At 36.4% G+C, this 144,179-nt stretch overlaps 12 protein-coding genes across 17 annotated transcripts in view; all 12 read left to right on the top strand.

Annotated features, from left to right (window-relative positions):
* The window catches only part of LOC109168927 (sporamin B-like), a 23,517-nt gene extending 1,508 nt beyond the window's left edge, over positions 1-22,009 (top strand). Inside the window, exon 2 of the mRNA XM_019317793.1 lies at positions 21,770-22,009. Within this exon, the coding sequence (XP_019173338.1) occupies positions 21,770-21,962 (193 nt within the window). The 3' untranslated portion in view covers positions 21,963-22,009. The remainder of the gene's footprint in view (positions 1-21,769) is intronic.
* Positions 22,010-34,463: 12,454 nt separating this feature from the next.
* LOC109165695 (ABC transporter G family member 11-like) lies at positions 34,464-35,437 on the top strand. The gene is made up of 2 exons (XM_019314573.1): positions 34,464-35,056; positions 35,150-35,437. The coding sequence occupies exons 1-2, from the start codon at positions 34,625-34,627 to the stop codon at positions 35,435-35,437; spliced, it is 720 nt and encodes a 239-aa protein (XP_019170118.1). The 5' UTR covers positions 34,464-34,624.
* A 2,105-nt stretch (positions 35,438-37,542) lies between these two features.
* On the top strand, positions 37,543-38,226 carry LOC109165685 (sporamin B-like). Its single transcript, XM_019314560.1, has one exon. The coding sequence runs from the start codon at positions 37,543-37,545 to the stop codon at positions 38,224-38,226; it is 684 nt and encodes a 227-aa protein (XP_019170105.1).
* Positions 38,227-53,353: 15,127 nt separating this feature from the next.
* LOC109165670 (sporamin B-like) lies at positions 53,354-54,109 on the top strand. Its single transcript, XM_019314537.1, has one exon. It carries the CDS (start codon positions 53,354-53,356, stop codon positions 54,107-54,109), a length of 756 nt encoding a protein of 251 aa, XP_019170082.1.
* Positions 54,110-73,396: 19,287 nt separating this feature from the next.
* On the top strand, positions 73,397-74,087 carry LOC109168992 (sporamin B-like). The gene has a single exon (XM_019317872.1). The coding sequence runs from the start codon at positions 73,422-73,424 to the stop codon at positions 74,031-74,033; it is 612 nt and encodes a 203-aa protein (XP_019173417.1). The 5' UTR covers positions 73,397-73,421; the 3' UTR covers positions 74,034-74,087.
* Positions 74,027-97,899, top strand: LOC109168988 (sporamin B-like). The gene is made up of 3 exons (XM_019317868.1): positions 74,027-74,040; positions 77,990-77,995; positions 97,173-97,899. Coding segments are annotated over exons 2-3 (633 nt in total). The 5' UTR covers positions 74,027-74,040; positions 77,990-77,994; the 3' UTR covers positions 97,805-97,899.
* LOC109168945 (sporamin B-like) lies at positions 79,121-90,969 on the top strand. The gene is made up of 2 exons (XM_019317813.1): positions 79,121-79,799; positions 90,949-90,969. Exon 1 carries the CDS (start codon positions 79,150-79,152, stop codon positions 79,792-79,794), a length of 645 nt encoding a protein of 214 aa, XP_019173358.1. The 5' UTR covers positions 79,121-79,149; the 3' UTR covers positions 79,795-79,799; positions 90,949-90,969.
* LOC109168954 (sporamin B-like) lies at positions 88,548-138,448 on the top strand. Of its 5 annotated transcripts, none has more exons than XM_019317849.1 (3): positions 97,110-97,166; positions 127,486-127,496; positions 137,595-138,448. In XM_019317849.1, exon 3 carries the CDS (start codon positions 137,599-137,601, stop codon positions 138,235-138,237), a length of 639 nt encoding a protein of 212 aa, XP_019173394.1. In that variant the 5' UTR covers positions 97,110-97,166; positions 127,486-127,496; positions 137,595-137,598; the 3' UTR covers positions 138,238-138,448. The 5 variants fall into 5 exon arrangements, with proteins under 5 accessions (XP_019173390.1, XP_019173394.1, XP_019173387.1 ...); XM_019317842.1 differs by lacking the exon at positions 97,110-97,166 and adding an exon at positions 125,659-125,671; XM_019317834.1 differs by lacking the exons at positions 97,110-97,166; positions 127,486-127,496 and adding exons at positions 132,811-132,866; positions 137,289-137,295.
* Positions 101,763-102,940, top strand: LOC109168936 (sporamin B-like). Its single transcript, XM_019317804.1, has 2 exons — positions 101,763-102,213; positions 102,467-102,940. The coding sequence occupies exons 1-2, from the start codon at positions 101,835-101,837 to the stop codon at positions 102,739-102,741; spliced, it is 654 nt and encodes a 217-aa protein (XP_019173349.1). The 5' UTR covers positions 101,763-101,834; the 3' UTR covers positions 102,742-102,940.
* On the top strand, positions 113,175-126,395 carry LOC109168972 (sporamin B-like). Its single transcript, XM_019317855.1, has 2 exons — positions 113,175-113,196; positions 125,651-126,395. The coding sequence occupies exon 2, from the start codon at positions 125,678-125,680 to the stop codon at positions 126,311-126,313; it is 636 nt and encodes a 211-aa protein (XP_019173400.1). The 5' UTR covers positions 113,175-113,196; positions 125,651-125,677; the 3' UTR covers positions 126,314-126,395.
* On the top strand, positions 113,203-113,996 carry LOC109168979 (sporamin B-like). Its single transcript, XM_019317861.1, has one exon. It carries the CDS (start codon positions 113,219-113,221, stop codon positions 113,852-113,854), a length of 636 nt encoding a protein of 211 aa, XP_019173406.1. The 5' UTR covers positions 113,203-113,218; the 3' UTR covers positions 113,855-113,996.
* Positions 118,186-133,604, top strand: LOC109168914 (sporamin B-like). Of its 2 annotated transcripts, none has more exons than XM_019317773.1 (2): positions 118,186-118,909; positions 133,509-133,604. In XM_019317773.1, exons 1-2 carry the CDS (start codon positions 118,201-118,203, stop codon positions 133,526-133,528), a joined length of 729 nt encoding a protein of 242 aa, XP_019173318.1. In that variant the 5' UTR covers positions 118,186-118,200; the 3' UTR covers positions 133,529-133,604. The 2 variants fall into 2 exon arrangements, with proteins under 2 accessions (XP_019173318.1, XP_019173327.1); XM_019317782.1 differs by lacking the exon at positions 133,509-133,604 and adding an exon at positions 118,994-119,023 and having other exon boundaries at positions 118,186-118,933.
* Positions 138,449-144,179: the final 5,731 nt, after the last annotated feature.

The raw sequence follows: 144,179 nt of genomic DNA, 5'->3' as shown, positions 1-144,179 counted from the left end.
GGCATAGGTTAACAACATATAGTTCAGAGTTATTTTCGACAAACTATATTCCAAATTCAGGTATGAGTTGAAAATATACAAGCAAAATGGTCATGTTTTCCTTAGCTCCCTTTTCAAATAATTTTTTCCACTAGCTAGAATAACTTAAAATTATGATTTATTAAAAATGATGCTTATACTCTGGTTAATTACACCCAAAAATTAGGGACAACCCCAATCGAATTGGTTAGACAAGTCATTTGGTAACTATGAGTGATTGTTGATTGATCTTTTCGATTTGAGCTAATTCCTAATAGGCTATATCTTCTTTTAAAAATTAAAAATTATACATTTTCAATAGTATATAAAGACTAAAAATGGCATAATTTGTTATATTGTGTGTGGCGACCAAATCATTCATTGTCATTGAATCACAAAAAATCATGTGTCTTTTATAAACATACTAAACACATGCATTCGAATTAAGTCATATTGTATGTGAGTAGCTCCTCCCTATTGCATTCCATTTAGGGGGGTGTATTCAATCATGACTTTTGTAGAGTTTTAAAGACTTTTAAAATGATAGATTTTAATAAATTTTGATTGACTTTCATAGAGTCGTTCAGAACTTTTTAAAACTTTATAAGACTCTATAAAAGTCTATATAAAAAACATTCATAGACTTTTATTAACTTTTTATTTTAAAAAGTCTATAAAAAGTCATTGAAATTCTAAATTGAATACATGCTTACAAACTTTCAATGATTTTGATTCTTATCATTTATAATTTTCTTACAAAACATTTATAATATATCATAAAATTCTTTTTATTATATAGTTTTTCACCTACATCAGCATTCTCAACATTATTATTTTTATCCATAGTATATTGAGACTTACTAATTACTTATATATATATATATATATTATTAATAAACATTAACAAAAAAAAACTATTTCATTAGAAATTCATAACAATACTGAACAATAAAATTTATAATAAAAGAATTGATCAAATAAAGTATTTAAAAATATAATTACAAGTTGCATAAAATAAAAAATATAAATATAATATTAATAATATATATAAAAAAATTATACTTTTATTGCTAGGCATCACGCAAAGAAATATTATTTGCAATAGCAATTTGAGACTGCGAACAACAACAAGGTGCTACTGTTTGCAACCCCAAATTGTTGTTGCGAACAATAGTTCGCTATTCGTAGTAACCTGTTGTTAAAAAAAAAAAGGAAAAATATATATTACGAATATAAACATAAAAAGAATAAAAATTAAAATATATAAGTATTTATATGAATATTATGAAACATTTATTAAAATTTGACGATGAAAAATTTGCTTTGTTCATGTATTTAGGGAGAATTAGAGTTTAGGTATGAGGAAAATAATATTATTTTGAATTTTTAGATGAAGATTGTAAAATGTAGGAGAGAGAGAAAAATTGGTAGAGTTTAGGTATGAGGAAAATATAGGATAATGAAGAAAAAAATAATTTAGATAGGCTTATAAAGTTTAAATATGAAGAAAAAATAAAGTTTATATAGAGAGAGAAAACACTCAAAGTTGTTAGAAAGAAAATTTTGAAATCTTGGGGTTGATGGTTGGATTTCAACTATTTATATTTGAGAAGGAAAAGTCTACAAAAGTCTTAAAATTAAAAAGTCTACAAAAGTTCATAACTTTTTGAATACCACATGACTTTTAAAAACTCTTTAAAAGTCTTAATTGAATACCACACGACTTTTAAAGACTCTTTAAAAATCTTGATTGAATACCGCCTGACTTTTAAAGACTCTCTAAAAGTTTGAATTGAATACCTCCAAACTTTTAAAGTTCATAAAAGTCTTTAAAACTCTACGAAAGTCATGATTGAATACACCCCCTTAGTGAAGGGCAAGTTCATGAGGTGAGAATCCTACCAGTTGCCACCTACCTCTCAACATTTTATTTATTGAAAATATATTATCTTTTAATAACTTTTTAAGGTATGAAAGACAACATAAAATGTTGTCTCATAAATATCTTTTATATAAAATTTTCATAATTGATATATACGACGTGAGTTAATTTTATTTTTGGTCTTAAATTTATAAGTGTCAGTTCATTTTTAGTTTTTTTTTTTTTTTTTAAACATCCTCATTTGGTCTAAGTATTATTGTGGCATGACCATTTTTAGTCACCCGTCAATAAAATCATTGAAATGTCATTAAATATAAAGACATTTTAATCTTTTTTTTTATACAAAGTAGGTTAACCTGCTATATTTTTTATGTTTTTTTTTTTTTTTGAAAATTTTCATAATTGAAGACTGAAATGCCCTTGTATTAAACGGTATTTAAACTGTTTTGTTGATAAAATTAGACAAAAAATGATTATGCCACAATATTACTAGGATCAAAAGTGGAGGTTCTAATAAAAAAGGATTTAAAATGGACTCTCACCTATAAATCTAGGACCAAAAATAGAATTAATTCTATACAATGTCGTGTTGTTGTTGTTGTTTATTTTTTATTTTTAAAGAAAGATAGTATCTACTTAAATATAAATTTTGCTTTTATTTTATTGATAATAAATTAATAACTTAATAAGATCCACTAATACATTGCACCTCTAACTTGCGCCCAAATATATAACTAGTAGCGAATGCATAATTTTTTTTTTTTTAATACTTGTCTTTTATAGTAGTGAAGTGCTTAATCAATTTTTTTTTTTAGTACTATTGACTCAATTACAATGTAGTATATGTTTTGATCAATATACTTTTTCTATCAGTTGTAACCTAAAGAGTCAATACCCCACCACTAGGGTTCAATCCTGTGACCTTCCCTCAAAGAAAGCCACAAAGATGTCAATTGAACACAAAATGCTTGATAGATGATTAATCGATTTAGTTCTCTCCGTTATATTTTCAAACAACCTTATTAATTAGATGATTGGTATTACTAGAATTTTTTTTAATATTAAAATGAACCAAAAATTGAGATTTAAAAAAAAAATCTTAAATTCACATTTTTGAACCACACTTTTAGTTAAGGTTTCTTCAATTGTTATACCATGGACTAGCTCTATCTTAAATTGTGAACCATGATCCAAAAATTATGTGTCTGTAATTGACATATATATTGTGTACATGCAGTAGTTAACTATGATGGATTATATTAGTCCGGGGGTTCGAATCAATTAACCCAATTAATGATCGAATTATGACAAGTACGGATTGAATCAATGTAAATTAATGTAACGATAATAAGGGATGAATATTGATACAAATATAACTATACAAGTCAGGGGGACGAATATTGTATTAATTGTGTATAAAATGCTATTACAAAGATGAGAATTATGTAATAACAGGACAATGTATTGGATTAGGACAAGAGATGTCTAAACAAGACACAAATGAGTGTTTAAATACTCTAATTCGTTGTAACAACCTGGAGAACGCGGTGGGAGTTGCCGCAACCGTCTTAGACCGCAACACACGTCGCAAGACTCGGACAACGGGGAGACCCCGCCCCTTGGCCGAGCACAGAGCTCGGCCAAGTGGCCGACCATGAGGTGGCCGACCGTGGCATGGCCGACCCTCGAGGCGACCGACCGTGGCATGGCAAACCATTGGGTGGCAGACCGTCCCATGGTCTGCTCGGCCAACCTCGAGTGTAGGTTCGTCTAGTGCCTCGTGTTTGATTTCCTCCATATTGTTCCGCTCTGGATCCATTCGGAATTATTCCATCAAACCATAAATAAATTGAAAGTATATAGCATGTTAACTACACGGTTAAATGACTCAGTTTAATTAGTATAATATGTGGAGAATTACTCTCGTACATCAAGATCAAGGTCTTCTTAGTACGATTTACTTTTCATGTATAATATATGAGTTATTACATAAGAACATGATTTGCCCCACACTTTTAGATAATAGTTATGAGTTTCACTCATCACCTAAAAAGTATAAGATATTGTGTCATAAAAACATACTTTATATCTTCTTTTTTTTTTTAAATAAAACTTTCATGATTTTTTTGTACACATCTCATTGCATTTTTTTAAAAAAGAAAGTAAATATCAACTTAAATATAAGTATGAAATTATGAATTGATCGATTCATTGAACGAACAAGACTTTGTGTTATGGGAACATATCTTTCATTTTTTTTTTTTTTTTTTTAAATTTCATGATTGATATGTACGTACAATACCCACTTTATTGTAGCATGTGATTGTTTTTGAAAGATCTCATAAAAAATCTTATCGGAAAGCAATATTACCCATTTATTGTAGCATGTGATTAATGAACAAAAACCCTACACATTGAAAGTGCCATAATAAATTCAACCTTATCGTCTATAGATATTCTCAATGGCATGAACCTCAAAAAAACACACCTACAAACATATATATATATATATATAAAATTAAGTTCATGTGCGGTTGATCTGAGTGTCTCCCATGTGGATGTGTGTGAGTTTTGTATTTAATTAAGGTGCGTGAATTTTGTGTTTAAGGTGCGTGAGTTTTGTGCTTAATTTTGCGTGAGTTTTGTGCTTTTAATTTAAGTAGTTATTGAAACTTAATGTGCGTGAGTTTTGTGTTTAAAGTGCGTGTGTTTTGTGCTTAATAATGTGCATGAGATTAGTGTTCTTAAAGTGTTTTGTTTGTGTGCTTAATTTGCGTGTGTTGTATACTTAAAGTGCGCCAATTTAATGCTTAATGTGCTTCCAACCGCACAATCGCACGGGAAGCCATTCCCGCACCTGATCCCTTCCCTACTTAATGAAGGGCAAGTTGTGAGGTGAGAATCCTACCAGTTGCCACCTACCTCTCAACATTTTATTTATTGAAATTATATTCTCTTTTAATAATTTTTAAGCTATGAAAGACACTATTATATTGAACAAAAATGTTGTCTTATAAATATCTTTTATATAAAACTAATATTTTCACCCGTGCGATGCACGGAATGGAATTGTTGTAATATATTAAGAATATTTAAATCGATATATAATTATTTAAGAGTTAATTTCACCAGAGGTCGCTTATCTTTCCTGACAATTCCAAATTTAATCCTAGACTATAGTTATTAATTATTACGATTTATTCTATGTTATAATTCTTACGTTAATATTTATACTATTATTATTAACACTTAATTACTTTTAGATATTATTATTACCACTTATATTATTATTATTATTATTATTATTTTTATTATTATTATTATTAATATAATCTCCAAAAAAATAATAATAATGAGGATTTCCGACCACCATAGATGGTCGAAATGGAAAATCAATTTTTAAAAATTCAAATAGGCGAATTTTTTTTTCTTGGGTATGGGTATTTCCGACCAGTCTACTAAAGATGGTCGGAAATTCCAACAACAGTAGTAAAAGTGATTGGAAATTTCGTCCTTTTTCCATCAAGTCTAACTTTTGGACGAAAAAATGTCACATTTTTTAGGGTGGTCGGAAAACTGGTCAGAAAAACAAAAATTTTCAGCCGTGGTACGTGAGTTTTGTGCTTGAGGTGCGTGAGTCTGTACTTAATGTGAGTAGTGTTGAAACTTAAGGTGCATGAGTTTTGTGCGTAAGGTGTGTGAGTTTTGTACTTAATGTGCGTGAGTTTTGTACTTAATGTGCGTGAAAACTTAAGGTGCGTGGGTTTTATTCTTAAGGTGCGTCAATTTGTGCTTAATGTGCATGAGATTAGTGTTCTTAAGGTGTTTTGTTTATGTGATTAGTATGTGTGTTGTATATTTCAAATGCATCAATTTAATCCTTAATGTGCATCCAACCCCAACTTAAACGTGGCGTATCACATTGTTCACGACTATCCCACGAGGCAACAATTCTTTTCGATATTTCCTCCCAAATCCTACGGCCAGCATATGATCATTATCAACTCTATCTCATATTCTTATCCCATTTAGTGAAGGGCAAATTGGCGAGATGAGAATCGTACCAGTTCCACCTACCTACCATTTATTGAACCTTCTTTATTCCATATGTCAATTTTATAATTAATTTTTGATAATGAAGGGTGCTATTCCGGGAAAACAAACATTTTTTTTTTAGTAAATACATGACAAACACTATGCATCACACAAATTTTCTTAGACAAAAATATTTAAAACCCTTAATATCTCCTCACTCCCTGTAACAATGAGAATCACAAATTCGTCACGATTTACAAATACGAGATAATACACAATAGTCGAAAATAAATATCAACTTAATGTGCTTTTAATTTAAGTAGTTATTATATTGAAACTTAATGTGCGTGAGTTTTGTGTTTAAAGTGCGTGTGTTTTGTGCTTAATAATGTGCATGAGATTAGTGTTCTTAAAGTGTTTTGTTTGTGTGCTTAATTTGCGTGTGTTGTGTACTTAAAGTGCGCCAATTTAATGCTTAATGTGCGTCGAACCGCACAATCGCACGGGAAGCCATTCCCGCACCTGATCCCTTCCCTACTTAATGAAGCGCAAGTTGTGAGGTGAGAATCCTACCAGTTGCCACCTACCTCTCAACATTTTATTTATTGAAATTATATTCTCTTTTAATAATTTTTAAGCTATGAAAGACACTATTATATTGAACAAAAATGTTGTCTTATAAATATCTTTTATATAAAACTAATATTTTCACGCGTGCGATGCACGGAATGGAATTGTTGTAATATATTAAGAATATTTAAATCGATATATAATTATTTAAGAGTTAATTTCACCAGAGGTCGCTTATCTTTCCTGACAATTCCAAATTTAATCCTAGACTATATTTATTAATTATTACGATTTATTCTATGTTATAATTCTTACGTTAATATTTATACTATTATTATTAACACTTAATTACTTTTAGATATTATTATTACCACTTATATTATTATTATTATTATTATTATTATTATTATTATTATTATTATTATTATTATTATTATTATTATTATTAGTTTCTTTTCAAGTTCTGTCTGTATATAATGGCCGTGAAGCACAAAAATAATATAACCATAATTAAATATTCTTATATTGTATTCCGTGAGTCACAATAATAACAATAATTAAATATTCTTCAATTCTATATTCTTCTAGGATTTCTATTACCTTCATTAATTATTCCCTAATTTACCATAATTAAATAATTTGACCAATTATAAAGAGAGATTATTAAATAATGCACGGGACAATTTTTAAAATAAAAATTTTAAATCTCGAAACAATACATCAATTTCAAAAAAACATTTGTCCAAAACGGACAACCGAGTCAAAAGTTATGCATTGCCGAACTTTGGATACTTTACAACTTAAAAAACAAAAATCAAAAAAATTAATCGCCGGCTCAGCCAGCGAGGCGGCCGCAGAGGAGGCCAATTCCGGCGGGAAAGTAAAAAGTTCAGGATTTTGTTTTTTTATATATAGTATAAATTTTCGTAATTGATATATACAACGTGAGTGAACTCTATACAATGGTGATTTTTTATTTTTATTTTTATTTTTATTTTTTTGTTTTAAGAAAGAAAGTATCTACTTAAATATAAATGTGGCTTTTATTTTATTGATAATAACTTAATAAGATCCACTTATACATTGCACTTCTAACTTACGCGGAACTATATATAACTAGTAGCGAATACTTTTACTTAACAACGCGAAAGCACTCTCGATTTCATCCTCCTCTTCTAGATGATTAATCAAACACGAAAGCACTCTCGATTTCACCCTCCTCTTCGAAATGATTAATCAATTTACTTCTCTCCGTTTATATTTTGAAACAACCTTATTAATTAGATGATTTGTATTACTTGATTTTATTTTTTTTTTTGAATACTTAAAAGGGATTGTTCTCATTTGAACACTTCCGCATACATACATACATATATATATATATATATATATATATATATATATATATATATATATATATAAAAGCACATAATATGTTAACTACAGACACAAATTGTATATATATATATATATATATATATATATATATATATATATATATAAAAGCACATAATATGGTAACTACAGACACAAATTGTTAACTACATATACAGTTGGCCGAACCACTATAAAAATCTTCTCGTCTCTATCTTTTTACTTTAACTCTACTGTACCTTCGAGCATTGCATTTCATACTACCTCAAATGAAAGTTTTCTTAGAACAATAAACAATGCAAAGTAATCTAAAACTTGTATAACATATCTGCTGCGTAATGACCCCGAAAGGAGTTATTTTCGAGAAAAACGAGTTGAGTCTATTCACCCCCCCCCCCTTTAAACTCTCTTTTCGACCTTACCGGACCACCACCAACAACAACAACAACAACAACAACAACAACAACAACAACAATAATAATAATAATAATAATAATAATAATAATAATAATAATTGACAAACACCCAAATTTCCTCTGCCACTGAATTTTCTTAATCAAAATCTAAACTTTTTTCCTAAATTCCCAAAAATGATTCTTCAAGTGTTCCAAACCTAGATGCATGAACTAATTTTGGACAATACTGAATGTTATACCACTTGAGGTGGCTTCATTTGATTAACTTGCAGTAAAGTCCTCTAATTTCCTGCTAACCAATACCCTTTTTGTATAATATTATGTACAGATAGCATTTCATAAAAGTTTATGATACACATAATCAAACACACACATCAGAATATCAAACCAGTAAGCAGAAGGATCAAGAACTAGTAACCAAAGGCCTGAGCCCCTCTACACATCAAAACAAATACTGGGAAAAAAAAAAAAAAGAAAAAAAGCACAGAATGATTAATACATTAATTTCTTGTTTAGTAACATCTCTTACTGAATATACTGCTACTGATCGTGTCCCAAAATGATTAATGCATTAATTAAGTCCCTGGAATATATATTTATTATTGCTTTATAAACACAACAGTAGTTTTAATAGAAAACTTCAAATCATGGTATGGTATCAACATAATGAGGTCATCTGATCCTGTAGATGGATGAGAATGGGACAAGTTCAATGTATGCTGACCTCTCTTTATATCTTCATCTTCTGTTTTTAGTCAATCTCCCTTTGAAGTAGGTTTTATATTTTCTTATTAATTAAAATTTTTAAAAAATAATTCTAGAAAATACATTACAAATGAATAACTTAGGTTCCCTGTCTCTTCTGCTTACTGGTTTGATACTATGTAAGAAAAAAAAAATAACAGAGCTGTAGAAGGAAGACAAGCAAGATTAGACTTACAATGAGGCCTGTGCACTTAACAGAGCTGTAGAAGGAAGAGCGGCGGCGGCGAGTGTGGCTGAGGCTGACACGGTGGCTGTCGGCTGCCGTCGCGGCGGCGGGAATGTTCTGGTCTCGGAAATGAGAGGGCGAGAGGAAGGGCGGCGGCGAGTGTGCAGTGGCTGAGGCTGAGACGGCAGCTGTCGTCGTCAGCAGAGGAAGGGCGGCGGCTGGAATGTTTTGGTCTCGAAAATGAGAGGGCGAGAGGAAGGGCGGCGGCAAATGTGCAGTGGCTGAGGCTGAGGCGTTGACTGTCGTCGTCGGCAGAGGAAGGGCGGTGGCTGTCGTCGTCGGTGAAGAAGGCGGACATACGAAGAAGTGAGATTTGGTGAAATTTTCTAAGGCTGGCATGGGGCGGGTAGGGTTGATTGGTCGCGGGTAAATTTTGGGTTGATTGATCGCGACACCTCTTTTCAGAGGGGTGCCGCGGAAATTGTTGTAATAAAATAATAATAAACTCTCCGTGACACCCTCTCGAGGCGGGTGCCGCGGAAAGCTTATTAAATATTTTAATATTTAATTTTCCGCGACACCCTCTGGGAGAGGGTGCCGGGAAAATTTTTTATTTTTTATTTTTTATTTTGAAATTACCTTCCACTACACCTTTATTTTAGGGGTGTAAGGGATTTTTATTTGTTTTGATTTTTCACTACAACTTCATTAAGGGGTGTAGTGTAAAGTTATACTCTTATACTCATTTTTGTAGTAGTGAGAACTAGTGGATTCGAGTGTTTTTTTACTACCTTGGACAAGACATTTTTGACAACCAATATATTGGTTTGGAGAATAAGTTGAGCATCTAGCCATGGAAATGTGGCATTGATTGATTGTAAATATAAAGAAATAAAGTTGCACTTTCATTAGAAGTTATAAATTTTAATGTGTTAAGTGTTTGATCATGACAACTAATATTAGAACATGTCGCGGATTACTGCTATACAAGTACAAACAAATAAAAAAAAAATTATAGCAATAAAAAATCATATAGTAAATATTGAAATGAGTTAATACCCAAAATCGTCCTCGACTATAGTGGTTTTTCTCAATTTCGTCCTAAACGACTTTGGTGACCTAATATCGTCCCAGACTTTTGTGTTTCGCTCAATTTAGTCCCAGACTTTTGTGTTTTTGCTCAATTTAGTCTCTCATTTGTTATTCTGTCCATTTGGTGTTAAATAAATAGACAATTCAGTAATTTTAATATTGGCATCTCTTTACTCATAGACATGTGAACTGCGAAATCCTTTTTTTTTTTACGAATTACTCCCAGAATTACTCCTAAAACTGCGAATATAAAATTTGATTTGCAGGTCCGGGAGTAATTCTGGGTGTAATTCGTACAAGAAAGAGGAATTTCGCACTTCACAAGTTGAAAGTAAAGAGAGATCAATATTGACATTATTGAATTGTCCATTTATTTAACACCAATTTGACGGAATAACAAATGGAGGACTAAATTGAGCGAAACACAAAAGTCTGGGATGATATTAGGTCACCAAAGTCGTTTAGGACGAAATTGAGAAAAACCACTATAGTTGAGGACGATTTTGGGTATTAACTCATATTGAAATGTATTTATAGTAGTTCAAGCCTACATTTATTTTTAATATGAGACAAAGGCTTCATCAAAGCCTTCACAAACACCATTTCTTTCAACTTTATGGGTATAACTAGTTGTAAATATGCTCCGATTCATGTATGTCATGTGTAATTGAATAATATCTAATGAATAATAAAAGATTAATAAAATCAAATGATCAAAATAATTAAATAAATAATTAAAGAAACACATACATTTTATAAATATTAGAATATATAATTTAAAATTTTAATAATAAGAAATATTATTATCTATTATACATTTTGTAAAATATGCATTCAACACAGTAGGTATTATGTTCCAAAAAAAATACATTTACCTTCTAACAAATATAATTAGTTTTTTCAATAATTTCTTCTATATATTATAATTAAATTTTAATATTGATATCATAATAAATGGAATAAACTTTTTTTGATATCCTCAAATTTTGATAGAACTTCGCACACATACCATCATGTCCATGGGCTTTGTATGGTGACATCATGGTCGTCTTTTAGATTTTTGTGGTCCTTTTTTTGTAAATAAATGAGGCCCTAATTTAGTCATTTGATACATAAAAATTGAAAATTGGATTGAGAAGAAATAAATTAAATTATGTCAAAGATTTTGAATGATTTTTCCATAATATAATCATTCTCACTTATTTATGAGAGAGAAGTGAAAATTGTATTGCAACTTTGGTAATCAAAGAATTTTGGGGAAAAGTTATAAAATTAATGGAGGAAGGATGAATCTTGCCATCTTCCCATGGTGGTGTCTGATTTAGGGAAAAAATGTTATGAGTTTTATGCAAGATAGAAAGCGTCAAGAAGGAATGTAGGCTTAATTACAGATTTTTACATTTGAAATCATCTTAATAAAAAAAATGTGATTTATCTTTTAAGTGAACAACTGTGATGTAGTCCTGAAATATTATGGTGTACTTTCTCGCATCAATTTCTTAGGTGATTTGAATACCCTCTTTGTCAATAAATTATACCCAAGTAGTAAATGTGATTAGTTTCAAAATGTTTTTTTATTTTTTATTTTTTTTCATGGTGTTAATAAAATACTTGGTAAATAAATATATCACATTATTTTGTATTATTACTTTGATATTTAATTATAAGATAGTGTAAAAAGAATTAAATAGACAATGTAGTTAATATAATTAATTAATAGATTTGAAGGTAAGGAATCTTTGCATTGTAAAAAATAAAGACAATATAACTAATGAAATTATATCTCTTTTAAAATTTTTTGATAATGAATAAATTTTTTTTGAATAAAGGCATTGTAAACATCTAATTCTAAAATAAAGAAATACATATGTATTATTTTTTTGGTGTAGTTACTAATTTATTTAATTTAATAAAAGTAATAGAGAGGGGCATTTACTTTTCATCCATAGTGCCGGTTTTGGCCATGTTTTGTCGGAGCGAGGGCACAGGGCCCCCAATTTTTTTAAAAAATATTTTAGATATAATTTATTATTTTTTGTACTTGATACTTATTTTTTTTTTGAATTCATTGGTCTTAATTGTAACTGAAAATAAAATTTTTGAAGCAATTGACATCAAAATTTTGATGAATAATTTTGTATTTAAATATGAAATCAAAATTTTGGTTAATAATTTTGTATTTAAATATGATCGAAAAATGACACTTTTAAATTACCTTTTGAATTGTATTATTTCTTTGTTAAATTTTTATGCAATATATTTGGACAAAAAATTGTAATTGCATTTTTATTTTTGTTATAGAATACAATAACTTGGAGTCCAAATGGATTTGAACTCAATTACCTAAGTTATAGAGATTTTCTAGATACTTCTATCTTCATCTTTCAAAGGTTTTTTGTGATTATGCTTCTTACCTTTATAAGCAGTGTTAGGAATAAATTGTAATAGATTTTGATATGCCAAATTGTAAATCGTAGAACCCCAATTTTATTTTGATTAGACTAGTCGAGTCATAGACCAAGAAAGGGAAAAATAAATTCATTAGTTGAGGAAAATGGATGAAGAAGATATAAAGGCTAAAATCAAGAATTTGCCTAGTGAAAATGGCAAATAGAAGAGGAAGATGTATGCATATGAAAATGTGTACACATGTTATGAAGACTTTCATCATAGAAGAAATCTCTCAAGAAATCCATGAAGAAATTCAAGAAGAAATTCCTCAGCAATTTCTGAAGAATTCCCGAAGAAGAAAGAACGTCACTTGAAGTTTGCATGAAGCTATCTTGAAGATCAAGCATCTATAGAAAGAAATGAGTACACCAAGTGAAACAAAATGATTATTAAATGGTTGTACGGACGAAATGGTAAAAGTTTGAAATATTAAATGTAAGGTTATAGGTTTGAATCTCACATCCCACATATTTTAAAGAAGCCAAGTTTGGGAAGAGATTTCCAAATTGAAGAAGTCTCAAAATTGAAATTATATTGCATTGAAATTGGGATGCAAGAAGGGAAGAGATTTCCCAAGTCAATTTAGAAGACGTGAAGTACAGAGGAAATGCAAAAATCCCAGACGTAAATACTAGTCCAAACTAGTAAAGATTAAATTGGAGATTATATTTTGAAGATAGAAATCACAAAAGGCGTGATCTACACCAGATGAAGTTTTTGGGACGCCATTTTTGCGTAGACTTGAAGCTCAACTTGCAGAGAATCTCTGACATATCTGCAACGTTATCTTATCCTCTGAAAAGGCAACACAAGCTAGAAGAAATTCAAAAATGAGAATGTTTTTTTTCCAACAGACAGATTCTCATTACCAGCTATAAAAGGATGAAGATTGCAGCAGTGGAAAGAAGAAGCAAAAACACACAAGAGCATAGAACAGAGCTAAACAGAGCATACAAATATCAAAAGAGCTTTCCTTATCAAGAGCTTAAATTGATATATTCTTAGTGAGATAAACGCTCAGAGTGATACAGAGCCTACAAAGAAATATCCCAGAGTGTTGAAATCTTCATCAACTACAAGAGACTAGTGCATCATTGAAGATCAACTACAGAGTCTCAAAGTTGGAAGCAAGACAAACTTGTTTTGGAGCAAAACAAGTAGAAGTCTACCGGAGCGTAGAAGTCGGGGGAGAGTAGCACGGAGTTGTGAAATCCTGGATTGTCACACGGAGTTGTGAGATTTGAAGCAGCAGTGTCGGAGACACTGGGCGTGATTAGTGCGTGCTTTGTGATCAAAGCACTAGATCATGGAAGGAGCGTTGCTATAGGAGCGTAGAAGACGGGGGGAAAGTAACGCGGAGTCGTGAAATCCTGGGAAAGTAGCACGGCGAAGTGAAACCCGAAGCAGCAGTGTTGGTGGCACTGGCGTGATTAGTGCGGGCTTGGTGATCAAAGCACTAGATCACGGAATTCATTGTATCTAGGGACCAAGTAGTGGTGGATATAGTGAATTGCTCTTGGAGATAAGAGCAAGTGGAGTAGGAGGATTACACCACCTCCGAACCACTATAAATTGCCTTGTGTTCTTTACCGCTTTCTTTACTTACTGCTCCTGCTTGCTTCTCACGTGGATAAACTTGACACAAATACACACACACCGTATGATTTATTATTTTCGCTGTGCACATGACTCTAACAATCTAGTTAAGAGTTTTAGTTTCTCTGTTGCCTTAGCAATTGTTGTGTTATGATAAAAAGTTTAAAAGTCTATCCACCCCCCCCCCCCCCCCCCCCCCAAGACTTTTACCTTACCTCTTTTGGGACCAACAATTGGTTTCAGAGCCTGGGTTTCCTATTTGGGTCAACCTGCTTCTGACTGCTAGGCAGATCCATTTTACCCAGTGTGTGTAATTGGATTATTTATCTCTCGCATCCTCTGAGAAGATGAATAAATATTTAGCTTAAAATCTATTATTCTTACTTGATGAAATGTGGGAAGTTATTGGTAAACTATGAATAGAAATAATTAATGATGATAAAAGAATATAGAAGAATATTTAATTATGGTCAAATTATTTAATTATAATAATTTTTTTTTTTTAATGTAGCAGAATATAGAAGAATATTTAATTATGGTTATATTATTATTATGGTTTGAAAGAAAGATGTTTGCTGTAATATAAATACATGTATTAGTTTCAAACTCAATCACCACCATATCGCAGTCTATTCGCATCCAATCTCAGCATTCTTGGTCATGAGATATCTCCTTACAACATTAGGAGTGCAATGAAGGTTTGAGTGGTTCGTGAGTACAACATTCCTGAAAGAAAAAGAAAAAGCAGCAATCCCATCAAGTCTAGAAGTCTATATTTTAATATGATGTTAGTTATTGTTATCTTTCATTAATTTATCATATTTGTTGAATTGTTTTTAATCTTGCAGGTGTAGAAGTCTATATTTTAATACGATGTTAGTTATTGTTATTTTTCATTATTTTTTTCCAATTGCAGGTGTAGAAATCTGTAGTTCTACTATTTCTTACGAGAAAGATAGATAAAATGGCAGATTATGAAGAGATAGATCTATATATACTAATTTTAGCCATTATGGTGAACAAACCCCTATACGGAGTGTAAATACAATATAAGTTTGTCTTTTGCGAACACATTTAATAAATCCATTAGTAAGTTTCTTAGTATTATAATGTAATCATTGTCTTATGTAGGTATATTCAATTTCATGTTGTTCTCTTATATGTGTAGTTTTTCTTCACTTGGTTATGTAAATATGTGAGACCAACTATGATCAATGAATAATATCATTCTTCCAAAATGTTGAACCACAACCCTAAAGGCACAATGAATAATATCATAGATACATTGTACGTTGCCAGTAGTATACATACCTAGAATTTTTTAGACTCTTTTGAGCCCAAATTGCTAGCCTCCATGTCCAATACCAAATGAAGTTGTTTAACTATCAAACATAATTATGATGCCAGTCTACCAAGTCGTTACATGTATTATATTAGTTAAAGCAATATTAGCATATATGATAGAATGTATAATAATAATAATAATAATAATAATAATAATAATAATAATAATAATAATAATAATAATAATAATAATAATCTACTATACTAATAAGAGCCCAAGAGAGTTAGGCCTATAATGAATAGGAAAATGACGGTCAAATTTTTTAATCAAATGAATGACACAGATTGATCAGATTTTAATTTTTCCTTAAGATTTCCTAATTTATCTTTAATTATATTATTATCCGTTAACTTTTTCGGTAAATATTATCTTTTCCGTTAATTTAGTTAGTTCACTGTTAACTTAATCATTGATTTCAATAAGAATGGTCTTAAGTTCGAAGTTCGTACCACATCCTAATCAAAGTTGTCATAATTAGTACTTTATTTTACTCTTATTAAATTTAATAATAATTTAGTACCTACAATATATATATATATATATATATATATATATATATATATATATATATATATATATATATATATATATATATATATATATATATATATATATATATATATATGCATTTCTTTAGTTTATAATTATGTGTCTACAATGTCTTTATTAAAAAAAAAAAAAATTATTCATTATCAATAAATTAAATAAGATAAATAATTTCATTAGTTATATTGTCTTTATTTTTCTCCAATATAAAAATTCTTTACATTCAAATTCATCAATTGATTATATTCGCTGCAACAATGTCTTTATTAAAAAAAATTATTCATTATTGTTATGAAAGTGAGGAGATAGAGTTTCTAATGTGTTGTCGTATATTGTCTCAAACTGTCATAGAATAGAGAATACAAAGCCCTATAAATAGGTACTAGAAAACTACGAATAGGAAACAAGTTTAACAAGTTTTCATACGCCCTACCTACCTAAAACCCTAAACCGCCTAATATATAGAGATTCTATATATCAAATATATATTCCATAACAATCCCCCACAAGTTGGAGCATATATTTTAATAATGCCCAACTTGTTACACAAATGAGTGATAACCCAGAATAACTAAATAATAAATAACTCAAGTCCATTTAGGAAACTTCTTTGAAATGAAAGCTTTGAACGCCACGAATTCCACAAACAACGGGTGAACACAAAGTGACCGAACAAGCTGGAGATTGGATACTCATACTCCCCCATCCAACGAAAGCTTCGAACGCCACGAATCCCATGAACAACGGGTGAACACAAAGTGACCGAACAAGCTTGAGATAGGATACTCCCCTTTAAACGAAAGCTGTGAACGTCACCAATACTGCAACTCCGGGTGAACACAAAGTGGATCGAACAAGCTTGAACACACAAGGTAAAGACAAACTCCAAACTAGAGGACACAATTTCTTCACTAGCAAAAGGGAAGTATCTTAAGTAACAAAAGGGAAGCATGCTCCAATCAACGAGCATAAAAAAGGAGAGACATCACCTAAACAAAGGAGAGGCAACACCAAAACGAGATAGGACCAAAGCAAGACAGCACCAAAACAAAAAATGAGACAACACCAAAACAAAAAACGAGACAACATCAAAACCCAAAACGAGACAACCCAAAACACAAAACGAGACAGCACCAAAACACACAATGGACTCCATCCTTCTAGAGGTCAGCAACATAAAGACCCCTAGACGCAAGCCCTTCACCAAAAAACCCTCTTCGTCAAAAGATTCTGAGACAGCAGCAGCAACAGATATATACGCAACCATACTCACAAACACAGATCACAAAACCACACAAACGAGGGAGCCTGAAGGGGTATGAAACAACCTGACCGGAAAGCAATAATCACGGAAGCTAAATGGTCCAAACTAAGTCAAGAACCGAGAATAGGGGACCTAGGCGACCCAAAAACAGGGGACAAATATTTTTTTTTCTGGTGGCCGGAAAGCCCTCACGTGCCGGCGCGTGGGCCGAGTGGCGGAGGGTTGCGGCGGCGCGTGAGCTTCACGCACAGCCCAGAACAGCATCGAAATCTACAGGCATGATTGTCGGTCGCCGACAACCCTTCTTAAATGGGTGGTGACAACAACGGAGCGGAAAAAAAATCGCTTTATCGTAATCGCTTTAACGTCGTTTTTGTGCTTAAGGTGCGTCAATTCTTCAATTGATGATAATGAAAGATACTATTTTGGGAAAACAAACACTTTCTTACTAAATACAAGCAAACACTATCCATAATCCGTTTATGGGTGTAAACGAGCCGAACTCTAGCTCGAGCTCGATAAACATTAAGTAAGTTCGATCGAGCTAAAAAATTGAAGCTCGAGCTCGAAGTTGAGTGAGCTCGAACCAAGCGGCTCATTTACAACCCTATGCATCAATAAAATATTTTAAAAATCTTATCGATGAAAAATGGGGGGTGGGGGCGGGTGGGTGTATGTGTAATATAACCATTTATTTGTACACGAGATAAATGAAGTGCAAACATTTATGGTCTATAAATTGCATGAGACTCCAACAACATTAGCTACAAATTAAACATCATAAATTCATAACTACCTCTTCTCCCAAGTTGTCGTCAACATGAAAACCCTCACAGCACTCTTATTCGCACTTTCCCTCTATCTCCTTCCCAACCCAACTTATTCTACTTTCAATCCCATTCGCCTTCGTACCGCCGACGTAGCAGTAGCGTCTGGCACTCCGGTGCTGGACACCGACGGGGACGAGCTCCGGGCCGGCGAAACATACTACATAAACTCCATCGGCAATCCGGGAGCCCTCATCGTAGGAGTGCGAGTAGACTGGCCAGTTTCTGCAACATGCCAGACCAGATTGCTCTTATCGCGGCCCTTATCCGACGGCCACCCCATCAGGATCAGGCCGGCGGACCCCAACGCCCCAGTCGTCTTGACGTCGAGGTTGCAGAGCTTCGAATCCATCGTTGATATGCCCCAGGTTTGTTTGGGTAATGTCTATTGGGCGATCCGGTACGAGGCGTCAAGCGGCGATTACATCTTGAACACCACCCAGTTCGTCCCCAGCCTTAGCAGCCAGTTCATGATTGAAGTGGTGCCGGAGCATAAGGCTTACAAATTCACTTATTGTCCCTTTGGCGGCCACAAATGCTACAACGTTGGCTTAGTCTTCGGGCCCTTCAGGAATCTGCGTTTGGCTCTGTCTGAAAATTCTTTTTTCTCTATTGTGTTCAAGAAAGCTAGATTGTGATTTAATTTAACACCGTAAGCTAGCTGGGGTGTCAGGTGTGCATGGGGTCTGATCTTTCAGGTTAATTAAATAAGTGACGTTAGTTGCAGGTTTCACAACTTACAACCGATCCTATACTAGATTGTTGTGTGCTGTTTGTGTAAACCTTATCATCTTTAAATAAATTATTATCTACAATATAATAGCTTGGTAATCCTGAGGTCCTAAATTCACAACAACTTTCTCTCCAATACTTTATTTAGCCTACACGGGTTTAATAAGGAGTACTGTATTTGGGGAGGAGATTAAGGTTTAATTTGAACCTGAACCTCAGCATCATATCGGCGGTGGGTACCAGCATTTAATTGGCCTTTTCAAAAAAAGAAATAAATCTAAAATCATAATAAGTTTCAATCCAGGTTATGTCGTCCCTGGTTTTATGTCCGTTAATTCTTTTTTGTACCTTATGCTATAAATGTTGTACTACATAATTATTTGGACAAAAATATCCCTGCCCGCCCGTTATAACTTCTGTTATCTTTCATATTATTATTACCATGCACATGCATACACAATATCTTTTTCTTACATTTTTCAATTGTTAAGTTTGATTTTATTTAGATTTTAATTAAATGTTACCATAATTATATTATCATTTCTATAATTCTTTCTTCATTAATATTAATATGAATTCTACAATTATATATATATATATATATATATATATATATATATATATATATATATATATATATATATATACACACACACAATTATTTAACTAAGATTTTAACATTAAGTTTTAATATTAACATATATTTTTGCGCATCGCGCATATAAAATACTAATATTTAATATATATATGCCAATGATACAGTATTCTAGAGTTAATTTCAGTTTGGGTCTCTTGTTTCATTTTTCTACTTTAATTCTCAAGCAAAAAAAAATCATACATAATGCTAATTAAAAATACAAAATGACATATTTTGTCATAGTACGTGTGTGTGGAGGACCAAGACAGTCGTCATCATCATCGAAACACATAAAATCATGACTTTTATAAACATATTAAATGCATTAAATTAATGAATAATTATCATAAACTGGTTGAAGTCGATTTTGACAACATTGTACGCGCATGTAAGAATACACATGCAACCAATCCTTGCTTGTGCGTTTTAAATCTTAAAATCCTTCTTTTATTTTTTAGTTGGCAAAAGCATGTATGAAACCGTGTCACCGTGAGATGGGTTGAATTAAGATGAAAATGTGATACTTATACACATAAATGTCATACTTTTTGCGGGTAAATAAAATTGTTGTTACTTATAAGGATAAATGTAATACTTTTAAAGGAAAATGTAATACGGAATAGCGGAATTTTCAAAAAAAAAAAGTGCAAAATGACGTCATTTTGTACCAGGGCGTACAATACAATGTGCACCCTGGTGCACGATATAAATTTCCATGAAATTATGAATTGATTCATTGAACCTACAAGACGTTGTGTTATGGGAACACATCTTTTTTTATACAATTTGCATGATTGATATGCACGTACAATACCGGGTTACATTTTTTAAAAGAAAATTATTGCTACTTAAATATACGCCACTTATTTGTAGCATCTGATTGTTTTTAAAGGATCTTATCAAAAATCTTATCAGAAAGCAATGTAGCATATGATTAATGAACAAAAACCCTACACATTTAATTGTACTATTGCCTCATGCCCACACTGTCAGTGCCGTAATAATGATGATGATAACTTAATGTAAAACATAACAATCGAAACTTAAACGTGGTGTATCAAATTGGCGTGATGAGAATCGTATCAGTTGCCACTTGCCACCTACCTACCATTTATTATTGAACCTTCTTTATTCAATATGTCAATTTTATAATTAGTATTTGATAATAAAGGATGCTATTTCGGGAAAACAAACATTTTTTTTCTTATTAGTAAATACATGACAAACACTATGCATCACACAAATTTTTCTTAGACAAAAATATTTAAAAACCCTTATTATCTTTCCACCCTTGTGACAATGAAAATTACACAGCCGACACGATTCAGATAATACACACTATTTACGTGGAAAATTCTAAAATCATGAAAAAATTAAATACCACCATCAACAAAATTTCTACTATAATAAATTTTGGGTGGCTACCACACGAGTCAAATATAAAAAAAGTCATCAAATTAATCAAATACAACAACTCTAACAATTGTAAATGAAGTGCAAAAATTTGTCGCCTATAAATTGAATGAGACTTCAAACAACATTACCTACAAACATTATCATAACTACCTATTCTATTCTCCCAAGTTGTCGTCAACATGAAAACCCTCGCAATACTCTTATTCGCAATTTCCGTGGTCTATCTCCTTCCCAACCCAACTCACTCTACGTTCAATCCCATCCGCCTTCCCACCGCCGCCGACACTCCGGTGCTGGACACCGACGGAGACGAGCTCCGGCCCGGCGAAACTTACTACATAAACTCCGTCGGCGGGCCGGGAGCCATCACTTTTGGAGTGCAAATTTACTGGGGACGTATTATACCAGAATGCGATACCAGAAGCTTGATCCTAACGCTGCCCTTTAGGTCCGGCACCTGCGTTATGATCAGGCCGGCGGATTCCAGCGCCTCCGTCGTCTTGCCGTCGACGTTCCAGAGCTTCGAATTCAATGCTACGAACCGAGCTTGTCCGGGTAGTGTCTATTGGGGGATCCGGTACTATAACCGCCAATACGTCTTGGAGTCCAGCGAGTTTGTCCCCAACCTTAGCGACAGGTTCAAGATTGAAGTCGTGCCGGAGCATAACGCTTACAAATTCACTTATTGTCCGTTTGGCGGCCACAAATGCTACAACGTTGGCTTATACGCCGAGGTGTGGAACCCGTTGGTCAGTTTGGCTCTCACTGCAAATTCTTCTTTCTCTGTTGTGTTCCAGAAAGCCCAAAGGAGATTCTGTACTTCCTGGTAGTAAGCCGAGGTGTGAGTACCATGTTTGTTAGTTAATTATGCTAAATAAGTGACGTTAGTTGCAGGTTTCACAACTTACAACATATCCTAGATTGTTGTGTACTGTTAAACCCTATCATCTTTAAATAAATTATTATCTATGCTTGAACAAATAGCTTGGTAATCGTGAGGTTCTAAATTGATAACAAGCTTCCCTCCAATAGTTTATTTAGCCCACACGGGTTCACTTATTCAGTAAGTCCTATTTGGAAGAGAGATAAATGTTCAAACTTCGGCAGGCGGTGCGTATCGGCATTTGACCTTATCAGCTGAGCCATTGGGTCACCGTGATTTACATCCTTCCAAATATTCTATCGGGTTGGAGATTCATACAATATGAAAAAAGAAATAACATTTAATGTATATGACCATGATACATTATTCTAGAGTTAATTTCAATTTCGGTCTCTAGGGAAAAGGTAAAAATAAGCCATTCGTGAAATATATATATATATATATATATATATATATATATATACACGTAAAAGTGTACGGAACTAGGAGTAAAGAGATAAAATTTGTATTTATTTTCACCATAAAATCTGCATAGACAAGCAGCTTAAATACATAGAAAAAACCTCAAAAATCTCAATTGAAGTAGAACAAGTCATAATAAATTATTTCTCCTAAATAATAGCTATAATTCTAAATAAAAGGAAGACCATAACAGATGAAGATCAGAACAAGCTAAAAACAAGACTAAATATAATAATTGAGATAATAATAGAAAAGATAAAATATGCCTACGTTGCATTAAATTTCAACACTCCCCCGTAGTGCTTACGCACTGTCAACCACACCAAGAGCACTCCTAAAAGTTTCAAACTTAGCCTTGCCAAGTGCTTTTGTAAATATATCAGCGACCTGATCTTCGGTACGTACCTTCTGCATTTGAATATCTTGAGTCAAGACTTTCTCCCAAACAAAATGGTAATGAGTATCAATGTGTTTCGTATGGCCATGAAAAACGGGATTTCCTGCAAGCTTGATGGCACTTTCATTGTCACACGGAATAGGAACCGGATAATCCACAACATTAAGCATCTATGAGATAAGTCGTTTAAGCCAAATACATTCTTGAGTAGCCATGGTAGACGCAACATATTCAGCTTCACAACTAGAAAGTGCAACTGTCTTTGTTTCTTACTACTAACCCTGTATTAAAACAATAACTTGTCGTGGAACGTGTATCATTGACATCTCCCGCCAATCTACATCAACAAAACCATTCAAAAGAAATGTTGCACACGGTTTATACAATAACCCAAGATTCAAAGTTCCTTTAATATAACAAAGAATTCTCTTAGCTGCAACAAAGTGACTATCATGCAATTCTGTCATAAATTGAGATATGACACCTATAGAGTATGAAATGTTAGACCTTGTAATGGTTAAATAGAATAAACTACCAACAAGCTGACGAAAAAGAGTTGCATCTTTTAGTTGTTTTCCTCTATCTTTAGTCAACTTTAAACAAGGTTCCATAGGAGTAGTCACTGCATTTGACTCACTCATACCAAACCGATCTAATAACCTTGCTGCATATCCCCTTTGGGAAACAAAATAACCTTTTGTTCTTTTAACTTCGAGGCCAAGAAAACAATTTACTTCTCCTAATTTTTTCATTTCAAAACGAAGAAACAAAGCATCTCGAAGATGATGAATTTCAGCACTATCACCGCCAGTAATGATCATGCCATCCACATATACTCCCCGATGTAGTTTTCTTAACAAATAAACTTGAATCTGCATCAGAAGATTTAAAACCACAAAACGCAAGGTATTGAGCAATTTTACCGAACCAGGCACATGGTGCTTGTTTGAGGCCGTACAAACCCTTCTTGAGTCGATAGACATAATCCGGAAAGGTTTTAGAAACAAACCCCACTGGCTGCTCCATAAAGATATCACGATCTAACTCCCCATAAAGAAAGGCATTATTTACGTCTAGTTGCCACAACTTCTAATATTTGCAAGCAGCCAAAGAAAACAGCATCCAGATTGTAGCCATTTTAGCAACGGGGCTGAACGTCTCTTCATAATCCTGACCGTATGCTTGAGAACCCTCATCGCTTCTTCCCACTCAAAAATACCTTGAGCTTCTTTATAAGTTTTAGGTTCTTCAAATGAATCACCTAACAAAAAACTAGACACAATAGTGCAACTATTTAATTGAACATCATAATCAGAGAAATAATTTGGTTGTTTTCTTTGTCTGGAGTGTAACAACCCAAAATTTTATTTCATAAATCCAATTTTAAGAACTTCCAAAATAGCCATTTTCACTCCATTAAAAGATTTTTGCGATTAATTGGTGTTTGAATAAATTATTTTCGTCACATTTTAAATTAATTCGACACCAAAATTGATTCTATTTCGAAAATTCTTAAATTTTCGGGTACTTCGCGTACCAAGATTTAAATCGAGAAATTTATCTGAGTGAGACCGGGAGAATTTAGAAAGACTTTAAACAAGTATTCATCTTCTAGCCCCTGGTTCATGAAGCATGGTGGACCACAAACCATCCAAAGCTTGCCTGATTCCATCTTCTAGCCTAACTATTTACCATTTCGCCATCCACTAATCATGAGAGAATTTCCTAGGGGTTTTGCACCCTTTATAAGCTTCATTATCTCATTTGCTCATTCCTGATTCTCTTTTCTTTGCCTCTTCACCAAGTCTGAGCTTTCATTTACAAGAAAAAGCAAAATAATAGTAAGATCCTAAGCTTTCATCTCATCCCTTCATCTCTTTTCCTTAAGGTTTCCATCTCTGTTGCCTCCCATCTCTGAGTTGTCTTAAGCTTTGTTTGTGTTGTTTGTTGAGGTGTTTAAGAGGTGAAGGAAGTAGTGTTTGAGTTGAGTGGAGGCTGAGTTTCACACAAGGATGAAGATCAAGGGAAGAAGTCTACAAGAGGTATAACCCCATGGATTCCCACACTCTTTTTTGCTCTGTGGAGCCTTATTATTGAGTAGAAATGAGTAGAAATTATGAGCTTTTGTTGTGTTTATGCTTAGAAGTGATCTAGTATTTGTTTATGAGTTGTTGAGAATGTTTTGGACTGAGTTTTGGAGATGAAAAACCTTATGGTGCACAACACAGTGTGCACCAGATCAGACTCACGGCCCTAGCCGCGGCCCATCAGGAGGGCCGCTGGCTAGAGCCGTGGTTGCACGGGACTAGGGCACGGCCCTAGAGGAGGGCCGTCGCCTAGTCCCAGTGGAGTAACGGGGCTCATGGGGCGGACCATGAGGAGTCCCGCCCCAGGTCCTGAGAATTGTTCTAATGAGATTTTGTGCAGTGGCCGGGCCCTTGTGGCTCAGCTACGTGTCGTTTGGGCCGAGTGTTATGGGCCCTTGTGGCTCGGCTCTTCGGGACCGTCTTGACACACGTTTTGGCTTTGATTTCGTTGAATTTGGATCTAAAATGAATATGTTATGAAGGAAAATGTGAAGTAATACTACACAGAGTATATATTTTGCTATGCACTGTATATGAGGAATTGTTATCTTTGTGATCTGTTTGATGATTTTATTAAGTATAGAAGCATGATCATTTGAGAATGTGATTCACTTTTATAGCATGATTAAATTGTATTATTTGATCCAAGAGAACATAAATATATTTGTTTGAAGTGAAATGCATAGAAGTTGGCTATTTGCAAATTGAGCATGATGTTATATTTTGAACAGTACATGTTATTTTATACATTATTTAGAAGCATGTTATAGAGCATTTTGGCATTTCACGTATGTCATATTTCAAAAATGCATAAGGGCCAACGTGAGTTCGAGTATTATTTTCGAAAATCATGAGCATGTGTATATCATTCTTTGATGCATGAGAGATATATTATGTATTATCTATATTGGTGAGGTTTTAGAGGATACCGTTTGGACTATGTCCTCTCGAGAGATATTTATGGACATTGCGATCCCAGGGTATGTAACGTGTCGTATTCCCACGTTACAAGGTTGGAAACTACCCGCCGGACTTGGAATCCTGGTTAGAGGGTATTGTTAGGAACACTTGTATTAGGATTTTGATGATACCAATGTAACCTAGAAAATAGACCCCTAACCGTTATTACTTTTTGATCGCTTCTTTCGTCCTAGACGAAAGTTGCCATAACTCACTTGTAATTCGTGTTAAGCTAGCCAAACACACGAAGACGAGTTATGATTAGTTGTTAGGGTAATCAAGACGAATGAAGACACGAAGCATGAAGCATGTTCAACGAAAGTTTAAGAGGAGTTGTCATTTAACACGAAAGGACAGTCTTGTTAACGACAATCCTTCAAGACATCTCTTCTCACCAACAGCAAGAAGAATGTCTCCTCTGTCTGACTTGACAACATCCTAGGATAAAAAGGACCTCAACGCTAGCTGTCCTTCCATTTCTCTACAGTAATGAAGGAGAAACCTGAGTCCCATGTTCCTCTTTCACTATTCTAATTTTTAAGAAGACAAGGGATGTCTAATGATGAATATATAATAGATTTTTCTATCGTATGCACTTTCACCGAATTTTTTTACGGTCATATAAAAAAATGCCAAATTATGCTTTTAAGTTTTAACCGATTTATTATTGAACCTTCTTTATTCAATATGTGAAAGTTTCTTCCTTTAACTTTCCGTTTGTCTTCGAAATTCTGATGGGAATTATGTAATTTCCGACCACCTGTAAGTGATCTTAAATCAAGTCGAAAGAAAAAAGTGGTCGGAAATAGCAACAAAGGTTTTTCCGGATACCAAAAGTGATCGGAACAAGGCTTTCGACTTGATTTAAGATCACTTTCAGGTGGTCGAAAATTCCATATTTTCCAGCCGTGATTTTTGAACTTTATATTCATAATTTTAGAACTGAATATTCCCAATTTTAGATCTCAATATACAAAATTACAAAACTCAATATTCACAATTGCAGAACTCTATATCCATAATTTTAGAATCTATATTCACAATTTTAGAATTGAATATTTACAAATTTAGATCTCAATATACAAAATTACAGAACTCAATATTCACAATCGCATAAGTCTATATTCACAATTTTGGAACTCTATATTCACAAATTTTGAACTCTATATTTACAATTACAGAACTCTATGTTCACAATTTCATGACTTTATATTCACAATTACATAAATGAATATTCACTGGTTGAATTGTTTTCAATAATTAAAAAATAAAAAAATCATTGACAAAGAAAACAGTGCCACTAACGAGGCTATTATTTTTACACGTGCAAACTGCGTCGTTTTGGACTCAGCTCTATGGCATAACAATTGTAAATGAAGTGCAAACATTTGTGGTCTATAAATTCCATGAGACTTCCAACAACATTACCTGCAAACATCATAACTACCTCTCTTCTCCCATGTTGTCTGTCAACATGAAAACCCTCGCAGCACTCTTATTCGCTCTTTCCCTCTATCTCCTTCCCAACCCAACTCACTCTACGTTCAATCCCATCCGCCTTCCCACCGCCGCCGAAACTCCGGTGCTGGACACCGACGGAGACGCGCTCCGGGCCGGCCAAGCTTACTTCATAATCTCCAAGGTGAAGGGGTTCCCCTTCACCGCAGGACCGCAACTTGCGTGGTTAAATTCTATGGGGGATCCAGTACGAACAGCCATCCGGCCTATTCTTCTTGAACTCCGGCGAGTTTGACTCCAACGTTAGCGCCCATTTCAAGATTGAAGTCGACAAGTTTGACGCTAACAGTTACACGATCGCTTATTGTCCGTTTGGCGGCCACAAATGCTACAACGTTAACCGGTACATCAGCGAGTCGCCCGAGGCATTCCGTTGGGTTCTGACCGAATATGATGATGGTTTCCCTGTTGTGTTCAGGAAAACTGAATTCTGTCCTGTTGCGTGAGCTATGTTAGTTAATTATGCTAATTAAACAAGTGACGATAGTTGCAGGTTTCACAACTTACAACACATCCTAGCTTAGATTGTTCTGTTTGTGTAAACCCTATGATCTTTAAATAAACAAGCATAAATTATTATATATGGTTGAATAGATAGCTCAGTAATTAGTATTGTCAAAATGGGTCGGAACCCGCGGGCTGATCTGCCCCCGCCCGGTGGTGGGGCGGGTTAGGGCTGCAAAAAAGATGGTCTGTCAAAATCGAGCCTAACGGGCCTGGCTCGTTAAGACCCACAAGCCACGCCATATATATATATATATATATATATATATATATATATACTACATGTACTGTCATCTCTTACTCCCAACTTTTACTCCCTCAGCTCTCACAAATTTTTTATGTAGACATATTTTCTGGGACTCACATGATGAAAATAGTGAGGGAGTAGAATTTGGGAGTACATGTAGTAGAACTCATATATATATAAAGTCTATATATATATATATATATATATATATATATATATATATATATATTAAAATTGGATTGTAAATTCACAATGTCTATTATCTCTATTAGAGTAAAGTATCGGTTCGTAACTAATTTAGCTCAAACTCACAACCTCCCATGTGAGTGTTTAACTTGGTACCATTGGACCACAAGATTTTTAATTTATATGCCAATGATACATTATTCGTTCTAGAGTTAACTGTGAGGTTCTATGTTCGACCCACTGTGAGGAATTGCTGATTTGGTAACTCATGTATAGTATATGAGTTATTACATAAGAACATGATTTGCCCCATACTTTTAGATAATAGTTATGAGTTTCACTCATCACCTAAAAAAGTATAAGATATTGTGTCATAAAAACATACTGTATCTTTTTTTTTTTTTTTTTAAATAAAACTTTCATGATTTTTTCGTACACATCTTATTGCATTTTTTTAAAAGAAAGAAAATATCAACTTAAATATAACTATGAAATTATGAATTGATTCATTGAACGAACAAGACTTGTGTTATGGGAATGTTGGGAAAATGCAAGTGTGTGGCCAATATTTTATTGATAATGATGGTCCTGGTAGGGTCAAAAGAAGAGTCTAGAGGGGGGGGGGGGGTGAATAGACTCAACTCAACTCTTTTATATAACTCCTTTCGGGGTTATTACGCAGCGAATATGTTATACGAGTTTTAGAATACTTTGCACTGTTTGTTGTTTTTAAGAGATCTTTCGTTTAGGGTAGAATGATATGCAATGCACGAAAGTAAAGTACATAAAAGTAAAGAGAGAGAGATAAGAGATTTTTATAGTGGTTCGGCCAACTGTGCCTACTCCACTCTTCTTTCACAACTTGTGAAAGGTTTGCACTATCACTCCTAGTACAAATTACACCAAGATAGCTTCCTTGATCACTAAGCCGGACAGCTACTCGTAGGTTTTTTAACTCCTAGAGTTTACTCCGCCTCTATCAACGTCTTCTTCAGAGTTGAGGGTTGGTAGAAAAGATTTGCGTGTTTCTCCAACTGGTTGAAGTCTTGGCTGGCTGGTTGAAGGTTGGATGATCAACGTATACAATGTGCAAGACTTCTTCAAGGTTGTGAAGATGAATTCTGATATTTCTTCTTGTAAGCTTCACACCTTAAAACAGTGGTTTTCAAAAGCTTGAGAGAGTGAACTTGTATAAGGAGCTCTTGAATATGTATGATCAATTGTTATAAAAACCAGCACCTTCTATCATGGAGAAGATAGGTATTTATAGGAGAGAAAATATTCATCCGTTGGAGGGAGATGATATTTCAAACCTATTATCCAGTGGTTAAAGACCGGAGAGCCTAGTGCATTTATTGCTTCATTAAATGCAGATGTACCATATAGACGTTGGAGACAAGAACTTCTGCATGTTTTGTCTTCTAGCTCTGAAAAGTGGTACTATGGCATTTAATGCACCTAGATAAGCGTGCTCTCATTCTTAGGAATACTTATTCCTAGGATGATCCATCAGCTGAGACATTTGACAACATTCTTCTTGAGTTGAGAGAAGATGGATTATCTTGGCAGTCTGAACTTTAGATATAATGTCTCTGGTTGAAAGATTTATTTCGGTTTCTTCTTTCGATTGTAAGGGATCATCTGTTCATTCGTGGTCCGTGGTCCGTCTGAGATGTGGTTCTGCTTAATCAGCTCTTCTTTCGTTTAAAGAAACCTAACAAAAAGATCATAACTCGGTTTCGTGTGTTTGGCTAACTTAACACGAATTACACAGTGAGTTATGGTACCTTTCGTCTAAGACGAAGGTAACAAAATAAATGACAAAAAGTTAGGGGTCTACTTCTAAGTTACATTGGTATCATCAAAATCCTAATACATATGTTCCTAACAGATAACTTAGTCTTGGTCCACTATTCACCACAAGGTGGTGAATGACCAAGATTTGTTAGGCAGTATATGGTCCTAATTATTTGGCTTTTTACTATTTAAGGTGGGGTTATTATTGAAACTCTTTTGTCCCTTTTTCACTTTGAGAATGTTGTGTATGTTTCAATCCCTGCTCCGGGTGTACGGAGACGGGGATTGCTGTGTTAACCTTCGGGGGCGACGCCGTTGTTATGAGCCTGCACCAGTAGCGGCGAATTCACTTCTATGGCAGTGGTTATATTACGACACAACATTTCTTATTTTCACATTATCAGCTTATGTTTTCCAACAATATAGAAGCGAATTCTTGCTGATAAAAAGTGAAAATAATGTATCTATGGCATTTTGCAACTGTTAACTGGTTTGCACTGTAGAGAATTGAAAACGGTAGATTACAACAACATCAAAAAATTAACTTGGAGTCGTCATTGCTGTTAGATGAGATTCGGCACTCTGACGAACAGTATGGATTCCTTGAACTCAACCATTCTCTCCTCAATCGTGTTGCTAAAGCCTTCCTCAAAACTGTTGGGATTGGTGAGATTCAAGCGGTGGCAGGTGCAGCTGTTCAAGGGGGAAGTTGGAATACTAAGTTTAATGGATTTTGTGGGGGGGAAATTGAAGTGCGTATTCCACCCTCTGCTTCGGAGAATCTGTTGAAGTAGTAAATGGTTGGGTATGTTCACAAGTGCTTTGTGATTCCTCCATTGATGAATTTCAAAATGCCTTGATCAAGAACACTTGTTGGAGCGCACTACTAGAAATTATTGAATTTCCGACCACCTGAAAGTGATCTTAAATCAAGTTGAAAGCAAAACGTGGTCAGAAATAGCAACAAGGGTTTTTTCGGATACCAAAAGTGGTCGGAACAAAGCTTTCAACTTGATTTAAGATCATTTTCAGGTGATCGGAAATTTCAGAATTTCCAGTAGTGGCGGAAGAATTAATTTCCTGGAAAAATGGATGTTTGTGAAGCTGTTTCGACGTCCATCGTTCTATGGGGTCTCGTCTTAAGCATTTTCTAAGAAATCATTTGCCTTTCGGATAGAAAATCCGGAATCGGCGGCGATTCACCGAAAATGCGATGTGATAAAGCGATGCAGCCGGAGTACCGCCGGTGATATTAGGCCACGACGATGACTATATATGCATGCATCATCTATCTCTAAGTTTCATCTTTTGGCCCCCTTGGGTGTGCATGTTATACACATTGATATATAATTCTTTTGATTAAGATTGCAGGAGATTTGCATAACTAGGAGGTTAGCTACTTTAATGCAGTAAGTATGCTATTTTTTAGAATGTATCATGACTTAGTCTTTGTTACATTTAAGGTAATGCTTTATATACCACATATATCCTTATTAATTTATATGATGTTATGCTCTTGAATTTTTAATACAAGATGTTATAATTATGGTGATATATGTAGGTGCGTGAAAATAAAATATTTTCGTGAAATTATTTTTCCTCAAATGAGAAATCACATGTTATTTAAATTAACATGCAAAAAAAAATTGTGGTGCATTATGCGTATATGTTATTGTTACATGAGTTTAGAAACTGAAGCATGTACTTGATTTATTATAAGCACATATCAAAGGCTAGTTTAAATTGTTGAAATTTGTTAGTACGTGGAAGAGTCATCATTCTTGAATATTCTATTTAGGAATGTGGCGGAATGTGGCTTTTAAATAAATTTCGATTTCACCACTCGACATCAGGGTTGTAAAAATCCCGCCTAGGCACCGAGTAATAGGCGCCTAGGCGCTGGGCGCCCATAGGCCGTGGCGATTTCCGCCCTAGGCTCCCGCCTAGGAAACCGGCCGCCTAGCGCCTAATTCAGCCGCCTAGCGCCTAACTCGTCCGATTACGCCGAGTTAACTCGTCAATTTCTGTCGAGTTAGTCGAGTTAACCCGACCAACTCGACCTTGCTAATTTTTTCCATTTATATGACAAATACATATAATATGACATATATACACTCGTAGACTAGTTTGATACTTTCAATCTTTGGATGATTGAAGTATTTGGGTATTTCATTTGAGTTTTTATTTTTTTAATATTCTTTTGATGTTATGACTTATGAATAGTCATTATGTCATTTATTTGGATGTGTTATTTGATTGAATGTTGAAAACAGCCTCATTAAAATTGTCAAATTGCAAGTCTGCTACTGTTTTTTTCGCGACCGCCTAGCGCCCCCTAGATTCCGCCTAGGCGCCGACTAGGCCGCTTAGGCGCTAGGCGCTACCCGGGCGCCCGACTAGCGCCCAACGCCTACTGCAACCATGCTCGACATGAAATTTTTAAGAAGGCATTGATCATGCAGGCTAGTTAAAGTGCCACTTGATCCTCGTCTGAAATGAGATTGACTTTCACATGATGTTAAAAATCTAAGCCTTGCAAATAGATATTGCTTAAGTGATTTAATAACAGCATTGATTTAATTATCATGTTATAAATAACTACGGGTTATTTGTCCTTTTGAGAATAAATATAAATTTGTTATTGATTTGCATTACACCAATGCCATATATATGAGTTTCCTCAAGTGAAGGGAAAATTGTGAAGTTGAAATAACTTTGAATGGTAAAGTTATATGTTGAATTTTACCTTGTTGAAATTTATGTAGATAAATCATTCTCTAATAAATGCTAGTTTAAATATAATCTTTGAATATGAGATTTAATTTTCTCAAGAAATTATGTGAAATTTATGATTATGTTGTTTAACTTGAAGCAACATGCAAACAATATTATCTATGTGGCTTACTGGCAATGAGCAATTATACATATGATTTAAAGTCTTAATTGAGTCGTCTTCAAGATCTAGGATTCCTATATAAAGGGAAATCTTAGTGGTTTGAGGTAACCATTTTAGTTGAAATATAATCCACTACTGAGCTGAGTGTGTATTAACCAAGTGCAGAGTTGTTATAAAGTCTGCGTAGCTTAGCCTTCTAAGGAGCTAATGTTTAGCGCCTAAGATAAATCTGGGTAAGAAATCAAATACTTTTGAGAAAAGTATTTGTAAGTGTTGCATTGTGGGGGCAATTAACTCCTTATATATTTCTTTCAAAAGTCTCTCTGTGGTATCGAGAATAATGGTTAAAGAGAATATTTGATGTCGAACATGAAATTTCAAGGGAATTATTTTTGGATAAATAAAGTACACGTTAAAGTGTACGTAAGCTTGATCGAGAGGATTAACTTACTTTAATAGAGAAGACTGATTATGAGGTTAATTGTTGAATTATTGATGGAATGACTTAACGCCCAAGATGTGATGAATTCGTGGTGGATCCCACTTTTGTGGTCAAACGAAGCCATGGAAAGAATCACAAAATAGTACACTAATTGGTCATTCCTATGATGGGTGTACTAGTGAGGTTGAGCTACAACTCTTAATGAATTTATAACCCTAAGGTGCATGAGTTTTGTGCGTAATGTGCATGAGTTTTGTGATTAAAGTGCGTGAGTTTTGTGCTTAATTTGCGTGAGATTTGTATTTTTAATGTGAATAGTTGTTGAAACTTTGTGCGTAAATTTTGTGCTTAATGTATGTGAGTTTTGTGCTTAATGTGCGTGAGATTAGTGTTCTTAAAATATTTTGTTTGTACGCTTAATGTGCGTGTGCTATGTACTTAAAGTGCGTCAATTTAATTCTTAATGTACGTTCAACCGCAACTTAAACGTGGCATATCACATTGTTCACCACTATCCCACGAGGCAACAATTCTTTTCGATATTTCCTCCCAAATCCTACGGCCAGCATATGATCATTATCAACTCTATCTCATATTCTCATCCCATTTAGTGAAGGGCAAATTGGCGATATGAGAATCGTACCAGTTCCACCTACCTACCATTTATTGAACCTTCTTTATTCCATATGTCAATTTTATAATTAATATTTGATAAGAACAAATTACACTTTGGGTCCTGTGAGTATTAGGGTACTGGCAATTTGAGTACAGGACTTTCAAAACTCTCAATTTAAACCTTTATCTATTCATTTTTTGGCAGTTTTGGTCCTCCGGACCAAATTGTCGGCCAAAATTGGCCGGAAAATTATTTAATCGTTCGAATTGTTTTTGGGTGAGGGTAAAAACGTCATTTGTTATTTGCAGGACTTTCAAAACTCATCTTCCATTCATACGCATCTCGTTTCTTTCTTTCTGTTCAGTTCGTATTTGCAGTACGTGATTCAACTTCTACAAGTGCGGAACTTGCCTGCAGAGATCGATCGAGCTTATTTATGCTTGGGAGTAGTATTGGGGAGATTAGTTAATTAAGTTGTTGAAGATCGAATATTACGAATGAGTGCGAGGATGAGAAACTCGACGGCGGCGGCGGCGGCGGCGTCTTCGTCGGTGGCGGGGGAGGTGATGATGGAGATAGAGGCGAGCAAGCCGCAAGGGAATGGGATTGTGGTTGGGGGGTTGAGTCCTCTCAGCGAGACGCTGTGGAAGGAGAAAACTAACACGGAGTTCATGGGAGACGTCTCCGCCAGGCTGGCATGGAAGGATTTAACGGTTATGGTTACTCTCGGCAATGGAGAAACCCAGAATGTTCTGGAAGGTCTCGTCGGGTATGCAGAGCCTGGAACCTTTACCGCCCTCATGGGACCTTCCGGCTCCGGCAAATCTACTCTCCTCGACGCCCTCTCCGGCCGCCTCGCCGCCAACGCTTTCCTCTCCGGCAGAATCGTCCTCAACGGCCACAAAGCCAAGCTCTCCTTCGGAACTGCGGTGAGTAAACCGCTACTCTACTCTACTCCATCAAAATCTCCATTCCTTTTCCAAACTCTTTTTATCAATTTCCTCTCTCAAACCTTTCCACAGGCATACGTAACGCAAGACGACAACCTGATCGGAACTCTGACCGTCCGGGAAACGATCTCCTACTCTGCTCAGCTCCGGCTGCCGGATAGGATGCCGAGGACGGAGAAGCGCGCGCTGGTGGAGAGCACCATCATAGAAATGGGGCTTCAGAATTGCGCAGATACGGTGATTGGGAATTGGCACTTGCGAGGAATCAGCGGAGGAGAGAAGCGGAGAGTGAGCATCGCCGTCGAGATCTTGATGCGGCCCAGATTGCTCTTTCTCGATGAACCCAAATCCCGGATATGAACACAAATGACGTTTTTACCCTCACCCAAAAACAATTCGAACGATTAAATAATTTTCCGGCCAATTTTGGCCGGCAATTTGGTCCGGAAGACCAAAACTGCCAAAAAATGAATAGATAAAGGTTTAAATTGAGAGTTTTGAAAGTCATGTACTCAAATTGCCAGTACCCTAATACTCACAGGACCCAAAGTGTAATTTGTTCTATTTGATAATGAAGGGTGCTATTTCGGAAAAACAAACATTTTTTTTAGTAAATACATGACAAACACTATGCATCACACAAATTTTCTTAGACAAAAATATTTAAAACCCTTAATATATCTCCTCACCCTTTGTAACAATAAAAATCACAAATTCGTCACGATTTACAAATACGAGATAATACACAATAGTCGAAAATAAATATCAACACAAGGGACACACGACTTACGTGGAAAATCTTAAAATTACGGGAAAAGCCATGGACCACCATCAACAAAATTTTCACTATAACAAATTTTGGGTACAAAGTTTTAGGCTACCACATGAGTCAAACATAAAAAAAATCATCATATACAACAAATTTAGGCTAAAGACTTCTATGCATTCAAAAAAAAAAAAAAAAAAAGGCTAAAGACTTCTATTATAATTCACAGACCAAAAAGGAATACTAATTCGTAATTAAAATATTCAACCACCACGAGCTTGGTGAAAAAGAATACAAATACTATGAGAATATACTCAAAAGATGCCAATAACAAACAAGTTGATCCCAAGAATTTTTGATGAAAAAAACACCCAAGAATTTTAGCAAACTCACGACAAAAATATCAAACGTGCAACAAAATCCACTCAAAACGATGCTAAAGAAAAGACCAAGGAAAAAAGCTTTATTTGAATTGTTTCTCTTTACACTACCGAACTACTGAAGGAGACAAAGAAAGAAGCAAAAGAAATTTGGTTTCACTGCCTCTTAATTCTCACGTCTACCTTGCCGTCTTCAATTCCTCACTGCCAATATATAATTTGATTCCTTTTCCTTTTTAGCCAAAAAAGGAAATAAATTGTATTCCCTATATAGTATGTGAGAATCAACAAAAAGGAAAATTGTTTCCTTTTGCACAAATATAATGTGCTGCCGCCACAATCCTTTCCTTTGTACATATATAACATAATTTCTAATGAGTGGAGATTCAACAACAAATAATGGATACAAAAGGTTTGATCCAAACATGAGTTATTTATCACATGGGAGGAAAATCCAAACCAACAATATATAATTGTTATACTGTGGAACTGTGTCCACCTTGCAAGGTGGATACGGTTCTATGTTCATAATTTTTGAACTTCATATTCACAATTATTGAACTCTATATTCACAATTACAGAACTCTATGTTCATAATTACTGAACTCTATGTTCATAATTTTCGAACTTCATATTCACAATTAGTGAACTCTATATTCACAATTACAGAACTCTATGATCATAATTATAAAACTCTATGATTATAATTATAGAACTCTATGTTCATAATTTTTGAACTCTATATTCACAATTATGACAGTTTTAAAACCGTGTTCACCCTACAACATAATTTGCTAACAATAAATGAACGGCAAAATAAGTTGTGGGCCCTGGTCCACCTTGCAAGGTGGACCCAGGTCCAAATTGCTTCCTTCCTTACCGTTTGTCTTCAAAATTTGTTCATCTATATTTACAATTTTTGAACTCTATACTCACTTGCAATTTTAGAACTCTATATTCACAATTTTAGATCTTAAAATACAAAATTACAGAACTCAATATTCACAATAGCAAAACTCTATATTCACAATTTTTGAACTCTATATTCACAATTACAGAACTTTATATTCACAATTTTAGATATCAAAATACAAAATTACAGAACTCAATATTCACAATAACAGAACTCTATATTCACAATTTTTTAACTCTAACAACCTCATTATTTAGACACTGCACACACAAACTGCGTCGTTTTAGACCTGGGTCATGGAATGAACTGCAAACATTTGTCATCTATAAATTGAATGAGACTTCAAAGTTCAAACAACATTACCTACAAACATCATAACTACCTATTCTCCCAAGTTGTCGGCAACATGAAAACCCTCGCAATACTCTTATTCGCATTTTCCCTCTATCTCCTTCCCAACCCAACTCACTCTGCGTTCAATCCAATCCGCCTTCCCATCCGCCTTCCCACGGCCGACGCAGCAGTAGCCTCCGACAACACTCCGGTGGTGGACACCGACGGAAACGAGCTCCGGGCCGGCGAAACTTACTACATAACCTCCATCGAAACGCCGCACTCCGCCTCCGCAGGAGTGCAACTTGCCTGGTTAAACTCTACAGCACAATGCGCGAGCAACGTGGTCGTGTCGCGGTGCTTTTCGTTCGGCGACCCCATTAGGGTCAGGCCGACGGACCCCAACGCCGCCGTCGTCTTGCCGTCGAAGTTCCTGAGCTTCGAATTCTCCGTTTCGACGCCCCGGGTTTGCGCGAGTAGTGTCTATTGGGGGATCCAGTACGACAGGCCATCCCAACAATTCTTCTTGAACTCCGGCGAGTTTGTCTCCGACCTTAGCGGCCAGTTCAAGATTGAAGCCCGAGGGGACCCTAACAATTACAGAATCGATTATTGTCCGTTTGGCGGCCACAAATGCTACCACGTTGACCTAAACTTCGACGAGTCGGCCAGGGCTGTGCGTTGGGTTCTGAGTGAAAATTCTTTTCTCCCTGTATTGTTCAGGAAAACTAGAAACTGTTTAGATTTCACACTGTAAACCTGGGTGTGAGGTCAGGAATTTCGTTTTTCTGTGTTGGGTGTGGGATCTTGGAAGTTAATTATGCTAAATAAGTGACGTTAGTCGCAGGTTTCACAACTTATAACAGATCCTAGATTGTTGTGTACTGTTTGTGTAAACCCTATAATCTTTAAATAAACAAGCATAAATTATTATCTATGATGAACAAATAGCTTATTAATCCTGAGGTCCTATATTAACAACAAGCTTCCCTCCAATAGTTTATTTAGCCCACACAGATTCACTGGTTCAATTGACAATATTTAGAAGAAGAGACTAAGGTTCGAATCAAATCGTACTCAAATAAATGAAATACTTATTTTTAAGGGTAAAAATGTTCATTTAACAATAAAGAGAAAAAAACTGTTATTTTTCTTTATTCATTTTTTTTTATTTAACGTTGTTTTTACATATTTTAAGATTTCATTATATATTTTTAAAGTTTGTCTTATAATTTAGTATTTTTATATTTTCAATAATAACTAATTCTCAATTTTCTTTTTGTTTTCGTTTTAAGTTATTTTTAGCATTTTCAAGTGTTTTCGTTAACGGAAATTGAAATATTTAACTCCTCATCTGCGTATTTAAGCTCATTTTTTCAACTTTCCTCTATTTTTACTTTCTTCTCTAGTTTAGCACTTGTTTTTTTGTTCAAAATTGGCATAGGTTAACAACATATAGATCAGAGTTATTTTCGACAAACTATATTCACTGCTGGAAATTATGACAATAGTATATACTATATAAAGACTAAAAATGACATAATTTGTTATATTGTGTGTGGCGACCAAATCATTCGAATTAAGTCATATTGTATGTGAGTAGCTCCTCCCTATTGTATTCCATTTAGTGATGGGCAAGTTGGTGAGGTGAGAACTGAGAATCCTACCAGTTGCCACCTACCTCTCAACATTTTATTTATTGAAAATATATTATCTTTTAATAACTTTTTAAGGTATGAAAAACACTATTATATTGAACATAAAATGTTGTCTCATAAATATCTTTTATATAAAATTTTCATAATTGATATATACTGATGTGAGTTAATTTTATTTTTGGTCTTAGATTTATAAGCAATGTTGCAAAATCCCGCCTGGGCGCTAGGCGCTGGACAGCCGCCTAGAGTATCACCATAATCAGTGGTCTAGGTGGCTGGCCGGCTAGGCGGCCGACTAGGCCGCCAAAGTTCCGTATAGGCCGCTTAGGCACTAACCGACTAGGCCACGTAGGTACTGACTAGGTCGCCTAGTCGGCCAATTAATTATTGTTCCATTCTTTTTTAAATGAGTTATTTCAGTCAAAACGACATCGTTAATTTTGAACGAAATAACCATAAATTGTTCAAACTCTAGATGTTTTTTAGGTTAATATTTAATATATTAGTACTAACTATTGAAGTATTAAATAGTTTATAATTATCAAGTCTTAAAAAATTAAAAAAATTTAAACAAAATTTTTAAAAATTAAAATTAAAATAAAAAATACACGAGCGCCTAGGCGCCCTAGGCGCTAGGTGCTCCTCGAGCGCCCGATGCGCGCCTAGCGATTTTTTCAATCATGTTTATAAGTGACAGTTTTTTTTTTTTTTTTTTTTTTTTTTTTTTTTTTTTTTTTATTAGAACTCTATTTTTGGTCCTAGATTTATTGTGACATGACCATTTTTAGTCACCCGTCAACAAAATCATTGAAATGTCATTAAATACAAAGACATTTTAATCTTTTTTTTTTTTTTAATACACAGTAGGTTGACCTGCTATATTTTTTTATGTTCATTTTTTTTGAAAATTTTCATAATTGAAGACTGAAATGCCCTTGTATTAAACGATATTTAAACTGTTTTGTTGATTAAAAAAAAAAAAACAAAAAATGGTTATGCCACAATATTACTAGGATCAAAAGTGGATTTTCTAATAAAAAAAAATTTAAAGTGGACTGTCACCTATAAATCTAGGACCAAAAATAGAATTAACTCTATACAACGTCGTGTTGTTGTTGTTTTTAATTTTTTATTTTTTTTTAAAAGAAAGATAGTATCTACTTAAATATAAATTTTGCTTTTATTTTATTGATAATAACTTAATAAGATCCACCTATACATTGCACCTCTAACTTGCGCCGAAATATATAACTAGTAGCGAATTCATAAAGAGTCAATACCCCACCACCAGGGTTCAATCCTGTGACCTTCTCTCAAGGAAAGCCACAAAGATGTCAATTGAACACAAAATTCTTGGTAGATGATTAATCGATTTACACTATTGAAAATTATGGAATTTCCGACCACCTGAAAGTGATCTTAAATCAAGTCGATCGAAAGTCTTGTTCCGACCACTTTTGGTATCCGGAAAAACCTTTGTTGCTATTTCCGACCACTTTTTACTTTCGACTTTATTTAAGATCACTTCAGGTGGTCGAAATTTCAATAATTTCCAGCAGTGTTAGTTCTCTCCGTTATATTTTCAAACAACCTTATTAATTAGACGATTGGTATTACTAGAAATTTTTAAAATATTAAAATGAACCAAAATCGAGATTTAAAAAAAATCATAAATTCACATTATTGGTTTTAGGGTTTTTGGGCCCAGGGAGGTCCAACACAACCTTAGTTGGTGGATTCACCTTTCAAAAATGAAGATGGTAGCTCTGTAAATGTGTGTGTATTCTTGGCTCTTTTCTCGCCGTCCCCCCTACAGTCTTTGAAGAGCCCCCTTTTATAATGGGTTTCCTTGGAATCATTCAAAAGGTATACTTAAGGCCATAAATTGGCTCATTAACTCTATTTACTGCATAACGCTGGAATATTGGAAAGTATCCACTTTTTTACTGCAGAACGCTGGAATCGCTCCTCAATCTCTTCTCTTCAATGGCCGGATTATGATCGGATCCTCCGTGATCTTTCTGATTCTACCCGCCTGATCCGCTTTAACTCCCCTCTTGCTCCTCGGACCTATAAATGGCGTCCTTGCCTTTGTCTTTCCTCATCTTTCTTGTCAACATGGGCCGCCCACCGGTTAAGGAAAAGAAAATTGTTTTTGGGTCACCATCCCATTCCCCTCCAGCCAGGCGGTCGTGGTCGGAGAAAGGAAAGAAGAAGGCTCTTAAGCCTGCCTCTCGCAAGCACTCCGCCGGCTCTACTTCTTCCGGTTCTCAGATGACGATCTAGGCTCCCCCCCTCCCCCCCAACTGCTGATCCTTCTCCTCCGGTCGCTGACCCTTCTCCTCCCCAGACTACGAGTCGTGTAACGGCCAAGGATGGGACCTTCGTGGAGGTGGCTGTCCAGGAACAACTAGCTTTCCAGATGACCTTTACCATCCCGCTGCATGATCCTGGAGGATCGTCTTCTGACCAGATGTCGGATGCCGACTACGGACGCTACCTGGAGCTGTATCCAGACGATGAGGCACTAGTGGTCCCGCCTTTGATGCCGGCCTTCTGGGATGCCGTTTGCCCCTCTCCTGCCAGTTCCGGTTCATCAGATGAGATGGCTTTCCTGGATGAGCCATCTTCGCCTGAGAAGTTACTCGCGCCGACTGAGTGTGGTGATGAGTGAGGAGTGAGGATTGCGGGGGAATTTACTTAGCATGAATAAAGTTCCCCATTTCTGTCAATGTACTGAACCTTTCCTTTAATAAAACGTATGCACCGTCTTGGGCTTCTGTGTTTTCCTCTTTCTCTTTCGAATATGCACCTATGCGTGTTGCTTCCCGACTTACCAGTCGGCCTTTGCGCCTTCCGAGGTTTGACACTTGCGATCCCCCTATATCTAGGGGAGATTCGTTTTTTAGGTCATGGCAGGAATCTCACCCTATCCAAGCGGGATTGATGGGATTTTACACTGATACAGATTCCTGATTTTTGACCACTCCCTACATTTCGGCCAAGTGATGGCAGTTTTGATTTCCCCCCAGCGGTTTGCTCCGAAAAACTTGCATGGCCCGGCTATAAATAGGGTTTCTTCTTCCTTGCCTTTCTCACTTTTCCCCCCTTGTATCCTTTGCAATTTTTCGCTCTTTCATCTTTTCTTCGATATGAGCTACAGAAACGGTGAGCGACGCTCTTCCTTTCGCCTGAAAGAGCAAGCTCGACTGGAAGAACTGAGGCAGCGGAGGCTGGCGCATGGCGGCCACTTGGTGGGCGACTCTGGCTCAAATCCCATCGTGGTTTCCCCGGATATTCTGGACATAGTTCCGGTGGATCCTGCCAGTCTGCACGTGGACCTGGTGATAAGCGAGCCGCCGATGGACGCGGAGGAGGTGTGGGAGGTTCCTCCTCTTTTTGGGGTGGTCATGTCTCCAGTGCTCTGGAAAGGCCTATTCAAATGATAGATGACGGGGAGCTGCCGGTTTACGTGGATGACCTACCGGATCCGGCCCCGGCTCCAGCTCCTTTCCGACCTCGACTATTTCTAGAAGGTCGACCTCGTCTATCCTAGGAGAAAACTGACCCACAACTAAGGGAGAAAAATGGATATTTATTCCAAGTGATGTTTTAACGAATACACGGGGCTGAACTTTTACTGATAGTACATCTTCAAATGAATCACATTCCAAATCCGGTCTATAGGCTTCCCTTCTAGAGTTTCTAACTTGTAAGTGCCAGCTTGAATTACGGCAGCTATTCGGTAAGGTCCTTCCCACTTAACTGTGAACTTTCCTCCTTAGGTAGGTCGACTATCCTCTCGATCTAGCAAGAAAAGGTCCCCCACCTGAAAAGCCTTGGGTCGGATTCGCTTATCTCGATATCTTTTGACAGCTTGCTGATACTCCACCATACGGGCGTGCGAGGTCTCTCTCCGCTCTTCAAGGAAGTTCTTCTCAATCCTTAAGCTCTCCTCGTTTCCTTCGTCAGTGTAGTGGCGACCCTTGTGAGTAGGTTCGACAACCTCTAGGGGTACCTTAGCTTCAAAGCCGTAGGCCAACGAGAACGGGCTTTCGCCGGTAGCCCGTCTTTGGGTGGTGCGGTATGCCCCTAGTACGCGGTCCAGCTCGTCCGCCCAATCTCCTCCTACATCTTCTAGCTTTTTGCGGATGCCGTCCACGATTGTGCAGTTTACATTTTCAACTTGTCCGTTGGCCTGAGGATAGGCGACTGACACCTTGGTGTGCCGAATGCTGTGTTGGCGGCAAAAATTCGTGAAGGGTTGGCAGTCGAACTGTCGGCCGTTGTCGCTGACTATATGCTCGGGCAATCCAAAACGACAGATCACTCTCTTCCATAAGAAACGTCGACACTGATACTCAGTGATGGTCACCAGAGGCTCAGCTTCTACCCATTTGGTGAAGTAATCGATGGCCGCCACACAGAACTTGAAACGCCCTGGAGCGACCGGCAGAGGACCTAATAGGTCGATTCCCCACTTAGCGAACGGGATGGCAGTGGTAACCGGAGTGTGGAAGGTCGCCGACCAAGTGTCCTTCCGGGCGAATGCTTGACATACGACACATTTGGCTATCCACTCGATGCAATCTCTCATCATGGTGGGCCAGTAATAGCCTTGGACGACTAACTTCTGGACAAGGGTATGTGCACCTTGGTGAGCTGCGCATATCCCACGGTGGGCTTCATCCATTATTCTTTCTGCTTCCGACCGGAGCAAACACTTAAGGAGAGGTCCCCCAAATGACCTTTTATATAGCTGTCCGTCTATGACCTCGAAAGAAGGAGCCTTCCGACGGACTCGAGCAGCGACCACAGGATCGTCAGGTAATTTTCCCTCTTCCTTATAGCACCGAATGTCCTCAACCCAAAACATCTTTGGGTTCTCGTCGCGGTCCCGATCTAGGGTCCTGCCTGTTGAATTTCTTCACTTGGTTCCTCAATACTAGGTCGGAGTAAGTCCTCCTTTTGACAGATTCTTAGGATATGGTCCGGCACCCCTTCCAAGGAGATTTTTGACAAGATGTCGGCCTCTATATTGTCGGCTCGTGAGATGTGCTCTGTCTTATATGCAATGAACCCTTTCAGCAACTCCGCAGTCTTCTCCTTATATTGCATCAGCCGAGCGCTTCTAGCTTCGCAGGTTCCGGACACCTGCTCCACCACAAGACGCGAGTCCGTCTTAATACGTAGGAGGTCGACCCCCAAGGCCCTGACGAGTCTGATGCCTCCCAACACAACTTCATACTCTGCCTCGTTGTTGGATGCCTGAAATTGGTGGCTTAGAGCATAGTAGAATCGGAATCCTTCCGGCGTGACTAACATGACTCCGCCGCCCCGTCGGCATGTAGCTCCCACCATTCTCCCAAACCTTCTTCCGAGGCCGAAGTTCCATCGACTTCTCCCATTGTGCACTCGACTAGGAAGTCGGCCAACGCTTGTCCCTTGATTGAAGGGCGGGGTTGGTACTCAATTCCATATTGGGTCAACTCTACAGCCCATTTGACGAGTCGTCCTGAGGACGTAGGGTTACGCAGCACGCCTCCCAAGAGTTGGTATGTTAAGAGTCGGACGGTGTGCGCTGGGAAATAAGGTGCCAACTTCCGCACGGTGACCATTAGTGCATACACCATCTTTTCCAGGGATGTATAGCGAGTCTCCGCTGATTTTAGGGATCGGCTGACGTAATAAACCGGATGCTGAACCCGCTTTTCTTCCCGAACGAGTATTGAGCTGACAGCCTTGGGTGACGTAGCCAAGTACAAATATAGGGGCTTACCGACCTATGGAGTAGATAATACATGAGGCGTTGAGATGTACCTCTTTAATTCTTCAAATGACTCTTGACACTCGGAGGTCCATGCGAAGCCCTCCTTCTTCTTCATAGCCTCGAAAAAAGGCACAGTCTTGTTGGCCAACTTACTTAGGAACCGGCTCAGAGCGGCCAGTCGGCCGGTCAGCCTCTGAAGGTCTTTTATGGAGTCGGGAGGTTGCATGTCCATAATGGCCTGGACCTTCTCAAGGTTTGGCTCAATGCCCCATTTAGTTACCATGTAGCCCAGAAACTTCCCTCCTTGCTACCCACTCATAACCGGACTAATTTCTTAATCTAGTAGTTAGTGCGTGTGCTAGTGAACGTTTATGTGGAATTCCGGCATTGGTTGGCTTACTAGAGCTTGTCCCATTACTCCTCAGGTTTAGGGTAATTTTTACATGTATTGAAATGATTTAGGCCATTCTTTGTAACCCACAGCTTTTAAACTTGTCCCTACGTATGTTTTACCCTTTGTGTCCCCCTTGTGCCTTTTATTTTTTTAAATAAGTGCTAAGCACTTATCCCCTCATTGTGATTATTTTTCTTTGATTTACCCCTATTATTATAACCCTTAGCCCTTGGCCAAATATTATCCTTCCACCCTAGAGAGAATGTAGCTTTTGTCTTTAAAAATCTTATAGAAGAGATTTCTTTGGAGCTTACTTTAAAAGAAAACTTGTTCCAGAAAAAGTGAAGTTTGGGGTTATTACTTGATTGAATAAACCAGTTCATTTCTTATTCAGTTTGTAGTGTCAATTCTCTGTTATGCAAAAAAGAGAGAAACCCAAAAAAAGATTCTAAAATATTCAAAAAAAAAAATTGAAAAGTATTGTCTTTCTATATTCAAAAGAAGCCCAAATCAAATTTGGTTGAAGAAAATTTTTATATTAGACCCACACATCTTGCAGAGTTGATGTAGTCTTGATGAGTTTCTTTTTGCTCCCTCTTCACCATTGGTTCATCTTTTCTAAGATTTAAAGCTATAGATAATTGTGACATTCTCTCTCTTTTGTTATTATTCCATACCCCTTTTTGTTATAAGCCATGACCCTTAGCCCCTTACAAGCTTAATAAAGACCTACTTGATCTTTGCATGAAACTTTAGTTCTATACAAGAGGAGTAGGAAGGGCAAGCCTAGGATGTTTTTCTGGTGTCATGTTATGCATAAACCTAACTGAGTACATGTGCACACTAGATTTCTCCACGAGAAAGTGGGAGTGATTTTTAGTGTTATGACCTGTGGTTTTGCTTAGTTGTTTTGCTTGAGGACAAACAAAGTCTTAAGTGTGAGGGGGTGATGTTATCACATTTGTGCATGTTTTTATAGCTATTTTGAATCATCTCAGTAACTAAGTTCTTTAATCTTTCCTATTTAATACGTGTTTCCCTTGTTTTCTCATTAGGACATGGTTTTACACTTGTTTTGAATGTCTTACGGTGTTTGGTAGTGTTTTTTTCACCATTACAGGTTAAGTGTAATAGCAAGGGGAGATTTTCAAGCACTACTAGATCAAAAAGAGGAAGAAGTCGAAGCATCAAAGCCTCGATGCGTCGAGCCCGCCTCTTGACGTGTCGAGAATTTCCAGTAGCTAATGTTCGTGCCAAACTAGAGGCTCGACGCGTCGAGAATGCGGAATGCTGAATTTTAGAACTTTCCTAAAAGAAGTCCATTGGGTTTGCACTATAAAAGGATCATCTTCCATCAACCCTGGGGTTCTTCTTTTTCCCAGATTTTGGTATTGGAAGGCAACAAAGAGCAATAACCAAGAGGACCAACTTCAAGATAGACAATTAGCTTTGGAGTAGCGAATTGGCTAGGAAGATTCAGGAGAATTCTTTCACTCTTTCTCTTATTGTTATTGTTGTTTGTTTATCTTTCAAGATTGTATTGATTGCTATTATGGCCATGAGTGGCTAAAACCCTTAAGGATTTTTGGGTGAATTTGTTTATGAACCTATGTGCCTAGTTCTTTAATTCCTAAATATATTTATGTTTAGTTTTATGATTTGTGTTGCTATCTTGTTTTAATTTGTTGTTGCTAGTAATTAAAGGCCTAAATTACTTTCTTCATAGCCATATTCATTCATAACGAGAGTTAGATATAAATTAGGGCACACACGATTGCACTTGACTGTTGCACCTTGAGAAATGGCAACTTGGTTGGGGAATTTATTCTAGATTGTTGCGCATCGATCGAGAGATGGTAGTAATTGAGAATAAATGAATGCTATTCTTTGTTCTTAATGAGTGTTTAAACCACGAGAGTGGAAATTCACTAGGGATAGAGATTACGAGAGTAAGTCAATTCCACCTTGCATTCTCACACAAGTCTTAAGTCCAAACTAAATATTACAACTTTAATTGGCACTAGGTGATTAAACATTGTGACCCCAAGAATCCTGCTTTTCTCTATTGCTTACAACACCTTGTTAATTAGTTTATTCTGCCTTTTATTTTCTACAATTATCCAATCTTCAAGTTTCGTTCAGATTAGCTCCATATGAGTAACCAAGTAGCTAGTGCTTAGTACCCCACTTCCCTGTGGTTCGATAACCCGAATACTCTGGGTATTATTTGTTTGCCCCAAATTACTGCAATCATGTCTTTAGCGAGTTTTCCTCCCGTTTATTTGGCAAATTCTTTTTTCATAAGGTGAAACAATTTATCTGATAATGGAGTATGTTTGCTTCATCCAGAGCACCAAAGAAGATCTTAACCTTGATATGCAATTCAGATTAATGGAGTATTGTCTATGGATAGAAGAACCGTAATAGAGTCAGACTTGGGTAGCAAGATCATTAACAATATCAAAGAAGCTTCAGGTTCTCCAAACGAATTCAGCTTCAATATTGAAAAACAGTCAGAGATTCAAGTTTCGTGTAGCATTGGAAATCTGTTTCAATGTCTGATTGTAAGAATGTTTTATCATTCCATCGATCCTATTGTAAACTTTTCATCGTATAATTAATGAACTAGCTCTTTTATTAAAAAAAAAAACATAATTCCTAATATTATATTATATGTATAAATATAATAATAATAATTAGGGCTCAATATGAGTGGAGGTCCAACAACAAATAATGGATACAAAAAGCTTGATCCAAACATGGTTATTTACCACATAGGAGGAAAGTACAACCCCAACAATAAATGAACCACAAATTATGCTGTGGACCCGGGTATAATTAAAAAAAAATTCTTCCTTCCTTGTCGTTAACTTGCCGTTTGTCTTCAGAATTCGTTCCTCTATATTCAAAATTTTATATCTCAATATACAAAATTCAGTATTCACAACTTTTGAACTCTATATTCACAATTACATAACTCTATATTCACAATTTCATAACTCTATATTTACAATTAAAGAACTCTATTTTCACAATTACAGAACTGAATATTCACTCGCTGAGTTGTTTTCAATAATTAAAAAAAAAATCATTGACTGAGAAAACGGTGCCACCAACAACACCGTTATTTTCGCACGCGCAAACTGCGTCGTTTTGGACCGGGTCCATGGCATAACAATTGTAAATGAACTATAATTACAATTGATAATGAAGGATGCTATTTCGGGAAAACAATTTTTTTCTCACTAAATACATGCAAACACACACTATGCATGACTAGGGGTGTAAACGAGCCGAGTCAAACTCGAACTCCATAAACAATAGGTAAGCTCGAGCTCGAGCTTGGCTCGGTTATGAAACAAGCCGGCTCGAGTTCGGTTCAAGCTTGAAGTTGATCGAGTTGCTCGCGAGCCGCTCGGCTATATATATAGAGAAGGGTTCATGTGTGGGTATAGCTTCCCGTAGGGTTTTGCGGTTGACGCACCTTAATTAAGCATTAAAATAGCGCACCTTAAGTACACAAACCACGTACTTTAAGCACACAACAAAACAACTTAAGAACACAAACCACACACCTAAGGTTTTAAAATGGCTCACCATAAGTTTCAAACAACTGACGCACCTTAAGCATACAAATCACGCACCTTAAGTTTCAATAACTACTCACATTAAGCACAAAACCAACACACCTTAAGCACAAAACTCGCGCACCTTAAGTACAAAAACCACACACCTTAAGCACAAAAACCACGCACCTTAAGTTTCAACAACAACTCACATTAAGCACACAACCCACGCACTTTAAGCACAAAATCCACACACCTTAAGAAGGAAAACCATGCACCTTAAATTTGACCTAGATGCAAAAATTACCAAATTGCCACAACATTTTTTTTTTTAATTTTGATAATCCTGACGTTGACTTAAGCCAGATGAATCAGATTTGTGATTGACCGCACAACTGCACGGGAGACACTCAACCGCATGGGAACTGAATTATATATGTGTGTGTGTTTGTGTGTGTGTGTGTGTGTGTATATATATATATATATATATATATATATATATATATATATATATATATATATATATATATATATATATATGTTAGATATATTAAATATAATATATTTAATATAATATATATTAAATATAATATAATATATCTATATATTATATTTATATATTGAAAAGAGAGAGAGAGAAAATAACTCTTTGAATTGATGATTAATGAATGAACAATAGTAACCTATTTATACTAAAAGATAATCACTAAGAAAGCTAAAGATTAGGAGTAATGCTCCATGTAAAGCTACAATTAAGGCCACAATCTATGTAGTGATACCATGCATAACCCACCTACTGCATCCATGCATTATTCATAACAAACTAATTTAATACTTGGTTTAACCATTACTAATAATAATAATAATAATATTATTATTATTATAACATTGCCTCCTTTAAACCAAGTTGGATATATTGGTCATCCCAATATCTCCTTCTTCAATTTAAGAAAAATGTCTTCGTCTTCAAGTTGGATATACTGACTTGTATTTCGTTCTATAAACCCACTTTACTCCAATTGGCTTCTTTTCAGGAGGTAATTCTGTTAATTCCCGAGTACCATTCTTTTCAATGACACGTATCTCTTCATCCATCGCCTTAAGCCAATGAGTTTCCGTAGCAGCCTCCTCAAAAGTTAAAGGATCACTATCTGCAAAGAGAGCAAATTGAATAATCTCTTCATCAGACAAGTCATTATCATGACCCAAAATATAATCTTGCAAGCGAGCTGGTAAGTGGCGCTCGCGCTGAGATCGTTGAACTGACGACTCTGGCTGTGAAGGAGACTGGACATTATCTGGAATCGGTTGCTCTTCAACAATATTTTCAACAGCAGGAATAACAACTGAACTTTCATCTTTAGCTAACCAATCCCAAGCACCATATTCATCAAAAGTGACATCACGACTTATAACAACCTTTTTAGTTTCAGGATTGTATAGTTTATAAGCCTTTGAAGCGTCACTATAACCAATGAATATGCACTTTTCACCTTTATCATCCAACTTCTTTCTCAATGGATCTGGCACATGTGCATATGCCAAACATCCAAAAACCTTGAGATATTTGATAGAGGGTTTTCTCCCACTCCATGCTTCTTCGGGTGTCTTATCACGGACACTTTTAGTTGGACACCTATTCAACACATAGATAGCACAAGCAACAGCTTCTGCCCAAAAAGGCTTAGGCAGATTCTTGGATTTCAACATGCACCTTACCATATCCATGATAGACCTATTCTTCCTCTCAGCCACTCCGTTTTGTTGTGGAGTGTATCTAGCTGTCATTTGGTGCTGAATACCCTTTTCTTTCAGAAAATCATCACAGGCAATATATTCTGTACCTCTATCAGTTCTCAAGATTTTAATTTCATAACCACTCTGCTTTTCAACAAAAGCCTTAAATTGTTTGAAAACATCACATGCTTCAGACTTTTGCTTCAGAAAGTAAACCTATATTTTCCTACTGAAATCATCAATGAAAGTAATAAAGTACTTACAACCTCCATGTGAGGTAACCTCCAACGAATACAGGTCTGAGTGAACAATCTCCAACTGTTTTGTAGCTCTCCTTGACTTGCCCACAGGGAAGGGATCTCTATGCTTCTTCCCAATCACACAAATCTCACATATACGATCAGGGACATTCACAACAGGTAAATCAGAAACAAGTTCCTTTCTCGCAAGATAGTTTAATCCAGAGAAATGAAAATGCCCAAACCGCATATGCCATAACCAATTATCATCACAAACTTCAGAATTAAAGCAATCAAGGAGAGTATGCTTAATTTTCAAAGGAAATAGTCGATTTTGGGACATATTTACCTTTGCAATCAAAACTCCTTTAGCATCTTTAATGGTACAACACCCCTGAGCAATATGTATCTTATATCCTTTTTCTGACAACTGACCCAAACTCAACAAATTTTGGTGTAGTTCAGGAACATAGAACACATCGGATATAAAATTGTAAGTACCATCCTTTAACTGAATAGAGATTTTACCTTTTCCCAAAATTGGCACCTTTGACTTATTGCCAAACATTACTTCAGACCGGACTGATTCATCCAGTTCAGAAAACAATTCTTTCATCCCACACATACGGTTACTACACCCAGTATCCAAGAACCATATGTTCTTATCTGCAGAAAAACTATTGCTGGCTAAAAGTAAAGTTTCAGATCTCTCACCAGACTTTTCAGCAGTATTTTCAGCAATGTTTGCTTGATTTCCACGATTGTTGTCCTCATTATACCAACAATCCGCAATCTTGTGCCCATACTTGCCACAATTGTAGCAATGAAATGGAAATTTACCTTGTTTGGTATTACCTCCACCTCTTCCTTGGTTGGAGTTACCACGTCCTCCTCCTTGGTTGAAGTTACCACGACCTCTTCCACCAGAACTTCCTCTTCCTCTTCCACGACCTCTACCAGATCCTCCACCTCTTTGATTAGTGCCAGTCACATTAAGGGTGACTTGGCTCTTCAAAGCTTCTTCTGCTAGTGGTTCCGATTTTGACGCAATCCTGTCAATATGACTTTCTACCATACCTTTCAGCTCTGCAATTGATAAGAGCTCGGTTTTGTGTGACTCTGTTATCGAAGCCACCACATGGTCATACTTCATCGGCATAGTTCGAAGAACTTTTTCAACCACTGCACCATCTTCAATCGTATCTCCATATAGCCTCATCTTATTCACCATATCAATAAGACGAGTGAAATACGCATCTACTGTTTCTGTAGAGGTCATCTCACAATTATCGTACAACCTTCTCAACGACTGCAACTTAGACTTCTGTGCCCGATCGACTCCTTTGTGTGACACCTTTAAGATGTCCCAAGCTTGTTTTGCTGTTTGAGCACGAGCTAATTGCCCAAAGATGGAATAATGAACACCTTGGTGAATCTGACCCAAGGCCAATTTATCTCGCCGTATAGCGGCTGCATCAGCTCCTTCGGGTAGACCGGGATCAACAAAGCTCCAAAGATTTTGAGCTTGCAAATGTGTGGACATCATAATTTGCCAATAATTGTAATCGAGTTTCCCGTCCAATTTGGGACCCGTCCATACAATATTGAAATTTGCAGCCATATTTCACTACGAACAATATCTCGGGGTTGAAAGGTTGACTGGCTCTGATACCAAATGTTAGATATATTAAATATAATATATTTAATATAATATATATTAAATATAATATAATATATCTATAATATATATTAAATATAATATATCTATATATTATATTTATATATTGAAAAGAGAGAGAGAGGAAATAACTCTTTGAATTGATGATTAATGAATGAACAATAGTAACCTATTTATACTAAAAGATAACCACTAATAAAGCTAAAGATTAGGAGTAATGCTCCATGTAAAGCTACAATTAAGACCACAATCTATGTAGTGATACCATGTATAACCCACCTACTGCATCCATGCATTATTCATAACAAACTAATTTAATACTTGGTTTAACCATTACTAATAATAATAATAATAATATTATTATTATTATAACAATATATATATATATATATATATATATATATATATATATATATATATATATATATATATATATAGAGAGAGAGAGAGAGAGAGAGAGAGAGAGTTGAGTTCAGGTGCGACCGCGCCTTCCCGTGCGGTCAGTGCGGCCACACCAATAGTTATGCAAATATACACCATTAACGTTAGGAAATACACAACAAAAAAAACACAAATTAGGTACGCATCACAAAAAATACACTATTATGTATGAATAAAAGCACCACACCGTGTTAGGAAATGCACTATTAGGGGTGGGGAGTTATATGGTGTATTTTTTGGGTGTGTTTTACATTTTTACATTTCATTGTTGTGTATTTTTCTATACTATTAGTGCCTTTTGTTAACAGTGTTAGTGTCATTTGAGCAAAATATTTTAAAAACCTTATCCGAAATGGGGGGTGTATGTGTAATACTAACCATTTATTTGTACCACGAGATAAATGAAGTGCAAACATTTGTCGTCTATAAATTGCATGAGACTTGAAACAACATTACCTACAAACATCATAACTACCTATTCACCTCTCTTCTGCCAAGTTGTCATCAACATGAAAACCCTCGCACTCTTATTCACACTTTCCCTCTATCTCCTTCCCAACCCAACTCACTCTTCCTTCAATCCAATCCGCCTTCCCACCGCCGACGTAGCAGTAGCGTCTGGCACTCCGGTGCTGGACACCGACGGAAACCAGCTCCAGGCCGGCGAAACTTACTACATAACCTCCACCGGCAGCCCGGGAGCCCTCACCGTAGGAGTGCGAGTTGCCTGGTCAGATTCTACAACAGAATGCGTGACCAGATTGCTCTTATCGCGTCCTTTATTGGACGGCCAACCCATTAGGATCAGGCCGGCGGACCCCAACGCCCCCGTCGTCTTGACGTCGAGTTTCCAGAGCTTCGAATTCATCACCGATATGACCCGGGTTTGTTTGGGTAATGTCTATTGGGGGATCCGGTACGACCAGCCAACCGGCAATTACCTCTTGAACACCACCGAGTTTGTCCCCAACCTTAGCAGCCAGTTCAAGATTGAAGTCGTGCCGGAGCATAACGCTTACAGAATCACTAATTGTCCGTTTGGCGGCCACAATTGCAACAACGTTGGCTTAATCGACTACATGTTGCACCGGGATCTGCGTTTGGCTCTTACTGCAAATTCTTTTTTCTCTGTTGTGTTCAAGAAAGCTAGATTGTGATTTAACACCATAAGCCGGGGTGTGGGGGAGGTTACTTATTCTAAATAAGTGACGTTAGTTGCAGGTTTCACAACTTACAACAGATCCTAGATTGTTGTGTACTGTTTGTGTAATCCCGATCATCTTTAATTTTAAATAAATAAGCATAAAGTATTATCTATGGTTGAACAAATAACAGGTTCACTGGCAGGGCCGGTTTTTTTTTTTTATTTTTGGTGGTAAAATGTTGATGTGCACAAAGAAAAAAAAATTATATTATGAACAATTTGCAAGATGTTCAAAGTTGGAGCAATACTCAAGTTTCGAACATCTGACCTCCAATTTAAAATACAATAAACACATATTCCTACCATTCATTAAAGCCTTTTAAGTTTAACTGAAAACTTTTAATTTTTATTTCTAAACTAGCTAGGTAAAAATTAAATATTAGACCCTCTAAAATTTGGAGGCCCTCTAAAATTTGGTGGAGCCCTGTGCGATAACCCAGCTTGCAAAGCTTAAAATCCGACCATGTTCACTGGTTCAATAGGCAGTATTTGACAGCAGTTGATCAGCTCATTGTTCACTGGTTGGGCAGCAGTTGATCAGCTCGAAGTCGATTTTGACAACATTGTACGCGCATGTAAGAATAAGCATGCAACAAATCCTTGCTTGTGCGGTGTAAATCTTAAAATCCTTCTTTTATTTTTTAAGTTGGCAAAAGCTTGTGGGAGATCGTCTCATCGTGAGACGTGTTGGGTCAAGATGAAAATGTAATATACTTATACGCACAAATGTCATACTTATATGCTTAAATATAAGATTAATCAAGAATAAATTTTTTTATTACTTATAAGGGATAATGTAATACTTTTATATTTCGATTTAAAAGTATTACATTTTGACTCAAAAGTATTATATTTTTCCTTATAAGTAAGGGGCACTTGCCAACATTACTTATTATAAAAATGTAGTACTTTTATATTTGAGTATATAAGTATGACATTTGCATGTTGCTTCAACCCGACTGACCCGTCTCACAAATAAAGATCCGTGAAACGGTCTCATACAAGTGCGATTCTTTTTAGTTCAAATCAAAGTGGACTCGAATTTTCCTTTGGGTGGAGATAAATTTCATATATTAAAAACTCAAAACAGAGTGAATAAGCAATTGATTCGTAAAGTTGAAAAAATTGAATTTTAGAAGGCTTTGCAGGAGTCATTGTACTACGTTGAAAATAAATTTGAGGTTAAAATATTATAAATACATTTTAACTTCTTTTTTTTTTTTTTTTTTTTGTTTAAGTGACGAGGGAAACACACAATCATTACTTGAGAATGTACACTGTACTGGATAAACTATATTTTGTGACTAGCTAGCCAACAAAATGACTACAAAGAGGTAAACTTAACTAGTCGATCAGTTCATATCAAGAAGGCCAATAAGTTACACTAAGTAGAAATGAAACTTAAAATTTTGCGGTTACCAAATCAACATCCTAACTAATTAGGCAAAGGTATAGTATGAAATGTATTGTTGGAAAACTTTATTTTGTGCACATAGAGCTTCAGTTTTAGTCTAAATTTTCTAACTGAAATTTAAGCTCAATTACTTCAAAACAATTACTATTGAAAAGACTAAATTGATAGGCATGCCCTTAATAAATTGAACAAAATTCAATTACTAACCATATAGTTATATAATACAAAAAAAAAATGTAAAAACTGTGCATCACTAAAGGACCGTTTATTAACTATTTTTTTTTTTTAATTTTCTAGAAAAACTAGAGTATTGGAGAATAGAAAACAGAAAATATGTCTATTAGTATAATTTTTCATTTTGAAAGTGGAGAACTTTTAAAAAACTGTTTTCTAAATGAAAAACATAATCATCATTGATCTATTTGGTTATATATATCACTATAACCACATTCTCACTATTATCTACATACATATTTATTCATTATTATGATTACAATCATTATCATATTCTTTTACTTATCACGATCTTCTATTTTGTCTACTCGCATTTATTATTTTTTTTTTTTTCTAAATATCACTTATTTGTTTATGTTTAAAGTTAGACATTATTCACATTATCAAAATTAAAACTTGAACTCTACTCCAAGTTTGGTCCGTATATTTTAAATTATGTTATATCATAATACAAGTTTGCTCCGGATATCGGATATTAAAATTTCACATATATTAGACGTCAAAGTAAAAATTTTATATGTGTGTGTGTGTGCGCGCGTCATTCAAATGAATATATCTAAAAATATTTTAAATATTAGTTAAAAAAATTAGTTAAGTATAGAGAGAGAGAGAGTGGAGAGGGTGTTTGGAGAAGTTGGGAAATTGGGGAAGTCGGAGGGCCGCGAGGAGGGGGTGGCGTGGCACGAGGACGGCGGCGTGGCGAGGAGGCGGAGTGAGGAGGGCCGACGGGGAGAGGGTGTGTGGGAGTGGTGAGTGAGGAGTGTGAGAGATGGAGGGGAAGAAGGTTTAAGTAAGGAAAGGGGAGAGAAGATGGGAGTAGATTTTGGGTAGTTGAGAAGGTTTGAATTTTGAAAATGGGATAAGAAGATAAGAAGAGAAAAGGTCAAACTTTGGGAAATGGGAAAGTTGATGGGGGTTGATGGGTGTGACATGTGGGTTTCCCTAGGCATTGGTAGAAAGGGGGAATCCAAGACTCATGGGTGTCCCGGGGAGGAGGAAGTCCCGAGCACAACGCAGGTGCCCGGGGGCGCGGCATGGACAATACTTGGCGGGCTTGGGCTCGACCCTCGACTCAAGCTACTCTCATTCGTTGACGATGACTCGCAACTCGGAGAGTGGGGGACTGATGATGGATATATTAAGTATGGGCTCGGGGCGAACCGACCCGGGAAGGCCGGCGCGAAGGCCTACGGAGGCCCCTTATGAGGCCGACCAAGGCCTCGGCCTACGGCGAGGCCGACCAAGTCCTCGGCCTACAACCTCGGTCGAGGCCTACGTGGGCCTGGAGGCACAAGATGGCCCCGGGCACTCGCATTGATCCGGTCAACGCGTGATCCAACTGCCCCGCGAGAATAGGGGGGCGGTTGGGAGTCTTGGCTAGTATAAAAGGATTAGTTAGTGTCTTGCCTAAGGACATCTACTTATTATTATTACAACATTTCACCTTGTAACCCTTCTACAACTATTATCAATACAAAGTTGTCCCCGCGACACACATCTTCCCTATCCCTTATTTATCGGGTTTAGTGATTCGGGTCTATCCCGGGTTAATTAAATCCATCAGCCACAATTCTTTTTTATTTTTGGTCCCAAATCCTCCTGTCAACATAGGATCTTTATGCCCGCATGAGCAGTTCAACTGGATTCTTATCAAATATTAATTCTATGTCATCCGATTACATATTTACCATAAATTTAACAATTCGAGTCAATTACGGTTAGTTTACTCTATTTAATATAACAAGTGGAGAATTACTCTTGTGCATGAAGATCAAGGTCTTCTTAGTACGATTTACTTCTCATGTATAGTTTACGAGCTATTACACAAGAACATGATTTACCCTACACTCTTAGATAATAGCTGCAAGTTTCACTTATCATCCAAAAAAATATAAGATATTGTGTCATAAAAACATACTCTATATCTTTTCTATTTTTAATAAAACCTTCATGATTTTTTTGTACACATCTTATTGCATTTTTTTTTTTGGAAATAAGAACTTAATGTATTAATTCAGAAAGAATACAGTCCGCAAGATAATGAGGAGGGGCGTCAAACCACTCCCCGCAACCTGACACAGAAACGGCTTCCCGAGCAATCAGATGGGCAGCACGATTCGCAGATCGCTTAACAAAGTAGAAGTCGACACCATCAATAGTGGATGCCACTTCTTTAATATCGTCTACAATAAAACCAAAAGTAGAATTAAACGGGTCTGAACGTAAAGCAAAATAAACTAGTTACGAGTCCGTCTCCACATCAACATCTCCCATCCTTGTCCCTTTCAGCCAACTCAACGCTTCTCGAACACAGACTGCCTCGGCCACTTCGACTGCATACTTGCCTTGAACGCGCAGCCCCTTGGCGGCCAAAAACCGGCCCCATGGTCCCGCACAACTCATCCCATTTGGTCTCATTGTATTGCATTTTCTAATAACAGAATAACAAAAACTTATGATTTATTAACAATGATGCTTATACTCTGGTTAATTATATTACACCACAAAATTAGGGACAACCCCAATCCCATTGATCAAACAAGTGATTTGGTAATGTGAGATCCTAAGTTCGACTCATTGTGAGGGATTACTGATTGATCTTTTCGATTTGAACTCATTCCTAATAGGCTATGCCTTCTCCTAAAAATTTAAAAGTTATACATTGTCAATAGTATATAAATACTAAAAATGACATAATTTGTTATATTGTGTGTGGGGACCGAATCATTCATTGTTATTGAGTCACAAAAAAATCATGTGTCTTTTATAAACATACGAAACACATGCATTCATATTAATTGTCATATTTAGTGAAGGGCAATTAAGTTGGTGAGGTGAGAACCCTACCAGTTGCCACCTACCTCTCAACATTTTATCTATGAGTGAATTTCATTTTTGGTCCTACTGTTATAGGGGTCATTCCAATTTTAGTTCACCATAATTATTTTGTCACATTGCGTCCACTATTATTAAAAGTGTTTCAATTTTAGTCCACGAAAAATCTTAAAATGAACTAACATTGGAATACTTTTAATAATAGTGGACGCAATGTGGCAAAAATAATTATGGTGGACTAAAATTGAAAAATCACCTATAACAATAGGACCAAAAATGAAATTCACTCTAATAATTTTTAAGGTATGAAAGACACTATTATATTAAACGACATAAAACGTTGTCTCATAAATATCTTGTATATAAAATTTTCATAATCTAATATCTACTATACTAATAAGAGCCCAAGAGAGTTAGGCCTATAATGGGTAGAAAAAATGGCAGTAAAATTTTTTAATCAAATGAATGGCTCAGATTGATCAGATTTTAATTTTTCCTTGAGATTTCCTAATTTATCCTTAATGAATGTGATTATCCGTTAACTTTTCCGTTAAATATTATCTTTTCTGTTAGTTTCTGTTAGTTCACCGTTAACTTACTCATTGATTTCAATAAGAAAGGTCTTAGGTTCGAACCCCATCTCAATCAAAGTTGACATAATTAGTACTCTATTTTACTCTTATTAAATTACTAGTTTTTTACGCGCATTGCGCGATTGGGATAATGCCCAATTTTTTTTATTTTTTTTTAAATAAGTACTTTAAAGTATATTAAGGAAGGATTATATTGAAATTGTTCATGCATAGATAATTGAAGGTTGAACTTGCGTATTTAAATAGGTAATTCTTCTCCCAAAGGTTGAGTCTCCAACCCCACGGGCCCCCCACACTCCGACCCGACAGAGCATTGTGGGAGGTTGTAAATGCTGATACGCACAAGGAATCTGCCCACTTTGGACATAATTCCCGCACTGCCGCCGCCGAGGTTCAAACCTTGGTCTCTTCTCCCAAATACTACCCACTAAACCATTGAGCTAAGCCGGTGCGGGTTAAATTGGTAATTCTAAGTTTACAAATGCAAGATAATGTAGTCAAGATTGATTATAATTGTCAATAAAATAATTGTATAGGTATGGTTGAAACCAAATACGGAACATAAGGGAGAACAAATAAAAATTAGGGCATAAAATATTAAATATATACTAATATTGTTTGAGGAGATTCCGACATTAGGATTTGTGGTTAAGTTCTATTAAGACTTTAATATTAGAATTAGATTAATGGTGTAGTTATATTCTATATTAAACTTTAATATTAGAATTAGACTAACGGTGAATTAACGGAAAAATTAAATGGATAATCATATAATTAAGGATAAATTAGAAAATCTTAAAAGAAAAAAGTTAAAACCTGAACAATATGAACCATTCATTTGATTTAATAATTTGGCGGTCATTTTTTCTACCCAATGTTAATAATTAAATAAATTCGCTGGTCAAATCCGCTAACGCTAACCCCTAACTGCTGATTGTCAAACAAGGACATTGCGAGGTAGTTCTCACTTCAATTTGTTGTGTGCTTTGAATACTCTCTTTGTCACAAAATCTCTCAAGTAGTTAATATGGTTGGCTTTATTAATTATATTTTTTTAATTTTTTCATGGTATTAATAAAATACTTGGTAAATAAATATATAGCATTATTTTGTATTATAACTTTGATATTTAATTAGAAAAATAATGCACAAAAAAGATAATAGATAATGTAGTGAATATAATCAATTGATGAATTTGAATGTAAAAATTTTTACATTTGAGAAAAATAAAGACAATATAACTAATGAAAATATTTCTTTTAATTAATTTATTGATAATTAATAATTTTTTTTCACTGAATAAAGACATTGTAAGGATAATGTAGCGAATATAATCAATTAATAAATTTGAATATAAAAAATTTTTATATTGAAGAAAAATAAGACAATATAACTAATAAAATTATTGATAATGAATATTTTTTTTTTTTTTTGAATAAAGGCATTGTGGACACATAATTATAAATTAAAGAAATGCATATGTATTATTATTTGTTGTAACTACTAAATTATTATTTATATAATTTAATAAGAGTAAAATAGAGTACTAATAATGCCAACTTTGATTGGGATGAGATTCGAACCTAAGACCTTTTTCTATTGAAATCAATGAGTAAGTTAACGGTGAACTAACGGCAATTCTTAAAACTTTAACGGAATTAGTAACAGTCTGTGGGTATTTTAGGAAATTTTAGTGTAAAATTTAAATCTGATCAATCTTTCAATCAATCTGAGCCATTCATTTGATTAAAATCTGTGACCGCCATTTTTTCTACCCATTATAGGCCTAACTCTCTTGGGCTCTTATTAGTATAGTAGATTAAATAGTAATTTAGTAGCTACAACAAAAAATAATACATATGCATTTCTTTATTTTAGAATTATGTGTCTACAATGTCTTTTTTTTAAAAAAAAAAAATATTCATTATCAATAAATTAAATAAGAGAAATAATTTCATTAGTTATATTGTCTTTATTTTTCTCCAATATAAAAATTATTTACATTCAAATTCATCACTTGATTATATTCGCTACATTGTCCCTACAATGTCTTTATTAAAAAAAAAAAAATTCATTATCAATAAATTAATTAAGAGAAATAATTTTATTAGTTATATTGTCTTTATATTTCTCCAATGTAAAATTCTTTACATTCAAATTCATCAATTGATTATATTCACTACATTGTCTATTATTTTTTTTGTGCACTATTTTTTAATTAAATATCAAAGTTATAATACAAAATAATGTCAATATTTATTTACAAAGTATTTTATTAATACCATTAAAAAAATTAAAAAATATATAATTAATAAAGTCAATCATATTAACTACTTAATTGAGAGATTTGTTAACAAAGAGAGTATTCAAATCACACAACAAATTGAAGTGAGAACTATCTCGCAATGTCCTTGTTTAACAATCAAGAGTTAGCGGTTAGCGCTTGGATTATATTAGCGGATTTGACAAGCGAATTATATCAATGTTTGGTAAAAAAATATTTGAAAAAATTAACTGTTTAGATTAACATGTAAAATGACTTAAGAGTATACATATATTTAATAATAATAATAATAATAATAATAATAATAATAATAATAATAATAATAATAATTGTTTTAAAAAAATAAAAATATATAATTAAGTCAATCATATTAACTACTTGGGGGATTTATTGACAAAAAGAGTATTCAAATCACGCAACAAATTGAAGTGGGAAACTATCTCGCAATGTCCTTGTTGGCAATCAGCAGTTAGCTCTTCAATATTAGTATATATATTTCATATTTTATGCCCTAATTTTTATTTGCTCTCCCTTATGTCCCGTATTTGGTTTCAACCGTACCTATACAAATATTTTATTGACAATTATAATCAATCTTGACTATATTATCTTGCATTTGTAAACTTAGAATTGCCTATTTAAATACGCAAATTTAACATTCAATTATCTATGCATGAACAATTCCAATATAATCTTGCCTTGATATACTTTCAAGGACTTATTTTAAAAAAAAAAACATTGGGCATTATCTCAATCGCGCAATGCGCGTAAAAAACTAGTTGATATATACAACGTGAATTAATTCCATTTTTATTAAAATTGGATGTCAAGATAAAAAAAAGATTTAAAGTGCAGGAAGATCAAGGTCTTCTTAGTAAGATTTACTTTTCATGTATAGTTTACGAGCTATCAAGAATATGATTCGTCCTACACTCTTAGATGATCGCTGCAAGTTTCACTCATCATCCAAAAGAATATAAGATATTGTGTAAAAAAAACATACTCTGGATCTTTTTTCATTTTTTTAATAAAACTTTCATGATTTTTTTGTACACATCTTATTGCATTTTTAAAAAGAAAGAAAATGTCAACATAAATATAACTATGCAATTATGAATTGATGATTCATTCTTCTGAAAGGTTGAACCCCAACCCTAAGGGCATGAATTGATGATTCATTGAACCTACAAATCGTTGTGTTATGGGAACATATCTTCTTTTTTTTTTCTTTTTTTTTTTTTTAAAAAAAATTTCATGATTGATATGTACGTACAATACCGGGTTGGCAAATTTTACTGTAGACCATGGTCCATGTAGTAATGTGATTCATATATAAAGTAAGTATCATTCAAATTACAATATAGTTTCATTTGACAATATTGCTCTGGCTTTTAGTTTCATTTTTCACACTCACTAGTTTCATTATAGCAATACCAAAGTATCATTTTACTACAGTTTCATTTGACAATACACATTATTGTATGAGCTCTATTTTGTAGTTTCATTTTCTACCCACACTAATTTAATTATAATAATGTTAAAGAATTGTTTTAATTACACTCCACACTTATTTGACGATATATGTCATTGTATGGTTCTGAATTTTAGTTCCTTTTTACACACACTAATTCATTTTAACCACATTAAAGTATCATTTTAATTTTATTACAATTTCATTTGACAACTGTAGTCCTTATAATAATATGGATTATGGTCCACTGTATAACTAACTGTACGTACCGGGTTACATTTTTAAAAAGAAAATTTCATACTTAAATATACGCCACTCATTTGTAGCATGCATGTGATTGTTTTCAAAGGATCTTATCAACAAACTTATCGGAAAGCAATATTTACCCATTTATTGTAGCATGTGATTAATTAACAAAAACCCTACACAAGTAAGTGTACTATTGCCTCATGCCCACATTGTCAGTGTCATAATAATTCAACCTTATCTCTTGTCATCTATAGATATTTTGAAGTTCGTATGGACAACTTAGTTAATTACAGGGATAAAATTTAAAAACAATGACTATCTCACTAACGACAGTGTAGTAGCAACCTCTCAAATCCTCACCCGCGTATTTCAACTAAAAGTTAAAATGGTAGGTATTACTAAATATCGTTCAACGTTTTGAAATATTTTAATACCCCACTTGTTGGATGAAAATTGAAATATTTAAGGTTTTAAATCCTCACCCGCGTATTTCAACTCATTATTGATCAACTTGCCTCCATTTTTACTTTCTTCTCCAGTTTAGAACTCATTGTGAGGGATTGTCGATTGATGTTCTCGATTTGAGCTCATTCCTAATGGGCTATGACTTCGATCTATTAAACATTAAAAATTATACATTGTCAATAGTATAAAGACTAAAAATGTCATATTTTGTTATATTATGCGTGAGGACCGAGCTCATTCCTAATAAGCTCGCTATGCCTTCTCCTAAAAAATAAAAAAAAATAAAAAAAAATAAAAACTTTGTCAAAAATCTTATCCAAAATTGGTATAGTATAGTACCGCGAGATAAATGCCTGCTTGTTGCGTGTATGTGTTCTATTGCGTAAACCCTAAATATCTATGTCAAGGATTGCAGGAATATGGTTGTCTTTATTTTAATACTTTCTTAAACTTTTGGTGTATGTAAGTAAGCTATTAATCATCAGAATTGTATATAAACAGAGAATAATCAGCTCGAGATTTTTTTTGTTACTTATTGGCCTTCTTGGTATGAGACTATGAGTTGATCAACTATTGTTTTGTTGGCTACTAAGATCACAAGGCACGATTTATCCAATGTTCAACCTCAGATAGCGATTGTGCGATTCTCTCGTCACTAAAAATTAAAAATTAAAATGTATTTATAATATTTTAACCTCAAATTTATTTTCAATGTGGGACAATGATTCTTGCAAAGCCTTCTAAAACTCAAATTTTTTCAACTTTATGAATCAATTGGTTATTCACTATATTATCATGATTTTATGTGTTTCAATGACAATGACTCTGTTAATTGGTCCCCCACACAAACGTACCGCAAATTATGCTGTGGAAACGTGTTCACCATGCACATGGTGAACATAGAGATAGATCCATAATTTTTATACTGTAGATTTATAATTTTTTTTTTTTGAAAACGTAGATTCATAATTTTGTTTTTCATTTGTTGTTACAGATATTATGAATTTACAATACAGAAATTATGAATATACAGTATAGAAATTATGAATCTACAGTATAGAAATTATGAATCTACAGTATAAATGTTATGAATCTACAGTATAAATGTTATGAATCTACAGTATAGAAATTATGAATCTACAGCTTAGAAATTATGGATCTATCCCGTTAACAACAAATGAAAAACAAAATTATGAATCTACGTTTTCAAAAAAAAAAAAAAAATTATGAATCTACAGTATAGAAATTATGAATATATCATTGTGTTCATCATGCGCATGGTGAAAGACGTTTCCACAGCATAACTGTTGCACACGTACGTTGACAAAATATGTCATTTTAGTCTTTTTAGCATTATTTATAATTTTTTTACTTGAATTATTAATGACACATTTTTAATTATTGAGAAAAAAAATCTTGAGAATTAAAGTAGAAAAATTATTTATAATTTTTTTACTTGAATTATTAATGACACATTTTTAATTATTGAGAAAAAAAATCTTGAGAATTAAAGTAGAAAAATGCAACAATTAAGAGACTCAAATTGAAATTAATTCTAGAATAATGTATCAAACTATCAATGGCGTATACATTAAGGCCCTGTTTGGTAAAATAGTTAGCTTATCAGTCAACTATGACTTATTTCACTACTATTAATTGTTTGACTTAGTTAAAAAAATCAATTTAAGTGTTTGATTAATTAGCTTTTTGTAACTCCAAAATGCTAAAATTCAAAAAACTGCTCAAAACAACTTTTTCAATTAGTTTTTTGAGAAAAAGAAATTATACCAAACAACTATTAACTAATAGCTAATTTACAAAACACCTTTCTACAATCAGCTAATGTTATCAACTAGTTATACCCTCTAATTAACTCAATCAACTAACAGCTAACAATTAACAACTAACAACTATCAACTCTCAACTATTTACCAAACATGACCTAAATGTTTATTTCTTTTCCCAAAAGCCTGAATCCACAACCTCGCCCCGACAAAGTATTTGGAAGGATGTAAATCTCGGTGATTTAAATACTTAATGGCTCAGCATATCGATAAGGCCAAACGCCAGTATGCACAAGGAATCTACCCACTTTGGATCTAATCCACACTGCCGATGCCGAGGTTCGAACAACCTTGATCTCTTCTTCTAAATACGGCCTACTGAACCAGTGGACCTATGTGGGCTAAATAAACTATTAGAGGAAAGCTTGTTGTCAATTTAGAACCTCACAATTACCAAGCTATTTGTTCAACCATACATAATAATTTATGCTTGTTTACTGTGTTAAATCAGTATGTATATGGCTTGAACTTAACAGGGAAAATTAAATTTTCTTCAGACATACAAATTCTCAATCCAGGTCGACTCGTCGCGGTATGTGAAAACGTTGTAGCATTTGTGGGCGCCAAACGGACAATAAGTGATTTGGTAGTAATCGTTAAGGAAACCCCGCAGGTAGTATTCAATCTTGAACCGGTCGCTTTGGTTGGAGACAAACTCGCCGCAGTACAGTTCAATAAGACTACTGCCAGGGTTTTCATGTGACGACAACTTGGGAGAAGATCGAGGTAGTTATGATGTTTGTAGGTAATGCTGTTTGAAGTTTCATGCAATTTATAGACGACAAATGTTTGCACTTCATTATTCTCGTGGAAAAAATAAATGGATAATAGAACCAGTTTGATTGGTGTGAGTGGCCGTAAATACATAAGAGAGGTCTGGAGTTCGAACTCTTCTCCGTATAGAAAAACCAATCTAGTCAGCACTTTGCCCCTTAATTGAATCGACTTGGTGCGAATGAAAATTAGTCTAAGTATAATATGGATTTAAAGCTGCATATTTTTGTCTAATAATGGCACGTTTTATACGCTAGAATCAAAGTACTAAAAGGACCACAAAAGAAAACAAAGGATCTGTAGGTAATGTTACGTTGTTTGAACTCTCATTCAATGATGAATAGACGACAATTGTGTGCAGATGAGATATTAACTTGATTCCTTTGTTCATTTATCACATGCTACAAATAAATGGGTAATATTACAAATACATCAATTTTAGATAAGATTTTTTAAAATAATTTTTTTTAAAGGATTTTTAGTGATCTGATGCATAGTTTTTACATTTTTTTTTTTGTATTATATAACTATATGGTGAATAATTGAATTTTGTTCAATTTATGAAGGGCACGCCTATCAATTTAACGTTTTTGGAGTTATTGTTTTGAAGTAACTGATCCCGTTTAAGGTGAGATGGAATTAAGTTGACAATTTTTAGTGATAATTATTAAAGACACAAAATTTGCTAACACTGAATGATTAAGGACAAGAATAACTATATATATATTACACTATAACTGACGGACTAAAAATACATTATATTTTCTCAAACTTTTGCTAATAGCTATAACTTTTGACGTGATAAGTATTTGATCATGACAACAGACATTAGAGCATCTCACGGATTATTGCTATAAAATACAAACAAACAATAAAAAGAAAATCATAGCTGTCCAAAATCTTTTAGCAAAGGCTCCATCAAAGCCTTCTCAACCACCATTTAAAAAAAAAAAAAAAAAAAAAAACTTTATTAGTATAACTCACTACTGGAAATTATGGAATTTCCGACCACCCGAAAGTGATCTTAAATCAAGTTAATACCAAAAAGTGGTCGAAAATAGCAACAATGGTTTTTCCGGATACCAAAAGTGGTCGGAACAAGGCTTTCGACTTGATTTAAGATCAGGTGATCGGAAATTCCATAATTTCCACTAGTGACTAGTTGTAAATACGCTCCATGTCATGTATGTGTAATAATTTAATATATCTAATGAACAATAAAAAGTTAGTAAAATTAAATGATCAAAATAAGAGTGAATTTCATTTTTCGTCCTACTATTATACGGGCCTTTCCAATTTTAGTCCACTATAATCAATTTTGTCATATTGCGACCACTGTTATTAAAAGTGTTTCAATTTTAATCCACATTAAGATTTTTCGTTACTTGACCGTGTATTCAAGGAGTATTTTCGTCATTCTCTGTCTTTGTCTTCTCCTTTACCCTTTCTTCGTGCAGACATGGCGAAGAGGTATATATTGTTTGCACCCTAAAGTGTGCAATTAACCCTCACATTTGTTGGTCCGCAATTAACCCTTACATTCACATTGTTTTTCAAGAATTTCTGGCCGATTTGCGTTCAGATGCTACAAACACCGTCGCGATCGCCCTGGTAGACTCAACAACCAAGTCGTCCTCGCCGAAGTCCACGATCCACAGCGACGTCGTGCTCCAATTCATTCCGCCGTCACAGCATAACTACCAGGCTTCGAACTCATGGACGGAGCTACATCCTACCAAGAACTCGATTACGGAATCCGCCGACTCGACCACGCCGTCGGAAATGTCCACGAGCTCGGCCCTGCCGTCGATTACCTAAAATCCTTCACCGACTTCCACGAGTTCGCCGAATTCACCGCAGAAGACGTCGGCATTGCCGAGAGCGGCCTGAACTCAGTGTGATTATTCCATTGTCTATTGAAAAAAGTGTTTGTATTATGTAATACACGTGAGATACAACAAAATTACAAAAAAAAAAAAAAATTGATGTGTTATATGCCTTATATTAATTCGGATTGAGTTATGGACGAACCTTGAATCGCATAGTCTCTTTGAAGAAATGTAGATATAACACACAGAAGTTTTACAATCATTACAACGCTTTCTGTAAGCCACACACATGATTCGGATGTAGAGGATCACAATCACCCGAAGGCCGTTTCATATACACTTCCTCAACCAATGTCCCATGTGAAAATGCATTGTTCACATCCAACTTGCACAGGCCAATTGGATGCTAAAGCAAGAGCTTCTTGTAAAAAACTTTTAGCCACTAATCGGGCTTTATACCGATCGACAGATCCATCCGACTTTCTTTTAATATCAAATATCCACTTACACCCAATTGGTGTTTGATCCGTTTTTGGGACTAAGGTTCCGTTTGGAAAGTAGGAAAATGAGTTCTGGAAAATATTTTCCGGAAAATGAGTCATTTTCCGGAAAATATTTTCTTTTCCCGTGTTTGACTGCACAGCAGAAAACTGTCTTTGTGTGTTTGGTTCATTTTCTAGAAAATGAGATATAATTGTATAATTAAACATTTTATCTAATTAATTATTTTGTTTAAAATATAAAAATATTTATTTTTTAAAAATCAAATAATATTATTTATTAAAAAGTTAAAAAATAAAAAATAAAATAATTAAAAAAAAAAAGAAAAGAAAAAGAGACGGCGGAAACCAGAGAGTACTGCTCTCTGGTTTCCGGTCTTGCGACGCCGGCGGTCGCACAGGCCGGCGGTGACCTCTCTCAACCTCCCCGAGTCATCGTAGGGACCCAGCGGAGTAAACGCCGTGCTCAGATTGAAGATCGCCAGATCGGTTGCCGGCGGTGACGACGGGTGGTCCGAGTCGACCTTCAACTATGGAGGTCTCCCCGGCGATGGAGGCTTTGCCTGGGCAATCGAAGGGTGGGGATGGTCTATGGGATATGCTGCGATCACATTACACCAATCAATTTCCGGTCAGATACGGTGACGGCCAATCCTTCAGCCGGTGGTGAGAGTGTCGACGAAGTTTTAGGAGGTGGCGGTGGCTTAGAAGGGGTTGCGGCTAGGCCAGACTCCATCCCGACAACCATTTTCTTCCCTTGCTCCGGCGGTGTTGATCGCGGCTGATGGAGGTGAGGTCGCGGATAGGGCTCGGCTGGGTGTGCATTCCAGTGGGGCTCTCGGGCCAGAAGAGGATAGAAGGAAAATGACTTCCCCCCAAAAAAAGGGAAGTCATTTTCCGAAAAAATTGCCTCATTTTCCATTGACTACAAGTCATTTTCCTTTGACTTCTCTTTTCCTTGCATAGCCAAACACCAAAAACCCGGAAAATGATTTCCAGAAATCATTTTCCGGGTTTTTGGTGTTTGGCTATGCAAGGAAAAGAGAAGTCAAAGGAAAATGATTTCCAGAAATCATTTTCCGGATTTCCAAACGGAGCCTAATTCCCATGTTCTGTTTATAACAAGTGCATTATATTCTTCATCCATAGCATGACGTCATTGAGGATCTTTCACTACAAGAAAAATGCACATAGACAACACTAGAAGGACAACAGTTTTTAAGAAAAGTGTTGTCTTTTATATAAAAGACAACAGTTTGGTCCAAAACCGTTGTATTTGATGTAACACTTTTGTCAAAGACAACGGTTTTTACTTAACCGTTGTTGTAAGTGTGTTGTCTTTGTGCATTTTGTGAAAAGACAACACCACAAGGACAACGGTTTTTTAGTGGTTCTGTGGACGAGTTCAGTATGTGGCCGGTTAGGTCCATTCACGATTCGTGAAGACCTACCTCCCCACGAGTAAGAGGTCCAATTTCTTAGCTTCCATAGCAGTAGATTGTGGAGAAGGTAAATTTGGAGCAGTGGAGGAATTTCCTAACTGGATATTAGGTGGTGGGGATGGGTCATCATTTGTGGGAATATATATATATATATATATATATATATATATATATATATATATATATAAGGCCTTAATTATATGGTGTAATTAAGTTGACTAGACCTATTAAATAGTGTGATTGAATTGAATGACTCAAGCTAGGAGACATTATCTACTAAATACATAAATACAACTGAAGGATTCTGAAAAACATCTAACCAAAGAATCAAGTGGAGTGCACACCAGAACCCTAGTCTAAAAGTCAATTTCATGCCCCCAATCCATTGAAGCACACAAAGAGTCAATACTGTTTTTACTGAGGTTCAAACCCACAACTTCCCATATGAAAAAATAACTTGATGTCATTAGACTACAAGATTATTGACAAATTATTCTCAAATTTCCCCTATAGTGAAGGGCACGTTGGTGAGATTAGAATCGTACCAGTTGCCACCTACCTCTCCACATTTCAGTTATTGAACTTATATCTTTTAATATTTTTAAGGTTGGGAAGGCATTATTACTCTATTAAATATAAGATCTTGCTTATAGTTTGCTGGTCAAGTGAGTCGATCATAATTCTTGTATTTAAAATTTAAAGTTTTCTTAGTATGGTTTATTTCTCATGTAAAGTTTGTCGATTATTACACAAGAACATGATTATCCAGTGTATATTCTTAGAAAATGGTTGCAAGTTTCTCTTGTCACCAAAAAAAATAATAATAATAATGATAGTGTCATAAAAACATATCTTTTAGTAAAATTATACTTTTTATCTCTAAATTATAAAATAATTGTAGGGTTCGTTCATATTTGTTTGTCGTGCTCACTTCTCGTCCATAAGCTATAACAGGCATTGCAAATTTTGTTCTTTTTCTAGCTAGTCGTTCTCAATTCTCATCCTAATCTATAATTAACGTTGCAAAATGCATATTTCTTCATCTCCTTTATTCCTTTGGGTCCAGATACTTATCTTCCAATTAATATGAAATCATATGAGTTTGATATCAATTATACACATAAAAGTACTAATAAGAATTAGTGCTTATCAAATACCAATGAAGCTTAATTAAAACCTTATTTCTAGAGAGAGCAGAACATTGTGACTAAATGTAAAACATAACAATTGAAACTTAAACGTGGCGTATCACATTGTTCACGACTATCCCACGAGGCAACAATTCTTTTCGATTTTTTCTCCCAAATCCTACGGTCAGCATATCAGCATATCAAGTCTATCTCATATTCTCATCCCATTTAGTGAAGGGCAAGTTGGTGAGATGAGAATCGTAACAGTTGCCACCTAGCTACCTCTCAACATTTTAGTTATTGAAGTTATATCTTTTAATATTTTGTAAGGTTGAAAAGGCATTACTCTATTAAACATAAGATCTTGCCTATCGTGGGTCAGATAAGTCGATCATGATTCTTGTACTTAAAATTTAAAGTTTTTTTAATATGATTTATTTTTCTTGTAAAATTTGCTGATTATTACACAAGAACATGATTACCCCGTGTACATTCTTAGAAAATTGTTGCAAGTTTCTCTCGTAAAAAAAAAAAAAAAAAAAAAAAAAAAAAAAAAAAAAAAAAAAAAAAAGATATTGTGTCATAAAAACATATCTTTTAGGAAAAATTACACTTTTATCTCTAAATTATAAGATAATTGTAGGGTTCATTCATATTTGTTGGTCGTGCTCACTTCTCGTCCATAAGTTATAACAAACGTTACAAATTTCGTCCCTTTTCTAGTCGGTCGTGCTCACTTCTCATCCCTAAGCTATAATTAACGTTGCAAATTTTGTTCCTAATGTTTTGTTAGAAAAATGACAAAATTTGCAACGTCAATTATAGCTTAGAAACAAGAAGTGAGCATAGCCAACAAATATAGGCGAATCCTACAATAATCTTATAACTTAGGGATGAAAAGTGCAATTTTTCTTATCTTTTATATAAGGAAAAATCTCCTATATATGCATCCATGAGACGAGTTGGGTTTTTCATAAGTATTACATTTTTCCTCATAAGTATTACTCCGTACAATTTTATTCATAAGTAACTCCTCCTCAACCGCTAATATTACATTTTAATTTGATTAAAAGTATTACATTTGTCATCAAAAGTATCACATTTTTTCTTCATAAACATTACACTTTCATTTATAAATATTATAGCATAATAGTTAATTTTGTCCTTACTAGGCCATCCACATCTGTGGATAATGCACAATTTCTAAGAAAAAAAGAGCCATATTGGCGAAGAGAGAGACAAGAGAGAGAGGGTTGAGGTTCATCTGCAAAGTGAAGAGTTTATTGCAGAAAAGTGGGTCCCACTGAGAAAATAGGCCAGCCGCATGTGCCGTGTGCGTGTCACAAGTGCGCCTAGCTGGGCGCGTCAGGTGCACTCCCAAGCGCGCTAACAGTGACTTTTTTTTTTTTTTTTTAATCAGTTTTGTTTTATTTTTTTTCTCCCCCTCTTATATTTTCTTTCATGATCACACTTACAAAAAATCTTCAAAAATCACAAAATATCTCCACTATTATGGATGCTCTAATGATTCAGTGTTAGCCAATAGTATAATTATATAGTACTAAAAGAATAATGCTTAAATATGACTCAAGGAATAATGCTGAAATATAGCTAATAATTCAATGACTTAATTGAATCTACAAACCTAATAAGAGCCAATTAAGTTAGGCGCATAACATGAACTAAAAAATGTTGGTGTAATTGTTTACTTAAATGAATGGTTATATTATTTTGATTTTAGTATTTTTTTCCTACTTTTACTTCTCTTAGATACATCTGCATTCCACCCGTGTAAACTTTAGTAACATAATATTTCGTTAATTATTTATTATTATTCTTAACTTCCTCATTGATTTTGGATAAGAAATGTCTTAGGTACGAATCACATCTCAATTCTTTTAATACTATATACATTGGGTATTGGACTATTCGCGCAATACACGTGGTGTCGTAACTAGTATTATTTCTACATGTAAACCCTATACACCACTAAAATTCTCTTCAAGAAAATAATCTTTCAAAAAAATATTATCGGCATTAATGAGCAAAGAAATTTGCTCTTTTTTTACCAATACCCACAGACGTGGTGAGTGCCACATACAATAATTCACCCTTATCTCTTGTCCTCTATAAATTGCATGCTTGAGACCTCAACACAACACACCCACAAACATCATCTCTTCTCCCACGTTGTTGTCAACATGAAAACCCTCGCAGTACTCTTATTCGCACTTTCCCTCAATCTCCTTCCCAACCCAACTCACTCTACGTTCAATCCCATCCGCCTTCCCACCGCCGACGACACTCCGGTGCTGGACACCGACGGAGACGAGCTCCGGGCCGGCGGAGTTTACATCATAGCCTCCGGCCCAGTTGAAGTGTCACTTTCTCGTATAAGGGCGAGCACATGCCCAAACGTCGTCTCCATAGCGTCCTTCAGCCGCGGCGTTCCGGTCACGATCACGCCGGCGGACCCGAACGCCACCGTCATCTCGCCGTCAACTTACCTGAGCTTCAGTTTCAACAACGTCTGTGCAAAAAAGCTGTATTGGTTGGTTGATAGGTACCCTGAAAGTGAAACCAAGTCCCCATATTTCGTGAACGCCGGCGACTTTTTGCCGAACAATAGCAACCAGTTCAAGATTGAAGCGGAACCCAATTCCAACCGTAACGCTTACAAAATCACTTATTGTCACTTCGGGAGCGATGAATGCAACAACGTGAGTTCAAGGTTCTACGCATGGTTGAGGAGTAGTCGTTTGGTTCTGAGTGATAAACCCTTCGTTGTTGTGTTTAAGAAAGCTAATAACTAGCTACCTAGTACGTGATGTGTAACGTTGTAACGTGTGTAAGAATAAGCATGCAATTCAATAAATCCTTAATATAATTGCTTGTTGTGTTGTGTAAACCCGAGTTGTTTACTACATAATTATTATGTTCTCTGTTTTTTAGTTTTAAAATTTTCACTTTTCATTTTTTGTTTAAAAGACTTGTTTAAAAGTACTAATTCAAAATTAAAAATTAAATTACCAATAAAATCGAATGATACCCTTTCTAATTAGAGAATTAATGAAGCTTTTAACTAAATGAATAATTAAATCTCATAGTTGTATTTTAAAAAGTTGTCAGTATATTTTGAGAGATTTGGTACGACCATCATATCATATTATCCATCCGGATTATACTTCTTGAACTCTGATCCGGCAAGTTTATACCCAACATTAGCAACCGCTTCAAGATTGAGTCGTTCGGTAACTCCTACTGATGAATATATTAGGAATGGGCTTGGGAAAAACCGACCCGGAGAGGGGAAGGCGCGACATGGGAGGCCAAGGGCGACCCCGGCAAGGGTCGACCTCGGCCAAGGTCAACCCAAGCTGAGGTCGACCCTGGCTAAGGTCGAGGTCGACCCCGATTGGGGTCGACGTCGACGCTGGCCGGGATCGAGGGGTTGGGGTCTGCTCACGGCCCGGGGGCGGCCCCGGCTAAGGCGTCCCCGACCATGTCCGCGTGCAAGTGGACCCGGTCAAGACCGTGATCCAACCGCCCCACGAGAATAGGGTGGGCGGTTGGGAGGTTGGGAGGTTAGCTAGTATAAAAAGACATGTTCTTGTCTTGTTAGGATATCATGCATCTTGTCTAATTATTACATTTTCCTTGTAATTCTCTTACAAACGAATTATCAATACAAAAGTTGTCCCCGCGATCGATATTCGTTATCCTTTCCTATTTTATCATTTATCGGGTTTAGTAATTCGGGCTACCCCGGGTTAGTTAAATCCATCACCTACATTGACAGATACTTCGACCAGTCTATTGGGACTAAGCGTTTGGCTCTCAGTGATTTTTCCTTCACTGTTCTATTCAAGGAAGCAGCTATATTTTTGTCCAGCAACAATGTTGGTCGGTAATTTGTTAAAAATCACAACTTTGAAAAAGGAATGGTTAGTGTGGACCACGATCCAGAAGTTTCATTATTCTAACTCATAATGTACATTATTCTAACACATAAAGTACATTATTCTAACGCATAATGTACATTATTCTAACACATAATGTACATTATCTTACTCCATAAGTTTTATTATTCTAACGTATAATATACATTATTATAACATATAAAATTCATCGACGTTGTTTTGGACTATGGTCCACACTGCTTAATTTGCCCTTATTTGTAGCAGGTGATTGTTTTTAAAAGATCTTATCAAAAATCTTATCGGAAACGAATATTACCCATTTATTTGTAGCATGTGATTCATGAACAAAAAGCTTTACACATTTAACTGTACTATTGCCTCATACTCACATTGTCAGTGCCATAATAATTCAACCTTATCTCTTGTCATCTATAAATAGAGTTAATTATTAATTTGATCTCTCAACTATGAGGATTTCACTATTTGATTCTCTGACTTTTAAAATTTTTCAATTTAGTTTCAGATTATGTTTTTTTTTTCTTTTTTCCAAAAGTGTCCTAATCGTTAGACATCCATTAACTCGGGACCAAATTGATAATTTTGCTATAGTCAAAAGACCATTTCAGTCATCACATACACCATATTTTCCAAAAATTAATTACTGAACTCCACAATCAATCCCATCGCACATTTCATCATCTCCTTCCCTACCCAACTCACTCCACGTTCAATCCCATCCGCATTCGCACTACTACTGACACTCCGGTGATGTACACCGATGGAGATGAGCTCTGGCCCGGCGGAACTTACTACATAATCACCACACCCACGGACTTATATATGTATGCAAAAAATCCTGAGGCAATAGAATGTAAAGAAGCCCTTTCCTAACTAAAAGACCTTGGAGTTAGGAGACTCCGGCTAGGAACTGATTGCCTGAGCTTGGTGAATAATCTGAAAAAGTAAAGACGTAAACCGGTCCCCTACAGATCTTGTTGTTTGGTCTTGCATTAAGCTCATGACCAACTTTGATTCGATAGATTGCGTTCATATCAAGAGGTCAGCGAATCAGATTCACTACTGGAAATTATTGAATTTCCGACCACCTGAATGTGATCTTAAATCAAATTGAAAGCAAAAAGTGGTCGGAAATAGCAACAAGGATTTTTCCGGATACAAAAAATTGTCGGAACAATGCTTTCGACTTGATTTAAGAACTTTCAGGTGGTTGGAAATTTCAGAATTTCCAGTAGTGATTGTTAACACACTAATTAGGCAATTAGATCTCAAACTGGTTCTCACTTTAGGACCATGCCCCACTCAATTGTATTTGATGATGATAACTTAGGGTCCGTTTGGAAACTCGGAAAATGATTTCTGGAAAATGTTTTCTAGAAAATAAGTCATTTTCTAGAAAACATTTTCCTTTCCGGTGTTTGGCTGCGCAACGGAAAACTGTCTTTGTGTGTTTGGTTCATTTTTCAGAAAATAAGCAGGAAAATGAATAAAATTGTATACTTCAACATTTTAATTGTTTGGTACTTTTGATAAAATTCTTCTATGAATAGAACTAAGCCTTATAGGATGATTTTGAATATATATATATATATATATATATATATATACAGTACACACACTGTCTGTATATATTAAGTATGTATAATTGTATATATATACTACACACGCGCGCGCGCACACACACACACACACATATATATATACATATATATATATATGCTAACCGGATGAAACCAATGATGGGGGCGATTATCTCAGAATCTCAAAGTGCATTTATTCCGGGGTGCTTAATAACCGATAATGTCATTCTTGCAGCGGAGATTGGTCACTACCTGAAACGAAAGATGGGATAGGAATATATCTGGGATACACTGAGGTCTTTGGTAGAAATAAGCTAGCACTCTTTGCGTATATTGGAGACTTCTACTGGAAATCGATTGCCTGAGCTTAGTGAATGATCTGAAAAGTAAAGGCGTAAATCGATCCCCGGCCTATAGATCTTGTTGTTTGGTCTTGCATTAGGCTCATGACCAATTTTGATTCGATAGCTAGATTGTGTTCATATTAAGAGGTCAGCGAATCAAATTGCTCACGCGTACACTACCTAGGACAATTGGATCTCAGACTGGCTCTCATTTTTGGGACCACGTCCCACTCAATTGTCATAAAAACATATCTTTTAGAAAAAATTACACTTTTTTATCCTACATTATAGGATAATTGTAGGGTTCGTTCATATTTGTTGGTCATGCTCACTTCTCGTCCACAAGCTATAACTGACGTTTGCAAATTTCGTCATTTTTCTAGCCGGTCGTGCTCACTTCTCGTCCACAAGCTATAACTGACGTTTGCAAATTTCGTCATTTTTCTAGCCGGTCGTGCTCACTTCTCGTCCCTAAGGTATTAACATTGCAAATTTCGTTCATAATGTTTTGTTAGAAAAATGACAAAATTTGCAACGTCAATTATAGCTTAGGAACAAAAAGTGAGCACAACCAACAAATATAGGCGAATCCTACAATAACCCTATAACTTAGGGACGAAAAGTGCAATATTCCTTATCATTTATCTAATAAAAAATCTCCTATATATGCATCTCTGAGACAGGTCAAGTTTTTCATAAGTATTACATTTTTTCTTATAAGTATTACTCCGTACAATTTTATTCATAAGTAACTCCTCAACCGCTAATATATTACATTTTAGTTTGATTAAAAGTATTACATTTGTTATCAAAAGTATCACATTTTTTCTTCCTAAGTATTACAATTTCACTGATAAATATTATAACATAATAGTTATTTTTGTCCTTACTAATGATTCAGTGTTAGCCAATAGTATAATTATATAGTACCAAAAGAAACAATGCTTAAATATGACTCAAGGAATAATGCTCAAATATAACCAATAGTTTAGTGACTTATTTGAATATTATTATATTCATGTATGTAAACCCTATACACCACTAAATTTCTCTTCAAGAAAATAATCTTTCAAAATAATATTATCAGAGATCTATATATTTGTAGCACATGATTAATGAGCAAAGAAATTTAATTTGCTCACTTTTTTACCAATGCCCACAGGAAGAAGATCAGACGTGGTGAGTGCCCCATACAATAATTCACCCTTATCTCTTGTCCTCTAGACCAACTCGAGTGCTATTAAACCACAAGATTTTGGCAGCAAATTCAGTGTCTAATTATCACTAAAAACTGTCAATTTAATTTCAACCTCCACCTAAAGTTTTAAAATGGTTCTTTTACTAGCTTTGTTACAATGCCACTATTTATTCATAGTTATTACTTCCCCCCTACCACTACTGGAAATAATGAAATTTCCGACCACCTGAAAGTTATCTTAACTCAAGTCGAAAGCCTTGTTCCGACCACTTTTGGTATCCGGAAAAATCTTTGTTGCTATTTCCGACCACTTTTTGGTATCAACTTGATTTAAGATCACTTTCAAGTAGTCGGAAATTTCATAATTTCCAGTAGTGTACTAAGGCTTCAACCCATGACTTACTTCATGCCACTAGACTAAACAAATGGTACAGAGTATTTGTTTATGAAAGATCTTATCAAAAAATCTTATCTGAAACCAATATTACCCATTTATTTGTGGAAAATACTATATCTACTCCAATCTCTATTCTGAACTTTTACTTCACACTTAAATTTTTGATGTAGATAAATTTACAGGGACCCACATGGAGAAAATAGCATATCAGTGTTCATCACATTAGAGACTAAATTTGAAGGAGTAAAATTTTAGATTACATGTAGTAGAATTGTTTATTTGTAGCATGTGATTAATGAACAAAAAGCTTTACACATTTAACTGTACTATTGCCTCATGCCCACATGCATTGTCTGCAGTGCCATAATAATTCAACCTTATCTCTTGTCATCTATAAATATTTTCAATGGCATGAGCCTCAAACAACACCATATATACATATAACTTCTTTGGATCTACCAATCAATTCAACATGAAAGCCCTCGCACTCGCACTCTTATTCGCACTTTCTCTCTATCTCCTTCCCTACCCAACTCACTCCACGTTCAATCCCATCCGCCTTCGCACTACTGTTGACACTCCGGTGGTGGACACCGACGGAGACGAGCTCCGGCCCGGCGGAGCTTACTACATAATCACCGCACCCATCGACTTATATATGTGGCCACCCGGCACAGAATTGAAACTCGAATGGTTAGATTGGGCGAGCAAATGCCCAAGCGACGTGCTAATATCGCGCATGAGCGACGGCACACCCATTACGATTACCCCGGCGGCGGACCCGAACGCCTCCGTGGTCTTGCCGTCGACTTTCGTGAGCTTCAAATTCGAGCTTCCCACAAACAAACTTTGTGTGGATCGCCTATATTGGGAGATGCATGAGAGTCCAAACTCCGGGCGAGTTTTCGTGAAGGCCGGCGAGTTTGTGTCAAACCAAAGCAACCAGTTCAAGATTGAAGTGGAACCGAGCCTTAACGGTTACAGACTCACTTATTGTCCGTTCGGCACCAGCCGATGCCATAACCTCGGCGGACAGATCGACCCACTCACGAGGGCTATTCATTTGGGTCTCAATGATTTTCCCTTCGTTGTTGTGTTTAAGAAAGCTAGTAAGTGATGTGTAAGCTAGGGCCTAAGCTAGGGCAAGCTAAGCTATGATAAATAAGTGACATTACGTTGCAACTTTTACAACGTTACGAACGTTGTCCGATCCGTGTGTAAGAATAATAAGCATATACGAAATAAATCCTAAGGTTATTCACACTTTTACAATTTTCTCTCACTTTCAAAATATCATATCATTAAAGGGAAAATGGCGCATTTAATTCCTGAGTTATAATAGTAGTGACGACTCAGTCCCTGAGTTATGACCGTATCCATTTTTAGTCCCTCAGTTATAAGCGAAGTGACGCATTTGATCCCTGACTGTTAAAACTGGCGGAAAAATTAAAAAATATTTAAAATTTTAAGGGTAAAGTAGGAAATTCACATTTTATTTGCTTTCTTATATTGAAACCACTTTTGCAACATTATTTTCAAGAGTTAATTCCATTTTTTGTCCTAGATTTATAGGTGACAGTCCATTTTTAGTCCCTTTTTCACCAGAACATCCCTTTTTGGTCCTAGTATTATTGTGACATGATCAATTTTGGTCTTCGATCAAAAAAATTAGTGAAATTGTGTTAAATATAAGAGCATTTCGCTCTTCAATTATGAATTTTTTCAAAAGATAAACATAAAATATATAACGGGTCAACGCAATTTTTATTAAAAAGATCAAAATGTCCTTCTATCTAACGAAATTTCAACGATCTTGTTGATATAGGACCAAAATTGGCCAGGTCACAATAATACTAGGACCAAAAGGAGATATTTTGATTTTAAAAAAAAAAAAAAAAAAAAAAAAAAAAAAAAAAAAAAAAGCTAAAAGTGAACAATCACCTACCAAGCACCTTGTGCTCAGATGGAATGTAGTGACATCTCCCATATGGGAGGTCATGAGATTGATCCTCAGTGGACTATCACCTGATCATGACTTGTTAGTAACCTGAGTAGAGAACACTTGGGGAATTAATCATTATATTGTCTTCAAGCATGTAAAACACACCATCCTAAAAGTTTATATAAAAATTATATATATATAAAGGTTCCCGTCCGGTTGTGCGGTTGATTAATGTGCGTGAGATTTGTACTCAATGTGCGTGAGTGTTGTGCTTAATGTACCTGAGATTTGTACTTAATATGCGTGAATGTGTAAAATGCAGCAGAAAATATTGATGTCAGCTTTTTCCCATCCCAATAGCCATTTGCCCCCTCCCTGATGATGATGATGCGGAGGCGAGCTATGGTGGTTAAAAATTATGGGAATAATACAACAGAAATCCACACTTAACTGCTGTGCAAATTTTACTGTGCGTGCGTCATTTATATAAACATTCAACTGTACTGAAGGTAGCTGATAATCTAGAATCCATGGCCAAATTGAAGGAAGAAGTAACAAGAAGCTTGGGCGTTAATGTACGCGAGTTTCTGTTCTGCTTCCTTCTGAGCTCGTAATTATGAAATACGCACACACATTAAGCACAAATCTCACGCACATTAAACACAATACTCAGGCACATTAAGTACAAAACTCACGCATATTAACATGACGCACATTAAGTACAAATCTAAGGCACATTGAGTACAAATCTCACGCACATTATGTATAAACCTCACGCACATTAATCCACCGCACATCCGCACGGGAAGCAACAAATGCACCTGATCCCTTCCCTATATATATATATATATATATATATATATATATATATATATATATATATATATATATATATATATATATATATATATATATATAGAATTAGGTTTTGGTGCGGTTAGGGTGCCTAGGTGCGGTTGTGCGGTTTAATCTGGGCCATTCATCTCGCTTAAATCAACGTCCAGGATTACAAAAATTTTTTTTAAAAAAATGCGGTGGCAATTTTGTAATTTTTGCATCTAGGTCAAAATTAAAGTGAGCGGTGTTGTGATTAATGTGCGTGAGTTTTGTATATAAGATGCGTAAGTCTTGTGCGTAAGGTGCGTGAGTTTTGTGCTTAATGTGCGTGGGGTTGTGCTTAATGTGAGTAGTTGTTAAAACTTAAAGTGTGGGCTTTTGTGCTTAAGGTGCATGAGAATTGTTCTTAATGTGAGTGGAGTTTGTGCTTAATGTGCGTAGGGTTTGTGCTTAATGTGTGTCAGGTTAGTGATTAATGTCAGTAGTTGTTGAAAATTAAGGTCTGTGAGTTAATACTTAATGTGCGTGAGGTTGTGCTTAATGTGCGTGAGGTTGTGCTTAATGTGCATGGGTTTTGTACTTAATGTACGTGAGTTTGTGTTTAATGTGAGACATTTTAAAATCTTAAGTGTGTGAGTTTTGTGCTCAAAGTGCTTTGTTCTGTGCTTGATGTGCTTGGGTTTTGTACTTAAGGTGAATGATTTGTGTTCTTAAGGTGCTTTGTTTGTGGACTTAAGGTGCGTGGTGATTTGTGTATATAAGATGCGCCATGTTAATGATTAAGGTGCGTCCAACCGCACAACCTCAAGGGAAGCCATCCCCGCACCTGAACCCTTCTCTCTCTCTCTCTCTCTCTATATATATATATATATATATATATATATATATATATATATATATATATATATATATATATATATATGACAGGATAATAGGGCTGGCACCCGACCTGGATCACAAATGAGCATCTGACTCAGCATCACATGGGAACCCAACGGGCAGAACTCCAACTGTTAGATTCCAACAGGTGTCACATTTATTGTCATTGAAGCCACCTTTGATGCCACCATTGATGAGAGAGAGTTAAAGCCTCAACGCCTCATTCATGACTCTTCATATTCTTGCCGTTAGCTCAGCTCCCCAAAGATGTCTCTTCATGTTGTTACCGTTAGGACCTAGCATAAATAGAACTTCCCTCAGCTGAGCAGGGGACACGTTCAATACTCTGGACAAGGACACACTGTACTTTCTATACTGAGACAAAAGGCAATACAACTATTGTTACGCAACACAATCCACCAAAAAATGTCTGGATGAATGAGGATGGCACCGAGCCATCCACCTCAAATGCCAAAAAAAAAGACCACGACCAAATATCTGAGCAGAGTGATAGCGAGAAAGAAACCGAGGTGGCGCCCAGACGACAAAAGAAGCACACCATACACTTTATCTATGGTGGACCGGCAGGGGGCGACACGCCCGCAGAAAGAAAGAAGTGGAGCCGACAGATATACATGGGAGAAGTGGCGAGTCTTCCTAGAGAAAAGAAACAGAGACAGGAGGCCATCACCTTCTCTAATGATGACCTCCCAGAGGGCCCGCTACCCCATCCTGACGCCTTGGTGATTGAGATGGACGTCAACGATGTCATTATCCGCCGCATCTTAGTCGACACGGGAAGCTCAGTCAATGTGATGTATTACGATGCCTTCACCAAGTTGGGGATACCTAGGAACCAGCTCAAAGAAGTACGTACCCCACTCTCTGGATTTACGGGTGATTCAGTGGAGACGGAGGGGTCGGTGGCCTTACCAGTGGAGATAGGCACGAGCCCTAACATTCGCAAACTTGACATGGAATTCATCGTGGTAAGACTCACTTGTGCGCACAACATCATTTTGGGGAGGCCGGCACTGGAGGACCTCAAGGCCATAGTGTCGGTGGAACACTTGTGTATGAAGTTCCCTACTCCAAATGGGATAGGGGTCGTCAGAGGAAACCAGCGAGCAGCCGCAGTTGTTACGTTAAAGCATGCAAAAAGAATGGCAGAAATGATCCATAAGTCCACACCATCTGTAAAGATAATCGATCGGGTATGGAGCTAGGAACATTTGATTAAGTATTTTCCTTAATATTCTAGTAGTCGTTTGGGACTAGTGTTTGGTAATCGCGGTCCGCCCGCTTTGCATTCTGAAATCTTTTGGAATAGTATCTCGTGCTTGTGGTGCGCCCATGTTGTTTCCAAAAAAAGAAAAAAAAAAAAAAAAATAACGAGTCGCACGCCCCGGCCACAGGTTGGCCGAAACGTAACTCAACTCGGATGGCCGAGGCAAGCCTCGGCCAAAGTTCGGCCGAGGAGCCCGCCTCGGCCACAGTCTGACCGAGGTGCGCTTCGGCCAATGGTTGGCCGAGGCGCACGCTTCGGCCAACTGTTGGCCGAGGCGGCCGCTTTGGCCACGGTTCGGCCGAGGCGCCCGCCTCGGCCAACGCCGAAGTCCGTCTCGGCCAAAGAAAGAAAAAAAAAAAAAAAGGCCGGAGCCTGCCCCAGCCACGATCGTTCGAGGCTACGCCTCGGCCACGATCAGCCGAAGCGCACGCCTCCGCCACGAGTGGTCGAGGCGACGCCTCGGCCACGATCAGTCGAGGCGACGCCTCGGCCACGATCGGACGAGGCGACGCCTCGGCCACGATCGGTCGAGGCCACGCCTCGGCCACGATCGGTCGAGGCCACGCCTCGGCCACGATCAGCCGAGGCGCACGCCTCGGCCACGATCAGCCGAGGCGCACGTCTCGGCCGCGGTCGGTCGAGGCGACGCCTCGGCCACGAACGGTCGAGGCGACGCCTCGGCCACGAACGGTCGAGGCGACGCCTCGGCCACGGTCGGTCGAGGCGATGCCTCGGCCACGATCGGTCGAGGCCACGCCTCGGCCACGATCGGTCGAGGCGCACGCCTCGGCCACGATCGGTCGAGGCGCACGCCTCGGCCACGGTCGGTCGAGGCGCACGCCTCGGCCACGATCGGTCGAGGCCACGCCTCGGCCACGATCGGTCGAGGCGCACGCCTCGGCCACGGTCGGTCGAGGCGCACGCCTCGGCCACGATCGGTCGAGGCGACGCCTCGGCCACGGTCAGCAGAGGCGACGCCTCGGCCACGATCGGTCGAGGCGACGCCTCGGCCACGATCGGTCGAGGCGACGCCTCGGTCACGATCAGTCGAAGCGCACGCCTCGGCCACGATCGGTCGAGGAGACGCCTCGGCCACGATCAGTCGAAGCGCACGCCTCGGCCACGATCAGTCGAGGCGCACGCCTCGGCCACGATCAGTCGAGGCGACGCCTCGGCCACGATCAGTCGAGGCGACGCCTCGGCCAAGATCGGTCGAGGCGCACGCCTCGGCCACGATTGGTCGAGGCGACGCCTCGGCCAGAGGCACGCACCTCTGCCAACCTATGCCAAAGCCTATCTCGGCTAGCATAAGAAATAAAATAAAATTATATGTGATTAAAAAAAAGAAAAAAAATATAAAATCACATACACAGGATCAAGATAGATTCAGCCTTACTCCCAAGTCAACTCAAACACATCCGTTGACTCAGGAGTAGGGGGGACTGGTGACAGGATAATAGGGCTGGCACCCGACCCGGATCACAAATGAGCATATGACTCAGCATCACATGGGAACCCAACGGGCAGAACTCCAACTGTTAGAATCCAACAGGTGTCACATTTATTGTCATTGAAGCCACCTTTGATGCCACCATTGATGAGAGAGAGTTAAAGCCTCAACGCCTCATTCATGACTCTTCATATTCTTGCCGTTAGCTTAGCTCCCCAAAGATGTCTCTTCATGTTGTTACCGTTAGGACCTAGCATAAATAGAACTTCCCTCAGCTGCGCAGGGGACACGTTCAATACTCTGGACAAGGACACACTGTACTTTCTATACTGAGACAAAAGGCAATACAACAATTGTTACGTCTATTGTTACTTTGTCACATCATTTGTTATTCTAATATTATTACCGGTAATATTTTTACCGTCAATATATATATATATATATATATATATATATATATATATATATATATATATATAGAGAGAGAGAGAGAGAGATCACCTCCTCTGTCTTCTTAAAAAGTAAAAACCAGTGTAAAGAATGAGGAACCTAAGACTCAGTTATGAAAATTCTAAAAATTTTTGTAACTTCTAAAAACGATTATTGACTAAACTACTGCTTATGAAATAATTTTACATACTAAAATCAAGTTATTCCGTTGCTGAATTTCTCATAAAAGCAACCTGAGAAATTTGACATCATTTTGTATTTCAAAAGTTCTGGTTTGATTACCTTTGTTGCTTAGTAAAGAAAATTGAAAATTGATAGGATAGTGTGTTTCACACGTCTAAAGCCAATGATCAAGTGTTTCTTTGTTTGTGCTACGTCTTAAGTTTGTTATACGAGAGTCAGGTTCCTAACAAGTCATACTAAATTTATTGAAATGCATTTAGAACTGAACAATCTTGAAATAAGAGGCTAAGAAGTGAAAAATAATGTTGTGAAAGTGGTTTTGATATAATAAAGAGAATAAAATGTGAATTCCCAACTTTACCCTTCAAATTTTAAATATTTTTAAATTTTTCCGTCAGTTTTAACGGTTGGGGACCAAATGCGTGCGCCACTTCGCTCTATCTATAATATGATGTAAGGAAGTCCTTTCCTGGCTAAATGACCGTGGGTTAGGAGACTCCTACTGGAAACTGATTGCCTGAGCTTGGTGAATGATCTAAAAAGTAAAGACCTAAACCGATTCCCTATAGGTCTTTGTTGTTTGGTTTTGCATTAGGTGTAAGACTTTTCCGTATAATATATATTATATATTATGGGTCTTACTTATGTGGTGCAAGTGAACTTGGCCCATTAAATAATTGGTTGGATTGGACATTTAGGTTTAAGTCTGTATTTCACCCATGTGCCTATATAAATTAAAGCCTATATTGATGAGATACATGATACATTATTCATTATTATGGTACTCACGCTGCTCAGAAAATATCAGTACACCATCTAGGGTTCTAAGTCAAGTATAGACAAAACGGCTTAACACCATATAGGTCTACTGTTCAAGAGGCAACACAACAAGATATCAACCACAACAAGATATCAACCATGACTGGAGATCTACAGTGCTTCCGCTTTCGCTACTACGAGTTAAGTTTCTCGTAGATTGTTCTCTGTGGTTAGATTATATTTAAATCTCACATTAGGCTCATGACTAACTTTGATTCGATAGATTGTGTTTATATTAGGAGATCAGTGAACTAAATTGCTAACACACTAGCTAAGACAATTGATTCTCATTTTTGAGACCACGTCCCACCCAAATGTATTCGTTCATTTTTCACATTGTTCACGAATATCTCACGAGGCAACAATTCTTTTCGATTTTTCCTCCCAAATCCTACGGTCAAGTGAGTCGATCATGATTCTTATACTTAAAATTTAAAGTTTTTTTAGTATAATTTATTTTTCATGTAAAGTTTGTCAATTATTACACAAAAACATGATTATCAAGTGTACATTCTTAGAAAATAGTTGCAAGTTTCTCTCGTTACAACAACAACCAAAAAATAATAATAATAAATAAAAAAGATGATATGGTGTTATAAAAACATATCTTTTAGCAAAAAATACACTTTTTATCATTAAATTATAAGATAATTATAGGGTTCGTTCATATTTATTAGTCGTGTTCACTTATGGTCCATATATAAACTATAATAGACATTGCAAATTTTGTCCTGTTTAATGGTTAAAACACTAAAAATGTCATATTTTGTTATGTAGAGGCTCCTCCCCAAGTATTTCGCAAGTGCTGATGGTGGACCGCTCGAAGCTGGGCGTCTAGACAGAGAAAAGTTACGTTCTTCTAAGGCGCTGCTAAGCTAGTTTGGGCCCTTGGGTTTTCCCTCTCTTCAAAAAGAAAACGTTAAGGACCTTGTGATCTATTGGCACCATGTTGCTCCCCTATATGTGAGATTGTGTGTTTGATCGAGTTTCAGTGAAGGCGAACTATTGGCTCTTTATGCTTCAGTAGATTGAGAAAGTAGTTATAAACAGATATTACATTGTAACAAAGTCAGTAACACTAAAAAAAACCGTTAAATATAATTGATAGCCATACCCTTAATCAATTATTGATCTGAACAAAATCCAATTATCAAATGCATAGCTATATAAAGATATATAAAAATATGTGAACACTATGAATCACTAAATTTCTCTTAGGGTACAGGTGGTCTAGAAATTCAGAAAATGATTTCTGAGTATCATACCATTTTTTGAGTTTTTAGTGTTTGATAAAGAGTGAAAAATGTGAGTGAGTCAAAGGAAAATGAACGTTTGGTTAAAGAAAAATACTCTTTTTTTTTTTTTTTTTTGAAAAATGACTTCCCCTATTTTTTGAATAAAGTCAATTTCTAATTTCCACACCAACACCACAACACCGCCACCGCCGCTACCACCGCTACCACAACACCACCACCACCACCATTGTCGCAACCACAACCGCCACCACCACCATCACCAGCACTACCACTACCACTACCATCAACAACCACTACCACCACAACCAACAACACCACTACGTACCACTACCACGTATTGCACGTACTACCACCATCACCACACTACCACCACTATACAACCACCACCACCACCATTATTATTATTATTATTATTATTATTATTATTATTATTATTATTATTATTATTATTATTATTATAAATGTTATATTTTAAACAAAATAAAATAAAATGTGTCCACATTCTTGGTACTATAATAATTCAACTTGCCAAATACATTGTGCTCAGATGGCATGTATTGACTTTTTTCATATGGAAGGTTATGAGATCGAGCCTCAATAGATGTGTTGTTGACTCTTTATGCTTCAACAATACAAATTGAGAACGTATTTGAACAGATACTACAATGTAATAGTCATTAGTATTAAAATAATAATAATTCAACATTATCTCTTCTCCTCTATAAATTGCATGCATGAGATCGAGCTCAAACACTCCAACAAACATCATAACCTCTTTCTCCCAAGTTGAATTGTCATCTACCAATTAACATGAAAGCCCTCGCACTCTTATTCTCACTTTCCCTCTATCTCCTTCCTAACCCAACTCACTCTACGTTCAAAATATACAAACAAAATACTCCATGTTTTCCTTAGCTCCCTTTTCAAATAATTTTTTTACACTAGCTAGAATAACAGAAAATTATGATTTATTAATAATAATGATGCTTATACTCTGGTTAATTAAACCACAAAACTAGGGACAACCCCAATTGAATTGGTCAGACAAGTAATTTAGTAACTGTAAGGTCCTAAGTTCGACTCACTGTGAGGGATTGCCGATTTATCTTTTGATTTGTGCTCAATCCTAAAAGACTATGCCTTCCCCTAAAAATTAAAAATTATACATTCTCAGTAGTATAAAGATTAAAAATGACATATTTTGTTATATTGTGTGTGGGGACCGAGTCATTCAAAATAGATTATGCCTTCTCCTAAAAATTAAAAATTATACATTGTCAATAGTATAAACATACCAAACACATGCATTCAAATTAATTGTCATATTGTGTGTGAGTAGCTCCTTAAGTGACAAAAATCGTACGATCACCAACGTTTTTACCATGTATGCAAATGGGCCCCAAAATTTAGGGTATGTATCACATTGTTTCCTATAGTGAAGGGCAAGTTGGTGAGGTGAGAATCCTGCCACTTGCCACCTACCTCTCAACATTTTAGTTTTTTTAGTATGATTTGCTTATTATTACACAAGAACATGATTACCCGGTGTACATTACTCTTAGAAAATGGTTGCAAGTTTCTCTCGATCATCACAAAAAAGTAGAAGATATTGGGTCATAAAAACATATCTTTTAAGAAAAATTACACTTTTTATTCCTAAATTATAGGATAATTGTAGGGTCGTTCATATTTATTGGTCATGCTCAATTCTCATCCATAAGCTATAATTGGCGTTGCAAATTTCATATTTTTTTTCTAGCCGGTCGTGCTCATCACTTCATTCTCGTCCTTAAGCTATAATTAACGTTAAAAATTTTGTCCCTAATATTTTATTAGAAAAAAAAGAAAAAAAAAAAAACAAAATTTACAACCTCAATTATAGCTTTAAAAAAAATAAAAAAAAATAAAAAAAATAAAAAAAATAAAAAAAAAGCACAACCAACAAATATAGATGAATCCTAGCTACAATAACCTTATACACCACTAAAATTCTCTTGTCCTCTATAAATTGCATGCTTGAGGTGGGTTGTATGCTTGGCTAGCTAGCTAGCTTGCTTGTTAAGCTAAATAAGCAACGTTAGTTGGAGCTAGGTTTGACAGCTATGACATATCTTAGATTGTTGTGTTGTGTGAACCCTATAAATAAACAAGCAAGAATTATTATCTCTGCGTAATTTATTTTACAATGCTGGAAATCTCGTTATTTTTGTCCAGCAACAATGTTAGTCGTTAATTTGTTAAAAATCACAACCTTTCATCGCTGATGAAAAATGGACGATTAGTTGGTCAGAATTTTCGTCCACTTAATGTTTGGAAGAAAATTATGTCGAATGGACAACGTTGAACGGTAAAATTGAATTGACTCGTAGGTGAAAAGTTAAAATAGTAAGTATTACTAAGTACCATTCAACAGCGGGGAAATTAAAATATTTAAGCCCCACCTGCGTATTATTGTAGCTCATTTTTTTTTTCAACTTTCCTCCATTTTTACTTTCTTCTCTAGTTTAGAACTTGCTTTTTTTGTTCAAAATTAGCACATGTAACAATATATTCAAAATTAGCACATGTAACAATATATAGATCAGAGTTATTTTCAACAAAGCATATTTCAAATTTAGGTATGAGTTAAAAATATACAAGAAAAATACTCCATATTTTCCTTAGCTCCGATCCCTTTCCAAATACTTTTTTACACTAGCTAGAATAACATAAAATTATTATTTATTAAAAATGATGCTTATATTGTGGTTAATTACACCACAAAATTAGGAACAACCCCAGTCCCATTGGTCAGGCAAGTTATTTGGTAACTGTGAAGTTCTAAGTTCAACTCTTCTTAATTTGAGCTCATTTCCAATAGGCCTTCTCACAAAAATTAAAAATTATACATTGTCAATAGTATAAAGACTAAAAATGACATATTTTATTATATTGTGTGTGGGGACAAAGTCATTCATTGTCAATGACACATTATTCAAATTAATTGTCATATTATGTGCACCGTGCGGTGGTCCACATAGCTGTGTGGACCACGATCCAAAAACAACGTCATTTTGCGCATTTTATTACTCGACCCGTTCGGCACCGGCCAATGCCATAACCTCGGCGGACAGATCGACCCGCTCACGAGGGCTATTCATTTGGGTCTGAATGATTTTCCCTTCGTTGTTGTGTTTAAGAAAGCTAGTAAGTGATGTGTAAGCTAGGGCAAGCTAAGCTATGATAAATAAGTGACATTACGTTGCAACTTTTACGTGTAAGAATAAGCATATATGCAATAAATCCTATGTTCCGTCAGCTCTAAGGTTATTCGCACATTTACAATTTTTTCTCACTTTCAAAATATCGTATCATTAAAGAGAAAATGGTGAGTTTGGTCCCTGAGTTATGACCGTATCCATTTTTAGTCCCTCAGTTATGAGCGAAGTGGCGCATTTGGTCCCCGACTGTTACAACTAGCGAAAAAATTTAAAAATATTTAAAATTTTAGGAGTAAAGTAGGAAATTCACATTTTATTCACTTTCTTATATTGAAACCACTTTTGCAACATTATTTTTGGTCCTAGATTTATAGGTGGCAATCCATTTTTAGTCATTTTTTTTTTTATCAGAACATATTTGGTCCTAGTATTATTATGACATGACCAATTTTGGTCCTTTATCAAAAAAATCAGTGAAATTGTGTTAAATATAAGAGAATTTCGCTCTTCAATTATGAATTTTTTCAAAAGATAAACATAAAATATATAACGGGTCAACACAATTTGTATTAAAAAGATCAAAATGTCCTTCTATTTAACGAAATTTCAACGATTTTGTTGATACAGGACCAAAATTGGCCATGTAACAATAATACTAGGACCAAAAGAGGATATTTTGATTATAAAAAAAAAAAAGAACTAAAAGTGGACTATCACCTGCCAAGCACCTTGTGCTCAGATGGCATGTAGTGATCTCTCCCATTTGGGAGGTCATGAGGAAAGTATGTTTGAACAAATACTAGCATTCAAAAAAAAAAAAAAAAAAAAAAGTGGACTATCACTTATAAATCTAGGAACTCTTATTTTCAACTTCCTAGTATTCTATTTCAAGGTTCTTCAATTCCAAAAGCAATTCAATAATCTTTGTATGACTTGTTAGTAACCTGAGTAGCGAACACTTAATCATTGTCTTCAAGCATGTAAAACATACCACCTAAAAGTTTCTAATAATTTCCCTTACTAAAAGTTTCTAGAACCTCCTTCAGTTTCTCAAGGGTCTCATACTTGGCTTCTAGACATAGGTGCAACCAATCATGCTACCTTAGACATCGTTCTATCTCAGAGGATACAATGATAATGACACATTACGTGTCGGTGACGGTATGAGCTTATCTATTAGTCGTGTTGGTCATGCTATTTTTAATACCCCTTCTAGGTCTTTTCAATTGTCTAATATCCTTCATGTTTCATGTTTGTCTACATCTTTATTATCAATCCAAAAATTTGCGTCAGATAATAAAGTGTTTTTTGAGTTTCACCCGTTCTTTTTTTGTTGTGAAAGATATCAACACCAAGGAAACTCTTCTACGGGACAATAGCACTGGGGGGCTTTATAAGCTTCCCATTCCAAATTCATCTCCTACTGTGTTTCTTTCAGCTCGAGCCTCCGCGTTAGTCTGGCATGATCGTTTGGGTCATCCACACCATCGTGTTCATAGTCAAATTCTTCCGTCTTGTTCGGTTAGTGGGTCTATAAATATTATCCGTTGTACTTCTGGTCTATGTAATGCATGTCAACTAAGAAAATTTGCACGTTTTTCCTTACCGCGTGTTGAGTCTTCCATTTCGTGTATTCTTGATTTAGTTTATACAGACATTTGGGGACCAGCTCCCTGCTCTCTAATAATGGCTATCGTTACTTCGTTATTTTCGTTGATGACTACTCTCGTTACACTTGGTATTTCCCTATGGCACAAAAATTTGATCTGTATGTAATTTTTGATAAGTTTCGTGCTATGGTTGAGCGATCCTTCGTAAGATTAAATCCATTCAGTCTGATCTAGGAGCTGAATATAAAAAGTTACATTCCACCTTAGCCCAACTATGCATTATTTATAGACAATCTTGTGCATACACTCATGAACAAAATAGTCGTATTGAAAGAAAGCACAGACACATTGTTGAAACATGTTTAGCTCTCTTAAGTCGTGCTTCTGTTCCTTCAAAATTCTGAAATTATGCATTTAAGAAAGCGGTTTATTTAATTAACAAGAAGTCATTGAATATGTTAAATAAATCAAGTCTTCATCTCTTGTTGCATAAATCCCCCCCCCCCCCCGCCCCCCCCCCCCTCTCCCCCATCATAGTCTTTTCTTCGTGTCTTTGGCTGTCTATGGTATCCTTATCTCCGTCCTTACAATCGTCAAAAAATGTCATACAGATCTTCTCTTTATGTCTTCCTAGACTAAAAATATTTCCTAAAACTCTTAATTTTGATAATATATGTCTGTACTAAAGATACATATTCACTAAAGCCAATACAGACGCATATTATCTTATTTTTTTAAACAAATATTAATTATAATTAAAAAAAAAGTACTATAATTATGATAAGTAATGGTACTTGTACTCACTCTTTAATACTAGTACTAGTACTGGTACTAGTACTAGGTACTATTACTAGGTACTAGTACTAGAGTTAGTACTAGTACTAGTACTCGGTACTGGTACTAGTACTCTACTCTACTTATGGCCCGTTTGGTTCGCGGAATAGGCCTGGAATAGAATAACATTCCCAGTAATAGGCCTATTCCGGTGTTTGGTAGAAATTTCTATTCCCAGGAACATTGTTCCTGGGAACGACCTATTCCCCTTGCAAGGGGAATAGAGATTCCAGCCTCCCCCTAGGTATTAGGCTATTCCTAAGTTGTCAGGAATGGCCTACAATTAAGATTTCCTATTTTACCCCTCAACTAAATCTAAAATTTACATTTCTTTAATTTTTATATGAATTTTTCTATTTTTTTTGTCTGAACTTGTAACCATATTGATAAAAACAGTGAACAGAAAGTTGAAGGTCCAAGCATCATCATTGACATCATCATCTTCCCGGTTCCCACTGCTGGGTTACTTCTTTCCAATTCCCCTCCTCTATTTATTATATTCTTTTTTATAAATAAGTATATTAATTATATACATACATACATCAAAAACACCCATATTTCCGCCACGACGCCAATGCCCACGCCGGAAGCCGCCGCAACAGTTCGCCGGAGAGGAGGACTTGGTCCAGATCTGCTGCTCATCGTCCAATTCACGCCGGAAAAAGGTCAACCGCCTTCGAGTTTCGCCGATCTACTGCTGTCTGCCTGTCTCAATCCGCCATCACCAGAGCTCCACCATCGCCGTCGTCGCTGATTGAGGAAGCAAGAGAGGGAAGAAGGTAGAGAGACTGAGGGTGGTGGCTTGTTCAAGGTAGAGAGACTGAGGGTCGTCTAAGTTCACAGTGGTGGCTTGTTGCGTCTGCTAGATTGAACGAAGAGAGGGACATAAGGAGAGGTTGAAGATGAACCACTAGTTTGGGCTAAAATTTAGGTAAAATTATGGCTTATAAAATAGTTTATTTGAGCCCAAACATATAGGTAAAATTATGGTTTATAAAATAGTTTATTTAAATTCATAATAATAATAATAATAATAATAATAATAATATATTTTGTATAAGGGCATTTATGTCTTTTACCCATATATTCCATTTCTATTCCTTAACCAACCAAACGGTGAAATACAATTCCTAAAGTCTATTCCACCAGCGAACCAAACAACATAATACAATTTTTATTCTATTCCTTACCTATTCCATTCCTTTTGGAATATTATTCCTATTCCCTCCAAATTGATTCCGTGAACCAAACGGCGCATTAGAGTACTAGGACTAGTTACTACTAGCACTAGTACTAATACTAGTGCTAGAGTACTCGAACTAGTACTAGGTACTGGTACTAGTGCTAGAGTACTGGTACCAGTACCAGTACTAGGAGTACCAGTACTAGTACCTAGTACTCTAGCACTAGTATTAATACTTAGAGTGAGTACTAGTACTAATACTCTAGCACTAGTATTAATACTAGTAGATCAGAAATTTCAATAAATTATTAATTGTAATATGAAAATAAGAATATATTACAATTATGAGACTAAAATTTTTTTATAAATTTGAAGCTATAGATATAATCAAAGTTATTCCTCAACCAATTAAATTACTGTAAAATATTTGATAATGGACATTTATATATGCATGTAGATAAGTAGATTACTGTAAAATATTTGATATATACAAATAATTTATTACCTACAATGATCAATAGAAGTGATAAAGTATATCATTTGAACTTTGAGGGAACATATCAATGTAACTTGTTTGCACACAACATATTAACACACCCACAATGGTGAGAAGAATTAAAAATAAATAAAATCATCAAGAATAAATAAAGGCACTCCTAAGAATATCATATGTTTGATGATAAATTGGATATATATTAAACATACCAAGATTTTAACAAAGTGTAGGTTAGTTTAGATGGTAAGGCCTTTATTTCTTTATTGTGTCATATGAAAGGTCAGCAGTTCAACTCCTATTGCCGACTTCCTTTCTCCATCTACCAATTTAGTTGCCATTTTCTTTTATTTAGAATAATTAGTTAATGTTAGTTAGGATATAGTTGTTTAACAATTTTATTCGTATTTGATCGAACATTGTATTTGATCATTTTTTTAATTCATTTTACCTTTGCTTTTTCGCCCCCACTCAACATAAATCCTGGCTCCGCCATTGGAGACAAGAGAGAGAGGGTTGAGGTTCATCTGCAAGTGAAGATACAGAATGATATTTTACTGAATTTTAAAACACTAATTTAAAAATACACGCATTCAAAAAAAAAAAAATTTTAAAAATACACATTGAGTATTGAACTATTCGGGCAATACACATGTGTGGTAACTAGTATTATTTCTACATGTAAACCCTATACACCACTAAAATTCTCTTCAAGAAAATAATCTTTCAAAAAAATATTGTCAGAAATCGATATATTTGTAGCACATGATTAATGAGCAAAGAAATTTGCTCATTTTTTACCAATACCCACAGGAAGATTAGACGTAGTGAGTGCCACATACAATAATTCACCCTTATCTCTTGTCCTCTATAAATTGCATGCTTGAGACCTCAACACAACACACCCACAAACATCATTATATTACCTCTCATCTCTTCTCCCAAGTTGTCGTGAACATGAAAACCCTCACAGCACCCTCATAGAAGTGATAAAGTATATCATTTGAACTTTGAGGGAACATATCAATGTAACTTGTTTACACACAACATATTAACACACCCACAATGGTACGGTGAGAAGAATTTAAAAAAAAAAAAATCAAGAATAAATAAAGGCACTCCTAAGAATATCATATGTTTGATGATAATCAGAAAGGTAAGAGTTTTAGAAAAAGTGTCGATAAAGGGTTAAAGGAGGACATTAATTATGTAAACACACAAAAAAATGAATTACACTATGTGAAGGGAAAAGCGGATTCGCTTTTACCATGTGGCCATGTTCAGGCTGGAGTATTGCATCAAGAGCTTATAGCATCTAAAAGAAACTTACGAGGGGATCGAAGGGTGCTGAACAAGTGAGTAAGCGGCGAACATGTGCTTATTATCTTCGGTGAACAGTATATTTATCATATTCTTTTCTATTATATGGATTAATAGAATATATATGGTCATGCGAAACTGTTATTCAGTTTCATTTTATATGCACTATAGTTTTCTTACAAAACAACTACAATATCATTTCGATATAACTACAATTTTATCACTGGAAAATATACACTCAAATATGTGAAACTGTTATTCAGTTTTATTTCAATTTAATTACAGTTTTATTTGATAATATAAAAACAATATGTGAGTTAATTTCATTTTAGCTACACTGTAATTTCATTTTGTAATTAACACTCCAAATATACGTGCTCCGTTAAGCTATAACGGCAGTCGTTTCTTTACTTAAAGAAACAATGCCGTTTTTGGACCATGGTCCACGATATAATTGCTGAGAGTATGGCACCCAAGGCTGGTTTTTGGCCAGTGCATAATACCCAACAACACAGAGCTTCAATGTGGGCTGAATATCTATTTTATACATAGCTGCTTAAGAATTTTTTTTTTAAAATGCAATTAATCCCACAACCACTCACGCCATCCAAACGGGTTATATTAACCATTTATTTATTCCACGAGAATAATGAAGTGCAAACATTTGTCGTCTATAAATTGCTTGAGACCTCAACACAACACACCCACAAACATCATTACCTCTCATCTCTTCTCCCACGTTGTTGTCAAATGAAAACCCTCGCAGTACTCTTATTCGCACTTTCCCTCTATCTCCTTCCCAACCCAACTCACTCTACGTTCAATCCCATCCGCCTTCCCACCGCTGACGACACTCCGGTGCTGGACACCGACGGAGACGCGCTCCGGGCCGGCGAAACTTACTTCATAACCTCCACCGGACGGGGAGCCGCCTCCGGAGGAGTGGGACTTGCCTGGTTAGATTCGGCGACAAAATGCGCGAGCAACGTGGTCATATCGGGCCCCTTAACGAACGGCGACCGCATTAGGATCAGGCCGGCGGACCCCAACGCCACCGTCGTCTTGCTGTCGACCTTCCAGAGCTTCTCATTCTCCGTTGTGACGTCCCGGCTTTGTGTGAATAGTGTCTATTGGAGGATCCGGTACGACCAGCCATCCGGCCAATACTTCTTGAGCTCCGACGAGTTTGTCTCCGACATTAGCGGCCAGTTCAAGATTGAATTCGTGTCGGGCCGTGACGTTTACAAAATCACTTATTGTCCCTTTGGCGGCCACATATGCTACAACGTTGGCAGATACTACGACGAGTCGGCCCCGGCTCTGCGTTTGGCTCTCGATCAAGAGTTTGCATTCTCTGTTAAGTTCGTGAAAGCTAGCGTCTGATTTATGGATTGATGGTTAGTTATGCTAAATAAGTGACGTTAGTTGCAGGTTGGTTTGACAATGTACAACAAATTCTCAATTGTTGTCTTGTGTAAATCCTATGATCTTTAATTTAAATAAACAAGCATAAATTATTATTATTATTATTATTATTATTATTATTATTATTAGTATTATTATTATTATTATTATTATTATTATTATTATTATGAGCAAATTGTACTTTTAGTTCTTGAATATTGTGGCATTGTCACATTTAATCATATTCTTTTAATTTTGTCATATTACATTTCTGAGACTTTAATTAAGCAACTTCCACTTTGGCCCTCATCACCGAATCGCCTTGGCCGTTCATCGGTGACGGGATGGCCTCAACTTAGTGGGACACGTGCCTTGGCCGTTCATCGGTTGACGGGATGGCCTCAACTTAGTGGGGCACGCATATGGTGGAGGAAGATGATGCAACATTAACGTTGTACGTTAAGATTCCAATTATTAATGGTGAGAGGGGATCAGAAATAGTGATTTCTCTCATAACTTTATCTCTCTAAAGCATCCATGCACACTAGAGCATAATTTAGAGTTATTTGTACAATAAATCTCTCAAACCCAAGCATAATAACTGATGTGGGTGAAAGTTCTTTGAAAACTAATTGCCCTGCAAAGGGTGGAAGAATGTCAGAAAAAAAAAAAAAAAAAAAAAAAAAAAGAAGGCAGTGAGATGCAACTGCATCTCACGGCCCACCCAGTGGACACGCGCCCGCCTGGGCGATTGAGAGTGGCAGCTAAATGGCGACCACTCTCAATTTAATTATATATATATATATATATATATATATATATATATATATATATATATATATATATATATATATATATATATGGAATCGAAGATGAAGCAACATTAACGTTGTGCGTTAAGATTCCAATTATTAACCGTGCGAGGGGATCAGAAATAGTGATTTCTCTCATAATTTTATCTCTCTAACAATCCAGAGTACTTAATAGGGAAGGAGAAGTATAAATTTAAATACATCCAATAAATTTTTATTTTTGAGAAAATATATCGTATCGAATTAAGTTTCAGTGCGGGTAATTAAGTATATCCCGTGCGGTTGTGCGGGTGATTAATGTGCGTGAGTTTTGTATTTAAGGTGCGTGAGATTTGTGCTTAATGTGCGTGAGTGTGTACTGAGTTTTGTGCTTAATGTGCGTGAATTTTATACTTAAGGTGCGTGAGTCTTGTGCTTAAGGTGCGTGAGTTTTGTGCTTAATGTGCGTGAGTGTGTACATAATGTGAGTTGTTGTTGAAACTTTAAGGTGCATGAGTTTTGTATGCTTAATGTACGTGAGTTTTGTACTTAAGGTTCGTAAGTCTTGTGCTTAAGGTGCGTGAGTTTTGTGCTTAATGTGCGTGGGTGTGTACTTAATGTGAGTTGTTGTTGAAACTTTAAGGTGCATGAGTTTTGTGTGCTTAATGTGCGTGAGTTTTGTACTTAAGGTGCGTGTGTTTTGTGATTAATGTGCGTGAGTGTGTACTTAATGTGAGTTGTTGTTGAAACTTTAAGGTTCATGAGTTTTGTGTGATTAATGTGCGTGAGTTTTGTACTTAAGGTGCGTGAGTCTTTTGCTTAATGTGCGTGAGTTTTATGCTTAATGTGCGTGAGTGTGTACTTAATGTGAGTTGTTGTTAAAACTTTAATGTGCGCGAGTTTTGTACTTAATGTGTGTGAGTCTTGTGCTTAAGGTGCGTGCGTTTTGTGCTTAACGTGTGTGAATTTGTACTTAATGTGCATGTGTTTTGTACTCTAAGTTCATCACATTAATGCTTAACGTGCGTCCATCCGCACAACTGCACGGAAAGCCCCACCCGCACCTGATCCCTTCCCATATTGTATCTTTAGTCCCAATAGCGATTTTGTCCTTATCATTTTGTGTTAACAAATTTGGTGTCTTCAATCATCACTAAAAATTGTCAATTTAATTTCGATCAAACCTTAAACTCAATTACTTTAAAACAATAACTACGAAAACGTTAAATTGATAGGCATGCCCTACATAAATTGTACAAAATTCAATTATATTATTAACCATATATTTATATAATACAAAAAAAATGTAAAAACTGTGCATCACTAAAATTTCTTTTTCTTTTATTTTAAAAGATATGTTTTCTGAAATTGATGTATTTGTAATATTACCTATTTATTTGTAGCATGTGATAAATGAACAAAGGAATCTTATTAATTAATATCTGATCTGCACACATTTGTCGTCTATACATTGCTTGAGAGTTCAAACAACATTAGTACATTACCTACAAATATTTCTTTTTCTTTTCTTTTCGTTATTTTCTTTTCTTTTTTAGTTTGCTTTTAATGTTCACGTATAAGACTGAAACACTCTCTCATTTTTAGAAATGAATCCACTTCTACATTATCAAATTTACAAATTTTCATTTCTTTCTCTACATCCCTACAAAACTCTCTCATTTTTAAAAGTGATTATACTTTCATATTATATTATATTATAAATATAATAATAAAATAATAAAAAATATTTTTAACATAATACATAATACACATATAATTCTTAATATAATACACGTAAACTATTAACATAATACATATAAACTCTTAGATATAATTTGCCACAAACATGTTTCACTATCTAAATCATTTACCTTTATATTCATACTATCTAGCTTTACGAAAATGGCATGTGAGTAATCATTCTAAGGCATTGTTTTAAGCGGGACTTATTAATAATTAATTTGGGTCAAGTCAAAATAAATTTGAATTTTTCTATTTGGGATATAAATTTCATATATATATATATATATATATATATATATATATATATATATATATAAACACTCAAAGCATTTGACATTGATGAAACGGTACACCTAATTTACATATATATATTCAACACATATGAGAAACTATGCCTATTATCATTATTTTTTGGAGGAAAGAGGATTTGATTGTGTTTTGAAGGTGTACTGCGCCAAGGCACTAAAATTACAGTGAAACACATCAAGGGACTAGAATAAATCAAGAATTCATCTCTGGCGAAAGTGACAACAAGAGAAAGCATGAATCAAGCTAATTAATAGGGTTTTGTGGTGTAAAAATTATGCTTGAGTACTATTCAGTGAGGGTGTTTCCCTCTAAAATATCTATATATAACACTAGTTAATTTTATGAAAAATTATGTTTAAGGTCATAGTTATGCATTCTAAAAATATTTAATTTTATGAAAAAATTGATAATCTTGCATTGATATACATCAGGATAACCAATGGTACTTTAATAAATTATGAAACACTAATTTAAAAATATATATTGGACATTGAACTATTCATGCAATGCATGTATAGTAACTAGTAATATTCCTGCATTTAAATCCTATACACCACTAAAATTCTCTTCAAGAAAATAATCTTTCAAAAAGATATTATTGGTCCTGTTTGGTAAAATGGCTGTTAGCTGCTGATAGCTGTTAGTTGTTAGCTGATTGTGTTAATTAGAAGGTATAAATAGTTGATAACATTAGCTGATTGTAGAAAAGTGTTTGGTAAATTAGCTGTTAGTTGATAGCTGTTTGGTATCATATTTTTTTCTCAAAAAGCTAATTGAAAAAGTTGTTTGGAGTAGCTTTTTGAATTTTAGCCTTATGTAGTTGCAAAAAGCTAATTAACCAAACATTTATATTGATATTTTAACTAAATCAAACAATTAATAGTGGTCAAATAAGCCAAAATTAACCTATTGACCAATTTTTTACCAAACAGGGCCATTATCAGAAATCGATATATTTGTAGCACATGATTAATGAGCAAAGAAATTTAAATTGCTCATTTTTTTTACCAATAATACCCACAGGAAGATCAGACGTGGTGAGTGCCACAATAATTATATTCACCCTTATCTCTTGTCCTCTATAAATTGCATGCTTGAGACCTCAACACAACACACCCACAAACATCATTACCTCTCATATCTCTTCTCCCACGTTGTCATCTAACATGAAAACCCTCATAGCACTCTTATTCGCACTTTCCCTCTACCTCCTTCCCCACCCAACTCGCGCCACGCTCAACCCCATCCACCGCCTTCGCACCGCCGATGTACCAATAGCGTCGTCCGGCGCTCCAGTGGTTGACTCCGACGGTGACGCGCTCCAGGTCGGCGGGGTTTACAACATAACCTCCATCACATGGGGCGCCGGTGCCGGAGAAGTGAAACTCGAGTGGAGAAGTGAAACCAAGTGCCCCAGCGACGTGATCTCGTGGCTCTACGCCGACCCCGTGGTGATCACGCCGGCGGACCCCAAAGCCACCGATGTCATCGAGTCCACTTTCTTGAGCTTCAAATTCAACGTCGTCACCAACTTTCTCTGCTCAGGTTATTGAGGATTCACTACTGAAAATTATGAAATTTTCGACCACCAGTGATCTTAAATCAAGTCGAAAGTTTTGGCTATTTCTAATCACTTTTTTGCTTTTGACTTGATTTAAGATCACTTTCATGTTGTGGGAAATTCCATAATTTCCAGTAATAATTAATCGTTTATATTATTTTTCACTCGGTGTTTATTGGTTATTTTCCTTTTAAGTTCTAATTAATAAATTAAAGTTTTCACGCAACTTCTATACAGGTAACTTGTACTGGGGGGTCCAACACGACAGTGGTACCGGGCAAGATTTCGTGCGGTCCGACGAGTTTGTCGAGAACCAAAGCGACCGGTTCAAGATTGAGCGGCTCGAAGCCATCATCCCCACTTATATAATCACTTATTGTCCCTCCGGCACCGACAAATGCTACTACGTTGGCAGAGAATATGACCAGTCCATTAAGTCTACGCGTTTGGCTCTGAGTGATTTCCCCTTCGTGCTTTTATTTAAGAAAACTTCTCTAGCATCGGCAAAATAATGTACGTAGTTATTACACGCTGCCATGCCGGCTAGCTAGCTATGCTATAAGTAACGTTGCAACTTTTGACAACGTTGTACCCGTCTAAGAATAAACACGCAACAAAGCCTGGTCTTGCTTGTTGCGTTGTGTTGTGTAAATCATAAAGGTCCTGTTTGGTAACACAGTTAGTTTATAAATCAATTTTAATTTATTTGCATTAAATAAATCTTGTATTGTGGCTCGATTTATAGTTGACTAGTTCAAATCCAGAAATTTAATAGTTCATCCTTGTAAAGAGTTGAACTTGAAAATTAGATTACGTACAAAAAAGCGTGCCCATGCCACACTCAAGTCACATACTCCCTCCGTTCTTAAAAATTGTTTGTCACGTTTGTTTTTTGCACGATTTTTAATGCAATAAAATAAATGCTAAAGTGTCATCCTTCACCATGAACCATTTCTGATTATTCATACCGCACCATGATCTTTAATAAGTGATATTTAGAGCCATAAACAATAATATTTTTTTCGTCTAGAACTTTTTACAAGTTTCCCTGGTTACCGGTAATAATATTGCTGACATGGAAATTTTTATTAGTTTTTTTTTTTTGGTATTTTCTTCTTTCACCTTCGTATTATTTTTTTTTTGTATTTTTCTTATTTCCTAAACGTATAGGCATGCTCAGTGTTTTTCGGCAAATTATGATGTGCATCCGTATGCACCATGCATGGTGCATACGGATGCAAAAACGACGTCGTTTTAATAAAACGCGCGTCTCCCCTTAAAAAAAAAAATCAGGTTCGATTCCCACCAACAACATATGAACTAAAATTCCATAATCGATGAACTATAATTCCACAATCGATGAACTATAATTCCATAATCGATAAACTATAATTCCATAATCTAATCTATGAACTAAAAATTCCAGAATGAATGAACTAAAATTCCATAATCTATAAACTAAAATTTCAGAATCGATGAACTACAATTCCATAATCGATGAACTATAATTCTATAATCAATGAACTATAATTCCATAATCTATGAACTAAAATTCCAAAATGAATGAACAATATAATGTTGTTGCTGGGAATCGAACCTGAATTTTTTTTAAAGGGGAGATGCGCGTTTTTTAATAAAACGACGTCGTTTTGACATCCGTATGCACCATGCATAGTGCATACGGATGCACAGCATAACTATCCGTGTTTTTCGCTTCTCCGATCAGGCCTGCTCTGTATAGGCCTGTTTTGCAGAGTTTGGTATCAGAGAGCACAAAGAGTCAATATCGCCCCACTTGGACTCAAACACATGACCTCCCATTTGGGAGAGCCACTTCATGCCACTAAACCACAAGACCATTCGCAACAATCCAAACTACTTAATAAGGAATGAGAAATATAAATTAAATACATCCAATAAAATTTTTCTTAAGAAAATATATTGTATCTTTAGCCCTTCGATTATAGTGTAATAGTTATTTTTGTCCTTAATCATTCCGTGTTAGTAAATTTGGTATATTTAATCATCACTAAAAATTGTCAATTTAATTTCGTTCTCACCTTAAACTCAATTACTTTAAAAAAAAAATAACTACGAAAACGTTAAATTGATAGGCATGCCCTACATAAATTGTATAAAATTCAATTATTAACCATATAGTTATATAATACCAAAAAAAAAAAATGTAAAAACTGTGCATCACTAAAATTTCTTTTTCTTTTATTTAAAAAAGAAATGTTATCTGAAATTGATGTATTTGTAATATTACCCATTTATTTAATTTGTAGCATGTGATAAATGAACAAAGGAATCTAATTAATATCTGATCTGCACACATTTGTCGTCTGTTCATTGCATGAGAGTTCAAACAACATTACCTACAGATTTAGTAACTATAAGGTCCTAATTTCGACTCACTGTGAGGAATTGTCGATTGATCTTTTCGATTTGAGCTCATTCTTGAAAGGCTATGCCTTCTCCTAAAAATTAAAAATTATACATTGTCAATAGTATAAAGATTAAAAATGACATATTTTGTTATATTATGTGTGGGGACCGAGTCATTCAAAATAGACTATATTTTCTCCTAAAAATTAAAAACTATACGTTGTCAATAGTATAAAGACTAAAAATGACATATTTTGTTATATTGTGTGTGGGGACCGAGCTCATTCCTAATAGGCTATGCCTTTTCCTAAAAATTAAAAATTATACATTGTCAATAGTATAAACATACCAAACACATGCATTCACATTAATTGCCATATTCTGGGTGAGTAGTTTCTTCAAGACTCATAACCTAACCATAGGGGTTCACAATACACCGCTCTAGACTTACGAGACATCAATAAAGACACGTAAGTAAACGGGGATCAACAAAATCAAGAAGCCAAAGATACCGTACCAGTGGGTGGTTCCGGCGGGTGGAAAAGGTCCTGCCGAACTCCCATGGCGTACCAGTGGGTGGTTCCGGCGGGACCCAAAGTACCCACTGAACCCCCCTTTGAGAACCAGGAACGTAACCGGCGGGTGGTTCTGGCTAAGTGAACGCAAAAGCACTCTCGATTTCACCCTCCTCTTCGAGGGGAGATGAAGATCTGAGGGAGAGGAGTGTGAGGCTATAACTATTGTTCAAAAAACTTCAATAACTATTCTTAGATTTTATTGATCATTTTGTACTAGTGCATGGAATTGAAGCCAAAACTTTCATAGATTTGCTCGCTCTAAACAACGAGTACTTCCTCGTGTACTTCTACTCGGAGGAGGATTATGCGTTTGCAAGGGATGAAGGGTCGTGGATTGTCCTTTGAACATTACCTGGTGGTCAAGGAATAGACCCCCGAATTTTATAACTTTCCCCAAATCACACACCACCCTGGAAGAGGGCAAGACTTTTCCTTCCTCCATTAATTTTATAACTTTCCCTCAAATTTCTTTGATTACCAAAGTTGCAATTCAATTATCACTTCTCTCTTCTAATTAATTGAGCATGATTATGGAAAAATCGTTCCAAATCTTTGACATAATTCAATTTTCTTCTCAATCAAATTTTCCGTGTTTATGTATCAAATGGCTAAATTAGAGCCTAATTTATTTACAAGAACGGGATCACAAAAATCCAAAAGACAGCCCTGATGGCACTATACAAAGCCCCTGGACATGATGGTATATATGTGTGCGACGTTCTATCAAAATTTGAGGATATCTAACAAAAATGAGTTAATTCCCTTTTTGGTCCTAGACTTATAATGGCTCGGACAATTTTAGTCCTCCATAAAAAATTTGACCAATTTATAGACACACTTATTATGACGAGGACAATTTTGGTCCTCCGTCTATTATTTGGTTAGTTGACCGTCTATACGAGGGTTATTTGTGTCAATTCAGCTTATTCTTTTAATCCTCTTTTCAACTATGGCGATTGTTTGGTAAATTCACTTTCCACAATACACCGTCGTCCATCAGTTCACATTCGCCATTAAAAAAGCTTTCTTCATACCAGAAATCAAGAAATCAAGGTTAAAAATTTCCAGTCGGGTAAGGTTCGGGTATTAATGTTGCCAGGTCGAAGTTGGGGTTCTCGGTTCTGGTTACCGTCGCCACTGTTTTGCTGTAGAATGCAACATAAATGACGTCATTTTGCTGTAGAAGCTCCTCGATGCGGTGGCATTTACCCATGTGATGCATTTGGCGGCACAGGCCGGGGTCTGGTACGCAATGCAAAGCCCAACCTCGTGCATCCACAGCAACATCACCGGATTCGTGACCTTACTCGAAGCTTGCAAATCATCAAACCCTCAGCCAGCAATCGTCTGGGCTTCATCGAGCTCCGTTTACATGCTCAATTCCCAGACACCCTTTTCAGAAAAAAATCGAAATTCAAGATCAAGGAGATCCGAATGTAAAAGTATCAGTAGAGGAATGGGAGAATTTAGCATAGATTGAGAGGAGATTTACCTTGGCTGGGAATTTTGCGAAGGCGAGACCTCCATTAGATGCCATTAGGGCAAAACTTCGATTGATTCTTTATGTGGATGGAGAGGTGCAGATCGGATCATTGAATAGGAGGATTGTAGAAGAACTCTGATGAAAAATCAGGTGATGGTGGAGGGGGCTGGACTCTGGTTCGCACGGTGGTCGCCGGTATAGAGCGCTGGCAGAGACTCGCCAAGGGCGCCGGGGGGAGGGTATTGGCTTTGGATTCGGCGACGGATCAAAGAACACGACCAAACATTGCAAAGGCTAGGGTTGAATTGATGCATCGAAATCTTTGATTGAAAGAATTTGGGTGGGAATTGTGGGTGAGGAAGGTGAATCTGGAGGGTTTTGGCAGCGGATTGAGTTCGAGAAAGTGTCGTTGAATTGTGTTCATTGTGGTAGGTTTGGACATTCTTTGAATAGTTGTTGGAGAAGGGATTCACCTAAGATTGGGAAGGGGGTGGTGAGAATGAGCAGTCGCCGGTGCGCGGAGTCTGCTATAGCCGACGACGGACATTCTTTGAATTGACAAAAATATCCCTCATTTAGACGGCTAACTAACGAGATAATTGACGGAGGACCAAAATTGTCCTTGTCACAATAAGTGTGTCCATAAATTGACCAAAATTTTTATGGAGGATTAAAATTGTCTATGCCACTATAAGTCTAGGACCAAAAAGGGAATTAACTCAACAAAAATTTATTCTATTTATTATGATATCGATATTAAAATTCAATTATTATAGAAGAAATTATTTTAAAAAAAAACTAAATATATTTGCTAAAAGCTAAATGTTTTTTTTTTTGGAACATAATACCTACTATGTTGAATGCATATTTTGCAAAATGTATAAGAGATAGTAATATTTCTTATTATTAAAAATTAAAATTATATATTCTAATAATTAACTAAGACTATGTGGTCTAATGGTACTCAGATTGGATTTCCATTTGGAAGGTTTTGAGTTCGAGTTTCAGTGGAGGCGTTATTGGCTCTTTGTGTTTTAGTAGGTTGAGAGAGTATATGAACAGATACTACATTGTAATCGAGTCAGCAGCATTCAAAAAAATATATTATAAAATTTATGTGTTCATTTATTTAATTATTTTTATCATTTAATTTTACTAATTTTTGATTGTTCATTAGATATTATTCAATTACACATACATGACTTGGAGCGTATACTATACAACTAGTTATTATATACATATAAAACTGAAAAAAAATGGTGTTTGAGAAGGCTTTGATGGAGCCTTTGACGTTAAATTAATAGGCAGGCCATTCATAAATTGAACAAAATTCAATTATTCACCATATAGTTATATAATACAAAAAAAAAAAAAAAAAAAAAAAAAAAAAAAAAAAAAAAGTAAAAACTATGCATCACTAAAATTCCTTAAAAAAGAAATTTATTTTAAAAAATCTCATCTAAAATTGATGTATTTGTATATTACCCATTTATTTGTAGCATGTGATAAATGAACAAAGAAATCTTATTGATATCTCATCTGCACACATTTGTCGTCTTTTTTTTTTTCTTTTTTTTTAGACTTTGATTCTAGCGTATAAAACGTGCCATTATTAGACAAAAATATTTAAAAACCCTTATCCTAAATGAGGGGTGTATGTGTAATACTAACCATTTATTCACTGGTAGAAATCATCAGATTTCCGACCACTTCTCAAAAGTGGTCGGAATCAGCCATAATTCGGTCGGAACACCTGTTCCGACCACATTTCCGATCAAATTGGGTATCTGGAAAAACTCTGTCGCTATTTCCGATCACTCGAGAAAGTGGTCGGAAATAGCGACCACTTTTTGTGCGTCGTCGGAAAAATTGGTCGGGCTAAAAAGTGAGTTTTGTATGTTTTCCGACTACTGGTGGTCCGAAAATTATGCCCATAAAGATTATAGATCTTGGATAATGTTCCGACCACCAAGGTGGTCGGAAACTTATGAAGTAAAATAAAAAAAAAAATTGAAACATTTCACTGCACGGGTAACATTACAATCTATATAATAATTATTAATCAACTAATTTGTGTGTAACATTACAATCTAAGAGATTCGTGCTTTAACATTACAATCTATATAATAATTATTAATCAACTAATTTGTGTGTAACATTAGAATCTAAGAGATTCGTGCTTTAGAGATTGCAACAATATAGTAACAAAAACAAGAAACCTATAGGAAGAATTGAGACTCTTGCAGCTTCATCCCTTAGCTGAAGTACCATTCTAATAGCATTGCTCAATATGGTCGATTTATCCATTTTGGGTGGCTTTCCAGGGTCCATGGCACGACTCAATTCTTGGAAACCTTGAAACAAATCCACGTTCACAATATCGACTAATGAATAGCGATCCAAACACTAGTATAAATGTTAAATACAAAAAAGTTTACAAGTCTAGACATATATAAGTAGCAATCAATTTCCACAGAGAGAATAGAGTGTACCAGTCATTCAGCCTATACCTTCGCATTGTCTCCCTTTGTGCTTTAGAATCAGCTCCACTGCAAGCCCCAGATTTCATCCTGAAAAGTAAAAGACTTGAAAATATAATATCAAGATTTCCATGCTAAAGAATAACAAAGAAGGTGGGAAATCTATAAAACAAACTTGGTATTTTGATGCACTACACTAAACCAGATAGTATCTTGTGTAAATCCAAAGCAATCGCACACATGCTAACCTCTTTCTGGCGCTGCATCCGTTTGAAACATCAATTTTTACATGACTCATCTTGTAAAATGCTGCAACATAACAAAGGATATCACAATTCACTAATTATGAGAAGTTAACTTTAATTGATGAAACATAGTCAGGCCATGAATTATTCTCTAACAAACAAAATGAAAGGGAAAAGTTAAGCAGATGAAAATGTCAGTGAAAACAAATTGTGGCAATCCGTATTATAGATTGAATCAACTGCTCTAATTGAGAGATTAACACAAAAGCCATACTCTACTCAGTATAATAGGATTCTAAGACTATAAAGGCAAATACCAACAAGGCAACAACAAGTACAAAAATCGGCCACAGCACAACAATGTTGAGCCGGCAACACATTTGAGCATACAACAAAAGACCTTAGATAGATGCTCATTAACTCAACCAACAAAAGCACTTGTTTCATTTGGAATGTTATTCAAGACATTTAGATTATTTGTGGCACACAGAAGTTCTCTTAGATACATCATAGTAGGATGAACTCCTGATCTTATGTCTAAGAGAGTTAGAGACCTCAAGCTGACCAGATAAGTTGGGGGGTCATTGGCTAGTCCTAGGGAGATATGACTATATACATCCAAATCAGCGTTATGACAGGCATGCCAAAGTCTCATCGGAATATATACTGAGATCAACATCCAAAAATTATTTAAAAAAACAACTTAGCATAACACCTCATTTGGTCCCTAGGCACCCTAGCAGCATCACCCATATACATAGTTATTGAAATTAAGGATCAAATGCTTTGGAAATAGCAGGCAGACTACTTCATCAACAAGCAGATCTAAGCAACCTTGCAATACAATGGGATTTCCAATGTTCTCAAGATTGTAAGAATTAACCTATAATCACAATTTAGATACACTCAAATATTACATTCCAGCATTCCATGTAACAAGTGTTACATGGTACCATGGTCGTTTTCTACAGATGCATGCCTTTGATCATTGCTTGTATTTCCTTAGAAAAAAGTGTCCAAGACCTTATCTTGACTCAACTTATATGCAGCTATCTACCAGACTTCCGCCATATGTATCTTTAATAGGTGAAAAATTAGGCTACAGGCAACTTTTTTCCATTCCCAACATCAATTTTCACACTAATTTGATTAATAATAAAATTTAATTCCAAAAAATTCTTCGGAGTACAACAAAGTTGTATTATCTTTGATGAATTTGTTTTAGCGCTAAATAGTCAAATACTAAAACCTTCAAATCTAGTACTCCATAAGTAATTTCTTTTGTGTTTTTCCCTATAAATTTTATCAGGAAATAACATATAACAAGACTGTAAGAGTACAAGATAGAAGGAATCATTACCCCAACATTGTTGTACTCCCAAAGCTTGTGAACACCATAATTAACAGCCTGCAATGATAGAAATTTTTTTAGGAAAAGTGAAAATTATTCAATTGCTCTGCAAATATAATAGGAAATCCAATCAGTTACACAACAAGAAATTAATATAAAGCATTAAGCATGTTTTTAGTTCAATGAATAAACAAATCAAAACAGTTGCTTTTCTTCATGATTTCATTCATCTTCAATTTCTACTCAACAACTCGCGAACCTAAGACAAAAAGGATCCTTAAATAAAATGCATAAATTCTGAAATTCCAGAGCAATACACATATGTGAACGTCATAAAAGACTAAAACAGCTACTACATATAGAGAATACCCGTTCGCCGAGGAAAGCACAGACAACGACGAAGGTTACGTAGACGTATTTGCGCCGCATAATGACTCTGTAAAGAGCTTCTAGCACGCCTCCTCCGTTCTTTCGAGCTGCCGTTGTTTCCATGGTGATGAGGAAATAACGAAGGCATCATATGACTGCTGCGACTGTGAAGGCAGAGGGCTGCTAGGCGCTGGCTGCTGCGACCGCCTGGCGTCTCTGGCGACTGGCGGTAGCGGAGGCGGAACAAGCGAATGGACTGGCCAGTGGCGGAGGCTGAATAGGTGGACTGACGGTGGCGGAGGCGAAGTGTCGCGAAGAGAGCTAGGGTTTGTGTTGGCTGTTGTCTGATGCTTTTGACCACATATCTAAGAGACTAAGACTAATATTATATATATATATATATATATATATATATATATATATATATATATATATATATATATATATGTATATAACTAGCATTTTGTTAGTAACATTGAAATATACAACATTTAAAGTAAAATGTACACATTTATTTGCATATAAAAAGAGAGACATAAATCAATGATATAACCTTAATTGAGGCTTATTATGTTTTTAGATATATAATGGTTGTTAGTAAATTATTATATTTCAAGTATATTATTTTACATTTTTTTTCAAATTTCAAGTATTTATAAATGTGTATTTTCTATAATTTTTATCAAGAAAATTGTTATTATAATTACATATACTAATATATACTAATATGGTAATTATAATATTTTTTTTTAACTTTATAATTGCTATAAAGATCTGATGGTCAATTATGGCCATCGGCATAAGAGACACCATAGCAGCGTCAGAGATGGTTCCATAAGAAGAAACGACGGCAAAGCCATTAGGAAGGGACGCTTTAAGATTTCAGACTATTTATGCTCAGAGAATGATGGTTGACTTTACCATTCGTCCCTTAACTCCTCGAATGATTTGTTTCCCTTTGATTTGTCTTCCTTAACTCCTCTAATGAATCACTCGGTCTTGAATACACAAGAGACTGACTCCTCGAGTGTTTGTTCATATGTAACGTATAAGTCACTCGGTTAAGATTCGAATGTTGAGCCGAGTTATCCTAAGTCTAAGAGATAAAAAGAATTGGGGGGGTCTAAACTCATAAGGTTGGTATCATCAAAATTTATACAAAATGTTCTTAATAGTAGTATGTGATAAAAATAATACACAGTACTAGGATTGTAGAGTCATAACAAGAATAAAAGTTTTAAAGAGTTGGATTTAGAAAATGATTTCATGTATTGACATGGAAAAGGGTAACACGGTCGTATTTGTTTATAGCAAGAATGATGAGATGGTATCTAGTAGTAAATTTTCTATGTCGTGGTCGTTGAAATCAAAAAAAAGAAAAGAGTATGAGTGATATAATCAATGATAAAAAAGATAAATCATGTGGGCTTCATTCCACTAAACCACAACAAAAATAAAAAATTAAAATTAAAAAAAAAAAAGATTCCCGACCACTTTTACTTGGTAGTCGGTATTTTCTACCACTTTTCAAAGTTCGTCGGAAATACCGATCACTAAAGAGGTAGGAAACAAGATTAGTTTAAAAAATTAAAAATGCCGGAAAAACTTTCCGACCACCAAGTAAAGGTGGCCGGAATTTCCGACTTCCTTGTATAAGGTGGTCGGAAATTCCGACCACTTTTCGACCACTGTCACCCTCCGTCGTAAAAATGAAAAAAATCCATTTTTTGCGACCAATTTTTTAAGTGGTCGGAAAAACGCTGATTTCCAGCAGTGATTTATTTTTTTGTTAGGTCATGAGGTCTCCTGTACAGACCCTAACCGTATGAGACACCTTTAAACTCGTACCATACTAATTTTGATTCCAAAGTGCTGTCTAGTTTTTTTATACGGGAGGAGCTCGAACCCCCGACCTTGGGATGAGAGTTCACAACTGCTCACGCCAACTAAGCGGGTTATATTAACAATTTATTTATTCCACGAGATAAATGAAGTGCAAACATTTGTGTCTATAAATTGCTCGAGACATCAATCAACATTACCTACAAACATCATAACTACCTATTCACCTCTCTTCTCCCAAGTTGTCGCAACCATGAAAACCCTCGCAGTACTCTTATTCGCACTTTCCCTCTATCTCCTTCCCAACCCAACTCACTCTACGTTCAATCCCATCCGCCTTCCCACCGCCGCCGATGACACTCCGGTGCTGGACACCGACGGAGACGCGCTCCGGCCCGGCGAAACTTACTTCATAACCTCCACCGGACGGGGAGCCGCCTCCGGGGGAGTTCAACTTGCCTGGTTAGATTCCGCGACAAAATGCGCGAGCAACGTGGTCATATCGCGGCCCTTAACGGACGGCGACCGCATTAGGATCACTCCGGCGGAGCCCAACGCCACCGTCGTCTTGCCGTCGACGTTCCAGAGCTTCGCGTTCTTCGTCGCGACGTCCAGGCTTTGTGTGAGTAGTGTCTTTTGGCGGATCCGGTACGACCAGCCATCCGGGCAATACTTCCTGAGCTCCGGCGAGTTTGTCTCCGACATTAGCGGCCAGTTCAAGATTGAAGTCGCGCCGGAGCTTAACGCTTACAAAATCACTTATTGTCCGTTTGGCGGCCACATATGCTACAACGTTGGAAGATACTTCGACGAGTCTGCCGGGGCTGCGCGTTTGGCTCTCACTGAAGATTTTCCATTCACTGTTGTGTTCAAGAAAGCTACCTTCTGATTTATGGGTTGTTGGTTTGTTATTATGCTAAATAAGTGACGTTTGTTGCAGGTTTGACAATAATGTAGAACAAATTCTCAAATGTTGTATTGTGTAAACCCTATGATCTTTAAATAAACAAACATAAATTATTATCAGCAAATTTCACTTTTAGTTTTCAACTATCATGGCATTGACACATTTAGTTATATTCTTTTAATTTTGTCTTATTATATCCTTAACTTTGAGTAACTTCCACTTTAACCCTCATCACCAAATCGCCTTGGCCGTTCATCAGTGACTGGATGGCCTCAACTTAGTGGGACACACGTATGGCAGAGGAAGATAAAGCAACATTAACGTTGTGCGTTAAGATTGCAATTATTAAAGGTGGGAGGGGATGAGAAATAGAGATTTCTCCCATAATTTTATCTCTCTAACAATTTAGAGTACTTAATAAGGAAGGATAGGTATAACTTGAGAAAATATATTGTATCTTTAATCCGTCGGTTATAGTATAATAGCTATTTTTGTTCTTTTTTTTTTTTTTTGAAAGTTACTGGCTCTATTACATTGTAGTATCTGTTCATATACTTTCTCAACCTACTGAAACACAAAGAACCAATAACGCCTCCACCGAGGCTCGAACTCATAATCTTCCAAATGGAAGTTCAACCCGGGTACCATTGGACCACATAGTCCTAGTAGCTATTTTTGTTCTTAATCATTCCGTGTTAGAAAATTTGGTGTCTTTAATCATCACTAAAAATTGTCAATTTAATTCCAATCTCACCTTAAACTCAATTACTTTAAAACAATGACTACGAAAATGTTAAATTGATAGGCATGTCCTACATAAATTGTACAAAATTATATTCAATTATTAACCATATAGTTATTTAATACAATATATATATATATATATATATATATATATATATATATATATATATATATAAACTGTGCATCGCTAAAATTTCTTTTTTCTTTTTATTTAAAAAACGAAATGTTATCTCAAATTGCTGTATTTGTAATATTACCCATTTAGTTGTAGCATGTGATAAATGAATAAAGGAATCTAATTAATATCTCATCTGCACACATTTGTTGTCTATTCATTGCATGAGAGTTCAAACAACATTATCTACAGATCTTTTCTTTTCTTTTCTTTTTAATTGTTGCTTGAAAAAATAGACTTTTTCTCCCTGAATTATATGCTTATAATACTTTTTTTTCTTGAGTTATTTATGTATCAACATTTGTCCTTTAAGTTATGTTAAAAATTACGGGTTTTCCCCTTTTTATGTTAGATGGACATTTTTATCCATAAAAATAAGTATTCTATTTATTTTTCTTCTTCAACAAATTATATCTTATAAGTATAGATGACCACACTGTTCGGTTCAAACCTAACCGTACATACACTGTAGCCAGGGATGGAGCTGGCATGGGGATAGTGGGGACAGCTGCCCCCACTACAAAAAATTATACAACTCCAAAACAACGTCCTTTTGGGGTTGTATTATATATATAATTTTTTTTATTTTCCTTATTTTACATTTTAGAACGCAGATAGATTGCAGAGCTCGTTGCTTCTCTGGCTGTCTACCTTGCTGCTTCTCCGTCCCTGCCTTGGCTGCCTACTGGAGTACCGGCGTCCGGCTCGCCGACTTACCGGTCAGCAGGAACACCGGCAACACCATCTCAGCGCCTCTCGTCTCCTCTCAATACTTAGGTTCGTATTTTTGCCCTAATTTCTCTAATTTTAGTTTTATCCTAATTTCCCTAATTCTTCTAATTTTATTTTAATCAATTTAATATATGTCAGTATGTGCTTTGTTGAATACATGAATTTGTTTATGAATTATCAATTATGAGTTATGATTTATGGAATGTGAGCAATGAGCAATTTGCCACTTATGGGTCGTATGGCAGAAAGCCAGAAATGCAAAATTAATTTATCCTTATTGACCTATTGAGTTATTGGTTTTGGTTTTAGACTTTTAGCTTGTTCAATTTGTGTTTTTGTGAATGAGTGGATAGTGAATGTGAATGTCAGAACTCAGAAATCAGAATGTGAAATATTTTAGTTTATGAATGTGAGCAAACGAGCAGTGTCACAAACTTTCAATTTGTCTCAATTTATATCAATTATTTGAATGTGAGCATTGAGCAGTAATGTGAGGATTGTGAGCCAGTGAGAGAGTGTGTTCAGTGAGTATGCCTAGATTTTATTAGTGTTGTCATAATTTTTCTAATTTTCTTTTATGAAGTTAATCAGGACATCTTTACGCAACCGGATAAGTGATGATTTATTACATGCATGTTTGCTTAGTGCTGTATGTTGAAAAAGATATTTTTGACAATGTTTCAAATGAAGCAATTCTACAGCGATTTCAAAACATGAGAGAACGTAGATGAGTATTATCACGTAGTTCATCATAAACTTTGTATCGTAATTTATAATGTATTTTGTATTTTAACAATTCAATCTTATTCGTATTTGATATTTTGTATTTAAACATTTTTGAACTCATTTTACCTTTACTTCTTCCCCCCTCCCCCCTAAAAGAAATTCTGGCTCCGTCCCTGATTGTAGCAACCAAACCGAAACAGTAGGGACAATTCTGGTTATGATTCAGAACCGAAACTTATTTTTAAAATAATCTAAATTTAATAATTATTTTATTTTATTTCAATTCTAAATCGTAACCAAAATCCGTCCCTACTATTTCAGTTCGATTGTTATAGTGTTTGGTTAGGTTCGAATCAAACCGTACTCATCCTTACATTTAAGCAATAATTTGTTAGAGAAAAAAATAAATAAATGAAATACTTATTTTTAAGGGCAAAAATGTCCATTTAACAATAAATAGGGAAAAACCGCCACTTTTAACATAACCGAGGAGAAAATTATGGATACATAAATAAACTCAGGAGAAAAAAGTGCTATAAACATATAACTCAGGGAAAAGTGTCATTTTTCCTTGTTCTTTTTGATAACATTAAGAAATAAGAGTCAAATAGGATATCGTTCGAACTACACACGATAATCCAATTAGGTCAATGAGTCTAACAATAAAAAATAAAAAATAAAAAAATCTACAGTTGAATCTTTAAACTAACTAATTTCATGCAATTAGTCCAATTTATGGGTTTTTCAAGTTTCTAACCTGTCACCCCAAATTTTAAATATTTTTTTTTTAAAATAATTATTTAAAATATAATTTTTAAAAAAAAAAAAAAAAAAAAAAAAAAAAAAAAACCAACTTCAACTCCGTCTCCTTCTCCGGCCATTCTTCCACTTTTGATTGCTTTCTGCGCCAAAACGAAGCTCCGAGAGTCGAAGTTTTCGACATCAAGCAACTTCACTCGCAACATAATTGTTTGGCAAACCCGAGGAGCCTATTTTGGTGAATTAATTCTGAAATTGGACTACTCTGGCAAATTCTCCTATAAGAGAACATTCATTTCAGCATCTAAAACATCTAGGAAGGAACCATGTTATAAAGTCATAGTAACTTGAGTAATTCATTTCCATTAGAGATAAGGTAATGTTCTCTCAATTCTATCCATGGTCTACCACTCAAATGAGTAGTTACATGGTGAAAGGAAGAAAAGCCAGGTCCAAACACAAGATATCTTTGTCTCCACGGTTGGAGATGGAGACGAAGTCGAAGCTGTTTTTTTTTTAATTATTTTATATTTTAAATAATTAGTGGCCTAATTGGTCCTAGTGGACCACAAGGTTTTTGGTACACTATTTTCTATTGTTTTTTTGAGTACTTACTACTGACTCTACACCACTAAAATTCTCTTCAACAAAATAATCTTTCAAAAATATATTATCAGAAAGTCAATATATATGTAGTGTAAGTATTTTCCCTAAATACAATATATTATAATATAATGTATTATTAGGTGGCTGTGGTGCAAGTAAGAATCTGTTATGCAACTCAGGATATTCAGTTAAGCTTTAACTGAATATGCCTACGTTGATGGCATGTAGGCTTCTAAGCAAATTAGTCCTCCCACAGCTCCCGTGTTCAGGATACACCCACCATCAGGTATTCGGGAGAAAAGTGGTAGACAAAACACTCTACAAGTTTACCATTCTGGCTACAACACTAACAACTATGGCAAGGGATATTCGAATGATCCTGAAGCTTCCGCTACTACGATTCAGGTTACTCGTTACTTTGGTTTATGTTACTCTTAAATGTTATCTAACATTTAGCACATATATACATGTTTATGAGCAAAAAAATTTGCTCATTCAATTATATTTTTTTACCAATACCCACAGGATCGGAAGACGCCGTGAGTGCCACAATATATAATTCAACCTTATCTCTTGTCCTCTATAAATGGCATATATGCTTGAAACCTCAACACAACACACCCACAAACATCATTATATTACCTCTCATCTCTTCTCCCACGTTGTTGTCAACATGAAAGCCCTCGCACTCTTCTTCTTCGCACTTTCCCTACTCTATCCAACTCATTCTACGCCGTGCAACCCCATCCGCCTTCCCACCGCCGCGTCCGACACCCCTCCGGTGGTGGACATGGAGGGAGACGAGCTCCTCCCCGGCAGACCTTACTTGTTACGCTCCTGGAATTGGACCCACGGAGGAGTGAGACTCGTTAGTTTGGATGGTGCGACGACCCTATGCCCAAGCGACGTGATCATACCGAGCTACGAAGACGCCGGCAGCCCCGTTATGTTCACGCCGGCGGACCCCAACGCCGCCGCCGTCTCGGAGTCGAGTTTCCTCAACATCAAATTCGCCCCCTTCCCGACGGTGAGACTCTGTGTAAACAACGTATCTTGGGAGGTTGAGAACGAGGCTAGATTGGGGCAACGTTTCGTGAAGGCCGGTGATGTTTTCTCGTACCAGTTTAAGATTGAGGAGGCCGCACGCAGCCTTAACGCTTACATTATCTGTTATTGTGAGTCCGGCACCGACGACAACTGCAACCTCCTTGGCTCACACTACGACGACCAGCACACCACGCGTTTGGCTCTCAGTACTGATTCACCATATTCTATTTCGTTTATGAAAGCTCCAGTTGCGTAACATTGTAATATTATATTGCTGGCTAGGTATGATAAATAACTTACGTTGCAGCTTTGACAACCTACGTACAGTGTAACAATAAATATGCAATAAATCCTAGCTTCTTAATTGTTGTGTGTGTACGTACTGTTGTATTGTGTAAACCTTAAATATCTATGTGAAGGATTAATATAATATGGGTAAGATTTTCTCATAGAGCAAATTACACTTTGATCCTATGACTATAAGGGGCGTGTTAATTTCGATACGTGACTTTTAAAACTAATAATTTAGTCATTTAACTATGCTTTTTTTAGCAGTTTCGATGTTGATTAGGATGGCATTGGAAGATCAGAAGTAAAAAGAGGAGGGAAAACTTGAGTTGTATTGAAGAAGTGAACCGAATGAAATGGAATGATCTGTGATTACAACAGAGGCTAGACTATATATATATGGTTATGATGTAACCGCCTCTAACAACTTTCATCAAGGAATGAAATTACATGAAAGTCCCTCAAAGCCTCTCGATACCCCCCCGTAAACTGGAGTGTGAAGGTCCTGAACACCCAGTTTAGAGGTGAACAACTGGAATGAGGAAATAGGAAGAGCTTTGGTGAAGCCATCTGCCACCTGGGCTGAAGAAGGGACGGACAGAAGCTTGATGATTCCCTGATTGAGCTTCTCCCGCACAATATGGCAATCAATATCCAGGTGTTTAGTGCGTTCATGGAACACATGGTTCTCACCGATAGCGATTGCCGATTTGTTGTCACAAAAAAGAGCAGCCGGCTTCTCTAGCTTTATCTGTAGATCATGCATTAGCGTTGTAAGCCACTGGACTTCACAAACGGTGGCAGCTAGAGCGCGATATTCTGCCTCGGATGATGAACGTGAAACGGTTGCTTGTTTCTTCGTCCTCCATGATATCAAAGCAGAGCCAAGAAAGACACAGAATCCAGTTATGGATCTTCGAGTGTCGGAACATGATCCCCAGTCGGAGTCTGAAAAGACATTGAGTTGCAGGGCGTTAGACTTTGGATAGAGTAGCCCCTGTCCAGGAGCTTTCTTGATGTAGCGGAGGACACGATGTGCTGCTGCTAGGTGTTCAGTTGTTGGAGCATCGACGTACTGGCTAAGTTGTTGGACGGCAAAGGTTATATCTGGTCTTGTTGCGGTAAGGTAGAGCAACCGGCCAACAAGACGCCTGAAGCCAGAGGCGTCACTGAGAATGATGCCACCTTCTTTGGTGAGCCGAATACCAGGGACCATAGGAGTATCGACTGGCTTACAGTTCATAAAACCTGCCTCATCGAGAATCTCCAGGGCATACCTTCTTTGGCACAAATTTAGGCCCGATTCCTCCATACGGGCTTCGATCCCCAGAAAGTAACCTAAGGGGCCGAGATCTTTGATCTTGAAGGCTGAATTCAAGAATGCTTTAAGCTCAGTAATCAGCTGTAAAGAAGGACTTGTTACAAGTATATCATCGACGTATATAAGGAGGGCAATGAAACCTGTAGCATCCCCTTTTGTAAACAAAGAGGGATCAGATATGGATTGTGTGAAGCCTTGCTGAATCAACGCATTACTTAGCTTGGCGTTCCACCGTCGACTGGCCTGTTTCAAGCCGTATAGGGAACGTAGTAATTTGCACACTTGCCCTGGCTTATCACTGTGGAAACCGGGTGGTAAGACCATGTAGACCTCCTCATCTAAATCACCATGGAGGAATGCATTGTTGATGTCTAGTTGATGAATGTGCCAATCCCGGGATGAAGCCATGGCTAGAAAGGTTCGAATGGTAGTAATTCTCGCAACCGGAGAAAAGGTTTCAATGTAATCAACTCCAAGTTGTTGGGTGTACCCCTTTGCCACTAGCCTAGCCTTATGGCGTTCCACTGAACCATCAGCTCTAAGTTTCACCTTATAGACCCATTTGCATCCAATGGGGTTCTTTCCGGAGGGCAGATCGACTATCTCCCATGTGTTGTTTTGTTGCAAGGCCTTGATCTCATCATCCATGGCCTCTTTCCAACACTGATGGTGTATAGCTTGATTGTAAGTGCGGGGTTCGTCAATGGAGGTGACTGCCAAAGCAAACTTCTTGTGTGGCAAGGAGAGGTGGTCATATGATATGACCTTAGAGATAAGATGTGGTGAGGAGCCTCGGATCATAGCAGAGTCACAATAATAGTCCATCAGCTTGTTTGGAGCTTGGCGAGATCGACCTGACCTTCTAGGCTGCATGACAACATCTTGGTCAGAGTGGTAGGCAGAGTCTTGTTGCTCAGTAGTACTGCATGGTTGTGGCTCAATATCCACTGGATCATGAGGCATGCTAGAGTTTTGCTGTTCACCATTGAGATCTGTTGGTCCATGAGGTGAGTTTGAATTCAACAATTCATGAGATTGAGACATATCAGTAGCTGCTGGTCCATGTGAGTTATTTAAGTCTGGTGGATCATGAGGGTACTGCATCTGATCACACGGCTCCAAGTCCAAGTTTAGGGATGTAGGAACATTGGGAAGTGAAGGCTCAATATGTGAAGGCTTTTGACTTGGAATATCTCTATCCATCATAGGGAATTGAGTTTCATAAAAAACCACATCCCTTGACACAAAGATAGAACCATCACTCAAACTGTACAGCAGGTAGCCTTTAATCCCAGCTGGGATTCCCACAAAAATGCACCTCTGACCTCTGGCTGCCATCTTATGTCTGGCATTCTTAAGCGTAGCTGCGTAGCATAAACAGCCAAACACCCTCATGTTGCTAATGTCTGGAGTCTTTCCATATAACCTCTTGTAGGGACTGGATAAATCGATAACAGGAGAAGGAAGCCGATTTATGATAAACACTGCATGCATAATGCAATGCCCCCAAAATTCTAGGGGAAGATTGGCTTGGAACCGTAGGGATCTAGCAACGTTGAGGATGTGTTGATGTTTACGTTCTACAACGGCGTTCTGCTGTGGCGTATGAACACATGAACGCTGATGGATAATCCCTTTTTCTGAAAAAAAACTTTCCATTTTAAATTCTGCTCCATTATCACTGCGAATAGTTTTGATCAGGATGCCGAATTGAGTGAACACAAAAGAATGAAAGTTCTTCAAATGTTGCCTTGTTTCAGACTTATTTTTCATCATATGAACCCAGGTGAACCTGGAGTAATCATCAACCACAGTCAAGAAATAATAGTCCCCTTTCAAAGAGCAAACATGAAAGGGTCCCCAAATGTCAATATGAATCAGATCAAAGCATCCTTTTGAACTAGTGGCACTGACAGGAAAAGAAGAACGTTTATGTTTAGCTAAATGACATGTATCACAAGCTACATTCTTATTTCTAGAGACATCAATGTCACACAAAAGGTGAAGTTTATTTGTTGGGAAATGCCCCAACCTTTGGTGCCAAATCTCTGGACTGATGCATGGCATGGCATAATTCTTGACTGGTGATCTGGATGGTTGCATCAGGTATAGACCCTTTGCCTCCCTAGCTAATCCAACTATCTTCCCATGAGTCTCCTGGATTAAGCATTGTTTAGACATAAAAGTCAATTTATAAGCAGCATCCTTAATTAACTTGCTCACAGAGATGATGTTGAACTTGAATAAGGGAATATATAAGACTTCTCTTAGCCATAGATCATCACTGAACCTCATGTCTCCTATGTGTTTAACTGAGACACACTGCCCAGTGGGAAGGTTCACCTCAATTCCATTAGCATCATGATAATTGTCAAGAGAATCAAGAGAAGACACAACATGATTTGTAGCTCCTGAATCAAGTATCCATGTAGAATTATTCAGAGAGAGAGTATTAGCCAAGTACTTGCCTTCAGATATAGGTGACTCATCAAATTTTGGAGTTAAGGTGGTAGCAACAGACATGTTGGAGCCGGATGATCCAGTGGCTTGGCCTACTTGAGTCTGCAAATAGGAAATCATTTTCTTCAATTGCTCCGAGGAGAATCCTAGTTCACCTGCTGAGCTTGTTGCTGTCGTAGCTTGCTGCTTGGCCTTAGTCTTGTAACCGGGCACCCAACCGGGAGGATAACCGTGCTTTTTGTAGCACTTGTCAATGGTATGTCCAGTCATCCCGCAGTAAGTGCACTTAGCCCTCACACCATTGTTCCTTTTCCCATTGGAATAGTAAGGAGCTGCTGCTACTATCTCATCAGTTGTGAAGCCCTGCACAGCATTAGTTTGAATGACATCCGAACCTGCCAGAGTCAAATTGGTTAATCTAGCTTGTCTCTCCAATTTTTCTGCCATAACGAAGATTTTATAAACCTCCGGCAAGGGATCTAAAACAAGCACATTAGACTTAAGATTATTGTATTCATCACTAAGGCCTTGTAAGAATCGGATCACTTGATCCGTGTCTCTCTCCTTCCGGATGATCTCCATGAGGTCGCAGCAGCACCTAGGATCGCATTTGCAGAGAGGTAATGGTCTCAAAGTGTTCATCTCTTCCCACAATGTCCTGCATCTGGTATAATACTCACTGACGGTAAGAGATCCTTGCTTCAAGTTGTACATCTCGGACTGCAAACTCGAAATCCTCTGTGCGTCTTGTTGCGAGAATCTCCGCCTTAGATCCTCCCATATGCTCTTCGCATTATCCAGATGCATTACGCTCTGCGCTATGGAAGGATGCAGCGACTTGAAGATCCATGAACAAATCATCAAGTTGCATCGTCTCCAAGCAGCATAGTGACTCTGATCTCTGCTCGGCGCTGGAGTGCTTCCGTCGACGATCGTCCATTTGTTCTTCACTTCTAGGGCGATCTTCATTGATATGCTCCAGCTACCGTAGTTCGAACTTCCCGCCAACACCGGACTGACGAGGATCGCAGAAGCGCTATCACTGGAGCTGAAGAACAGCGGATTCTCCAACTCGTGAATGTTATAGTTCCTTTCGGACTGGAAACGATTCCCCTGTGGAATCACTTCTGGAACAGCTTGGCTTGGTGTTTGGACGACCGGTGAGGCAGCATCTTCTCCTTGGCTGTTCTCTCCGGCGCCGGTAACTGCGGCGGCGTAGGTGGTGCGCCATCGCTCTGATACCATGTTGATTAGGATGGCATTGGAAGATCAGAAGTAAAAAGAGGAGGGAAAACTTGAGTTGTATTGAAGAAGTGAACCGAATGAAATGGAATGATCTGTGATTACAACAGAGGCTAGACTATATATATATGGTTATGATGTAACCGCCTCTAACAACTTTCATCAAGGAATGAAATTACATGAAAGTCCCTCAAAGCCTCTCGATATTCGATCCTCCTGGCTAAATCATCCGTGAAAATTGGCCGAAAAAACTTAAAACTTTTTAAATTTTTTATTCATGAGGGCAAATGGTACGGTCTTTTTACGTTTAAAAAAAAAAATTAGAAAGTTACCTGCTTCTTCTTCTTCGCGTTACGTTCACTGGCCAAACTCGTTGACTGCCTTGAAGCAAGCTTCGGAAAGTTTAGATTTTTTTTTTTAATTCTCCATCGTAAATCACGTTGAAATCTCTCCGGCTTAGCCATGGGAATGGGGATTCTGATTCAGACCACTTCTTTGATCTACATTTTCCCGTCTTCTCTCAGCTTCAGTGTCTCCACTAGAGTGGGCAACGAGCTGGGGGCGCGGGAGCCTAGAAACGCCAAACGCGCCGACATTGTCTGCCTCACCGGAAGTTTTATTCTGGGCTTCAATGCTCTGTCCTTCGCCATCCCCGTCAGGAACATTTGGGCCTGGATGTTCACCCTGGACAAGGAGATTATCGCATTGACCTCTGTGTGTGTGTGTGTGTGTGTCATAATTAAATTTAAGCTAGCCATTAATGGTGGCTCGAAGGTGAGCTACGCGAAGAAGAAGCAGATAAACTTTCTATTTTTTTTAAACGTAAAAAGACAAATTTGACCTTTTTCTAACTTAAATTGACCAATTTACCCCCCTAATATTTAATTAACAATGGCAAACGTATTTCTGGCCAATTTCCACTGTTAATTTGGCCGGGAGGACCAAATCTGTTAAAAAAAATATAATTAAAGGACTAAATTGTTAGTTTTAAAAGTCATGGATCGAAATTAACACGCCCCTTATAGTCATAAGACCAAAAGTGTAATTTGCTCTTTTCTCATATTAAAGCCTTAATTATGTGGTGCAATTAAGTTGACTAAAGTAACTTGGTTGAACTGAATGGCTTAAGCTTCGCAACATTATCTACTAGATACATAAATACAACCAAAGGATTGTATGTGAAGAATAACTAACCAAGGAATCAAGCAGGAATGCACACAACAACCCCAACCTAAAAGTCAATTTCGTGAACCATTAAACAAGGATTACAACAAGGAATTGCTTCACTTTTGTGATGCATCAACTCAAAGACTTTAATGTAGAAAGTCAATAGGCTACTCCGGTTGAGGGCAATGAAGTTGAACATGTAACTTTGTGGTTACTAAGTTAACTATTTGACCAATTTGACTTTATAATTAGTGTTGATAATGAAGGATGCTATTTAAGGAAAAAAAAACATTTTCTTACTAAATATATACAAACACTATGCATCACAAAAATATTCTTAGAAAAAAATATTTAAAAACCATTATCAAAAACCCTATCGGAAATGGATGGGTGTGTGTAATACTAGCCATTTATTTGTACCACGAGATAAACGAATTGAACCTCACACATTATTTGTCGTCTATAAATTCCATGAGACTTCAAACAACATTACCTACAAACATCATAACTACTTCTCTTCTCCCAAGTTGTCGTGAAAATGAAAACCCTCACAGCACTCTTATTCGCACTTTCCCTCTATCTCCTTCCTAACCCAACTCACTCTACGTTCAATCCCATCCGCCTTCCCACCGCCGACGACACTCCGGTGCTGGACACCGACGGAGACGCGCTCCGGCCCGGCGAAACTTACTTCATAACCTCCACCGGACGGGGAGCCGCCTCCGGGGGAGTGCAACTTGCCTGGTTAGATTCGGCGACAAAATGCGCAAGCAACGTGGTCATATCGCGGCCCTTAACGGAGGGCGACCCCATTAGGATAACGCCGGCGGCGGAGCCCAACGCCACCGTCGTCTTGCCGTCGACGTTCCAGAGCTTCGCGTTCTTCGTCGCGACGTCCAGGCTTTGTGTGAGTAGTGTCTTTTGGCGGATCCGGTACGACCAGCCATCCGGGCAATACTTCCTGAGCTCCGGCGAGTTTGTCTCCGACATTAGCGGCCAGTTCAAGATTGAAGTCGCGCCGGAGCTTAACGCTTACAAAATCACTTATTGTCCGTTTGGCGGCCACATATGCTACAACGTTGGAAGATACTTCGACGAGTCTGCCGGGGCTGCGCGTTTGGCTCTCACTGAAGATTTTCCATTCACTGTTGTGTTCAAGAAAGCTACCTTCTGATTTATGGGTTGTTGGTTTGTTATTATGCTAAATAAGTGACGTTTGTTGCAGGTTTGACAATAATGTAGAACAAATTCTCAAATGTTGTATTGTGTAAACCCTATGATCTTTAAATAAACAAGCATTTATGAGTAAATTCCACTTTTAGTGCCTTACTATTATGACATTGTCACATTTAGTCATATTTTTTTTTTTAATTTTGTCATATTACATTCCTGATTTTGAGCAACTTTCACTTTTAGTCTTCGACTGTTGTGGCATTGACACATTTAGTCATAATATTTTAATTTTGTCATATTATATCCATGACTTTGAGCAATTTCCACTTCCAGTCCTCGATGGCATTGCCACATTTAGTTTTATTCTTTTAATTTTATCATATTACACCCATGACTTTGAGCAACTTCTACTTTTAGTCATCGACTATTGTGGTATTGCCACATTTAGTATTATTCTTTTAATTTTATCATATTAAATGTCGTACATATTAAATTTAATCATCACTAAAAATTTGTCAATTTAATTTCGATCTCACCTTAAGCTCAATTGCACTAAAACAATAACTACGAAAACGTTAAAGTGATAGCTATTCATGGCCTACATAAACTGTACAAAATTCAATTATTAACCATATTTTTTTTTAAATACTAATAATTCTTTTCAGCCCAAAAAATTCTAAATCTCCACCACTAAGGTTCAAACTTATGACCATCCAATTGAAATGGTAACCGAGATGCCATCACACTATAAGTTAGTTGGCCATTATTAACCATATAGTTATATAATACCAAAATAAAATATGTAACAACTGTGCATCACTAAAATTTCTTTTTCTTTTATTTTAAAAAGAAATGTTATCTGAAATTGATGTATTTGTAATATTACCCATTTATTTGTAGCATGTGATAAATGAACAAAGGAGTCTAATTATTAACATCTGCACACATTTGTCCTCTATACATTGCATGAGAGTTCAAACAACAGTACCTACAAACATCATAACTACCTATTGCAGGTTTGGAAGTTTACAACAAATACTATATTGTTGTGTTGTCTAAACCTTATTATTAGGACTAGTATTAATAAGATTCTATGTATTTGAGTCACATTATAACTTTCTATCCTAGTCTCTCTATGATTTTCTCTTGTACATATTCACTTAGTTTATACAGTTCTCATCTGCCTAGTTAGGGTTTTCTCATTCTCGTGACTGATGGATCGGTTAACTCTTCGGAACAGACCGTCTCTGAAGCTGCCATTACTTCCTCCGGTTCTATGGATGTCAATTCGTTTTTTACTGCTCATCACTTTATCAGTATTAAGCTCACTCATAAGAATTTTTTGTTTTGGAGGACACAAGTAATGCCGTTTTTAGAGGGACACGAGCTCATGAGGTTTGTTGATGGTAGACTCCCTATCCTAGTCCTATTACCTATGATCTTTAATTAAAGGGAAAATGGTACTTTTTCCCCCTATGTTATATGCTTATAGCACTTTTTCCCCCTGAGTTATTCATGCATCCACATTTGCCCCCTCAATTATTATAAAAGTGGCGGTTTTTCCCCCTGATAATATTAAATAGACATTTTTACCCTTAAAATACATATTTTATTTATTTCTCTTGTTCAACAAATTATTGTTTATACGTAGGGATGGCCACGGTTCGGTTCGAACTGAACCGAACACTATAGCAATCAAATAAAAAAAAATCGGTTATGATTCATAACATAACCCAATATTTGGGTTTCCGTTTATTAAAATTGTGAAGTGGAAAAAAATAGATTCTGAACCGTGAACCAGAGGTTCAAATCGGAACAACTACTAGCAATAGCTTAAAATTAGAATTATAATATTTGCAAATAGTGTATGTTTTTTTCGCATTTATATTGACTCTGATCTCACATATAAGTATATATAATCGCGATTTGGTTTTTATTTTGAATCGTTGTTTCACAATTTCTGATCCAATTTGAACTGTTGGTTCAAACTTTATTTTAAAATTTTATTTTTTTATTTTTAAAGTATTCTAAATTCAACAATTAATGTATTTTATTTTTTCAAATTGTGGTTATAATTTATTGGAGAAGTAAAATAAAGGAAATATTTATTTTAAGGGTAAATATGTCCATTTAATATATTAGGGGGGAAAATTGCCACTTAAATAATATAGGGAGAAAAAGTGCTATAAGTATATAACACAGGGGGAAAAAGTGCCATTTTCCCTTAATTAAACAAGCATAAATTGTTATCTATGGTCCGATGAATAGATTGGTAATCCTGAGATCCCAAGTTGACAACATGCTTTCCACCAATAGAAATTAAATAAGTTAAAGATTTTTTTTTAAAAGCAAATAAGTTAAAAGATTTAATGTATCTGCCGTTAATACATTTTGGTATCTTAATTATTGCATTTTTCTACTTTAAATTCACAAGATTTTTTTCTAAATTATTAAAAAATGTGTTATTACTAATTCTATGGGGAAAATTATACATTTTTAATGCTAAAATGACTAAAAATGACATATTTTGTCAAGTGTATGGAGACCAAGGCAGTCATTGTCATCAAATCACAAAAAATCATGCCTTTTATGAACATATTAAATTATTAATTAAATACAATAAAATTAATTGTCAGTCATTCATACATACATACATATAAGCTGTCATCTTACTCCAAATGATAATAATGTCACCGTGTTTTTTAGTTGTTCTTCATTTTAAGTTAATTTTAACAAGATCAAATTAAAGATTGTGATTAATCGTTACGTTTCACCTGAGAGAAGTTTCGCACCTGATCCCTTGTATATATACATACACACACACACACACACACACACACACACACATATATATATATATATATATATATATATATATATATATATATATATATATATATTGATGGATTTAATTAACTCGGGGTAGACCCGAATTACTAAACCCGATAGATAAGGGATTGGGAAAGACGTTGAATGTGTGTCGCGGGGACACCTTTGTATTGATAATGTTTTCAGGAGAATTACAAGGTAAATATGGTAATAATAAATAGGAAGTAGATGTCCTAACAAGACAAGGATGCGCCCTTTTATACTAAATAGTTCTCCCAACTGACCCCAAGAGAATAGGGCGGGCGGTTGGATCTTAGTTGACCGAGTCACGCGGGGAGGCCCCGGTGAGGTCCCCAACTGAGGTCCTCGCAGTAGTCCTTGGTCCACGCAGTAGTCCTTGGTCCACGCAGTAGTCCTTGCCCGAGGTCCACGCAGTAGTCCTTGCCCGAGGTCCACGCAGTAGTCCTTGCCCGAGGTCCACGCTGGGGACCCCGATGGGGTCCCCAAGGCCTCTCGTGTCACGCCGCCACCCCGGGTCGGATTGTGCCCCGCATCCATTCTCCTAATATATCCATCATGAGTCCCCCACTCTCTGAGTTGCGAGTCTTTGTCAACGAAAGAGAGTAGCTCGAGTATAAGGTCGACACGCCCCGCCTCCTTCCTCTTTGTCCGACTTCTGAGGTCGTCCCCAACTGGGGTCCCCATAGCAGGCCCCACCCGAGGTCCACGCCGGGGACCCCGTTGGGGTCTCCAAGGCCTCTCGTATCACGCCTCCACCATGGGTCGGATTGCCCCGAAACCATTCTCCTAATATATCCATCATGAGTCCCCCACTCTCTGAGTTACGAGTCTTCGTTAGCGAAAGAGAGTAGCTTGAGTCGAAGGTCGACCCCAAGCCCCTGGGAAAATTTCTGCCCCACCTCCTGCTCCGGAACTCCTCCTCCGCAAGAACACTTAACAAGTCTTGGACTCCTTGGCATCGTGTATGAGACTTTGATTCCTGAGTTCACTTTACTTCTTTCGTGCGCTTTCCTTGATGTATCCTCGTCTTGGGCGAGCCCCTGAGGTGGCCTCCAAGATGCGTCCTCCTCTTGGGCGAGCTCATGAGGTAGCTTCCTTGTTAGAGAGAGTCGAGCTCTAGGCCACCCTTAGCCGAGGCTTCCCCGGCCGAGGTCACCTATAGCCGGGACTACCCCAACTAAGGTCGCCTTGGGAGGGCTAAGCTTGAGTCCCCGTGCGCCCTCATTGGTCGTGTTTGACTTCGGTTGATGAATATCCTCGTTGCCTCGACCCAGACCCGGAGTTCAGGCTCTACTTAGTGGTTCTGTCGGGGTTGGTACGTGAGGTCGTACCTCGTGCCCCCTTAGGGTCGCCTTGGGAGGGCTAAGCTTGAGTCCCCGTGCGCCCTCCTTGGTCGTGTTTGACTTCGGTTGATGAATATCCTCGTTGCCTCGACCCAGACCCGGAGTTCGGGCTCTACTTAGTGGTTCCGTCGGGGTTGGTACGTGAGGTCGTACCTCGTGCCCCCTTAGGGTCGCCTTGGGAGGGCTAAGCTTGAGTCCCCGTGCGCCCTCCTTGGTCGTGTTTGACTTCGATTGATGAATATCCCCATTGCCTCGGCCCAGACTCGGAGTTTGGGCTCTACTTAGTGTATGCCCGTCGGCCCCAAGTCACCGGACTTGGGCCGTTAAGCTCTTCCGTCGGGGTTGGTATGCGAGGTCTTGCCTCGTGCCCCCTTAGGGTAAGCTCGTCGGCCCCAAGTCACCGGACTTGGGCCGTTAAGCTCTTCCGTCGGGGTTGGTACGCGAGGTCGTGCCTCGTGCCCCCTTAGGGTAAGCCCGTCAGCCCCAAGTCACCGGACTTGGGCCGTTAAGCTCTTCCGTCGGGGTTGGTACGCGAGGTCGTGCCTCGTGCCCCCTTAGGGTAAGCCCGTCAGCCCCAAGTCACCGGACTTGGGCCGTTAAGCTCTTCCGTCAGGGTTGGTACGCGAGGTCGTGCCTCGTGCCCCCTTAGGGTAAGCCCGTCGGCCCCAAGTCACCGGACTTGGGCCGTTAAGCTCTTCCGTCGGGGTTGGTACGCGAGGTCGGGCCTCGTGCCCCCTTAGGGTAAGCCCGTCGGCCCCAAGTCACCGGACTTGGGCCGTTAAGCTCTTCCGTCGGGGTTTGTACGCGAGGTCGGGCCTCGTGCCCCTTAGGGTAACCGAAGAGGCTGGATGGGTACCTCCACCCCTCTCGGAATAGTGAAAATGAGTCCATGACGAAGTTTTACTGCATTTATCCATCATATATATATATATATATATATATATATATATATATATATATATATATATATATATATATATATATATATATATATATATATATATATATATAAAATAGAGATCAAATGCGGTAATAGGCTTCAGGTAAAAGATAAAGGTTAATCTCATTCCTTGATCTAATCAAAATCAATAGCCCAGATTGAAGAAAACTTTTAAAATAAAATGCGGTGGCAATTTGATCATTTTGCGTACTGGTCAAACTTAAGGTGCATCGTTCTCCCTTCTTAAGGTGCGTAATTTATGTGCTTAAGGTGCGTCAGTTCTTTAGTTGATAACTTTAAGTTGCATCAGTCTAAACTTTAGGCGCGTCTTTCTATAATTTAAGGTGCGCCGTTTTTCCTTCTTAAGATGTGTTACTTTTCTAGGTTAAGGTGTATTAGTTTAAACTTAAGGTGCGTTGTTTTATACCTTAAGGTACGTGGTTTTAAAATTTAAGGTATGTAGTTTTATATCTTAAAGTGGATCAGTTTGAGACAATTGATCATTTGCATGCATGTTAGCCAAAGCGCGTTTTAAAAAAATAAATTTTCTTGATTTGAGCCGTTGATCTAGATTAGATCAACAGTTCAGATTTCACCCCACATTTCACCTGGGAGAGTCTTCACACGTGAACTGATCCATATATATGATGGGATGGGGGTACACCCAGTCGGACATACAGGGAGACACGAGCAGAAGTCGGTGGACAGACTGGTTGCGGAAGGAGTATAATCAGTTTGAATAGGTGCCACCCAGTCGGGCGGGAGTGGAGATTAGCCGATTGAAAAGAGGGGTGCCGACAACCGATCAGGCAAGCAGAACGAGGTAATTGTTTGGTTAAATAGTTAGCTTATCTGTCAATTTTAGTTTATTTGATTATTATTAGATGTTTGACTTGGTTAAAAAAATTAATATAAGTGTTTGGTTAATCAGCTTTTTGGAGTGCTCAAAGTAATTTTTTCAATTAGCTTTTTGAGAAAATAAATTATACCAAATAGTTATCAGCTAACAACTAATTTACCAAACACCTTTCTACCATCAAAGTAATTTTTTCAATTAGCTTTTTGAGAAAATAAATTATACAAAATAGTTATCAGCTAACAGCTAATTTACCAAACACCTTTCTACCATCAGCTAATGTTATCAAATAGTCATACCCTTTAATTACCCAATCAGATAACAGCTATTAACTAATATCCATTTACAAAAATAGGGCCATAATTTTTTTATAATTAGGCCCCAAATTGTAAAAAAAATAATAATAAAAAATTATATACTTATATACATAGATTATATGAGGATTGTCAAAATATAATTCAACCTTATCTCTTGTCCTTTATAAATTGCATGCTTGAAACCTCAACACAACACACCCACAAACATCATTACCTCTCATCTCTTCTCCCACGTTAAGTTGTCATCTAGCTACCAATTAACATGAAAGCCCTCGCACTCTTCTTCTTCGCACTTTCCCTCTATCTCCTCCCCAACCCAACTCATTCTACGCCGCGCAACCCCATCCGCCTTCCCACCGCCGCCGAGTCCGACACTCCGGTGGTCGACGCCGAGGGAGACGCGCTCCTGCCCGGCACACCTTACCTCTTACGCTCCTGGAAGTGGACCCATGGAGGACTTCGACTCGTTAGTTTGGACGGGTCGACCACCAAATGCCCAAGCGACGTGATCATAGGGAGCGAATTAGAAGAAGGATACCCCGTCGTGTTCACGCCGGCGGACCCGAACGCCACCGTCGTTTTTCAGTCCACTTTGCTGAACATCAAATTCGCCCCCTTCCCGATGGTCAGACTCTGCGTAAACAACGTATCTTGGGAGGTTCAGTACGACCCTAGATTCGGGGAACGTTTCGTGAAGGCCGGTGATGTTTTTTCGCACCAGTTTAAGATTGTGTCGGTCGCGCCCATCCTTCACGCTTACATTATCACGTATTGTGACTCCGGCACCGACAACTGCTACAACGTTGGCTCACACTACGACGACCAGCACACCACGCGTTTGGCTCTCAGTACTGATTCGACCTATGAAATTGTGATTCAGAAAGCTCCAGTTGCGCGCGTAACAGTGTAATATTGTGCGTATGTATATGTAGTTGCTTTGCTTGCTGGCTAGGTATGCTAAATAAGTTACGTTGCAGCTTTGACAACCTACGTGCAGTGTAAGAATAAATTAAATATGCAGTAAATCCTAGCTTGTTGTGTGTGCAGTGTGTTGTATTGTGTAAACCTTAACGGCCTGTTTAGTTGGATGTATTTGATGGTTTTATTGGGATCGAATCCATCATAAATTGGGTATAGAAATATAGAATGAGGTAGATAAAGAGTAGCTTTATTACTTGGGGCGCTAGGTCCAAAATAGTATGTACAAGTCCATAATGGCAGCCCAAATACAAAGAATGCGGCCGAGGAATGCGATAGGGCCTAAAATAATAACTAAACAAGCTAAGGGAAGTAATATTTCATATGTTACCGATAGGACTTAACCCAAACTAATGGACTGGGAGGGGTTTGGTGAGCCAAGTGGTGCCTTTAAAAGGGAGGGAAGGGTGCCTATTTATACTGTTGAGAGACTCAAACCAATGAACCGGGAGGGGTTTGGTGAGCCAAGGGGTGCCTTTAAAAGGGAGGGAAGGGTGCCTATTTATACTATTGAGGGATTCACGGATAGTTGACAAATGGACAGCATGGCATCTAGCAGCCTTCGTTCTGGACCACACATGTTTCCCCCACTACCTTGCTTCCAGCGCACTCTCATGCATATAAGTGGAGCTTCATACCATTTAATACACAAGATCTTGATTGGATTGGTGATTTGGGACTTGTGTTGTTATGCTTGAGGTCCTGGGTTTTGATACCTCAAGTATTAATTCTAATAATTTTTTTCTCCAAGCTTCCTTCAATTCTTTCCTTAGCCCGATAGAATTCCATTATTCTTGTGGGGCCAACACCTCACCCATAAAGATGGAAATCGTTATGCTGTGCACCATGCATGGTGCATACGGATGCAAAAACGATGTCGTTTTGACTAAAAATGCGCGTCCCACTAAAAAAAAATCAGTTTAGATTCCCCTCAACAGCATTATGTTGTTCATTCATTCTGAATTTTCAGTTCATTGGTTCTGAATTTTTAATTCATTGATTCTGGATATTTAGACGGAAATCGAAACTGATTTTTTTTTTTTTTCATTCATGCTGGATATTTAGTTCATTCGTTATGGATTTTTAGTTCATTCATTCTGGATTTTCAGTATATTCATTATGGATTTTTAGTTTATTGATTCTGGATTTTTAGTTCATTAATTCTGGATATATAGTTCAAATTATGCACAACATAATGCTATTGCCGGGAATCGAAACTGATTTTTTTTTAAGTGGGACGCGCGTTTTTAGTCAAAACGACGTCGTTTTTGCATCCGTGTGCACCATGCATGGTACACACGGATGCACATCATAATTTGCCAAAAGATGAACACCCCGTTTGGGCGGTTGGGCCGACTTTCCCAATAAAATGGTCCCCCCGGGGTCCCATATCGCCATCATAATTGAATTGTAATTACAACATAATTCGTTGAGCACTTCAATTACACTATTTGGTTGACTGCATTGCAATTCCCTCTATTTGAGGCTCCCCTATGAATTCCAATTCGGTGCAACACTGTAACATAGAAAAGGAAAACAATATGAAATTACAACATCACCATTGATGATGATTATTACTATTATTATTACTACGTACTATTACCAAGGGTATTTTAGCATTTTCATTTCAATTCCCATAAATTCTATTTATGCCTACCAAACAATGTAATTTGAATTTCTACTTTATTCCAACCTTATTCTTTACCCACTGAATTACAATTCATTTCCTCCCTAATTCCTTCCTTCCAACCAAACGTCTTGTAAATATCTATGTGAAGGAATATGTGTAAGATTTTCTCATATATTATATATTAAGGCCTTAATTATATATGTGGTGCAAGTTGACTACACCTATTAAGTACTTTCTCTGTCTCATAGTGTCTGATTCGGTTAACGTGGCCTGACTGAAGTTATTTTTAATTCAATTTTTCATAGTATTAAGTTTAATATTAGTATACAAAATTTATATATTTAGAAACTACATTAAAAGTACTATTAAACACAAAAATTCAAATGTAAAAATAACTAAATAATACAAAAGAAAATAACCAAAAGAAGAAAGATTTGGTTTGACCAATAAATAGTAAGTAGGACAGATAAAATAAGATAGAGGAAGTAGCTTGGTTGAATTGAATGGCTCAAGCTAGGCAGCATATATTATCTACTAGATACACAAATACAACCAAAGGATTGTGAAGAACAACTAACCAAGGAATGAGCGGGAATGCACACGTACAAAAACCCTAACCTAAAAGTCAATTTCGTGAACAATTAAATAATGATTAGAACAAGCAATTGTCCCACTCTTGTGATGCATCAACTCAAAGATATTTAAGCACAATTAGCATCAAAACTCCAAATTTTCCCTATTCTCATAGTGAAGGGCAAGTTGGCTCCCAAATGCATATATTTAAAGTTTAAGTTAAGGTACGATGCATATATTTAAAGCTTAAGCTAAGATGCTTGACTTTAAAGCTGAAGGTGCATGAATTTACATATGAAGGTGCTTTGTATATATTCTGCAAGGCGAGGAAAATGTCCTCTTTTCTGCTTGTATTTCTTTGTTTTTAATGAATAATATGGTTTTTTTTTATATAAAAAGAAAAAAAAAATAAAGATGAGTACGTAAGATTATATTCTGATTATTAACAGTGAGGGGATGAGAAAATACTCTCTCTAACCAATCAAAGTAATTAATAAGGTAGCTAGGAGAAGTATAAATACTCCAATAAAAATTTTTCTTTAGAAAATATATTACGATTGTATCTTCAGTCCTTCAGTTATAATATACGTAATAGTTATTTTTGTCGTTAATTATTCTATGTTGCCAAATTAATTTGGTGTGTTTAATCATCACTAAAAATTGTCAATTTAATTTCGATCTCACTCTAAATTCAGTTACTACAAAAACGTTAAATTGATAGACATGCCCTTCAGAAATTGAACAAATTAAAATTTAATTATTAACGACATAGTTATATAATACAAAAAATATGTAAAAACTGTCCATCACTAAAATTTATTTAGAAAGATTTTTATTTTTAAAAATCTTATCCGAAATTGATGTATTTGTAATATTCCTCATTTATTTGTAGCATGTGATAAATGAACAAAGGAATCTAATTAAGATGTGCACACATTTGTCGTCTCTTTATTGCATGAGAGTACAAACAACATTACTTACAGATCTTTCTTTTCTTGTTTTTGTTTTTGTTTAAAAAATAAAAAATAAAATTGATTGCAAGGTATGAAACGCAATCAAGCTATACAACTCGCGTAGTCATGCCGCACTCGAACAATTTTCTGCCAAATTTAAGTGTTAAACTTTGTGTGATGTCTCTTCATACACCATCAAGTCTTAATAACCAACTCAATCTTAAAGTCATATCCAATTATTAGCACATAAATTTTTCTCCTTATTTCTCCATCCATTAGGTCTTATAGTTAGTATTAGTAATGTTAATAAGAGATATTACGTCAGAATAAATATTTGTAGCACCGTCAAAACGGGTTCAACTTGGTGGGTAAGACCTGTTTAACCCGCGTTTTGATGGGTCGGGCATACATTTTTTAGCCCGACCAGTCTAACCCACATTTGTTATACCATTTTTCTAGCATCTTCTACTTCATGGAAGATGCTTTCTGCACACCCTAACAGGTATCGCGGAAAATTTAAACCTTTCCGTTACCCACATCTGCGATACGTGTGCAACTGTACAAGTGTAGCGGATGTGCTATTCTAGTGTAAAAATCTCATGAACAAAGAGGATGTGCTATTCTAGTGTAAAAATCTCATGAACAAAGAATCAATAACACCTCTACTAAGGCTCGAACTCACAATCTTTCATTTTTCAAATGAAAGTCCAACCCGAATACCATTAGACCACATAGTCTTAGTATTCAATCTTACCTTATCTCTTCTCCTCTATAAATTCAATGGTATGAGAGCTCAAACAACACACCTACAAACATCATAACCTCTTTCTCCTAAGTTGTCGCACCATGAAAGCCCTCGCACTCGCACTCTTATTCGCTCTTTCCCTCTATCTCCTCCCCAACCCAACTCATTCTACGCGCAACCCCATCCGCCTTCCCACCGCCGCTGATGTCGCAATAACGTCCGACATTCCGGTGGTGGACACCGACGGAGACGAGCTCCGGCCCGGCGAAACTTATTACATAATCGCCGCCACATGGGGAGCCGGTGACGGAGCAGTGAAACTTTCAAATTTAGTCTGGCCGACGCCGAGCAAATGCCCAAGCGACGTGACAATATCGTCCAGGAACGACGGCGACCCCGTTACCATCACGCCGGCGGACCCGAACGCCTCCGTCGTCCTGCCGTCGACTTTCCTGAGCTTCAAATTCGACCTTCCGACGAACAAACTTTGCGTGAATAAGCTATACTGGGAGATTCCACCCGGGGAATATTTCGTGAAGACCGGCGAGTTTGTCTCAAACCAAAGCAACCAGTTCAAGATTGAAGCGGTACCCAACCGCGCTTACAAAATCACTTATTGTCCCTTTGGCGCCGACAAATGCTACAACGTTGGCCCAGCGATAGACGCATGGTGGAGGACTTTTCGTTTGGCTCTGAGCGATGATCCCATTGAAGTTTTGTTCAAGAAAGCTAGTACGTGATGTGTAACCACGTACCTGTTGTAAAACAGACGCCTATTGTACCGTAGAATAGACGCCTATTGTACCGGTACTAGTTACAATAAATAAGTAACGTTGTACGTGTAAGAATAAACATGCAACAAATCCTAGCTTGATGTGTTGTGTGACTCTAAATAAACGTGTGGAGAATATTATCTATGTGTAAGACTTTATGTTTATTTTAATTCTTCAATTTTTTTGTTTGGTTGTCGATTCATTTAGGGGAGTTGTTACTCAAAATTGCACGATGGGTGAAGAAGCCCATCTTTTGACCCTAACTAGTAAAGGATTTACTGAAGCTGCTATCCAAAGTTACACTCTATGTGCATGAACTATGGACGTATTTCAAAATTATATTTTTGTTATTTTTAATATTTAAAACTAATTTATATATTGATATAAAAGAATAATTGTGAATATAAAATAGTATTTATTGAGAAAAGATAATAATGTTTTAAATGTAATATGAAATTGTGACTCACTCACTAGTAGAGTATTGACCAAAAAAAAATCAACAATAGGCTTCTTTGCTTACAACTAAAGATACCAAGGTAAGAAAAAAAATGAGGTGGTATTTTTTAAATATTTTAAAAACTTTACACGTCTTTACTAATATGGTTTAGACGCATATTTTTATTTTTTATATGAAGACAATACATTCACTGTCAAGGCTTGTATTGTTACGCGTATTTAAATAATTTTTTAAAAATATGCTATATACTTTGATAGTGTAAATAATATTTGTGTTGGTCATCGTATATTTTGGATGTAGTAGCTCGAGTATTTAAACCAAGGGTCGGAGGTTCCCGAGCATGTAAGTGCTCTAAAGAGAATGGGGAAAAGTCCTCTCTACATGCACTTAGCATGATATTTATAGGAGTTTGGGGAAGACACATGCCGAAAACTCGGTGTTGGATAATATAAGGAACGTCAACGCGGAGGATGGAAACTCTTTAAGAAACAATGACAAATTTAAGTGTATGATTGTAAGGGAGTCTGTGTTGTGTTATAATAACACTGCCTTAAAAGCGTTATTTACATGGTGACGGTGCAGTCAGAATAAATCGGTATGCTTTCGACAAGCGTTACTATCTCAAGATTTTATTCAGTCTGCTATCTGAATCAGTGTTAGTGCATCTCAACAACATTCCCTAATAGAATTCAATTGTGCTGAACTAGTTTTCAGCCTGAATTTAAATGGCTAGTTATCATTTGTTATTGGATTTCTGGTCAGCATATTTGAGGGAAGTTGGTTACACTCTAATAAGTATAAAAATATGGTTTTCGATCTATCTATTCATGGTTTTTTTTTTCCCAAACTATAATTCGAAGGATTCTCTCTATATTAAACAATGTATTTCAAGTTATGAATATGTATTAAAGTGGTGGTATAGTCGTGACAGTCAGCTTGAAGCTAGGTCAGCGTATTTGAAGCATGAAGATGTATTCCGGCATTCACGTTCCTATCCTTCAGTAGATGTTTTGAAGATAAAGTTGGTTTATGTGGCTGCGGCCTTTTGTATTTAAACCCCTCGTAATCTTGGTGATCATCTAGTGGATTGGGTTGACAGGAGTTGCCCCACAGACGTAGGAGTTTAGCTCTGAATTGCGTAAACAATTGTTGTGTCCCTAGTTCTGCTTTCTTATCTTTTATTTTGTTTTTTTCCATTCGAAAAATAACTTAATTAATGGTAAGTTAATTTGCTAATTAAAACCAAGTAGAACTTTAAATTTCAACTTGCATTCAAGACTCACAGATCAATTTCATTGTTATTATTATTTTGTTTAGCTGTCATTAAAAAAAATTCGATTTTTTTTAGACGGCCACGACTGTCTGTGATGGGTAGCCACCGGCTGTCATCGCCGGACAGCCGGTGGCTGATTTTTTTTAAAAAAAAATTATTTTATTTTATTATTATTTTTTTAATAATTAATAAATAGGTAACCTGTTGGTAACCTGTAAAAAAAGCTAAATGAACAAATTTAGTTGGTAGATGGGCCTATTTGACACTTCATTTAGTTCGTGGTGGGGATTGAGCACTTCCTAGTAGTAGATGAACCTATTTGACACTTGTGCCTATTTTATTGTATTAAGTTCCTTAGCTTGTTTATTTATTTTTTGGGTCACCGTTTTGGGTCGGTATCTCAGGCTTTGTACGTATTCTTTTGGGCCTAACGCCCCGGGTATTAATACTACTATATATTTTCCTACCATATTCTGTCAATTGTTATGCCGTGGAACCGTGTCCACCTTGCAAGGTGGACACGGTTCCAATACGACGCCGTTTGGCAATTTTGGAGTAAGGGTGCAGTTAGTGACACCGTTTTCTTCCACCAATCAGAATTTTATTTTTATTTTATTTTTAAATTTTTCAAAACAACTCAGCGAGACGTTGTGAATATAGAGTTCGAGAATTATGAATATAGAGTTCAAAAATTATGAACATAGAGTTGTATAATTATGAACATAGACTTTTAGAGTTCAAAAATTATGAACATAAAGTTCTGTAATTGTGAATATAGAGTTCAATAACTGTGAATATGAAATTAAAAAATTATGAACATAGAGTTCAGTAATTATGAACATAGACTTTCTGAAGAATAACATCGTTAATGGTGAATAAAATATATAGTATTAGATCATATGAGAACAAGTACTTAGGAGAAAACAAAGAACTAACCTCATCATCTTCATCTTCACCATCAATGTCATCACCTCGCTTTTCATTTTCTTCAACCACATGACCTTCATTTAGTAAGAGCAACTCTTGTAGAGCATCTACATTGCAAGACCTTGCATTAATGGTATTTTTGGCCTTTTCAAATAAGATACACACCATTAGGTATGAATACAGTGTTGTGTGAACTATAACAAAAAGTATATTTTGAATATATTAAATGTATATTATTTGTGTACTGAATGTACATTATACAATATAATGTACACTCGGTATTCAAATAATGTACATCCTCTAAATACAATATACATTTTTAATATACTAAATGTACATTATTTTTGTATTAAATGTATCTTATTTTACAGTATACAAAATATGGTTGCATACAGCTTGTGTAGATCATGATCCACACAATGATTGCATTTGATTAACCTGGACTGCCTAGCTTGGAGTTGGTATAATTTAAATGATTTGCATATATTAATTATAAGTTAATTAGTCATTTTTCAACATCTAGTGCGGAGTAATTGATTTATTTAAAATAGAAATATTATAAAAACTAGTATTTTCACCCGTGCGATGCACGGAATGGAATTGTTGTAATATATTAAGAATATTTAAATCTATATATAATTATTTAAGAGTTGATTTCACCAGAGGTCGTTTATCTTTCCTGACAATTCCAAATTTAATTCTAGACTATAGTTATTAATTATTACGGAGTACAATTTATTCTATGTTACAACTCTTACGTTAATATTCTTACTATTATTATTAACACTTAATTACTTTTAGATTTATTATTACCACTTATATTATTATTATTATTATTATTATTATTATTATTATTATTATTATTATTATTAGTTTCTTTTCAAGTACTGTTAGTATATAATGGTCGTGAGGCACAATAATAATATAACCATAATTAAATATTCTTGTATTGTATTCCAGAGTTAATGCCATTTTTGATCCTAGACTTATTGAGGCATTGACACTTTTCATCCTTCATAATAAAAATTGCCACTTAGTAGACACTGTTATTGGTCGTTGGACAGTTTTGATCCTCCGTCAATGAAGTCGTTTGTTGACCGTGAATTAGAAGGGTTTTTCTGTCTTTTTATGTCTTATTCTTCTAATCTTGTTTAGACCAGCGCTGCTATGACTCCTGTGAGGCGAGATGGCGAGACTTGGCGGCTAAGTAGTAACCGTCGGTAGTGAGTAGCAGCGAGGTTCTTCTCCGGCGAGTTGTGGGTACGGCGGCGAGCATACGAGGCAGTAACTCCTTCCGGCGACGGACCAATAAGGCAGATCTGGCAGTGCAGCAATAGATCCGGCGAGGTTGGGGCCTTCACCGGTGGTTTTTGGTTCCGGTGAAGCAGAGAGGGCAGCAGGTCGGTGAACCCTCCTATGGTAAATAACAGTTGTAGTTGTAGATGGCGTGATGTAGAATTTGCACCTGTAAGTCCTCCCTTCCATATTGACCACAAATATCCTTCCCATCTCTCTCTCTCTCTCTCTCTCTGACCACAACTACTTGGTGCACAACCTCAAAAACTCTGTTATTCTACCTGAAATTCATTGAAGTTTCAAGCTGAAAATGTGAAATCTGCCGCTCCCCAAAAATCGCATTGTCTGAGGTGTTGGAATGGCCGGTGTTGACTTCCTGGCTGCTGTAGCTTCATTCCCCAACCCGGATGATAAAATTCGGAGCACCAGCTTTGAGGTTCAAGGAGGTGGTAACACTGGCAATGCTTTGATAAAACCCGGATGATAAAATCCGTCTTGGTCTTAATCCAAGGATCATATCTAAGGTTGCTGATGACTCGCATGACGAAAGAATACTTGATGAGCTTGAAAGGGATGGTGTTGATACATCTTTTATGGTGGTGTCCAAAGGAGGAAACTCACCATTCACACATGTCATTGTTGACAACCAAAAAAAAAACTTGCACGTGCATTTTCACTCCAGGATATCCACCCATGATATCTGAGGGTCTACATACCCAAATCAAAATTGTCTTCAACGCTTGGAGTAAATATTGTCTACTTAGATGGAAGGCTGCATGAAACTGCTTTGATTGTAGTGCAGGAGGCAAAGAGTAGGGGCATACCTATTATAGTTGATGCAGAAAGGTTAAGGGAGGGGTTGGGTGATATTCCTGACTTTGCTAGTTATGTTGTATGCTCGACAAAATTTTCACAGGCATGGACTAACGCCCTTTCTATTCCAACTGCACTTGTTTCCATTATCTTGAGATTGATGTCAAATGTAAAATTCGTGATTGTTAGTTGTGTGAAGATGGTTTCTTAATGTTAGAAAGGACTAAAGCGGATAACCTCAGTTTGAAGAAATGGATCTAGCAGTGACCAATGGATGGAGAAATACAAGGATTAGAACATAAAAAGACAAAAAAAACCCTTCTAATTCACGGTCAACAAACGGCGTCATTGACGGAGGATCAAAACTGTCCAACGATCAATAACAGTGGCTACTAAGTGACAATTTTTATTATGGAGGATGAAAAGTGTCAATGCCCCAATATGTCTAGGACCAAAAATGGCATTAACTCTTGTATTCCGTGAGTCACAATAATAATATAACAATAATTAAATATTGTTCAATTCTATATTCTTCTAAGATTTATATTACCATCATTAATTATTTCCAAATTTACCATAATTAAATAATTTGACCAATTATAAAAAAAGATTATTAAATAATGCACGAGACAATTGTTTAATTAAAAATTTTAAAAATTCATTAATAAAACATAAGATTCTCATAGTTTTTTCTTAGAAACTCTTTAATAAAGTATTTTTTTTTTAGAAATTGGTGGGCCAAACCGCCTACGGCAATTTGCGGTGGATAGATCTCGAAAAAATACACGATTTCAAAAAAACATTTGTCCAAAACGGACAACGGAGTCAAAAGTTATGCCGTGCCGAACTTTTGACACTTTACAAATTAAAAAAAAAAAAAAAATTAAAGGCCGGTTCAGCCGGCGAGGCGGCAGCTGAGGAGGCCGATTCCTGCCTTCCTAGCCGCGGCCAGCGACACGATTTTTGCAACACTGATATATAAAATAGATATTGATTAGAATAGGAATAGTATTACACAATTTTATAATATTACAATAAAATTTTAACCAAGAATTATTGTAGAAATAAATATATTTTATTAGGAAGAGATGTTTTAGGAATTGGGCGGGAAGTTAAAATTTAAGGATTTTGTTTTTTATATAT

Source organism: Ipomoea nil, unplaced genomic scaffold, assembly GCF_001879475.1.
Source record: "Ipomoea nil cultivar Tokyo-kokei standard unplaced genomic scaffold, Asagao_1.1 scaffold0317, whole genome shotgun sequence".
In the NCBI taxonomy this organism is placed as follows: Eukaryota; Viridiplantae; Streptophyta; class Magnoliopsida; order Solanales; family Convolvulaceae; genus Ipomoea; species Ipomoea nil.
Note: the sequence above shows the minus strand (reverse complement) of the source record. Positions and strands in the feature narration are given on the sequence as shown.

Coding starts and splice junctions, on each gene's coding strand:
- LOC109168979 (XM_019317861.1), top strand. CDS start 113,219: ATGAAAACCCTCGCAGTACTCTTATTCGCACTTTCCCTCTATCTCCTT.
- LOC109165670 (XM_019314537.1), top strand. CDS start 53,354: ATGAAGTGCAAACATTTGTCGTCTATAAATTGCATGAGACTTGAAACA.
- LOC109168945 (XM_019317813.1), top strand. CDS start 79,150: ATGAAAGCCCTCGCACTCGCACTCTTATTCGCACTTTCTCTCTATCTC.
- LOC109168914 (XM_019317773.1), top strand. CDS start 118,201: ATGGCATATATGCTTGAAACCTCAACACAACACACCCACAAACATCAT. Junction 118,910..133,508: donor TTCGTTTATGAAAGCTCCAG/TTGCGTAACATT, acceptor AGAAAGCTCCAG/TTGCGCGCGTAACAGTGTAA.
- LOC109165695 (XM_019314573.1), top strand. CDS start 34,625: ATGAGTGCGAGGATGAGAAACTCGACGGCGGCGGCGGCGGCGGCGTCT. Junction 35,057..35,149: donor AGCTCTCCTTCGGAACTGCG/GTGAGTAAACCG, acceptor ACCTTTCCACAG/GCATACGTAACGCAAGACGA.
- LOC109168972 (XM_019317855.1), top strand. CDS start 125,678: ATGAAAACCCTCACAGCACTCTTATTCGCACTTTCCCTCTATCTCCTT.
- LOC109168936 (XM_019317804.1), top strand. CDS start 101,835: ATGAAAACCCTCATAGCACTCTTATTCGCACTTTCCCTCTACCTCCTT. Junction 102,214..102,466: donor CACCAACTTTCTCTGCTCAG/GTTATTGAGGAT, acceptor ACTTCTATACAG/GTAACTTGTACTGGGGGGTC.
- LOC109168992 (XM_019317872.1), top strand. CDS start 73,422: ATGAAAACCCTCGCAGTACTCTTATTCGCACTTTCCCTCAATCTCCTT.
- LOC109168954 (XM_019317845.1), top strand. CDS start 137,599: ATGAAAGCCCTCGCACTCGCACTCTTATTCGCTCTTTCCCTCTATCTC.
- LOC109165685 (XM_019314560.1), top strand. CDS start 37,543: ATGAAAACCCTCGCAATACTCTTATTCGCATTTTCCCTCTATCTCCTT.